The 129,530-nt window shown below is 38.1% G+C and overlaps 17 protein-coding genes across 21 annotated transcripts; 9 read left to right on the top strand and 8 right to left on the bottom strand.

Moving 5' to 3' along the window:
• Window positions 1-21,279: 21,279 nt before the first annotated feature.
• Window positions 21,280-25,368, top strand: LOC115766042. Its single transcript, XM_030709813.1, has 6 exons — window positions 21,280-21,548; window positions 21,638-21,811; window positions 21,868-22,034; window positions 24,420-24,621; window positions 24,712-24,885; window positions 24,959-25,368. Exons 1-6 carry the CDS (start codon window positions 21,291-21,293, stop codon window positions 25,127-25,129), a joined length of 1,146 nt encoding a protein of 381 aa, XP_030565673.1. The 5' UTR covers window positions 21,280-21,290; the 3' UTR covers window positions 25,130-25,368.
• A 3,609-nt stretch (window positions 25,369-28,977) lies between these two features.
• LOC115766207 lies at window positions 28,978-30,002 on the top strand. The gene has a single exon (XM_030710059.1). It carries the CDS (start codon window positions 29,051-29,053, stop codon window positions 29,936-29,938), a length of 888 nt encoding a protein of 295 aa, XP_030565919.1. The 5' UTR covers window positions 28,978-29,050; the 3' UTR covers window positions 29,939-30,002.
• A 301-nt stretch (window positions 30,003-30,303) lies between these two features.
• On the bottom strand, window positions 30,304-32,855 carry LOC115766156 (BRCA1-associated protein). Of its 3 annotated transcripts, none has more exons than XM_030709995.1 (7): window positions 32,825-32,855; window positions 32,517-32,570; window positions 32,082-32,448; window positions 31,857-32,027; window positions 31,007-31,798; window positions 30,642-30,942; window positions 30,304-30,569 (listed from the first exon to the last, which is right to left on the bottom strand). In XM_030709995.1, exons 1-6 carry the CDS (start codon window positions 32,838-32,840, stop codon window positions 30,648-30,650), a joined length of 1,695 nt encoding a protein of 564 aa, XP_030565855.1. In that variant the 5' UTR covers window positions 32,841-32,855; the 3' UTR covers window positions 30,304-30,569; window positions 30,642-30,647. The 3 variants fall into 3 exon arrangements, with proteins under 3 accessions (XP_030565855.1, XP_030565856.1, XP_030565852.1); XM_030709996.1 differs by having other exon boundaries at window positions 30,304-30,483; XM_030709992.1 differs by having other exon boundaries at window positions 30,558-30,942.
• Window positions 32,856-33,046: 191 nt separating this feature from the next.
• On the top strand, window positions 33,047-55,067 carry LOC115766115 (45 kDa calcium-binding protein). The gene is made up of 4 exons (XM_030709936.1): window positions 33,047-33,367; window positions 44,691-45,791; window positions 53,905-54,589; window positions 54,656-55,067. The coding sequence occupies exons 2-4, from the start codon at window positions 45,223-45,225 to the stop codon at window positions 54,728-54,730; spliced, it is 1,329 nt and encodes a 442-aa protein (XP_030565796.1). The 5' UTR covers window positions 33,047-33,367; window positions 44,691-45,222; the 3' UTR covers window positions 54,731-55,067.
• A 1,472-nt stretch (window positions 55,068-56,539) lies between these two features.
• LOC115766041 (larval/pupal cuticle protein H1C-like) lies at window positions 56,540-56,833 on the bottom strand. The gene has a single exon (XM_030709812.1). It carries the CDS (start codon window positions 56,822-56,824, stop codon window positions 56,540-56,542), a length of 285 nt encoding a protein of 94 aa, XP_030565672.1. The 5' UTR covers window positions 56,825-56,833.
• A 15,828-nt stretch (window positions 56,834-72,661) lies between these two features.
• On the top strand, window positions 72,662-77,175 carry LOC115766163 (cryptochrome-1). The gene is made up of 4 exons (XM_030710005.1): window positions 72,662-72,934; window positions 75,219-75,562; window positions 75,630-76,549; window positions 76,789-77,175. Exons 1-4 carry the CDS (start codon window positions 72,793-72,795, stop codon window positions 77,000-77,002), a joined length of 1,620 nt encoding a protein of 539 aa, XP_030565865.1. The 5' UTR covers window positions 72,662-72,792; the 3' UTR covers window positions 77,003-77,175.
• Window positions 77,176-79,720: 2,545 nt separating this feature from the next.
• Window positions 79,721-91,159, bottom strand: LOC115766049 (phosphatidylinositol transfer protein alpha isoform). 3 transcript variants are annotated; one of them, XM_030709826.1, is made up of 9 exons: window positions 91,039-91,159; window positions 90,552-90,599; window positions 82,273-82,303; window positions 82,092-82,203; window positions 81,864-82,015; window positions 80,799-80,879; window positions 80,448-80,557; window positions 80,066-80,245; window positions 79,721-79,998 (listed from the first exon to the last, which is right to left on the bottom strand). In XM_030709826.1, the coding sequence occupies exons 2-9, from the start codon at window positions 90,566-90,568 to the stop codon at window positions 79,860-79,862; spliced, it is 822 nt and encodes a 273-aa protein (XP_030565686.1). In that variant the 5' UTR covers window positions 90,569-90,599; window positions 91,039-91,159; the 3' UTR covers window positions 79,721-79,859. The 3 variants fall into 3 exon arrangements, with proteins under 3 accessions (XP_030565686.1, XP_030565687.1, XP_030565688.1); XM_030709827.1 differs by lacking the exon at window positions 91,039-91,159 and adding an exon at window positions 90,954-90,972; XM_030709828.1 differs by lacking the exon at window positions 80,799-80,879 and adding an exon at window positions 81,129-81,206 and having other exon boundaries at window positions 79,723-79,998; window positions 91,039-91,158.
• Window positions 91,160-91,245: 86 nt separating this feature from the next.
• On the top strand, window positions 91,246-93,245 carry LOC115766048 (serine/threonine-protein kinase rio2). Its single transcript, XM_030709825.1, has 4 exons — window positions 91,246-91,540; window positions 91,598-91,976; window positions 92,039-92,230; window positions 92,287-93,245. The coding sequence occupies exons 1-4, from the start codon at window positions 91,333-91,335 to the stop codon at window positions 93,158-93,160; spliced, it is 1,653 nt and encodes a 550-aa protein (XP_030565685.1). The 5' UTR covers window positions 91,246-91,332; the 3' UTR covers window positions 93,161-93,245.
• A 2,521-nt stretch (window positions 93,246-95,766) lies between these two features.
• LOC115766069 lies at window positions 95,767-97,221 on the bottom strand. Its single transcript, XM_030709872.1, has 2 exons — window positions 96,135-97,221; window positions 95,767-96,067 (listed from the first exon to the last, which is right to left on the bottom strand). The coding sequence occupies exons 1-2, from the start codon at window positions 97,219-97,221 to the stop codon at window positions 95,868-95,870; spliced, it is 1,287 nt and encodes a 428-aa protein (XP_030565732.1). The 3' UTR covers window positions 95,767-95,867.
• A 1,243-nt stretch (window positions 97,222-98,464) lies between these two features.
• LOC115766089 lies at window positions 98,465-99,975 on the bottom strand. The gene is made up of 2 exons (XM_030709899.1): window positions 98,903-99,975; window positions 98,465-98,830 (listed from the first exon to the last, which is right to left on the bottom strand). Exons 1-2 carry the CDS (start codon window positions 99,963-99,965, stop codon window positions 98,634-98,636), a joined length of 1,260 nt encoding a protein of 419 aa, XP_030565759.1. The 5' UTR covers window positions 99,966-99,975; the 3' UTR covers window positions 98,465-98,633.
• Window positions 99,976-101,149: 1,174 nt separating this feature from the next.
• LOC115766082 lies at window positions 101,150-102,724 on the bottom strand. The gene is made up of 2 exons (XM_030709888.1): window positions 101,573-102,724; window positions 101,150-101,504 (listed from the first exon to the last, which is right to left on the bottom strand). Exons 1-2 carry the CDS (start codon window positions 102,612-102,614, stop codon window positions 101,299-101,301), a joined length of 1,248 nt encoding a protein of 415 aa, XP_030565748.1. The 5' UTR covers window positions 102,615-102,724; the 3' UTR covers window positions 101,150-101,298.
• Window positions 102,725-104,615: 1,891 nt separating this feature from the next.
• On the top strand, window positions 104,616-106,300 carry LOC115766167. The gene is made up of 2 exons (XM_030710010.1): window positions 104,616-105,767; window positions 105,839-106,300. The coding sequence occupies exons 1-2, from the start codon at window positions 104,660-104,662 to the stop codon at window positions 106,036-106,038; spliced, it is 1,308 nt and encodes a 435-aa protein (XP_030565870.1). The 5' UTR covers window positions 104,616-104,659; the 3' UTR covers window positions 106,039-106,300.
• An 800-nt stretch (window positions 106,301-107,100) lies between these two features.
• Window positions 107,101-108,752, top strand: LOC115766169. Its single transcript, XM_030710011.1, has 2 exons — window positions 107,101-108,174; window positions 108,234-108,752. The coding sequence occupies exons 1-2, from the start codon at window positions 107,121-107,123 to the stop codon at window positions 108,416-108,418; spliced, it is 1,239 nt and encodes a 412-aa protein (XP_030565871.1). The 5' UTR covers window positions 107,101-107,120; the 3' UTR covers window positions 108,419-108,752.
• Window positions 108,753-108,825: 73 nt separating this feature from the next.
• On the top strand, window positions 108,826-112,951 carry LOC115766040. The gene is made up of 4 exons (XM_030709811.1): window positions 108,826-110,125; window positions 110,206-110,384; window positions 111,572-112,703; window positions 112,764-112,951. Exons 1-4 carry the CDS (start codon window positions 109,069-109,071, stop codon window positions 112,949-112,951), a joined length of 2,556 nt encoding a protein of 851 aa, XP_030565671.1. The 5' UTR covers window positions 108,826-109,068.
• Window positions 112,952-113,303: 352 nt separating this feature from the next.
• Window positions 113,304-115,647, top strand: LOC115766189 (zinc finger protein 501). Its single transcript, XM_030710032.1, has 2 exons — window positions 113,304-113,519; window positions 113,572-115,647. Exons 1-2 carry the CDS (start codon window positions 113,385-113,387, stop codon window positions 114,652-114,654), a joined length of 1,218 nt encoding a protein of 405 aa, XP_030565892.1. The 5' UTR covers window positions 113,304-113,384; the 3' UTR covers window positions 114,655-115,647.
• A 122-nt stretch (window positions 115,648-115,769) lies between these two features.
• Window positions 115,770-117,604, bottom strand: LOC115766187. The gene has a single exon (XM_030710031.1). It carries the CDS (start codon window positions 117,590-117,592, stop codon window positions 116,279-116,281), a length of 1,314 nt encoding a protein of 437 aa, XP_030565891.1. The 5' UTR covers window positions 117,593-117,604; the 3' UTR covers window positions 115,770-116,278.
• Window positions 117,605-118,372: 768 nt separating this feature from the next.
• LOC115766039 (sex-determining region Y protein-like) lies at window positions 118,373-119,929 on the bottom strand. Its single transcript, XM_030709809.1, has 2 exons — window positions 119,897-119,929; window positions 118,373-119,785 (listed from the first exon to the last, which is right to left on the bottom strand). The coding sequence occupies exons 1-2, from the start codon at window positions 119,927-119,929 to the stop codon at window positions 118,757-118,759; spliced, it is 1,062 nt and encodes a 353-aa protein (XP_030565669.1). The 3' UTR covers window positions 118,373-118,756.
• Between the last annotated feature and the right edge of the window lie 9,601 nt (window positions 119,930-129,530).

The raw sequence follows: 129,530 nt of genomic DNA, 5'->3' as shown, positions 1-129,530 counted from the left end.
ATCGTGATGTAACCCCTTGCCATTTTGGTCGATTTGGGTCAAAATTTAGATTTTCTATTTTTTGATGCCAGTCGATAGTACTGATCCTTACGAGTCCAAAGTGGTATAAAATTTGAAAATCAGACTTTATTTGCCCGAGATATTCAAAAAAAATCATCAAAAAGGTTTGATTTTCGAACCGAACCCGATTTTGATAAAAATCGTGATGTAACCCCTTGCCATTTTGGTCGATTTGGGTCAAAATTTAGATTTTCTATTTTTTGATGCCAGTCGATAGTACTGATCCATACGAGTCCAAAATGGTATAAAATTTGAAGATCGGACACTATTTGGCCGAGATATTCAAAACAATCGTCAAAAAAGGTTTGATTTTTGAACCGACCCCGATTTTGATAAAAAGCGTGATGTAACCCCTTGCCATTTTGGTCGATTTGGGTCAAAATTTAGATTTTCTATTTTTTGATGCCAGTCGATAGTACTGATCCTTACGAGTCCAAAATGGTATAAAATTTGAAAATCGGACACTATTTGGCCGAGATATTCAAAAAAATCATCAAAAAAGGTTTGATTTTCGAACCGAACCCGATTTTGATAAAAATCGTGATGTAACCCCTTGCCATTTTGGTCGATTTGGGTCAAAATTTAGATTTTCTATTTTTTGATGCCAGTCGATAGTACTGATCCTTGCCATTTTGGTCGATTTGGGTCAAAATTTAGATTTTCTATTTTTTGATGCCAGTCGATAGTACTGATCCATACGAGTCCAAAATGGTATAAAATTTGAAGATCGGACACTATTTGGCCGAGATATTCAAAACAATCGTCAAAAAAGGTTTGATTTTTGAACCGACCCCGATTTTGATAAAAAGCGTGATGTAACCCCTTGCCATTTTGGTCGATTTGGATCAAAATTTAGATTTTCTATTTTTTGATGCCATTCGATAGTACTGATCCTTAAGAGTCCAAAATGGTATAAAATTTGAAGATCGGACACTATTTGGCCGAGATATTCAAAAAAATCGTCAAAAAAGGTTTGATTTTTGAACCGAACCCGATTTTGATAAAAAGCGTGATGTAACCCCTTGCCATTTTGGTCGATTTGGGTCAAAATTTAGATTTTCTATTTTTTGATGCCAGTCGATAGTACTGATCCTTACGAGTCCAAAATTGGAGTTATGTCGTTTTCAAACGTCATATCTTCCGCGGATATATGTCGTTTTTAGAGCGCGGAGATATATCGTTCTTAGAGCGGCGGAGTTATGTCGCTTCAAAACGACATAATCTCGCCATGATCAGCGGCGGAGTTATGTCGTTTTCAAACGTCATAATTTCGCCAGAAAGCATACAAATTCAAAGAGGTATAATATTTGAAAATCAGACTTTATTTGCCCGAGATATTCAAAAAAAATCATCAAAAAAGGTTTGATTTTCGAACCGAACCCGATTTTGATAAAAATCGTGATGTAACCCCTTGCCATTTTGGTCGATTTGGGTCAATATTTAGATTTTCTATTTTTTGATGCCAGTCGATAGTACTGATCCATACGAGTCCAAAATGGTATAAAATTTGAAGATCGGACACTATTTGGCCGAGATATTCAAAAAAATCATCAAAAAAGGTTTGATTTTCGAACCGAACCCGATTTTGATAAAAATCGTGATGTAACCCCTTGCCATTTTGGTCGATTTGGGTCAAAATTTAGATTTTCTATTTTTTGATGCCAGTCGATAGTACTGATCCTTACGAGTCCAAAGTGGTATAAAATTTGAAAATCAGACTTTATTTGCCCGAGATATTCAAAAAAAAATCATCAAAAAAGGTTTGATTTTCGAACCGAACCCGATTTTGATAAAAATCGTGATGTAACCCCTTGCCATTTTGGTCGATTTGGGTCAAAATTTAGATTTTCTATTTTTTGATGCCAGTCGATAGTACTGATCCATACGAGTCCAAAATGGTATAAAATTTGAAGATCGGACACTATTTGGCCGAGATATTCAAAACAATCGTCAAAAAAGGTTTGATTTTTGAACCGACCCCGATTTTGATAAAAAGCGTGATGTAACCCCTTGCCATTTTGGTCGATTTGGGTCAAAATTTAGATTTTCTATTTTTTGATGCCAGTCGATAGTACTGATCCTTACGAGTCCAGAATTGGAGTTATGTCGTTTTCAAACGTCATATCTTCCGCGGATATATGTCGTTTTTAGAGCGGCGGAGTTATGTCGCTTCAAAACGACATAATCTCGCCATGATCAGCGGCGTATGTCGTTTTCAAACGTCATATCTTCCGCAGATATATGTCGTTTTTAGAGCGCGGAGATATATCGTTTTTAGAGCGGCGGAGTTATGTCGCTTCAAAACGACATAATCTCGCCATGATCAGCGGCGGAGTTATGTCGTTTTCAAACGTCATAATTTCGCCAGAAAGCATACAAATTCAAAGAGGTATAATATTTGAAAATCGGACACTATTTGGCCGAGATATTCAAAAAAAATCATCAAAAAAGGTTTGATTTTCGAACCGAACCCGATTTTGATAAAAATCGTGATGTAACCCCTTGCCATTTTGGTCGATTTGGGTCAAAATTTAGATTTTCTATTTTTTGATGCCAGTCGATAGTACTGATCCTTACGAGTCCAAAATGGTATAAAATTTGAAGATCGGACACTATTTGGCCGAGATATTCAAAAAAATCGTCAAAAAAGGTTTGATTTTTGAACCGACCCCGATTTTGATAAAAAGCGTGATGTAACCCCTTGCCATTTTGGTCGATTTGGGTCAAAATTTAGATTTTCTAGTTTTTGATGCCAGTCGATAGTACTGATCCTTACGAGTCCAAAATGGTATAAAATTTGAAAATCGGACACTATTTGGCCGAGATATTCAAAAAAATCATCAAAAAAGGTTTGATTTTCGAACCGAACCCGATTTTGATAAAAATCGTGATGTAACCCCTTGCCATTTTGGTCGATTTGGGTCAAAATTTAGATTTTCTATTTTTTGATGCCAGTCGATAGTACTGATCCTTACGAGTCCAAAGTGGTATAAAATTTGAAAATCAGACTTTATTTGCCCGAGATATTCAAAAAAAAATCATCAAAAAAGGTTTGATTTTCGAACCGAACCCGATTTTGATAAAAATCGTGATGTAACCCCTTGCCATTTTGGTCGATTTGGGTCAAAATTTAGATTTTCTATTTTTTGATGCCAGTCGATAGTACTGATCCTTACGAGTCCAAAATGGTATAAAATTTGAAGATCGGACACTATTTGGCCGAGATATTCAAAACAATCGTCAAAAAAGGTTTGATTTTTGAACCGACCCCGATTTTGATAAAAAGCGTGATGTAACCCCTTGCCATTTTGCTCGATTTGGGTCAAAATTCAGATTTTCTATTTTTTGATGCCATTCGATAGTACTGATCCTTACGAGTCCAAAGTGGTATAAAATTTGAAGATCGGACACTATTTGGCCGAGATATTCAAAAAAATCATCAAAAAAGGTTTGATTTTCGAACCGAACCCGATTTTGATAAAAATCGTGATGTAACCCCTTGCCATTTTGGTCGATTTGGGTCAAAATTTAGATTTTCTATTTTTTGATGCCAGTCGATAGTACTGATCCTTTCAATCCTGTCGTTTTCAAACGTCATATCTTCCGCGGATATATGTCGTTTTTAGAGCGCGGAGATATATCGTTTTTAGAGCGGCGGAGTTATGTCGCTTCAAAACGACATAATCTCGCCATGATCAGCGGCGGAGTTATGTCGTTTTCAAACGTCATAATTTCGCCAGAAAGCATACAAATTCAAAGAGGTATAATATTTGAAAATCAGACTTTATTTGCCCGAGATATTCAAAAAAATCGTCAAAAAAGGTTTGATTTTTGAACCGAACCCGATTTTGATAAAAAGCGTGATGTAACCCCTTGCCATTTTGGTCGATTTGGGTCAAAATTTAGATTTTCTATTTTTTGATGCCAGTCGATAGTACTGATCCTTACGAGTCCAAAATGGTATAAAATTTGTAGATCGGACACTATTTGCCCGAGATATTCAAAAAAAATCGTCAAAAAAGGTTTGATTTTTGAACCGACCCCGATTTTGATAAAAAGCGTGATGTAACCCCTTGCCATTTTGGTCGATTTGGGTCAAAATTTAGATTTTCTATTTTTTGATGCCAGTCGATAGTACTGATCCTTACGAGTCCAAAATGGTATAAAATTTGAAGATCGGACACTATTTGGCCGAGATATTCAAAAAAATCGTCAAAAAAGGTTTGATTTTTGAACCGACCCCGATTTTGATAAAAAGCGTGATGTAACCCCTTGCCATTTTGGTCGATTTGGGTCAATATTAAGATTTTCTATTTTTTGATGCCAGTCGATAGTACTGATCCTTACGAGTCCAGAATTCAAGTTGAAAATCAGACTTTATTTGCCCGAGATATTAAAAAAAAATCATCAAAAAAGGTTTGATTTTCGAACCGAACCCGATTTTGATAAAAATCGTGATGTAACCCCTTGCCATTTTGGTCGATTTGGGTCAAAATTTAGATTTTCTATTTTTTGATGCCAGTCGATAGTACTGATCCTTACGAGTCCAAAATTGGAGTTATGTCGTTTTCAAACGTCATATCTTCCGCAGATATATGTCGTTTTTAGAGCGCGGAGATATATCGTTTTTAGAGCGGCGGAGTTATGTCGCTTCAAAACGACATAATCTCGCCATGATCAGCGGCGGAGTTATGTCGTTTTCAAACGTCATAATTTCGCCAGAAAGCATACAAATTCAAAGAGGTATAATATTTGAAAATCAGACTTTATTTGCCCGAGATATTAAAAAAAAATCATCAAAAAAGGTTTGATTTTCGAACCGAACCCGATTTTGATAAAAATCGTGATGTAACCCCTTGCCATTTTGGTCGATTTGGGTCAAAATTTAGATTTTCTATTTTTTGATGCCAGTCGATAGTACTGATCCTTACGAGTCCAAAATGGTATAAAATTTGAAGATCGGACACTATTTGGCCGAGATATTCAAAAAAATCGTCAAAAATAGTTTGATTTTTGAACCGACCCCGATTTTGATAAAAAGCGTGATGTAACCCCTTGCCATTTTGGTCGATTTGGGTCAAAATTTAAATTTTCTATTTTATGATGCCTTGCCATTTTGTTCGATTTGGGTCAAAATTAAGATTTTCTATTTTTTGATGCCAGTCGATAGTACTGATCCTTACGAGTCCAGAATTGGAGTTATGTCGTTTTCAAACGTCATATCTTCCGCGGATATATGTCGTTTTTAGAGCGGCGGAGTTATGTCGCTTCAAAACGACATAATCTCGCCATGATCAGCGGCGGAGTTATGTCGTTTTCAAACGTCATAATTTCGCCAGAAAGCATACAAATTCAAAGAGGTATAATATTTGAAAATCAGACTTTATTTGCCCGAGATATTAAAAAAAATCATCAAAAAAGGTTTGATTTTCGAACCGAACCCGATTTTGATAAAAATCGTGATGTAACCCCTTGCCATTTTGGTCGATTTGGGTCAAAATTTAGATTTCCTATTTTTTGATGCCAGTCGATAGTACTGATCCTTACGAGTCCAAAATGGTATAAAATTTGAAAATCGGACACTATTTGGCCGAGATATTCAAAAAAATCATCAAAAAAGGTTTGATTTTCGAACCGAACCCGATTTTGATAAAAATCGTGATGTAACCCCTTGCCATTTTGGTCGATTTGGGTCAAAATTTAGATTTTCTATTTTTTGATGCCAGTCGATAGTACTGATCCTTACGAGTCCAAAATGGTATAAAATTTGAAGATCGGACACTATTTGGCCGAGATATTCAAAAAAATCGTCAAAAAAGGTTTGATTTTTGAACCGACCCCGATTTTGATAAAAAGCGTGATGTAACCCCTTGCCATTTTGGTCGATTTGGGTCAATATTTAGATTTTCTATTTTTTGATGCCAGTCGATAGTACTGATCCTTACGAGTCCAAAATGGTATAAAATTTGAAGATCGGACACTATTTGGCCGAGATATTCAAAAAAATCGTCAAAAAAGGTTTGATTTTTGAACCGACCCCGATTTTGATAAAAAGCGTGATGTAACCCCTTGCCATTTTGCTCGATTTGGGTCAAAATTCAGATTTTCTATTTTTTGATGCCATTCGATAGTACTGATCCTTACGAGTCCAAAGTGGTATAAAATTTGAAGATCGGACACTATTTGGCCGAGATATTCAAAAAAATCATCAAAAAAGGTTTGATTTTCGAACCGAACCCGATTTTGATAAAAATCGTGATGTAACCCCTTGCCATTTTGGTCGATTTGGGTCAAAATTTAGATTTTCTATTTTTTGATGCCAGTCGATAGTACTGATCCTTTCAATCCTGTCGTTTTCAAACGTCATATCTTCCGCGGATATATGTCGTTTTTAGAGCGCGGAGATATATCGTTTTTAGAGCGGCGGAGTTATGTCGCTTCAAAACGACATAATCTCGCCATGATCAGCGGCGGAGTTATGTCGTTTTCAAACGTCATAATTTCGCCAGAAAGCATACAAATTCAAAGAGGTATAATATTTGAAAATCAGACTTTATTTGCCCGAGATATTCAAAAAAATCGTCAAAAAAGGTTTGATTTTTGAACCGAACCCGATTTTGATAAAAAGCGTGATGTAACCCCTTGCCATTTTGGTCGATTTGGGTCAAAATTTAGATTTTCTATTTTTTGATGCCAGTCGATAGTACTGATCCTTACGAGTCCAAAATGGTATAAAATTTGTAGATCGGACACTATTTGCCCGAGATATTCAAAAAAAATCGTCAAAAAAGGTTTGATTTTTGAACCGACCCCGATTTTGATAAAAAGCGTGATGTAACCCCTTGCCATTTTGGTCGATTTGGGTCAAAATTTAGATTTTCTATTTTTTGATGCCAGTCGATAGTACTGATCCTTACGAGTCCAAAATGGTATAAAATTTGAAGATCGGACACTATTTGGCCGAGATATTCAAAAAAATCGTCAAAAAAGGTTTGATTTTTGAACCGACCCCGATTTTGATAAAAAGCGTGATGTAACCCCTTGCCATTTTGGTCGATTTGGGTCAATATTAAGATTTTCTATTTTTTGATGCCAGTCGATAGTACTGATCCTTACGAGTCCAGAATTCAAGTTGAAAATCAGACTTTATTTGCCCGAGATATTAAAAAAAAATCATCAAAAAAGGTTTGATTTTCGAACCGAACCCGATTTTGATAAAAATCGTGATGTAACCCCTTGCCATTTTGGTCGATTTGGGTCAAAATTTAGATTTTCTATTTTTTGATGCCAGTCGATAGTACTGATCCTTACGAGTCCAAAATTGGAGTTATGTCGTTTTCAAACGTCATATCTTCCGCAGATATATGTCGTTTTTAGAGCGCGGAGATATATCGTTTTTAGAGCGGCGGAGTTATGTCGCTTCAAAACGACATAATCTCGCCATGATCAGCGGCGGAGTTATGTCGTTTTCAAACGTCATAATTTCGCCAGAAAGCATACAAATTCAAAGAGGTATAATATTTGAAAATCAGACTTTATTTGCCCGAGATATTAAAAAAAAATCATCAAAAAAGGTTTGATTTTCGAACCGAACCCGATTTTGATAAAAATCGTGATGTAACCCCTTGCCATTTTGGTCGATTTGGGTCAAAATTTAGATTTTCTATTTTTTGATGCCAGTCGATAGTACTGATCCTTACGAGTCCAAAATGGTATAAAATTTGAAGATCGGACACTATTTGGCCGAGATATTCAAAAAAATCGTCAAAAATAGTTTGATTTTTGAACCGACCCCGATTTTGATAAAAAGCGTGATGTAACCCCTTGCCATTTTGGTCGATTTGGGTCAAAATTTAAATTTTCTATTTTATGATGCCTTGCCATTTTGTTCGATTTGGGTCAAAATTAAGATTTTCTATTTTTTGATGCCAGTCGATAGTACTGATCCTTACGAGTCCAGAATTGGAGTTATGTCGTTTTCAAACGTCATATCTTCCGCGGATATATGTCGTTTTTAGAGCGGCGGAGTTATGTCGCTTCAAAACGACATAATCTCGCCATGATCAGCGGCGGAGTTATGTCGTTTTCAAACGTCATAATTTCGCCAGAAAGCATACAAATTCAAAGAGGTATAATATTTGAAAATCAGACTTTATTTGCCCGAGATATTAAAAAAAAATCATCAAAAAAGGTTTGATTTTCGAACCGAACCCGATTTTGATAAAAATCGTGATGTAACCCCTTGCCATTTTGGTCGATTTGGGTCAAAATTTAGATTTCCTATTTTTTGATGCCAGTCGATAGTACTGATCCTTACGAGTCCAAAATGGTATAAAATTTGAAAATCGGACACTATTTGGCCGAGATATTCAAAAAAATCATCAAAAAAGGTTTGATTTTCGAACCGAACCCGATTTTGATAAAAATCGTGATGTAACCCCTTGCCATTTTGGTCGATTTGGGTCAAAATTTAGATTTTCTATTTTTTGATGCCAGTCGATAGTACTGATCCTTACGAGTCCAAAATGGTATAAAATTTGAAGATCGGACACTATTTGGCCGAGATATTCAAAAAAATCGTCAAAAAAGGTTTGATTTTTGAACCGACCCCGATTTTGATAAAAAGCGTGATGTAACCCCTTGCCATTTTGGTCGATTTGGGTCAATATTTAGATTTTCTATTTTTTGATGCCAGTCGATAGTACTGATCCTTACGAGTCCAGAATTCAAGTTGAAAATCGGACTTTATTTGCCCGAGATATTAAAAAAAAATCATCAAAAAAGGTTTGATTTTCGAACCGAACCCGATTTTGATAAAAATCGTGATGTAACCCCTTGCCATTTTGGTCGATTTGGGTCAAAATTTAGATTTTCTATTTTTTGATGCCAGTCGATAGTACTGATCCTTACGAGTCCAAAATTGGAGTTATGTCGTTTTCAAACGTCATATCTTCCGCAGATATATGTCGTTTTTAGAGCGCGGAGATATATCGTTTTTAGAGCGGCGGAGTTATGTCGCTTCAAAACGACATAATCTCGCCATGATCAGCGGCGGAGTTATGTCGTTTTCAAACGTCATAATTTCGCCAGAAAGCATACAAATTCAAAGAGGTATAATATTTGAAAATCAGACTTTATTTGCCCGAGATATTAAAAAAAAATCATCAAAAAAGGTTTGATTTTCGAACCGAACCCGATTTTGATAAAAATCGTGATGTAACCCCTTGCCATTTTGGTCGATTTGGGTCAAAATTTAGATTTTCTATTTTTTGATGCCAGTCGATAGTACTGATCCTTACGAGTCCAAAATTGGAGTTATGTCGTTTTCAAACGTCATATCTTCCGCAGATATATGTCGTTTTTAGAGCGCGGAGATATATCGTTTTTAGAGCGGCGGAGTTATGTCGCTTCAAAACGACATAATCTCGCCATGATCAGCGGCGGAGTTATGTCGTTTTCAAACGTCATAATTTCGCCAGAAAGCATACAAATTCAAAGAGGTATAATATTTGAAAATCAGACTTTATTTGCCCGAGATATTAAAAAAAAATCATCAAAAAAGGTTTGATTTTCGAACCGAACCCGATTTTGATAAAAATCGTGATGTAACCCCTTGCCATTTTGGTCGATTTGGGTCAAAATTTAGATTTTCTATTTTTTGATGCCAGTCGATAGTACTGATCCTTACGAGTCCAAAATGGTATAAAATTTGAAAATCGGACACTATTTGCCCGAGATATTCAAAAAAATCGTCAAAAAAGGTTTGATTTTTGAACCGACCCCGATTTTGATAAAAAGCGTGATGTAACCCCTTGCCATTTTGGTCGATTTGGGTCAAAATTTAGATTTTCTATTTTTTGATGCCAGTCGATAGTACTGATCCTTACGAGTCCAAAATGGTATAAAATTTGAAGATCGGACACTATTTGGCCGAGATATTCAAAAAAATCATCAAAAAAGGTTTGATTTTCGAACCGAACCCGATTTTGATAAAAATCGTGATGTAACCCCTTGCCATTTTGGTCGATTTGGGTCAAAATTTAGATTTTCTATTTTTTGATGCCAGTCGATAGTACTGATCCTTACGAGTCCAAAATTGGAGTTATGTCGTTTTCAAACGTCATATCTTCCGCGGATATATGTCGTTTTTAGAGCGCGGAGATATATCGTTTTTAGAGCGGCGGAGTTATGTCGCTTCAAAACGACATAATCTCGCCATGATCAGCGGCGGAGTTATGTCGTTTTCAAACGTCATAATTTCGCCAGAAAGCATACAAATTCAAAGAGGTATAATATTTGAAAATCAGACTTTATTTGCCCGAGATATTCAAAAAAAATCATCAAAAAAGGTTTGATTTTCGAACCGAACCCGATTTTGATAAAAATCGTGATGTAACCCCTTGCCATTTTGGTCGATTTGGGTAAAAATTTAGATTTTCTATTTTGATCCTTACGAGTCCAAAATGGTATAAAATTTGTAGATCGGACACTATTTGCCCGAGATATTCAAAAAAATCGTCAAAAAAGGTTTGATTTTTGAACCGACCCCGATTTTGATAAAAAGCGTGATGTAACCCCTTGCCATTTTGGTCGATTTGGGTCAAAATTTAGATTTTCTATTTTTTGATGCCAGTCGATAGTACTGATCCTTACGAGTCCAAAATGGTATAAAATTTGTAGATCGGACACTATTTGCCCGAGATATTCAAAAAAATCGTCAAAAAAGGTTTGATTTTTGAACCGACCCCGATTTTGATAAAAAGCGTGATGTAACCCCTTGCCATTTTGGTCGATTTGGGTCAAAATTTAGATTTTCTATTTTTTGATGCCAGTCGATAGTACTGATCCTTACGAGTCCAAAATTGGAGTTATGTCGTTTTCAAACGTCATATCTTCCGCAGATATATGTCGTTTTTAGAGCGCGGAGATATATCGTTTTTAGAGCGGCGGAGTTATGTCGCTTCAAAACGACATAATCTCGCCATGATCAGCGGCGGAGTTATGTCGTTTTCAAACGTCATAATTTCGCCAGAAAGCATACAAATTCAAAGAGGTATAATATTTGAAAATCAGACTTTATTTGCCCGAGATATTAAAAAAAAATCATCAAAAAAGGTTTGATTTTCGAACCGAACCCGATTTTGATAAAAATCGTGATGTAACCCCTTGCCATTTTGGTCGATTTGGGTCAAAATTTAGATTTTCTATTTTTTGATGCCAGTCGATAGTACTGATCCTTACGAGTCCAAAATGGTATAAAATTTGAAAATCGGACACTATTTGCCCGAGATATTCAAAAAAATCGTCAAAAAAGGTTTGATTTTTGAACCGACCCCGATTTTGATAAAAAGCGTGATGTAACCCCTTGCCATTTTGGTCGATTTGGGTCAAAATTTAGATTTTCTATTTTTTGATGCCAGTCGATAGTACTGATCCTTACGAGTCCAAAATGGTATAAAATTTGAAGATCGGACACTATTTGGCCGAGATATTCAAAAAAATCGTCAAAAAAGGTTTGATTTTTGAACCGACCCCGATTTTGATAAAAAGCGTGATGTAACCCCTTGCCATTTTGGTCGATTTGGGTCAAAATTTAGATTTTCTATTTTATGATGCCAGTCGATAGTACTGATCCTTACGAGTCCAAAATTGGAGTTATGTCGTTTTCAAACGTCATATCTTCCGCATATATATGTCGTTTTTAGAGCGCGGAGATATATCGTTTTTAGAGCGGCGGAGTTATGTCGCTTCAAAACGACATAATCTCGCCATGATCAGCGGCGGAGTTATGTCGTTTTCAAACGTCATAATTTCGCCAGAAAGCATACAAATTCAAAGAGGTATAATATTTGAAAATCAGACTTTATTTGCCCGAGATATTAAAAAAAAATCATCAAAAAAGGTTTGATTTTCGAACCGAACCCGATTTTGATAAAAATCGTGATGTAACCCCTTGCCATTTTGGTCGATTTGGGTCAAAATTTAGATTTTCTATTTTTTAATGCCATTCGATAGTACTGATCCTTAAGAGTCCAAAATGGTATAAAATTTGAAGATCGGACACTATTTGGCCGAGATATTCAAAAAAATCATCAAAAAAGGTTTGATTTTCGAACCGAACCCGATTTTGATAAAAATCGTGATGTAACCCCTTGCCATTTTGGTCGATTTGGGTCAAAATTTAGAATTTCTATTTTTTGATGCCAGTCGATAGTACTGATCCTTACGAGTCCAAAATTGGAGTTATGTCGTTTTCAAACGTCATATCTTCCGCAGATATATGTCGTTTTTAGAGCGCGGAGATATATCGTTTTTAGAGCGGCGGAGTTATGTCGCTTCAAAACGACATAATCTCGCCATGATCAGCGGCGGAGTTATGTCGTTTTCAAACGTCATAATTTCGCCAGAAAGCATACAAATTCAAAGAGGTATAATATTTGAAAATCAGACTTTATTTGCCCGAGATATTAAAAAAAAATCATCAAAAAAGGTTTGATTTTCGAACCGAACCCGATTTTGATAAAAATCGTGATGTAACCCCTTGCCATTTTGGTCGATTTGGGTCAAAATTTAGATTTTCTATTTTTTGATGCCAGTCGATAGTACTGATCCTTACGAGTCCAAAATTGGAGTTATGTCGTTTTCAAACGTCATATCTTCCGCAGATATATGTCGTTTTTAGAGCGCGGAGATATATCGTTTTTAGAGCGGCGGAGTTATGTCGCTTCAAAACGACATAATCTCGCCATGATCAGCGGCGGAGTTATGTCGTTTTCAAACGTCATAATTTCGCCAGAAAGCATACAAATTCAAAGAGGTATAATATTTGAAAATCAGACTTTATTTGCCCGAGATATTAAAAAAAAATCATCAAAAAAGGTTTGATTTTCGAACCGAACCCGATTTTGATAAAAATCGTGATGTAACCCCTTGCCATTTTGGTCGATTTGGGTCAAAATTTAGATTTTCTATTTTTTGATGCCAGTCGATAGTACTGATCCTTACGAGTCCAAAATGGTATAAAATTTGAAGATCGGACACTATTTGGCCGAGATATTCAAAAAAATCATCAAAAAAGGTTTGATTTTCGAACCGAACCCGATTTTGATAAAAATCGTGATGTAACCCCTTGCCATTTTGGTCGATTTGGGTCAAAATTTAGAATTTCTATTTTTTGATGCCAGTCGATAGTACTGATCCTTACGAGTCCAAAATTGGAGTTATGTCGTTTTCAAACGTCATATCTTCCGCAGATATATGTCGTTTTTAGAGCGCGGAGATATATCGTTTTTAGAGCGGCGGAGTTATGTCGCTTCAAAACGACATAATCTCGCCATGATCAGCGGCGGAGTTATGTCGTTTTCAAACGTCATAATTTCGCCAGAAAGCATACAAATTCAAAGAGGTATAATATTTGAAAATCAGACTTTATTTGCCCGAGATATTAAAAAAAAATCATCAAAAAAGGTTTGATTTTCGAACCGAACCCGATTTTGATAAAAATCGTGATGTAACCCCTTGCCATTTTGGTCGATTTGGGTCAAAATTTAGATTTTCTATTTTTTGATGCCAGTCGATAGTACTGATCCTTACGAGTCCAAAATTGGAGTTATGTCGTTTTCAAACGTCATATCTTCCGCAGATATATGTCGTTTTTAGAGCGCGGAGATATATCGTTTTTAGAGCGGCGGAGTTATGTCGCTTCAAAACGACATAATCTCGCCATGATCAGCGGCGGAGTTATGTCGTTTTCAAACGTCATAATTTCGCCAGAAAGCATACAAATTCAAAGAGGTATAATATTTGAAAATCAGACTTTATTTGCCCGAGATATTAAAAAAAAATCATCAAAAAAGGTTTGATTTTCGAACCGAACCCGATTTTGATAAAAATCGTGATGTAACCCCTTGCCATTTTGGTCGATTTGGGTCAAAATTTAGATTTTCTATTTTTTGATGCCAGTCGATAGTACTGATCCTTACGAGTCCAAAATGGTATAAAATTTGAAAATCGGACACTATTTGCCCGAGATATTCAAAAAAATCGTCAAAAAAGGTTTGATTTTTGAACCGACCCCGATTTTGATAAAAAGCGTGATGTAACCCCTTGCCATTTTGGTCGATTTGGGTCAAAATTTAGATTTTCTATTTTTTGATGCCAGTCGATAGTACTGATCCTTACGAGTCCAAAATGGTATAAAATTTGAAGATCGGACACTATTTGGCCGAGATATTCAAAAAAATCGTCAAAAAAGGTTTGATTTTTGAACCGACCCCGATTTTGATAAAAAGCGTGATGTAACCCCTTGCCATTTTGGTCGATTTGGGTCAAAATTTAGATTTTCTATTTTATGATGCCAGTCGATAGTACTGATCCTTACGAGTCCAAAATTGGAGTTATGTCGTTTTCAAACGTCATATCTTCCGCATATATATGTCGTTTTTAGAGCGCGGAGATATATCGTTTTTAGAGCGGCGGAGTTATGTCGCTTCAAAACGACATAATCTCGCCATGATCAGCGGCGGAGTTATGTCGTTTTCACACGTCATAATTTCGCCAGAAAGCATACAAATTCAAAGAGGTATAATATTTGAAAATCAGACTTTATTTGCCCGAGATATTAAAAAAAAATCATCAAAAAAGGTTTGATTTTCGAACCGAACCCGATTTTGATAAAAATCGTGATGTAACCCCTTGCCATTTTGGTCGATTTGGGTCAAAATTTAGATTTTCTATTTTTTAATGCCATTCGATAGTACTGATCCTTAAGAGTCCAAAATGGTATAAAATTTGAAGATCGGACACTATTTGGCCGAGATATTCAAAAAAATCATCAAAAAAGGTTTGATTTTCGAACCGAACCCGATTTTGATAAAAAGCGTGATGTAACCCCTTGCCATTTTGGTCGATTTGGGTCAAAATTTAGATTTTCTATTTTTTGATGCCAGTCGATAGTACTGATCCATACGAGTCCAAAATGGTATAAAATTTGAAGATCGGACACTATTTGGCCGAGATATTCAAAACAATCGTCAAAAAAGGTTTGATTTTTGAACCGACCCCGATTTTGATAAAAAGCGTGATGTAACCCCTTGCCATTTTGGTCGATTTGGGTCAAAATTTAGATTTTCTATTTTTTGATGCCATTCGATAGTACTGATCCTTAAGAGTCCAAAATGGTATAAAATTTGAAGATCGGACACTATTTGGCCGAGATATTCAAAAAAATCATCAAAAAAGGTTTGATTTTCGAACCGAACCCGATTTTGATAAAAATCGTGATGTAACCCCTTGCCATTTTGGTCGATTTGGGTCAAAATTTAGATTTTCTATTTTTTGATGCCAGTCGATAGTACTGATCCTTACGAGTCCAAAATTGGAGTTATGTCGTTTTCAAACGTCATATCTTCCGCGGATATATGTCGTTTTTAGAGCGCGGAGATATATCGTTTTTAGAGCGGCGGAGTTATGTCGCTTCAAAACGACATAATCTCGCCATGATCAGCGGCGGAGTTATGTCGTTTTCAAACGTCATAATTTCGCCAGAAAGCATACAAATTCAAAGAGGTATAATATTTGAAAATCAGACTTTATTTGCCCGAGATATTAAAAAAAAATCATCAAAAAAGGTTTGATTTTCGAACCGAACCCGATTTTGATAAAAATCGTGATGTAACCCCTTGCCATTTTGGTCGATTTGGGTCAAAATTTAGATTTTCTATTTTTTTATGCCAGTCGATAGTACTGATCCTTACGAGTCCAAAATTGGAGTTATGTCGTTTTCAAACGTCATATCTTCCGCAGATATATGTCGTTTTTAGAGCGCGGAGATTTATCGTTTTTAGAGCGGCGGAGTTATGTCGCTTCAAAACGACATAATCTCGCCATGATCAGCGGCGGAGTTATGTCGTTTTCAAACGTCATAATTTCGCCAGAAAGCATACAAATTCAAAGAGGTATAATATTTGAAAATCAGACTTTATTTGCCCGAGATATTAAAAAAAAATCATCAAAAAAGGTTTGATTTTCGAACCGAACCCGATTTTGATAAAAATCGTGATGTAACCCCTTGCCATTTTGGTCGATTTGGGTCAAAATTTAGATTTTCTATTTTTTGATGCCAGTCGATAGTACTGATCCTTACGAGTCCAAAATTGGAGTTATGTCGTTTTCAAACGTCATATCTTCCGCAGATATATGTCGTTTTTAGAGCGCGGAGATATATCGTTTTTAGAGCGGCGGAGTTATGTCGCTTCAAAACGACATAATCTCGCCATGATCAGCGGCGGAGTTATGTCGTTTTCAAACGTCATAATTTCGCCAGAAAGCATACAAATTCAAAGAGGTATAATATTTGAAAATCAGACTTTATTTGCCCGAGATATTAAAAAAAAATCATCAAAAAAGGTTTGATTTTCGAACCGAACCCGATTTTGATAAAAATCGTGATGTAACCCCTTGCCATTTTGGTCGATTTGGGTCAATATTTAGATTATCTATTTTTTGATGCCAGTCGATAGTACTGATCCTTACGAGTCCAAAATGGTATAAAATTTGAAGATCGGACACTATTTGGCCGAGATATTCAAAAAAATCGTCAAAAAAGGTTTGATTTTTGAACCGACCCCGATTTTGATAAAAAGCGTGATGTAACCCCTTGCCATTTTGGTCGATTTGGGTCAATATTTAGATTATCTATTTTTTGATGCCAGTCGATAGTACTGATCCTTACGAGTCCAGAATTCAAGTTATGTCGTTTTCAAACGTCATTTCTTCCGCGGATATACATATGTCGTTTTTAGAGCGCAGAGATATATCGTTTTTAGAGCGGCGGAGTTATGTCGCTTCAAAACGACTTAATCTCGCCATGATCAGCGGCGGAGTTATGTCGTTTTCAAACGTCATAATTTCGCCAGAAAGCATACAAATTCAAAAAGGTATAATATTTGAAAATAAGACTTTATTTGCCCGAGATATTCAAAAAAAAATCATCAAAAAAGGTTTGATTTTCGAACCGAACCCGATTTTGATAAAAATCGTGATGTAACCCCTTGCCATTTTGGTCGATTTGGGTCAAAATTTAGATTTTCTATTTTTTGATGCCAGTCGATAGTACTGATCCTTACGAGTCCAAAATTGGAGTTATGTCGTTTTCAAACGTCATATCTTCCGCAGATATATGTCGTTTTTAGAGCGCGGAGATATATCGTTTTTAGAGCGGCGGAGTTATGTCGCTTCAAAACGACATAATCTCGCCATGATCAGCGGCGGAGTTATGTCGTTTTCAAACGTCATAATTTCGCCAGAAAGCATACAAATTCAAAGAGGTATAATATTTGAAAATCAGACTTTATTTGCCCGAGATATTAAAAAAAAATCATCAAAAAAGGTTTGATTTTCGAACCGAACCCGATTTTGATAAAAATCGTGATGTAACCCCTTGCCATTTTGGTCGATTTGGGTCAATATTTAGATTATCTATTTTTTGATGCCAGTCGATAGTACTGATCCTTACGAGTCCAAAATGGTATAAAATTTGAAGATCGGACACTATTTGGCCGAGATATTCAAAAAAATCGTCAAAAAAGGTTTGATTTTTGAACCGACCCCGATTTTGATAAAAAGCGTGATGTAACCCCTTGCCATTTTGGTCGATTTGGGTCAATATTTAGATTATCTATTTTTTGATGCCAGTCGATAGTACTGATCCTTACGAGTCCAGAATTCAAGTTATGTCGTTTTCAAACGTCATTTCTTCCGCGGATATACATATGTCGTTTTTAGAGCGCAGAGATATATCGTTTTTAGAGCGGCGGAGTTATGTCGCTTCAAAACGACTTAATCTCGCCATGATCATCGGCGGAGTTATGTCGTTTTCAAACGTCATAATTTCGCCAGAAAGCATACAAATTCAAAAAGGTATAATATTTGAAAATAAGACTTTATTTGCCCGAGATATTCAAAAAAAGATCATCAAAAAAGGTTTGATTTTCGAACCGAACCCGATTTTGATAAAAATCGTGATGTAACCCCTTGCCATTTTGGTCGATTTGGGTCAAAATTTAGATTTTCTATTTTTTGATGCCAGTCGATAGTACTGATCCTTACGAGTCCAAAATGGTATAAAATTTGAAGATCGGACACTATTTGGCCGAGATATTCAAAAAAATCGTCAAAAAAGGTTTGATTTTTGAACCGACCCCGATTGTGATAAAAAGCGTGATGTAACCCCTTGCCATTTTGGTCGATTTGGGTCAATATTTAGATTTTCTATTTTTTGATGCCAGTCGATAGTACTGATCCTTACGAGTCCAGAATTCAAGTTGAAAATCAGACTTTATTTGCCCGAGATATTAAAAAAAAAATCATCAAAAAAGGTTTGATTTTCGAACCGAACCCGATTTTGATAAAAATCGTGATGTAACCCCTTGCCATTTTGGTCGATTTGGGTCAAAATTTTGATTTTCTATTTTTTGATGCCAGTCGATAGTACTGATCCTTACGAGTCCAGAATTCAAGTTATGTCGTTTTCAAACGTCATTTCTTCCGCGGATATACATATGTCGTTTTTAGAGCGCGGAGATATATCGTTTTTAGAGCGGCGGAGTTATGTCGCTTCAAAACGACTTAATCTCGCCATGATCAGCGGCGGAGTTATGTCGTTTTCAAACGTCATAATTTCGCCAGAAAGCATACAAATTCAAAAAGGTATAATATTTGAAAATCAGACTTTATTTGCCCGAGATATTCAAAAAAAAAAATCATCAAAAAAGGTTTGATTTTTGAACCGTATCCAAGAAGCACAGGGAAATAGTTAATGCCGAGAGTGGTCAAGATATGTTGATAAACAAAAAAGGTTTTCAATCAAAAACCTAGTTTTCGACTGTGCTATAAGATATAGTGTACCGATCTTAATGGGATTTTGCATATATATGAGGAGCTTAGTAAAACTAATAATTGCCGAGTTTGGTCAAGATATTTTGTTAAACAAAATGTTTTTTCATACATAAACATAATTCCTATGGCAGCTATATGATATAGTAGTGCGATCTTAATAGGATTTTGCACATATATGAGAAGCTTAGTAAAACTAATAAATGCCGAGATTGGTCAAGTTATCTTGATAAATAAAATGTTTTTTCATACAAAAACTTAATTTTCGACTGATCGTTCCTATGGCAGCTATATGATATAGTGGTCCGATCTTAAAAGGATTTTGCATATATATGAGGAGCTTAGTCAAACTAATAAATGCCGAAGTTGGTCAAGATATCTTGATAAACAAAATGTAGTGGTCCGATCCAGCTGGTTTTGACATACATATGTGATGCGTGCAACAGAAAGAGGGACTTCTGCAAAGAGAGACTACCTCGAATGAGAGACTACCTCGCATAGAAACAGACAGACGGACAGATGGACATGGCTAGATCGACTCGGCTATTAATGCTGATCAAGAATATATAAACTTTATGGGGTCGGAGATGCTTCCTTCAGCCTGTTACATACATTTGCATTTTGCACAAATAAAAAATTGAAATTTTAGATGTAGATGCTTCTAGTTCCCGCGCAGATCGAGTTTGTTTCCGATAATCGATAACTTACTCTGTTCCCAACCAATTGACAAAAATCGATATCGATATTCTGTTTTTTGGGCAATTTTGGTAAATAATAAGAGCTAGAGTCCCCAAACTTGACATATAGCTTCTAAAATAGAATATATATATATATATATATATATATATATATATATATATATATATATATATATATATATATATATATATATATATATATATATATATGTATATATAAAATGTTATATGATTCTTTATTATTGTATATGTAACAACTATTTTTAATTCTTTTTTTAATTGATAATTTTTAATTATAATTGTTGTTTTTATTTTATTGTTTTCTATTTCTAGATTTTATTTAGATTATTTGCCTTACTTAAATACTTCGTTTTCAGGAATTTACTGTGTAGTTGATATAGTTTAAAAACAGATTTGAGCACATAATTACAACGATTATTATTAAAAGTATGTTAATTAATCCTAAATCAACGTTACTTGACTATACTTTATTTTTTACACTTGCAGTGGGGTCCACAGCCTTTGTTTTTGTTAAGCCCATTTTGTGTATGTTTTGTTTATTTTCTAGGAATCGTATGCCACGTTTAAATGGCTTATTCTCAGTTATAAAATCTGTCTTACTCATTCTATTATCCTGTTACATCAAAAAATCAATTTATATTTATCTTATTATTTTAAAATTCGTCAAAATAAATTTTGTTTTTGCATATTTCTACATTTTGTTTCGCTTAGCTTTATAGGATATCCTTCTAATTGGGCAAAAATGGTTCCGCTCAATTTTACAATAAGTTGATGTATATAAAGTATATGTTTATAAATATCTTTTGCATCTGCTGCTCAACCGCTGCATCAGCTGGGCGTCGCCGGAGTGACACGCTGATGTACCTCGATGACGCAAGTGGCGGTGTGGGCTCAGTCGGGACAGGTGCCGGTCATCGCACTGGTCTCAGTTAACATGCAAGTTGATTTACACGCTCCACTGTAGAGCGGTACAGGGCAGTCACTAGGGCAGACATCAGGCCTCTTTGGCAGTTGCTTTGACGATAGATGTTTTATTAATAATTTCGCATTAACATTTTTTATCTTAGCTGAGTGACCAGCGGGGTTGGGGATCTTATGCTCTAGACTTGACTTGAGATAATCAAGCTCGGCTTGTAACTTCTGGACTGTTGCCCACACGGGAGGTGGTGTATTTGCATATAACAGCCCCTTTATGTGTGATATTCTTTTCTTGATTTTCCTCTTTACACCTCCGCGTCTTCCCATCACTCGTACTCTACGTCCAGTTGTCCATCCAGGCCGTATACCACAATATATTATGCTAGAAGATAACACACATGTCAAGCTTTGTGGCTCTAGCTCTTATTAAAAACCCAATTTCAATATCGCAATTTTGAATGGATTCAGGGTATAAAAAACAAACATATGTGTTGAACGACATATATCTAACTAATTAATTTGATTACAGCACAACCTTATTGACATTAGGTGCGACATGATAAACCAACATGATTAATTATTGTTGTGTATTTGGCACGTTTTATATAATTCATATTCGAGTGTATAAAAACCCACAGCCTGTAATGCACAATAACCAATTTGAAATTGATTCGAATAATCAACGCGAACATCCAAAAGATGTGGTCCCCACCAAAGTTTGTGTACAAGGTGTTGATTTTGGTTTTATTAGCAAGGCAATCGAGTGCCATAAAATATAAATTCAGTCTTGAAAATGAGGATATATTCACCAATTGTCCCAATAAACCAAGTAACGTACTCAATGTAAGTGGACTGTTCGATACCTCTGACTCAACATTTAAAACGGATTTTGTGTCGGTACGCTTTTCGGGCAATCTCACCTGCGTGTGGAATATTCAACCTGGTGATCGCATTCAGGTTATAATCTTTAACATTGTTTGAGTGAATACAAAACAGCCTATGATAAAATTAAAATGAAACATCACAATTATTTTTATTAATTTCAGTTGACTTTTGAAATAAAACGTTTCGATCGTGGATCCTGGCAGCCAACAGTATTCAATATGCATGTCCGTGACTTCTGTGCATCTCTCTATGAAAAAGAACAGTACTGGTACAAGTTTTGGTCAAAGTACATTATCAATAAGGAACAAGTTAGAGAGAAATGTATTCTGCCTGGAGTAAGTTCTATGTAATCTTGTAATATTATCTACTTATAAACAGCATTCTCTTTCAGACTAAATTTATTCACGAACCGTTTGATGTAGATTTACTGTTCGAGGCACAAGGATTACCTTTGATTGGACCACACAAGCTTGTCTTTACATTTAAGGCCTTTGACACTCACGGAGTCGAGCGAGAAACTAGCATCTGTTTCGAAATGTTAGGGGAATTTCAGAGGCTGTAGATATGCCGAGAAATATATGTAAACAAGCGGGTATAGCCTGGCCTTGCCCGTCGCATGTGTAAAATAAATATTCTCAAAAACCTTTAAAAATTATTTTGACCCTGATCGGAGGGTAAACGAAAAACTTTCATACATTTCCAAAGTCGCTGAAACAGGTATTCATTCAGTTCTTATATTGAGCATTGAAAATAAGTTTGAAGCAAACCGGACAAAACTTAAAACTTCAACAAAAAATCTTTGAATTGCACTTACCGAGAAAGCTTTGATTTTGCCAAAAATGTGAAACATGTCTCAAATTATTATACCCTGAACCCATTAAAAATGGGTATAAGGGTATATTGTATTTGTGCGAAATCTAAATGTATGTAATAGGTAGAAGGAAGCATCTCCGACCCCATAAAGTATATATATTCTTGATCACCATCTATAGCCGAGTCGATCTAGTCATGTCCGTCTGTCTGTCCGTCCGTCCGTCAGTCCGTCCGTCAGTCCGTCCGTCCGTTCGTCCGTCCGTATGTATGAACGCAAGGATCTCAGAACCTATAAGAGCTAGAGACTGAAATTTTAGTGGTAGGTGCTCCTAGTTCCCGCGCAGATCGAGTTTGTTTCCGATAATCGATAACTTACTCCGTTTCCAAGCAATCGATAAAAATCTATATCGATATTCTGTTTTTTGGGTAATTTTGGTAAATAATAAGAGCTAGAGTCACCAAACTTGACATATAGCTTCTAAAATAGAATATATATATATGCATTTGATGTTGGAAAAAGAGGGTTCAGGGTATCCCCTAGTCGGGAGCTCCCGACTAGAACCTCTTAATTGTTTCAGCTTGTTTTCTGCCTGCTTCCTTTTGCGCACAATATGTTCGCGCCATATCAGCCGTCTGTCGAGTGTGATGCCTAGATATTTGGAAGTTGTGCTCACCGGAATCTGTATTCCATCTAGGAAAACTAGAAGACAGTTCCCTTTATGCAGCGTGAAGGCAGCCAGCTGTCCAGGCAGTCCAATTGACGCTGCATAATGGAGGATGCATACTGGAACACGTATGAATAAAGTTTTTATGTAGATCTTTGAGAATACGTTTGAAGAAAATTGGACACAACTTAAAATTTTACCCAAAAAATCTTTGAACCGCATTTCTACCGAAGAAGTTTGGATTCTGCGAAAAGTGTGATATAATTTGTCATATAGATATTTGTATTTGTATTTGTTGGAAATCTTTGACCTCCATTTTGCCCCATTGAATAATAAACAGAAAGAGATGAAATGACACTCGGAGCTTTTTTTACCGTTGTAAAATTTATGAGGCATGGATAGGGTTGGTCCGCAAACGCAAAATCAAAGCCAAACAAGTAAGAGGTTATAGTCGGGAGCTCTGAACCGTCTTATTAATCAAGTAAGAGGTTCTAGTCGGATGCTCCCGACTAGGGGATACCCTGAACCCTCTTCTTCCAACATCAAATGCATATATAAAAAAATAAGAGAAATAATGGAGGAAGGTCGCGAGACAATTTGAAATGATAGACGCATTATTATAAAAAAGAGATAGTGAACACTAGTTAGATCTATATATTCCGGAGTGCATGCAAGAGCAATTAATCAGAATAGCACAAGTTAGGAAATCTAGCGGCAGACAAGTATATCAATGACCTAAAACGAATATATTGGTTCCCGTCAATGCATTGTAAAGTAGCACAATTGATTATAAATTGTTTGCCGTGCATATTATACTCTATGCCCAAAACCATACATAATAGTTTACCGAAGTCAGAAATACCCTTTCATACGTTACATATAGATCATATAGGCCCTTTACAGAGTATCACATGAAAAGGAAAACATATTTTGGTAATCGTAGATGCCAAACTCGTACTGCGCGGGCACTAGGAGGACCAACTGTCGCGGCACTTGTAGGTTCAGAGATCCTTGCGTTCATGCATACGGACAGACGGCCATGGCTGGATCGACTCGGCTATTGATTGATCAAGAATATATATATTTTATTTGGTCGCAGATGCTAACTTCGGTCTGTTACATACATTTTCACAAATACTTAATACCCTTTTTATCCATTTTTAGTAGATTCTGGGAATAAAAAAAACAATCATATATTGAACGATATATATCTGGCAGCACGTTATAATTAATTTGATATCAGGACAATCTTTTTGAGATTAGGTGCGATCTAACAAACATGTTTAATAATTGTTGTGCATTTGACACGTGTTATATAATTCATATTCTAGTGTATAAAAACCCACAGCCCGTAATGCACAATAACCAATTTGAAATTGATTCGAATAATCAACGCGAACACCCAAAAGATGTGGTCCCCACCAAAGCTTGTGTACCAGATGTTGATTTTGATTTTATTCAAAAGGCAATCGAGTGCTATAAAACATAAATTCATTCCTGAAAATGAGGATATATTCACCGATTGTCCCAACAAACCAAGTAATGTACACAATTTTAATGGACTTTTCGATACCTCTGAGTCAACGTTTACAACGGATTTTGTGTCGGTACGCTTTACGGGAAATTTTACCTGCGTCTGGAATATTCATCCTGGTGATCGCATTCAGGTTATAACCTTCGACATTGAGTGAATTCAAATCACTCCACGATAAAATTAAAATGGATTCAAACATCACAATCATTTTTATTAATTTTAGGGGACTTTTGAAATAAAACGTTTCGATCGTGGATCCTGGCAGCCAACAGTATTCAATATGCATGTCCGTGACATCTGCCCTACTCTCTATGAAAAAGAACAATACTGGTACAAGTATTGGTTAAAATACGTAATCAATAAGGAACAAGTTAGAGAGAAATGTTTTCTGCCTGGAGTAAGTTCTATATTAGCAATATTAGCTACTAGTAATATTATCAACTTATAATCAACATGTCATTTTTTTCCAGACTAAACTTATTTACAAACCGTTTGATATAAATTTTCAGTTTGAGGCACAAGGATTACCCATAACTGGACCACACAAGCTTGTCTTTACATTTAAGGCTTTTGACACTAACGAAATAGAGCGAGAAACTAGCATCTGTTTCGAAATTTTAGGGGAATTTCAGAGGCTGTAGATATGCCGATCGGCTGTAGCCCGTCCATGCCCGTGCAACGCATAAAGTTAATCTTCTCAAAAAGCTTTAAAAATGATTGATCGGACGGTAAAAAAAACTTTCATACAACTGTTTTCCGTCAATTTACTACTGTTTCGGGTGGAATTTGCCAACACGCTGAAACACGTTTTCAGTAAGTTTTTATGTAGAGCTTTGAAAATAAGTTTTAAATAACTTTTTATATAGATATTTGGAAATGAATTTGACCTACATTTTCCCCAGGTGTTCAGGGTATAAAAAAGAAATTCATGCTTCACAAATTTGCTATTATACCCTTGACCCGTTTAAAATGGGTAAAAATGCAGAAGGAAGCATCTACGATCCATACAATGGACCAATGTAGTTCAGCGTATCATATCCCTAGTCGAGCACTCATTTTGTTTTTTTATTATTTTGTTTGAAAAATTAAGATTCAATCTCTGTATATAAAACTAAAACGCTTGAGTGCTATTCTTTTTTTATCATCCGATCGGCGGGTTCTCAAATACATTTTTATTCAAATTCATTTGAGGGGTGTTCAACACATTTCGAAAAGTCCATGCCTCCTTGGTGAAAAAGGGGTCAAAGATTTGGTGGGTGACGTTTCGCGCTCAAATTCATATCCAAGGATCTATATGAAAAATCATTTGAGACGTGTTTTACATATCAAAGTATATTTCACAAAATTAAAGATTCCTCGGTTTTAAGCTTTGTCCGATTTGCACACTTTCAAAGCTTTACATAAAAATTTAAGAATACCTCTTCTAGCTATTTTGGAAATTCCGTCCGTGACAGTGGCAAATTTCGAAAAACCTTTGTTTACCGTACGATCAGTGTCAAAACCATTTTGGAGAAAATTTATTTTATACGTAAAGCGGGCAAAGCCGGGCTATACTCGCTAATTTTAAATAATTCTTTTGAATTGAGCCGATTTATAAAGTCGTTTAATTAATCCGAAGAGATGCCAATAAAATGAGGTATAAACGCAAATTGTTAATGTTTTTATTATTAAAAAAACAAGTAAGAGGTTCTAGTCGGGAGTTCCCGACTAGGGAATACCCTGAACCCTCTTATTCCAACACCAAATGCAGGTTGCGCAACGCTCTCGTTTGAAGTAATAAAGATAAATTTCCAAAAAAGAAACAGGGTTCGAACTCGCAACTGACCGCATTACTTGCTGACGACTCTACTCATAAGCCACACCAGCCAAAAAAAATAACATTTTTCCCGGTAGGGCTCGAACTCGCGACAGACCGAAAACTTGCTATGCCTCTATTCAACCGCTACACCAAAAAATGGGTATTATTGAAAAAAAAAACAAAATATATAAGAGCAGCACAGAAAACAATATAAATTGCAGTATTGTCGATAGAATTTGAACCAGACGTGCATGAAAGTGTGTGTGTACATGTATACAGAAATTCTTGGAATTTGCGCTAGCTGCCCCATGCAACTTCGCAGTAAAACACAACTTGGTTTTTTGTTAACCGATCTTAAGGAAATTGTCTACAGTATATCTTATTGTACCATAGAATATTTGTGTATTCTCAAAAAATCAATTGCATTTAAATTGTGTCTTATATTGGTGGGCAGCATAAGCTGGCTTATTAACTTGATTTATATCTAGGTGGTAGTAGCGGGGAGGTAGTGATAACTTTAAAATGATAGATACTTGATACTAGTCTAGAAGCAACATATCATGTTTGGTGACTCTAGCTCTTATTATTTACCCAATTTGCTCAAAAACCAGGATATCGATATCGTTTTTTATCGATTGCTTGGAAACGGAGTAAGTTATCGATTATTGGAAACAATCTCATATAGGTTCTGAGATCCTTGCGTTCATACATACGGACAGATGCACAGCCGGACATGACTAGATCGCCTCGGCTATTGATACAATATACCCTTTAACCCAATTTTAACGCGTTCAGGGTATAAAGAACAGTTTCCCCGGTAGGGCTCGAAGTCGCGACAGATGCTATGCCTCTACTTAACAGCCACACCAATTATTAAGTATTATCGAAAAAAACCAACTAAAATGCTGATAGAATGCGAAGCAGACACACATGAATGTGTGTGGGTACATGCATACAGAAATTCTTGAATTTTCGCTAGCTGAAGCAACATATCAAGTTTGGTGACTCTAGCTATTAATACTAACCAAAATTGCTAAAAAAAAAACGGAAGGACGGACAGACAGACGGACATGGCTAGATCGACTCGGCTATTGGTGCTAATCAAGAATATATATACTTTATGGGGTCGGAGATGCTTTCTTCTGCCTGTTACATACATTTGCATTTTGCACTATATTCCATTTTTTACCCATTTTTAATGGGTTCAGGGTATAAAAATAAACGTCAGGTTAGATTAGTTAGGGAGTGGCATAACTGACATCAACCTGATCAGGATTGTATTTAGCGGAGAAGCTCTTTTTACATTCGTCATTCGCTGAGACATCTTTATACTGCAGGTAATTTCAAATTCTTAACTATTTGCCAAACGATTTCGAATGAAACATTCCACAGTCCGCGAGCAAAATCAATCAAGCTATCTGACACCGAGAGATAACAATGTACACAAATCCATCAAACTCTACAAAGTTAATTAGCAATCGAAGATAAACTATGCAAATCGTATGCAGTCGCCAAAAATTGGCAACAGTACAGGCCAATTCAATTAATAAATATGCAGAAAGATGAAAATTTTTTTTTAAAAAAGCTGCTTATATTTTTTCTTTTTTTGTGTTCAATATTAATTAATTTACTTAATTACAGACCTTTGATGAAGCCAGTTGCCGGCCCGCAGAATTGGCAGCGAATTGAGATGGCGATAGATCAGGCTGACCTCACATCAAACTGGTTAACTTGTGCCAAAATTAATTTTTGACGGGTTCATTTGCGCGAAGGGGCAAGAGTGGACGAAGAGCAGTATGAGAGGGGAGTTACAATAGATTTAAAAATCAGCAAAATGAACAACCGACATTTTAAATTGCTAGGAAGAGTAAGAAAATGAAAGAACGGCTGTCTTCGGCACGCCGAATAGTAAACACCCTTCGGGACACATGGCGTACGGTCAGGCGTACATGGGAGAAGTTGTCAAGTTTGGATCTTGTCCAAAACCTTGTCCAAAAATCTTTAAAACCATAACTCACTTTCGAATAGTTTGACAAACAAGAGCCTAATATTCAAACGAACATTTTTACTACAGACCTTTTATGGCAAAAGATTACAAATTTATGCAGAGTTGCATAGCGATAACTCGAAAGATCAGAGACTAAACTAAAATAGACTTGAGACAGTTGGACTGACGGACGGACTATATATCTATATATACTTCCTGGCGTCGGCTATGTTACCTTCTATGCGTTACACACTTGCTAACAAAGTTTTAATAGCCTCCAGAAAGGTGTTAAACAGTAAATAAAATGATTGACTGCATAGCAGTTGAGTAGATGTAAGAAGGAGGTTAGGAGGAGGTAAGGGAGCTATTAAAAATTTTGGTAGATAGTCATACTTGTATTCTGTTTTAGATATGTTCGCTGTCACATGAAGATTCGGTTTCTAGTCAAACCGGTTTAAAATGATTTGCAACAAAATCAACTTTCATAATAAAATAGTGTGTGTATATTGACATATAAGTAGTTGATTCTTGGTTGTTAGCAGATTTGACATCATTCGTTTGGTTTTTCTTTTTTTTTTTTTAGCAAGCCTACTTTTTTACCACTTTTTCTTTAAAAAATAGAAGCGGACGTTGGAAATTTCAAATGTTTCACTTAGATTTTGAGAACGATTCAAATCGCATCACAAATTTATTTCATTTTGTAACTAACAAATATAAATAGAAACAATTTTGCTCGTATATTATTGAAAATTTGGTAAAAAAAGAAGAGAAAACAAAATGCTTACCGCTTGTCCCGAGGAGCTGCCCAATCCGCACAAGAATTGCCTGCGGGAGATGCTAAACACGATGATTTGCAACGATCAGGATGTGAAGCGTTTGAATACACAATTGAGAAATCTGCAGCTGGAACTCAAGGAGGAGCTAAGAAAAATTGAGAAGGCCAATGAGAAGTGTGGCGAGGCACAGCCGAAGTTAGGCATGAAACGTTTATGCGACCCAGACGAGGACCTATCGGAGTTCACAAAGCGAATCATCAATCTGGACGAAGTGAAGCACTTCTACTCTAAGCGCTCTGAGGAAATCCGTAAGCGACGGGACAGTATCATCATGTATGGCAGGCAGTGCCTGCAGGCCTACAATGAGGAGAAGTGCAAATTTAAGTCCTTCCATGAGAACACTGTGGACTATATTAAGCGCACGGCAACCTTGTCTCAGGATCAGGCGGTTATAACACGCTGCGAACGCGACATTTGCGAGATGCACAAGAGATTCGTCAGGGAGGTGGCCAATCTGAAACACTGCGAGGAGCAATTGCAGCCATTCTTCAAGCTGTTGAAAGATTCTGATCCGAACGTCTATTGCGAGTGCTGTTGCTTAAAGGACTACGAATGGATGCCCCAGGGCAAAAACATGGAAGCCGTCGATGCCACCGGCAAAGAATTTAAGGAGAAGATGGGCAAGACCTTGGTCGGCGCCTTCGCCCAGCTGCATCTGCACATGCCGCAGGATATGTATGGGTTTATAGCCGGCTATCTTATGAATGTGGAACGCAATGAGCACGAGGTCAAGGAGAAACTCGATCTATTTCAGGACCATGAAGTTGTCGAAACCAAGGAATTGCCGGATCCGACGTATCGTTGTGACACCGAATGTCCTAAGAAATAATTTCTCATTTCAATTTCAATTAAAATTAATTTGTTAAAAGCGGATATATATAATCGAATTCAATTGAATTGATATTGACCGAAAGCTGGTAAATAGCTTAAAAAAGTGTACATACATTAGTTCAATTTATATAAGTCAGATGATCCGTCTGCACAATTTTTCTTTTGGCTGGAAGAATAAAGTTGGTAGTTAGGGAATCTGGTCCAGGTGTCTGGCAAGCGAAAGGTTATCATACAAATGGTCAGCTACATAAATATGTTAGTCAGTTTACGTAAACTTGCAGATATATCAAATTTATCTAGAATCATTTCATTATATATTTCGCTGTATATTAAGCTGTATGAACTTTTTCATCACTTCTACGGAAAACTTTATTTTCATAATTAATTTTTAATTAATACAAACTCGCACATTTAGATAATATGGATGCTTATTTAACTATATGAATATATATATAATTATGCTTTAGCATTTTGTTTCACTAAGGAAATCACATGTAGAGTTGTTGTTGCTGCATTCTCAGATCATAGCTGGGCATCACTTCACTTTGGGATTGGTATTGGAATTTGAATATATACGCATTAGTTTTAGCAAACATTGCAACTTAAATTCGAATATATTGAGATGTGCACTAAAATACCAGGGCCATTTTATTTTGATATTTTCGAACCAATCTGCATATATATTAAAACTAAAACCATACCTAATTCTATTTCTTACGACGATTGCCTCGCCGCGAACTGGTTTCCGGCTCCTTGTCAGTGACGCCGGTGATGGAGGCGCCCGATAGCTCTGTGTTGGCCATTTTCTGTTGGGTATCCAGAAAGAACATGACATCACGCAGCTGTTCCTTGAGATCTGTCACCTCCTTGTCGTGATTGTGCTTGAATTCGTTGTACTGCAATTCAAGAGTTTTGTATTTGAGATGCCAGGATGTTTGGTTGTTCTGCAGAGCCTTGGAGAGTTCGCGCTCCTCGGTTAGCTGCTTCTGCACCTCCTTAAGCCTAAATGCAGGAAGTTAAGGGAACATTGAGTTTGCCGAGAGGTATTTGTTGGCTCCACACTTACTTTGTTGCATGGTGCGCCAGTTTGCGTTCCAGCGTCTGTTTCTCCTTTTGCATGCTTTGTTGCAGCTGATGCAGCTCACTAATTTCGGACTTGGCCTCGTTGGCATTCGCTTGGAAGTTCTGCCACTCCTGTTCCAGACGTTCCATGCGCTCCTCATAGTACTTACGCTGCGTGTCGAGCTGTGAGGTCAGCAAATAAGTGAACTCCATTTGCATAGAGTCGATTTTCTCCTCGCGCTCGTCCTTCTCTGTTTGCGAGGCAACGAGCTTGCCATCGGATTTGTTTTGGAACAGGCGATGCACAAAATTGTCTCCGGCATAATCCCACACGCTAGATGTGCCCAGCTGCATGGCAAAAGTGTGATTAGTGGCACGGTAGTGAGCTGCCGCATGACCGCCCTGATATCGACCGCAACCCACATGACCACAGATTAAACAAATCCACAGCGAATCGGTGCCCTCGCACTCCATGCACACCGAATCCTCGACTAGCTCAGGCGTTTGCACATGTCGACATACCGGACAGGTTGAATCGCCCCATTTCATCAAACAGCTGGCATGAAAAGCATGATTGCAGAGAATCGTTAAGACGCCATCGACACTTTCGTCCATGCGCTCCAGGCACACGGGACATGTGGGCAGCTCTGTGTGCCCCAGGGGCGGCAAGCCATGCTCGCCACGCTCTACCTCCGACACCCAGACAGCATGGCAGAGCGAATCCGGCTCCAGTGAGTTGTAGGCTATACCATTGTAGGATTTATAGAACTCCAAAGCGGATTCGTTTGAGCGAAATCTGTGGCCGAAAACTGGTTAACAATCGTATAACGACTTGAACTGCATATGGCACTTACTCCAGCAACACCATAAACTGATTGGGACTTCCATCGCGCACGATGCGCACATGCCGGATCTCGGCATGACAAGGTGCTATAAAGTTGAGCAAGTCGTGGCAGTTGAGTGTGGCCGGCACGGCCAGAAGGCACAGCTGATTCGAGGGCGCCTCCTTTATGGCCTTGCGCTCGCTGCAAGCGGAAAATAAATCGTATTTTGCTGTACGTTCCACTTGTGATACTCACTTTTTCTTGTACAGATGTATAATGCCTTTGGTCACCTCGACAATGGGATTGCCGGAAAAGTAGCCAATTTCCTGTGGAAAGCTCGAGGCCGTCTGCACGCCAGTACCCTGCGTCACCTCATCCCCACCGCGTGGCGTTGTCTCACGGGAGCTGCCCGCCGTTGGACTATTTGTGTGCTGCTGCTGCAGAGCGGCGGCCCAGTTCATCTTACTGGTCTCGTTCTCGGTGCTCAGTTCGCGTGTCCAACGTTGATTTGTGTACGTCTCGATGATTATGTCGCGTGCCTGGCGCAGACCACGATCTCGTTCGCGCTCCTTTTGCACGCGCGGATTGGTTGGGTGTTCGGCAGAGACAGCGCCTTCTTGTTCTGCGTAAATATGAAAACGCAAAATTTCTTTGTCTGTTTGTCGTTCGCTGATGGGAGAGTTCATTTACCTTCGCTGGCTTCCAAATCGATTTCGATTCTGATGACACACAAGGAAATATTTTCTAGCATTACACAGGCATAATTTAAATCAGGGCGATATGCCAAAAATCATATTATTTCTTTGAATTCAAAGAATTTAACAATTTTCATTACTGAATACGCACTAGAAAAACTAAACATGCAACATATGAACAGGAAACTACCAAAAAATACCTAAAATACCAAAAATACTAGTTTTTATCGAAAAGCATTATCGAATAAATAGGTAGCAAGCCGCAATATTTACCAACACTTGAAAACGTAACAACTAACGTACCAGTTTTTAAATCCATTTGATTTTGAAATTGTTTTTCCCCAGAACAGGAATATAATAAACATTTCGATTTACGAGATACAACTCAATAAGTGATTACTTTGTTTTCGCATTTATTATATTTTTATATTATTTATATTATATTATTCGTCGGCGATAATTCTAAACAATAAAACATAAAACTAGTTTGTTTTTATGCCTTTAAACTATGTGTGCTTCGATACAACTATGTTGGTCAACGGCTCCAATTCTTTTTTCACTCTTTTGTTCCCTTTCTCTCTCCCTCTGTCCGCTTTATTACCATGCTACGATAAAGTTTTGCTTTCAATGCCGTCGTTCGGCTCGGCTCAACTAGCTTCGGCTTCAGTTGGCCAAAACACAGTACGTAAGTGCATACGTCAAGTTAGTACGTAATCGTCGCTACTGCGAGTTGGACGTGCTGTCGCAAAAGAAGCACAACTGACTGAGCACAAAAAACACGTTAAAAATTTCGTCATCTCGTCTCACTCCTACGCGCGCCTTCAAACAAAAACAAAACAAACTAAAGTGAGTGCAATAACGGACTGCTGTGTTGCTGTAAATTTTATAGTTGTTGTTTCTAGTTGTTTGAAATTGTTGTTATTGTTGTTGTTGTTTGTAATTGTTGCTGTTTGTAATTGGGGAGATGGCTGTTGCCACACCACGCTCGCTGCGCATAGAAAACAACAAATTAATTGCAACAAACATGTAATTGGAATTTCTAAGCTGAACCACAAAATATGCGATTGTGGTACATTTAATATTGGCGGCAATTGGCCAGAAATCATTCATATTGATTTTTGTCCATTATATATTAAAGCCAAAAATGAAGAAATGAAGCAAAACAAAAAAAAACACAAAATTTTGTAACAAAAACAACAAAAATGTGGCTCAGTTCAGGCCTTGGTTCGTTGGTCCGTTACTTGCATATGTAGTACACAAACACGCACACATGCTAGCAAGCGGGCGCCAGCACGCACACACGGACACAACCACACACAAACACTTACACACACACACACACACTACGACAGACGGCGTTCGCTTTGGCTGTAACTGACAGCTGCCAAGTGCCAGAGCTTGTCGTCAACAAGTCTATCAAAAGTACGTTTGTCATTTCTGTTGCAATGCACCCCCACCCGCGCCAGGTGGCTGTCTCCTCTCTCCTGTGTGTGTGTGTGTGTGTGTGTGTGTGTGTGTGAAGTGTCCTTGTATTTGTCAATTTTGGGTTTGTTTAACTACTAACTATGTATATACTTATTGTTCTTGTTGTGCCGCCATTCTGCATTCTCACGCTCCCTCCTCTCCCCGCCGCCCGCGATGCACTCCAAGTGCAGTCACAATTTCATTTGCATTTGTCGGCTGTGCAAATACGCGGGTCACAGAGAAAATCAATTAAATGTGTCTATAAAAAGAGCCAAATATAATAAGTATTTAACAAAGTAAGTGCCAAAGTTGAGATATCCTGGCGTAGTGCAGCATATTTAATTGTTTTTATTTATTTTACGTTTTAGTTTTGGGATTTTTCAATACTGAATCTTTATGTTGTTGTCATTTTTGAGCACTTAAAAATTAATCTCAAAATATATTGAACTCACAGCAAAGTTGAAAAAAAGTGTTAAAGTAAATGACTTTAAGATAAAAAATAAAAAACCTGAACTTTTACAAAGTTTCGTAGGTGTTTTTTCTATTTGGCATATGCAGTTACAATAATTGTTAACTGTTATAATAATATAAATAATTAATCAAAACAATTTGAAGAACCTCTTAGCTATATAATCAAAAAACTTGTTTTATTTATAGTATTAAATTAACAACATTTCAAATTAAAGAAACGTGTGAGCAGAAAAATTGCAATTATGTAGTCAATTAGCATTATTACTCATTATTATATTTTTGATTATTAACAATGTTATTTTGTACAACCTGAAGCTTACAGGGAAAGTCGTCTGCAGAAGTCAATTCGATTTGGGTCAATAGGTTTTATAGTCACGTCCGCCAATTTCAAAATTATGACTGAGAAAACGCGCACTGTTCAATGTGCTGGAAAAAATAATTTATATGGAAAATCTTTGCTGAATGTATACAAAATGTTTGCTTTAGATTAAAAACATAAATTCATTTAAATACGTTGAATGAATAGTTACGCAGATTGATGATATCCAATTATATTAAGAGTAATTAATATTTATTGATAACAACCAAAAAAAAGAAACGTACTTTTTTTTAAGTACTTTTGTACTCTTTCAGCATACAGTTTTGGCGAAGTAAAGCTCGTTATTGCTGGGTTTCCTGAAGTTATCTTAAAAAACAGCCAATTACCGCATGCCAAAAGTCATTGTTCATAAAAAGACAATATAAGCACTAAGTTAAGTAACGCCCATACATTTGAATGCGACGCAAAATTTCTAGTTAGGCTTTTCATCTGGCTTTTCGCACTTCTAACGTCAAGGCAGCCGACTAGCTGAAGAAACAGGAAGTTTTTACTGCAAGAACAATAATTATTCGATCGCTCTTAAAACAGAGAAACTAGTTTTATTCTGATTCTGATTAAGAGTATATGTTCTTTACTTTTTTTTTACACACTCTTAAACCATATAAAGCATATTAACATCTAAACATCTTCGAGATCGAAGGGTCTTCAGTTAGAGGACGCACTTGTTTCTATTGACTAGGTTGTTGTGAGTGCTAAATATTAAATAATCTTAGATAAAATAAAAAACTAACTATAATATGTCAGCGCGTAAGCACTCCACTTATATTTATTGATGCCTCTTTATATTTACCCTGCTGAGCCCGAATGCTTAAAACACTTTCATTTCGAGTGCGGGCCATAAAAATAAATGATATGCATTTAGCTACACGCAGGCATTTGCCTTAACTCCAAATTGATGTAAAGTTCTTCATTTGTTTTCGCTTTGGGCTTTACATATTGTAGTAGATTTGTAGATTTATTCAAAACTGCTGCGTATGCCCGATGAAATACCGCACTGACTTCTGTGAGCGGCGCGCTGTTTGTTGTTTTATTCAAATTGAGTTGTTGTTTATTCATGCATTTTGTTGCACTTCTGCACGCTCCATTGTTAGACAAACACACACACACACACACTAACGTTTACTTTGCATGTGTGTGTGTGTGTGCATACACTTGCAGTTACATTCATTCATTCATAAAGGTCTGCAGCTGCCGTGCCCTGCACAAGGCTTGACTTGCCCGTACGGCGGCCTGACATTTCCATGTCGGCTGTCAGAGCTCAAGTATCTGTTAAGTTTAAATGCCGGCCCAAACATACACGGATATACACACAGACAAACATAGGCAAATGTGTGTGTTTGTGTGAAAGGCCATAAGAGCTGTTGTTATTGTGTTAGCCCCAAGTGCGCACTTTTACTTTTTCAACGCTTTTAGAGGGTATTCATATTTTGTCACAAAATGTGTAAGGCTTAGAAACGGAGCTCGTCGACCCCATAAGGTATGTATATATACTCTTGATCTGTGCGATGTAGTAATTCGTCTGATTCTTTCTTTCATGAAACTTTTTACAGATCTATATTTTTATTATCCTCTCATGAATATTCAATTCTTACAAAACATACAGCATATTGTTAGAGCTAGACTCTATCGTCGTCAGACAACTATATCATATAGTTCTCTAGGAAAAATCGGTCCAAAAATTAACTTTTTCTACGGAAAAATGCTTTGTTTTCTCATAATATCTTGAACCCAAGCAACTACGAACTTCTCTCTTATACTTAAACAATTTAAAGCTATTTTAAATCGAAGCACAAAGTATGGCTGCTATATGATCAATCGGTGGAAAATAGGGCCTGCGTACAAAATCATTGCTAGGCCATGTGTCTACAAAGGGTATTTAAAGTTCGGCGTGCCGAAGATAATTATTAGTTCTTGTTTTTCTCTGGCGTTGCGAACAACAAAAACTGGCAAAACGACAATCATGACCAGGTTTTTGAGTTTTTAAGTCTCAGCCTCAGTTTGTTGTTGGTTCGACCGTAAATCATGTATGCGCTGTTCGGGCCAAATGATTCAATTGCCATGATTGCAACAGAGTGAGACGGCACAAAGAAAGCCAGCGAGTGGCAGCCTGGGGGAAAGAGAGGGGGAGAACCGGTTGCGCTGTGGTCTTTTGTGGCCGCATTGCACATACGGTCAAGTAACATAATCAAAGTGTAAACTGCAGCTGTGAGGACCTGTTGAGGGGGCGGGTGTGGCGGCCGCAACGGGACAAATTGTAATTGCAACACACGTCAATTAATTGCTTTATCTGCGGGCGCATGATAATGTGTTTCTGATTGCCTTCGGCAATTGGCCACAATACGGCAGACAAAAAGCCTGTGATCGATATTAATCATACGCCTAATTGTTCAATCATATGCCCAGCATGTTACGCATACGCCGCATTGCATGCATTGTGCGGCAATCTAAAAGAAATTATCAGAGATAAACAGAAATCCTGTAAGATTAATGGCTTTAGCCTTTCAATGTCCTACCTAATGTTCACATAAATTCGAGTGAAAAGTTAGCAAAAAGAAAACCAAGCACATCTTAATCAATTTACATTATAAATAAACAACTAATTAATGTTAAGCACTATATCGACTTTATCACATGCCAAAATGATTGATTTGTGCCTAAGGAAACATAGACCAGAACTTGTCCAAAAGTATCTGCCAAATTAATTGCATTTGAACAACTTGGTGGATGTCATCTTTTGGTTAAAATGTTCTCTAAAAATTACACAAATGGATGTTTTTCTTGTCTTGTCAAATTAAAGAAAATACAAAATGCGATTTCATAAAGAAAATTATCTTACTCTTTGAAAAACCAACGTATTAACTCGAAAAGTTGTTCCTTAGTGTTTATCGCTTCTTCTAAATCAAAATTTATGTTTTTCTTTGCGCACGAAGTCTAGAGATTGAACTCCTGTGAAGGCAGAATATGTTTTAATTTTGTTATCAACTAATATTGAAATTTTTATTTGAGCACTAAGTTTAAAGATCGAACCTTTGTGAAGACAGAATATATTATTTTTTTTCAATAAAAACTAAAGCTTTTTCCCTGAGCACGAAGACAGAATATGTTATATGTTATACCCTTGCAGAGGGTATTATAATTTTGTCGTGAAATGTGTATCGCATAGAAGGGGACATCTCCGACCCCATAAAGTATATATATTCTTGATCAGCATCAATAGCCGAGTCGATCTAGCCATTTCCGTCTGTCTGTCCGTCCGTCCGTCCGTATGTATGAACGCAAGGATCTCAGAACCTATAAGAGCTAGAGACTTGAAATTTTAGATGTAGATGCTCCTAGCTCCCGCGCCGATCGAGTTTGTTTCCGATAATCGATAACTTACTCCGTTTCCAAGCAGTCGATAAAAATCTATATCGATATCCTGTTTTTTGGGCAATTTTGGTAAATAATAAGAGCTAGAGTCACCAAACTAGACATATAGCTTCTAAAATAGAATATATATATGTATTTGATGTTGGAAGAAGAGGGTTCAGGGTATCCCTTAGTCGGGAGCTCCCGACTAGAACCTCTTACTTGTTATCAATTAAAACTGCAGGCTTTTCTTTAAATAAGAAGTTTGCGACAGAATATGTTAATTAAAATTTTAAAAAATCTTTTTTTTTTAAATAATAATAATAATAATAATAATAATAATAGTAATAATAATAATAATAATAATTATAACAATAATAATAATAATAATAATAATTGTTAGTGTATTGCATATCAAATGCAAGGAATAGTTCAAGTACAATCAATATTTAATAAAAATGCTCAACATTTCAATTCGTAATTCAATTCTCTTTGCAATGTTTCAACGCACACGCAGTTGACACCAAACGTTGCTCCGCATCAAATATCCGTTGCCCTTGCCCTTCCCGTAGTATGTAGCTGCACATTGAAATGTGTCGACTGCAGCGCGGATGACATTCAACGTGTAAATGATATAAAAAATGGCAGAACTGTACGCTGGGCAGGGGGTCGGGGGTTGTAAGTGAGTAGACAGGGGGCTGGTTCTGATGTTGCTGCTACGTTGCTCCGACAGCAGCAGCAACAACAACACCAAAAAAAAAAAGGGGGGGGGGGGTTGACAAGTGCAAATATCTAACCTACAGCGTTCCTTGCAGTCAGATGCATTTACATGGCAGCTCAACTGCGAGGGTGTTTGTTTATACCCCGTACTTTTTATGTTTAAAGGGTGTGCCCTCACAAACATTACGGTTTGTGCTTGAGTCTAGTTATCAAATTACGAAATTTGTTAGGCTTCGGAATTTACAGCTAATTTATTTTCGTGCATTTCTCAGGAAACAATTCGCCAGGAAATCCAAGTAAAGAGTTTGTAATTTTGTCAGGAGAAATGGAAAACTATCCTGTGAATAATAATAATAGCCCAGTAAAAATTAAGTTTTAGCCTTTATGTTTGGTCTGCTTTCCTTTGTTTGTTTTCTAACATTTTCATTTATTTTTTAAAAATGTTTCTTTTATTTTTTTCTATTCTGATTTTGCACGTGTCATCAATTTTTTTATACCCTGAACCCATTAAAAATGAAAGTATTATTTTTTTTTTTTGCTGGTGTGGCCATTGAGTAGAGTCGACAGCAAGTAATGCCGTCAGTTGCGAGTTCGAACCCTGCCAAGGAATTTTTATTTTTTAATTTATTTGGTGTTGGAATAAGAGGGTTCAGGGTAATCCCTAATCGGGAGCTCCCGACTAGAACCTCTTACTTGTTTTATGTCGTGCTTGTGCTTTATTCGAAGAACATTTTTTTTGTAACTTTTCTCCTAACTAACCTCTCTTTCCTCCGATAACCTCTCTGAAAACTTTTCGATGTGAATTCAAAGCTTCTCAACTTTTTATTTTTTAATTTTGTGTGACTTTTATGATAAAAGTTTGTGCTCGTGTTTTCTTTTTTATAATTTACTTTGAACTACTTTAAACTATAAACAGTAAATAAAAATCAATAAGTAAACGGGTAGATATTTTATTATTCGAAATTAATCAGGATACAAACTTTTGTAATAGGCAGTTCTTAAATTTGAATTCTATTCTGCTTAGCACAGGGTATTTGAACGCCGAGCAAATGCCTTTAGCTTGCTCACATTGTTGCTGCGCTTGTGTGCGTGTGTGAGTGTTGCCTAAGTGTGCGAGTGTTGTGTGAGTATTGTGTGTGTGAGTGTTTGTTTGCATGACGCTTTGCATTTGAAGTGTACGCAAAGTTTTGTTGTGCATTTGCCACGCTTCTATTTTAAGGAACGTTTCATGTGGCTTTCCCGTGCTGCATGCATGTATGTGTGTATAAGTTTGTGTGTTAAAGCCTTTATGCGTGTATGCGTGTGTGTGTGCGTGTGGTTGTGCTGTGTGTTATGTCAGTTTTACTACCAGGTCCGGAGTCACCCACCTGCTGCTGCCATGGTAATTTTGCGTACGCTTCAGTTGCATTGCGCTGCGCTGAGTTGGACTACGTTGCGTATACGTCATGTATTCGCCGTAACACCAACAAGCTTTCTTTTTTAAACGCTCTGTTGATTCGCGCTCTCAACTGGCAGTCAGGGTCAGCTGCAACTGCAGGTGCCATGGATCCGTCTATATTTTTGGCCCGTGTGCAATTTGCATGGCAGTGCGCTTTTCGTGGTTTTCATTCTATGCAAACAGCAAACAAATCAACTTATTTGCCAACATATTTTTTTTTTGCTAGCTGTATGTGGTCCACTTTTGTGCTCAGTGCTCTTTTTGGGGTGTTTTGGTTAGCTCTTTGCTGGTTAGGTTGGGTTCATGTGAACTATCTGATTGAGTGCAGTGCCGAAGAGCGGTCAGCTCAAAAGTTGATTATAAAATGGCAACCGGATTACAACGAGCACGAAATGCAAAGAGCTGAAAGATATTCACTTCAAGTAAAATTCAATTACGCTTTCCACTTTGCGCTTTGCAAAGCCAAATAGCTGATCAGCATGATTACCATGCGAACTCCATTTAATATTATATATATTCAATTAAACGCAAATTGTTTCCATCGAAAGTGCTTAAATACCATTTTTCTTGCTTTAAAGGAATTTTGTTTAATTGAAATTACTTTCGGATACTTTTTTGGGGCGCTTGGTAAAAGTTCTGGGCAAGCCCCAAGTCAATTAAAAAGTTAAATTAAAATTATTAGCAATGTATGCTCATAATCATCATCATCATCATCATTATCGCCATGGGGCTGCAGATTCCAATCATAAGCCTATCATAATCAAACTCTTGTGAATTTCTGGCTGGCATGTCAGAGTTTCCAAACTGTTGTGAAACGAAATATTTAAAATGTCATATTTAACTGGGTAATTTTAATTAAAATTGTATGCATGTTTTTGAATTGATGGCCTCCGGCTTATGGTTACAAAAAGTTCATTTTTAATTAGAATTGGAAAATTTAATAACTAATATTGTTTAAAATTTGTTTTTACAATATGCACTTAACGATGGCGGACAGAACATGTAAAGAGCATATTTATTTAATTTTATTACAATTTCTATTATTTAGCTCATTTTTTTACAGACAGTTTTATAGAAATGCCACAAATAAATGCTTATATAAATTCTCTAATGGTTAAACTGGGAGATAATTGTGCTTCATTAAGATATAACATATGTACAGAAAATATTTTAAAGGGTTTCCATTCATAAAAGTGAGGAAGATTGTAGGGTTATTATTAGGTTGGATAAACAGATAACAATATTTGAAGAATTGTGCTGGTTCTAATACTCTAATCTTCCTTTGCTAATTCTAAATGATGTCAGAGATGTGGGTGGAACTTCTCCTTGATGAAAAATGTGAAATGTGAAATGTCATTCATTTCAGTCGCAAGTCAAGTTTTTACACAAACACTTAACATTTGCAGCCAATGTAAAGACAATCAACTTAACAATCGATTATCTGGGCAATAGTTTTTCTTCACTTCTTTGCTCAGTGGCTGCTGCATCTATAGATTTATCAACAGCAAAGCAAACATTTCAGCATCAACGCCATGGCTTGGACATGGAGCTGGATTTAACTTTACCAATTCATGTCCAGCCACATAAAGATACATTGACGAGACGAGACGAGGCGAGAGCTTTGTGAATCAAATCTTTAAACTTGCGCCAGCTGCGCGCTTATCGATGCTGCTGCAGGCTCTGCGCTCGCCCGTTTCCTTTTCGCTTTCCACTTGTTTAACGGGACACTCTTCCTGTCGGCCCCCCTTCCTTTCCATTCGTGGCTCCGGGACTGCGCAATAAAGTTTAACGCATTTTTTGCTTCATGCACTTTGCTTCATCATCAATTTTTATTGAAATTGACACTATCTGGACGACAAAGTAGGCGTGGTGGGGGCTGGCTGACAGGGGCAGTGGGTGTGTGTCCCGCGAAATGAATCACTGTAAAATTTTATCAGGGACACTTTTAATGAACAGCAACTCGAGCAGATAAAAAAGTGAGAGCTGCTTCTGTTGCTTCCAGCAGCAGGCCTGCAGGGCGAGAGCTTATAAACTTGCTAATTGGATTAGATTTTGCGATATAAAGTATATTCATTAAGCACTGTTTTCTTCGCTTTATATATTTTTTGTTATATGCTTTTGCGCGTGCAGCTGAGCAAAAATTTGTATTAAAAATTTATTGCCAACTTTTTGCCTTCCCCTTTTTGCACTCGCACTCAGCTTTTGTCCCATTCGCAACCAACTGCTGCAACTTCTACTAATAAGCAATGAGAGTTCACAAAGACATAAAACAAAAGCGAAAAACGAACAGTTAATAAAAGACAGGCAAAAAGACGTAATAACAACAACAGCGACAAATGGCAAGCAGCTGCGACTCTTTGCTGGTGTGAGCGCTCGTGTGTGTGTGTGTGTGTGTGTGTGTGTGTGTGTTTGTGAGATCTTTGAGAGCATTTGTGTGAGTAAAGATGAAAAGATACTCAACTGGTTTTGCTAGCCAATAAACAACAACAACAATGGCGACGACAAGTTACGAAGCCAAGCGAAATGAAAACAAAAGTCAACCGCGCGCAACAAAAGCGTTAAAAGAGAACCGCAACAACAACTGTTACAAAGACAAACCAGTAACTGTAAATGGAAAGAGATAGCAGCATAAAAAGAAAGCATACATTCAAATGCATAAATTGGGCCACTAAGTCAACTCAAAATTGAGTGAAAAATTGTTTGCGTAGCGCTAATGAAATCGAAAGTGGGTGCATTTATTACGTATTGCTTGCCAATAAATATTAGATGAAATTGAATCAATGCGAATGCGGGAATGAGGGAATTAAAAAAGAAATAAGTACAAATGAGATACCCCTCACATTTTACAACCGTACAAAGTAAAAATCATATTTAGCAATAAGTGATGTATAGTAAGTCAAAGTATCTGAAGGAGGAATTCTGGCGCTCAGAGCAAATTACAGCAGGAGCCATAAATATTGCATGAAGGTGAACAGAAATAGGTTTTAGCATTTCACAAGTAAATTGGAGCTGCAATTGCAAACATCCGAAAAAATTATGTTTTCCGAAAAAATCTTAAAAAAGAAAGTGGGAAAGCAAACGCTCAAAGAAAAAGGGTGGACAATTAAGCAATAATTATTGCAAGCTAGGGCTAAATTGTGTACTCTAAGAGAAAAATACTTTGTTTACTTTGGGCGGAGTATCTTGCTAAGGGAACATTAATAGGATTTCATTTAAATATTTCGCTTCATACTTACGGTTTTAATATGTATTATCTTTATGTTGTACTTGCTTTATATTTCTGTATTTATGTACAAAGACTTATCTGTCCAGCTTGTTAAGAAAGTTCATTATATATGCAGCTTCAGTAAATTGACAACCAAAAGATTCACATTTACCCCTAAGAAGACCAAGAAGGCATCCCATCTTATCTGTTTTACGACTGATTTTTAGTACTCATCGTAATGTCAGTCATTATTGTGGCCCTCTTTAATGACTGTCCCATGGCTCATTCATTTTGGCAAAACAAATCTTCAGTAAATTTCATGCTAATGGATGAGTCCGGAGGCAACACAATGGGCTAAACAGTAGGGGCCAATTAATAGGGTAAGGCAACAAAAGTAATTGTAAGCTTCTAATGGATAATAAAATCTGCAAGTTGTTTAATAAGTAAATGACTTTTGAGATGAAATGCTTGGAAACTAAATTCAAAGCTTTGAGGGTAGTTTTATAAGCTTGGACTCGTTGATGTTAAGTACTAATTGAAGCTTAATTGTAGCTAAGACTTAATTTAAGTTTAATCTTAAAGCCGATTGGTTTTAAGAAATAAATGCGAAAAACGTGAATACAAATTTGCGATTATAGGTTCTTCATGAAAAGCTTTGATTAATATAGGCTCGAAGTATAAATGGCATTAGAAGCTTTATTAAACATCAAATCCAGAATTATTTAAGGTAAACAGCTTTATTTTTCTAAAGTTAGTCAAAAGTAAAGTCCAAAAGATTCAAGAATAAATGTTTTAAATACCAGTTAATGAATACAGTAGAGCTTTGTAATATTAAGCTTAGATCCTAATGGCTTTACCGTACAAAAGCTCATTAAAGCTTAGAAAAGATTATAGCTTAAAAATAAAATTTAGACGCAAACAAGTATGGGAATCATATAAGTACGATGAGATATTGATAATGATTTGTACTATCAAAAAACCTGAATATGATTATATACATATATTTAAGCATATTTCGCAGTTTGAGTAGGTTCTTTTCAAATACAACACTTTAGTTAGTTGCTATTAGTGTCTTGTTTTTAGCAAATTGTTACAATGGTTTCATGAAATGACTTTATCTCTACTTCTTACTCTCATTCTGCAGCTGGACATGTGCCGTTGGATGCATAATGGAAACGCGTGTAACAATCATGTAAAATTGCATTCTAGGGAAATGGATGGAAATGGAGCGTGCGGCAAGGAACAGCACATCAAATTGATATTAGAGGTTAACAACTGAATCTTGGGCGTATGGGCGTGGTCAAGCTGTAACCTAACAACATAGCTGCACCGTGGCGCTGCCTGTGGAGCATAAAAGTCAATTAATGTACAATTGCAACAACAATTACAACAATCGCCAGTGAATCCAGCAAACGAGGCGACAGCGAACAGAAGCCAGCCAGAGGCAGGCAACCAACACTCAACACCCCACACTCAACACCCATCATCCATCGCCCCCGCTCGCCACAACGGATAAGCAGCGGAAGCGGCTGGCAACAAAAATTTGTGAAAATTACACGCAGCGTGAGGCTGCGTTCCAGGTTGTGCTTGGAGTGGGTGCGGTCGAGGGACTCGAGTGTGGAGCCAGCAACAAGGCCAGCCCAATACCGAAGCGAACGTCCGGTGGCGGCCACAAAATGACTTTCGTTAACAAGCTGAGCAAAAGCTTCCGCTGGCTGCGCTGCTCGACATTGTGCGCCATTTTGTTTTATATGTTTTTCATTGGCCTCATATTGCACAGCACCAGCCAGAAGCTGCAGCAGCACCAGCAGCACCAGCACCAGCGGGAACAACACAGCTCTGTAGAACAGAGCCAGGCCCAAGCTGAGGCTCAGGCCAAGTCAGCGTCCAATGAGCGCCCTAATGGCCGCGACCAGCAGCAACCTAAGGAGCTGCTGGAGCAAGAAAATCAACAACAACAACAACAACAACAGCAAGAAGAGCATAACCAAAGGCGAAAGTCGCAGTCGCAATCGCAGTCACAGCTAACGAGGAACAATTCAGTTTTGGGTAATGCCAAGGCAAAAGAGCAGCATCAGCGTCGAAAAGTGCAGCCGATAGCTGCTAATAGAGGAGGAGGAGGAGGAGGAGGCGGCGGCGGGAGTGGAAGCGTAACTAGCAAATCAGCCCAGCCGCAGCCCGAAACAGTTATATTAACGGCCAGCAATGTGAACGAGAAGCAAATACTTGCAAAAGCTTTCAAGCGGTAAGTTACGCCTTCGTTCTTTGTCCAGTGGGCGTTCACCCACACCCCTTACATCTCCTAACCCCTCCCCAGCCAAGGTTTCGCTGGTTGTTTGGCTGATAATTTGGTGCTAGTTTGGCGGCTCCTTCATTGTTCACGCACAACGTTGTGCTGTTGCCCGTGGCTATTGTTCACGCTGCGCGGATGTTAGGCAACGTGGGAGTTAAATAGATAGAGTAGAAAAGAGTGGGGTGATAAAGGAGGAGAATGAGAGACACGGCGGCCACAAATGGGGGCCATCACAGTGCGTGCCAGAATTGTGTGTACGACAAATTGTGAAATTTATGGCAACAAGCGAGTGAGCCATGGGTTAGCAGCAGCAGCAGCAGCAGCAGCACTTGATGAATGCTTTGTCCAGGGCTGGGGAATAAAGGTGCTTTTGGGTTCCCCAAATGCGATTTGTTATTTTGAATGATTTTGATTGGACGCTGGATAATCGGATTACAGCCTGTGTTAGGAAGAGGCGGGTAAAGAGAGGCAATCATAATTATTGATTAGAGCAAAATCTCTGCAGGACGTGCTGACACTGTCAAATTGTTCAAAATATAAGTTTGGGAACGAGAATTTTGAGGGCAAATGTACTGCATTTTCTCTATTTTTTATATTTACATTCTGCACACACAAATACTTAGAGATTGCTTGTGCAATCAGTAAAATGCTACGCTGGCATATATCTGAGTATCTGGCGTTTTCTATATATCACTTCGGCTAGCAGCTTATTTATAGCTAGATGAACCACGAGAATTATGAAGGCAGTTAATAACAAGCGATTTTGTCAACATGGCGTATGATTAACGATATTTTAGGTTAGATGTTGCAGCGCTTGCGATTAAACTAGTGTGAACATATATAGTGTATTTCTATCTGAATCAAAGCATTTTGTTATTATAGCAGGCAGTATTTTATGAGAATATGTATGGGTATATTAAAAATAATAACAATTCGAATAGGCAATCATTGACAGCTCTATGTTATTAGATTCTTTCTATCTATGCTATATATAAGTAGGTTTCGATCAAAATATGATCGAAATATAAAGATATGGAGATATGGAGTGTGAGGGTATTCTGTCGATACCTTAAAGAGAAAGAGGACGCAAGAAAAAAGTAAAATAAATAAAATCAAAATAATTTGATATTAATACACACAAATTTTAAATAATTATAATAACGATATAAATCAAAATATAATTATAACAAACAGTAATAATAATATAAATGTAAAAAAATTACAATAAATAATATTAAAACGACAATAACATATAAACGAATACAATAAAGTGAATAGAATAATATTATATTAATAATATTAAATAAATATTACAATATATGTACATGCATATGATAAACAAATCTTAATAATAATAACATTTATATATTAACACTAATTAAAAAAAAATAAATAACAATTATATAAATCAATGTGGCTCCGAAACTCAATACACATATCACTTCTCTGTATACAGCGCAGCCGTAGTTAAAGTCTACACGTTCCAAAGTTTGATAGGTAACATAATGAAATTTTAATTTAATCCGGTCCGTTTAACCCGTTTTTGCAGACCCAATTAAAGCGGCAGTGGGAGAAGGGTCAGCCTGCAATTTAAATTATATTTTTTAGACTTTTTAATATTGCTTTTGTTGACATTCGACCTTTAGTCAATTTAGCAAGGCAGTTTTTCTAAAAATAGCCCTAAAACTCCACCTACAGCATCAAATATGAAAACATAAGAAAAACTTTATCACAATTTGATGAATGGGAGGAAATAAAGCCGAACAGCGTTTGGGCAACGAGGCGTATGAGTAGCAGCACCCACAACTTTTTTATTTAATTTTTTATGGTTTAATATTGCCGTGGGTATCGTTTGTAGGATTCCCTCTTCGCTTAACAGAAAAATTCGCCAACATAAAATTTTATTTTCATTGAGCTAAAGTTATGCAAAAATTTAATACTTTCATTGCGGCCATGTGGTATGGAAATTGTACACATATATTAGAAAGTTTATATCTACGTGCTATGCAGCGACAACTAGAGGAGCAAGCACAAATAAAACTGGCAAACAAACTTATTTATGTCGATTGTTGTTGTTGATTTCCTATGGTAATAAATATTCAATGGAAGCCTTTTATTTAAGCGCATTACAATTGTAGAAAGCTTTTTGATACCATTTAATAATCAGATTGATTTAATTAACAACAATCAAACTTAATTGCTTAAGAGCTACTCGCAGAAATTAGCTGCACATTCAATAAAATTGCAATGCTCTGATTTTCATTTTTTTTTAAACACAGCAACAACAACAACTCAGAGCAGCTGTCCAGTTTTGTGGGCGTGCCAGAGGCCTCCCATGTGTACTATGTGTATTATATATTTAATCCTCCATCAAATATTAATATGGGCAACAGGCAAACACACCACAAATAGCAGCTGGGCCACGCCCCATTTTCATGTTGATGTCGTCATTTAATCGGATTGAACTATCATTAATTTTGATTAGGTTAATGCCATGCTTATGCACATCCTGGTGGAATTGTCACCAAGGGCGTGCAATATAAATGCCATATTGATGGCCTTATTGAGAGCAGCTGCAATCAGATTCATAGCCATGGCAACAGCAATGAGAAAATGCTATTTTAATATTCATTGAATAGAAATAAGCTTTTATCAAAAATATTTTCGCAGTTTCCACATTTTATTTGAGTCTCCTCTTCCTACTTTCGGGCTAGGGGCAAAAGTTGTTTGTAAAAGTGAGAAAATAAATTTGAGTTTGCGAGCCAGCTTAGATATCGCAGCTGCCGGCAAACTTTATTTTTACTCGATTTTGATTGCTGTCTCCAACTTAGCAATTCGCAAATTACTTGCCGCACTTTAAGTTGCTCAAATGCCCGAAATTTCTGGCATTTATTCACTCGATTGCACAGCAGCTTACAAATTGCAGTTGAAGTCGCATGATTTGAACTTTCGGACAAATATATATAAATATATATATATATATATATATATATATATATATATATCTTTATATATGGCTACTAATTACCCAATTACCGCAGCAGCAGACTAAACAATAAGTAAAATTAATACAATTACTTCTTACAACGATTACCGCCGCCCGCTGGGCTACAATTATGTGTAGTCAGGCAAATAGCAGGCGCTCTCTTGATAATAATCTTTAAGTAAAGCTCTACTGCGGCTAAAATTAATTGAAGGCACTTCTGGTTAATGATGCCCCATGATATAAATCATCTTATATTTTCTGTTATTATTATATTAATTCAAAAGATTTGGTTTTATTTTTGTTTATTATCTATTTTGGCCCCCATAATATGTTCGCGAAATTAATATGGAATGGTTTTTTAGATTGAACTTAAAATTTGCTCAAAATATTTTGGAAAACAAAATAGTTTTCTATTCAAGAATTAAGTTTTCGACTGGTTACTAGGACTGTTACTAGGACAGCTATATTATAGAATTGTTATATCCGGCCAGTTCCGATATACTTTGAAGATTTTATAGCGACAGACGTGCATGGCTATATTGACTCGACTGTTGATATTGTTGTTTTGTGTCGACTGTTGATATTGTTGTTCATAAATATGTATGCATTATGTTAACAGTATCTATATCGATAATGGGAAAGACGCCAACTCTTTGAATTGCAGCACCTAATCTTGGGTACTCAAAATACTTTTATTGATTGCTATTAAATTGCTTTTTTGTTTTCCGCATGAGCTTGATAAACTGTGATTGTTATTTTCGTTGTAAAACTATTGCATTCGTTTAATATTTGAGTATTTAACATTTGATGTGACATGCGGCCTAAGGAACATTTATATTCTTCAACAGCCTGAGTAAATTTTGTTATTGAAAGATTAGTTCTAGAAACTGAATACAAAATATTATATTCTCACAGAAAACAAATAGCATTGTGTGCATTTAATTGTAATATCATGTTTTCAAATGTAAGAAAATTCTCCAAAATATCCCCTAAATAATTGGTTTCCCATTTCTTTCCTCATTCAGCTCCATTTGCTGCAAAACACTTCTGTAAATTTCATAAACTTAAGTACTTAACGCTTGGTATAAAATGTCTTCGGGCAAATTATATTTACGTTCCCCAGCACATTGCGATTGTTCTCTAAGAATAGCGTCGGGGTGCTAGAATGTCTGAATAACATGAGCCCTCCCTTAAGCAGTGTGTTGTTGGTTGGGGTGTCTTCTATTTGCTAGGAATGTGGAGAATGTGATTGCCCAAACAGGTGTCAGTTATTAAAGCACTCAAAGGGGGCTGTGCGGGACGGGATTGTACCCACACTGGAATCTAACTAACCAGTGAAACAATCAGCAAATGGCTGCCATGGGACTGTCAATGCGTATCTGAGGGATTATTTTGTTTGTTGTAGTGTTGGGTTTGTGTTTGTATTTGTGTTGTAGGCGCCTGGGGAAGCGAATTTGGAGGCGGATGCGAATGCGGTGGCTGCACCGCACAGTGGTTTCATTAGCATATAGTTGAGGCATTAGAAACTAAAATAAATAAACCGGAAAGTAAAGCGATTTCAAGTTAGTTTCCTTCCGCAAAACTTTTGTTATTCACCCTGCCAACCCGAGCCCCCTTGCCAGTTCGTAATGTGTGTGCGTTGCGGCTTGTGGCAGCTTGGAGTTTGAGTTACGGTGACCCAGGAGGTCCGGAGCGTACAAATCCTTTAGAAACAAAAAACAAACAAAACAAAAACGCAGAAAAACCGAAACGTTTTTGCTCTTGCGCCCTTTCTCACTTTCTACGCATACTTTGGCATAAAAGTTTTTCATTTCAACTGCGTTTTTCACATTTTTGCATTTCTTTTACTGTCTCCATAAAATGACTAACAAGGGCTATGTCTGTCACAAAAGAAGAGTCAGGAGAGGCCATAAAGAGTATAGATGTTCTTCAACATGTTCGTTTTTTGTCATTATTAGCCCATTGATTTCAAACAGTTTTAATGATATTTTCAAAGACTTTATTTCTTATCTTGTGGCTCAAGTATTAAACAAGTAAGAGGTTCTAGTCGGGAGCTCCCGAATAGGGGATACCCTGAACTCTCTTTTTCCAACATCAAGTGAATATATATATTCTATTTTAGAAGCTATATGTCAAGTTTGGTGAATGAAGCTCTAATTATTTACCGAAATTGCCCAAAAAACAGGATATCGATATCGATTTTTATCGATTGCTTTTAACCGGAGTAGGTTATCGATTATCGGAAACGAACACGATCTGCGCAGGCACTAGGAGCACCTACATCTTAAATTTCTTAAATTTCTTGCGTTCATACATACGGGCGGACGAACATGGCTAGATCGACTCGGCTATTGATGCTGAAGGAAATGCTTCCTTCTGCCTGTTACATACATTTGGATTTTGCACAAATACAATATACCCTTATACCCATTTTTAATGGGTTCAGGGTATAAAAATTAAACATTTTTTATCAGAATTACGTGCAGGGTATCGCTTAGTCGTACATTTGGGATTAGTTACTCGGCGAAAATGCATTTTGCATAAGCCTGCGGATTTTTTCTTTGCCAATTGCCAGTGTTGGATAGGTTTTATGAAACCTCAAGGATTTTGCGAAAGAGATCTTTGGCTCGTGTTCGCTTAGAATCGGATTGTGTTAATGTGGTGTTTGCATAAATTCTTTGACAATAAAATCAAGTTAAAACTGCCTGAAAATTAAAGAAATGGAAGTCGCTTAAATATTTGCTTTAACGTGAGAAACTATTCAGTAATTGTGAGTCTTAATCCAAATACTTTGCTTGAATAGCAAGCAAAATAATATCTACTTCACTCTCATTTGTGATTAAATCTGCATGGGTAGTAAAACGTTTGGGGATGTCCCATAAAAAGGGAGTGGAAAACAGCGTTAAAAAGGGGGATAGGAAATAATAGTGGAAAACACAGAGGTATAGAGAGAGAGAGAGAGAGAGAGAGAGAGAGAGAGAGAGAGAGAGAGAGACAGAGCAAGAGAGATAGAAAGAGGGCTAGAAGAGCGCAAAAAAGGTGATGGAGAAAGTGAAAAAGCGAGTGGGTCTAAAATACCGCTTAACAGTATGAAAGGCGAAGCCCCGCAAAGTAGGCAATGTATTTTTGTTGAAGGTGATAATATATTATGTATGAATCTTAAGCTTAATTTTATTACGCTTTGTTCGCAGGTAAGCACTCAACAATTAATTTGAATTGTTTTCAATCAATTAAGTTAAGTTTTCATTGATAGTCATCCAATTATAACTATTCTTTGCCATTAAAGGCTATGCAATGACAGCGCCATTTAGCAGAAGCTTTCCCCAGGTCACCTGGCAAACTGGGCGACTGTTAGTTGATTTTTAACAAGTGACAAAGTATTATTTTTAGCGGAAAATAATTAAGTAGACATTTCTGGAAACTAGCACTCTTTCTCCTGGTGGAACCTAAAGAGATGTGTTGCGCGCGAGTCTAAATCGTGAATAATAAGCAAGTCAAAAAAATATAGTTTTGGCGAATATGGTTTTAGACAAGCCCTTGCTAGAGGAGAAAGACAAACATGTTTGCATTAAAAGAAGGATACAAAATTTGATTGCATGAAAATTGGCATTATTTCCCTATGATTGAACTATGTTGAACAGCCTTAAATTAGGCTACATAATAGCCAAAGCATACTTATATTGCAAGCACGGGATCTCTTTAAAATCGGATGAAATTATATATACTCGTTTCGTTCTACAAAAATAAATGAATGCGAAATAACTAAAAGAGATTTCAAATCGATAAGAATGTGATTGACAGATTTTGTGTTGCGCCAGAGCCCCATTAGGTCTTACGTACATTTTGCTAAAAGCGTTAGTCGAACGTCGAGTCACCTTTTTGGAACCATGCATCACCTTAAGGAGGTAACTTAGCTAAACCAAGACTGGCTAAAGCTAGATCTCTAAAGAGATCCTGCCAATAACTTTATTATGTTTAGGCTGGTGCAGGAACAAGGAAGGGTCACGTCAACAGCAGTGCATCGATGTTGTGTGCTTCAATTGTAACAATCTTTTTCTAGTTTTACGGCACCCTTCAACCCTTCCCACTTCCCTTGCCTGACCCACCTAACACCTGAGCTAACAAAGCCAAGCTATACTTCCAACATTTTCGCGAGTACCAAAAGACATCTTCGCCTCCAAGGATATAGTTACCGCCAGTTGTTTTCAAAGTTATGAGGCCTGTGCTTCATTTGCAATTTATTTAGCCGTATAAGTTTTCTATTCTGTTAAACTTGCGAATGCGAGTGAAGTTTTTCTGCGTGTTGCATTCAACTTGCGCAGCTAGTTTGTGGCATTCTCGGGTGGACGGGCGTGCGGTTCTTTTGCTCAGTATTAAATCAACTCAATGGCATGGCATGGCATGGCATGTCGCTGCGAAAGGGTAATGACAGCAGTGGCCTAATTGGAATGCTCGAGCGGGACATTAACGAGCCGCGTGCGTTGATAACAGCGTTCCGATGTGGGTGACCAAATTGTCGGCTACAAAAGACCAAAGGAGGCGTACAATTAAAATTTATAACAATGGCCCGCGCGTCGACTGATGTTGTGGCAGTTGCAGCTACAATTTAATTGCTCCCCAAATGGCACTCGCCATTTGCAGGGCTCAATTCTCATCGTGGTAGGGGGAGGTGGAGGGTTGGCTGGCTCATAATAATGTATTAAAATGAAATTTAAATGCAGAAGCCACAAATGATGGCTATTAATTTCATTCACGCAATTATAACAACATTTTTCGGTCAGTTTAATGGCAGTATAATGTTAAGGTGGCAAGCGCTTTCATAAATCTGTTTTATATTATCCTTTCACCATGCTCTATTTGACTTCAAATAAATAAGTTTTAACTCGTCGCATTAGGGCATAGCCAGTCAGTAGAATCTTTCGACATGTGGGTCTCATGCGGGGTGCTCTTGTGGTTTTCTTGTCTATATAGAGAATATATTTCCCGAGTAAAGGTCGTTTTGTAGGATTTGTGGGATGATAATACCCTCTGTTTGACTTAACATAATGAAGAATGTTGCTTTGATTGGTCTGTTTGCAGAGCCGATCGTAATCATGATGGGCACCTGTCCATACAGGAGCTGGGACAGTATATAAATAAACGGATTGTCGAGCATATAGACATTGCCATTATGAATAATGCCAGAGAATTTCGACGCGTAGACATCGCACCTGCTGATGGGCTGATCACCTGGGATGAATATCATCGTTTCTTTCTGCGCGAGCATGGCATGACAGATGCCGACATTGATGAGCATGATGAGATCAGGCACACCTCGTTGAATCGCAAGGCGCGCGAGGATATGATGCGAGATAAGGCGCGCTGGACGGAAGCGGCGCGAACGGATCTATTTACATTGACAATTGATGAATATTTGAGCTTCAGGCATCCGGAATCGAGTGTATCCAATTTGCTGGAACTAGTGGATGATCTGTTGCGTCAGTTCGATCAGGACGGCGACGATCAGCTCACGCTGGAAGAGTTCTCTGAACTGAATGTGGATGACGATGAGGACTTGCTGCGCAAGTCTCTTATATCCAAAACCCTGGTAGAGCGTCGCGAGGAGTTCAAGCGCATTATCGATAAGAATCACGATGGCAAAGCCGATCGTGGTGAGCTCCTGAACTATGTCAATCCGAAGACACCGCGCTATGCACTCCAGGAGGCGGCTACCTTGTTCAGCTTGTGCGATGAGAACAAGGACGAATTACTTACACTTAAGGAGGTAAGCGGGCCAAAGGCCTTACAGGGGGGTTTTTTTAATCACAATAACATTTTTATTTCTGTACAGATGACTAACAATGCTGAGATATTTTTGCAATCAAAGATGATCGATACGGCTAACAGTTTTCACACCGAATTTTAATTACACTTTCTTTATAGCACATTCACTTTCTTTAAACCGTCCCCCAGTTCAATCTCACATATTCCCAGCTCACGATGTTTGTCTAAAATAACAACTATATAATCTTTGTGCATTTATAGTGATATTAATTTGTAAGATGTTTAACATTGTAATTGAAGATAAAATACACGCATTGCTATACCTACATTTATACATACATATATATATATAAATATAAATATAAAGATAGAATTAATTTTGTTAGAAGTTTATACTACGTAACCCTTAAGAGCAAGAGGCAATTCATTTAATGTGTGATTTTAAATAACAATTTTACTTAAGAATGCAAAGCAAATTGAAAAAGAATACTCCAAAATATACAAAAATAAATATACGTAATTTTGTGGAAATTTGTGTTTTCTTTACGAAATTAAGGAATCATAATAATATAATTATAGTTATGGTAACATTTCTTTAAATAAATACATTTTTCTTTTCAATGCGTAAACCTATGTGCAAATCAAATTTTACCTTCAATAATTTCCAAGACTTGCGATTGCGCTCGTAATCTGATATTAGTCGATTTAGAGTGTTGGTTTCGATAATAAGGTATACGAGCCTAGAAATCAAAATTCGAGTTTATAACTTTTCTATTCTCTTAAATCGAAATGCACAATCTCAAAGACTGGAATCGACAATATATTTATTGATTAGTTTTGGGAAATACCGATAATCTTAAAGTATCTTTAAGTGTAACTTAAAGATATAATTATAGACAAAAGACTCACACTCAGCCAGTTCCATAATTTATTATACATTTAATGCACAAGGCACACAAATATAAGAAAAACCAGGTCCAACCAAAAAGATTTTCAGATAATCTGAAATTTAATCAGACTTTACTATTTAAGTCTTTTTTATTTGCTGCTTTGTACAGGGAATAAATTCATTTTGTAGCATCTTAAAGCCGCTTAACCTATTCCTTTCTCCTCTAAACAGACAAATGAGCATCATTAAACATAATCCCATGTTCAAGTTGTTGCTGCAACAAGATGTATAAGAGGATACAAATGATAAATAAGTGGCACTCGAGTGGGAGGCCGAGGAAATGCCAGAGCCAACCTGTCCAAGGCTCAATATCTATGGCAACGTGAGAGTCAAATGCCTGCCGAAGCTTGATGAATATCCTTGAGCATTTAACAGGCAATTGACTTACTGATGAGTGTTAATACCTCTTTAATCTGCCGCCAGTGCCTTCTTTGAGAAATGATTTTAAAGGTATGGCAGATAAATTGATAGATTCGTGTATTAAGCAGTTACCGAAGGATACGTGGTCCGTGTGCATAGAACTGTGTCGAGGTGAGCATATTTTAATGCCAACAACAAAACGGAGGAGAGAGGATAAATTATGGCAACCGGCTGCTGACAATGGAAGACAGTCGAGTGGGTAATTGAATCTAATTATTCGGAAGCACAGATAATGAGCACGTAAAACGCAAGGAATAACATGAACAGGATATGCCAGACAGTCGTACAGTCGGCTATTAGGGCGTGGGTGTGGGCGTGTATAAATGTGTATCTGTGTGTGTGTGTGTGTGTGTCTGTTTGTTCATGGGCATGTTTATTTGTGCGCACGGAAACGGAAACGGCAAGAGAAACGTTTAGCTATAAAGAAAATAAGCTAACATCAATTGAGTTAAGTAAAGGCAGGCACACGCAAACTGAAATGCTTGAAAGACTGCCAAGATTCGGCTTATGGTTTATTTTTATTTATGTATTTCATTTCTCAAGTGAACCAAATATCAGGCCATGTATTACCATTAACATTTACTACTTTTTCCAGAAGGGACTGGCCACAGCCGCTGCAGCATAGCCGGTAATGGGAGCTGTGTAGACTGGCGCAGCGGCATAAGTGCTCACAGGTGTCCTGTAGATGGGAGCCGCGGCAGCATAGGTGGAATATCTGACGGGCGCCACGGCCGAGTAGGTGGCAATGGGCGCCACGGCCGAATAGGTGGCAACGGGCGCCACTGCGGCATAGCTGGCAACCGGTGCAGCCAATATGCCAGCCTGAGCGGTTGCAATGCACAGAGCCAAACAGATGAGGAATTTCATATTGGTTTGATTTGATTTCGTTTTTTTACCGATTGTTGACTTGTCGACTTGTCACTGACTGATGCTGTTTGGCAATCAACGCGACAGTTTTATAGCCAGTGTCAGAGTTTAGCTGCACGGCCGTATCGCCGTGCCCGAACCCGTTTGCGGCTTAAGTGGACCAAATCAACAGTCAAATTAGAACACAATGACAATTTTCAATTTCTGCACGGTAATGCTCAATCGATGCGGATGCCGTCAACTGTGGTGTCAATTGTGTTTGGCATATCAAATTGATTCTCAATATTCAGTTTTCTAAGCCCATCCGGTGCTATTAATTAACCAGCTTAATGCCATATGTGGTATGGTTAAAAATATCATTTGTTTAATAAAAGAGGCCGATTTGACCTCGAAGGTATGAAAATAAACATAAATATAACAGATATTACGCTACTTGAACTTTAATCGTTGGAGATACAATATCTCTAGTTCTTACTTTTAACTTTTTATCTGATCTCGGCGTTTATTTTTTAGACGTAATAAAGAATTAATTTTGTTGGCGAAGTTTTGTTTTTACTTAAGCCTAATCATTATATATATGTATATATATATTTTAAAAATTACGGTCTGTAAATAGAGACCATGCATATTCGCTTATGATCATATAAGGTAATGCCAATGTCGTTCAATGTTACAAGTTTCTCGGATAGGCTGTTTGTTAAATTGTAAACGTGTTTATAATATAAGGTGAGAATTTTAATAAAAACTGAAACCCAATTAATATATGCAATATACATGCAGAGAGCATCATCTACGACTGTCTCTAGTATACGTACGATATTTCTTTTACAATGTCTGGTTATAAATAAAATCCAGTTATAAGTTTGCGTATAGATAGGGTTACTCATAAATTGAGGAGCATAAAACAAATGGCAGCAGGCCAGCTTAACGAGCCGCAAAAAAGCTGCTACATTTTGTACATTTGGTTCCAAGAGCAGCCCATGAACTGCATTGTGTGGGTTTGTGTGTGTGTACATATATAGACTTACACACACACGCAGCACAGAGTGCGATATAAAATGAAGTCCCTGTCTGGTAGTCGTACATTTTTGCCATACAAATGTTTTGCATTATTAGGACACAGGCGAGCAGAGGCTCGAGAACGGGCACGCGTCGTAGAGCTTGGTAGTTAAATATGTTCTACACGTAAGATACATTAGTCAAACTGGTTTTGGCAGTGGAAATTAGCAGAGCATGCCAAATGAATCGAAAGGCGACAGGCACACTGTCCAAAGCGCCAATTCAGACAAGTATTTAAGAGCTGTGGCCTAAAGAAAAACTAAGTCAGTAAGCTATCAAAGATACAAGTAAGAGTGCTTCAGTTGGTAGTGCCTGGCTAGGTGATACCCTGCCAAGCTGCCGTTGCAAACGTTCGCTGTGCCTATGCCTCAGGTATTCCATATTAATTTCGGTATTTATAGACTGATCTCAAGGCTCTACTTGTGCAAATTATTTTTTTTTTCTTAATTTAGGGATATATTATATATAAGAACCTACATGCCAAGTTTGTTGTATTGTGCACTTATAGTTTTCTAGTTGTTCTTAAAAACTATGTCTCAAAATTTGTTTTTTTCGATAGTATGAAAATAGGTGGAGATATTCGGAAAATAGATAACGAGTATTCGAGATGGATGCATTCACACAGAAAGACAGACTGACTTGGCGCTAATACATAGTATTAATGGGATCAACAATGGGTTCTAGTACCTTTTACATACATTTGCACAAAATCAACATACCCCTTTCACTAATTTTTAAATGTGTTCAGGGTAGAGAATTCTAAAGAACAACATAAATACACTAGACACATACACAAATGCAACTATCTGTGAGCCTTAGTGTATATATATGTATATCTATGTGTGTGTGTGTGTGTGTGTGTGTGTGTGTGTGTGTGTGTGTGTGTGTGTGTGTGTGTGTGTGTGTGTGTGTGTGTGTGTGTGTGTATGTGTGGCTGGGTATTTGCCATAAATGCTTCATCTTCCGCTCATGCATATTCAAATCTCAGAAAACAAACTTCAACAGTTCACAAAAAAGCAACAGACAACAAACGCAAAACCAAAATATAAATGTACTAACTCAAACACAAATACCCCGTCCGGCCAGAAGGTGGGATGGATTCCAAGGGTGGCCTCATGCATTTTAAAATCCAACCATTAGAGGCACTGTGTTTTATTTGGTATGTAGAATATTATTTGAGCACGTTTTTGGCGCTTGACATTGCATTTAGCATTTGCATGCATAACTGAAATGCCAGCCAGAACACAGACCGAAAGCCAGAAAACACTCAGAAACAAACCGCCAGCAGCTGGCTTAACTCTGTAGTCTCCGACCAGAGCTCTGCTTTGAGAGCAATTAAATGTTTTAAAGTTGTAATAAAATAAATCATTTGCAATTCGCTTTGTTACACAAACCTAACAAAAAGGAGGTTTTCCTTAAATTGGCTGACAACACATCATTTAACAGGCTGCCAGAAGTTCAAGCAGCAGGCAAATGGTAATTCAAGGTAAGATTAGGCACAATGGCTGAAAGTGAAATGTTTGTGGGTAGCACTGATAGCCATGGCCACAATAGCCATGCCCTATTTATTATATTTCAATTTAGGTTTATTTAATATCAATTTATGCAGACTAAGGAATTCATGTCACTTTAAGTTTTGGTAAAATTTAACAAAATCAAATAATATAATCTCCGGTAAAACAAAAACTAATGATAATAAATATACAATAATAATAATCCGAAATGCAGGAGCTCTTAATTTGAATGTTTAATAAATTTCTGAAATTCAGATATACTTGCCTAATTGAATTTGCATTGATTGCTGAATATTTCTCGTATTTTTAGTTAAATTTCAACAATTTTTTGCAAATCCCAATTGAACATTGGTAGGCAATAAAAGAAGTTGTAATCGATAAATGGCAATGAATAATTTTGCACATTTCGCTGTTGATTTTTGGCAGAAATCCCAAAGCTTAATATATATTACTTATCTTATTTTTGAAGTCTTTTTGTCTGGTGGGTGGCCATTGTACGGGGACCTGGAGCAAAAATGACAATAAAAGGTAATTTGGTAGTAACAACTTGGAGGCAAACACTTAACTAACTTTGTGAGTGTCTGCGTGTGTGTCCGTCCAGGTCCTTGTCCTCGATTTGAGCTACAGGGGGCAGTCCTCGAACTTTGCGCATAATCATATATGTGTGTGTAAACTCATTCACATATATGAAAAGTAAAAAGCAATTTTCGTAACATTTGCATGCCTTCCACTAACACACATGCACGCACAGACACAGACACACACAGGAAGCATCCAGAGAAAAGCAGGCAAGGACACGCGGCCTACCTTAGCACGAAGTGGCAAAAACTACGATAATGTGTGTGGGTGTAAGCGAGTGGCAGTGTGGGTGTATGTGTATGTGTGTGTTCGGGTAAGTTGAATGGAGTACGTGTTGTGCTGAAAATGCAATTTGCCTTCTGTGCGAAAAGTACGTAAAATTTATGCAAATTTTCCCTTACTGCCCCTGGCCCAAGAGTGTTGGTGATGGCGACTCTGCAACAAGCGGAAACAGGAAATGCGCCATTGTGTGCGTACTTTCGTATGCATGCATGTGTGTGTGTAAGTGTAAGTGTATATGTATTTAGTGCGCGCTAAAATGAAAATGTAGTGAAATATGTGATAGAACGGCCAACGAAAAAATATGTAAGCACAAATAAACTACATATACTCGACCTCAAATTTACCCTTCATCAAATTGGGCATGGCAAATATCTAGAAAGCATCGCACGTAAAAAATCAAACTTTTTCTTGAAGGTCTTCAAATAACACATCAGTATTAGTTAGGGCCTCCAGCTCTGTGCCGTGCTCTTCGGTTTGCCTAATTATGTTGGCTCGCTTAGCCAAACAAACATGAATTCCAATATTATTGACAAATCCAAATATTTTGTTACATTTTTGATGAGCTATCAAGTATGTAATTTAATTGGACGCTTCTGTCCCAAGGCTGTCTTAAAAAGTCTCGGAATACTTTTATTTCTGTCAAACGTTTACTTTGCACCAGCCGAAAGCCCCATCTTTAGTTCGAGCAATGGCACTCAATTCGGTCAAAAATATATTTAAGCTCTTAAAAACGATTCGCTTATGGAGTAAAGTCCTAATACCCCGCCAATGTATTATGCAGTCGTGTACAGCTTGGATTCATTTGACCGGCACAGGGTATATTAATATCCAATAAGCATGGGTGCGAATGCAAAAACTAACGGGACAACAAACGCAACAACAACGTCAACAACAGCAACAGCAACGACAACAATAACAGCTCCAACAGCGATACCAACAACAAGGCGTAAATTCGCCATCGATAGTTTTTGACATTATGTATACGCCGCGTGCGGCCGTGTGGTGTGTGCGCGTGTGTGTGTGTATTAGTAGTGCACTATGCGACGGCTTTTGTAAAGCAACAAAAACGGAAAAATGGAAGAAGAAAAAAACAACAAAATATTGTTTACTAGCAGCAGGGCCAATGGGCAAAGAAAGGTCTGCGCAAAATGAAACGCCGTCGGTTAGTCCAGCATCATGTACGTGTGTGTGTGTGACTGTGTGTGAATGTATGTGATATTGTTTGTACTGTACAACACGTGCCTTTGACATGTCCGCCTGGCCTCTATATCGGCATATGTGTTTGTTGTTTTTATATGGTTGCGTCTGCGTTTTGGCTTATGGGCAAAGAAGTTGAAGCGTATTAAAGCAAACAGCGCCTCCGGCAAAGCAGCGCGCTCCCTTTGTAGTCGCATGCAACACACGTGTGTGCCCCCGAACACCACCCAGGGGGAGTGACAGCGACGGCGGCTCAAGTATGTTTGTGCGTTGGCTACGCGCCGTGAGATAAACGACAGCATTTAATGCGTCCAAATCGCTTTAATGCCGCATCAAGCCATTTTTCAATCCAGATCTGAGCATTAAGATTAAGTTGTCTTTAAGTCGCCCGAAGCCGGGATTGCAGCTTTTTGGCGCCTTGCTACCAATTCCTCCGGCACAATGGAGCTGGCAAGGAGCTGTCAAGAAAGTTAAAGCACATGTTTATGCATATTGTATGGCAGAGCATTCACTTGATATTGCCAAGAGAATTTCAAAACGCTGTCTTATAGAAATGTTCATCAACTTGTGAATAATCATATGTGTTGTAATTTTGTTGGTTCCATTCGAAGGAAAAGTTGTATAGTAGGCAGAGTCTTCAAGTCAATTAAACAATGAGACTCCAGACTTTAATCCATGGTTAGAGAGAGTTCAAGTATGGGTTCTAAGATCGTAATAAATATCTTATATAATATTCATACTATGTTTAATTGATTATATAAATAATGAATGATAAACTTTAATAAATATTAATAGGAAGCTAGGTCTAGTTGTGATTTATTTTCACATGTGAAGTAAATTGTTTTGGTACAGTTAAAATTTATAATTTTCAATATTCACTGTAAGCCTTAATAGAATTAATTAAAATATATTAAATCGAATAGAAACATTTAATTATTTATTTCGATATATTCTCAAAATCAATCCCATTTAATTAAGTTCTTCTTAGTTACCCTTTTCCAACATTTTCCAACTATTGATTACATTTTTTAGGGCTGACAATTTTGCCTGTCATTTGGATAGGTAAGAAGTGCAGCATAGACTACGAATACAAAGATTTACTGAATTGTAATAAAATGGCAAAAAGCTACATTTCTGCTAGCCAACGAAAATTGGCTCAGATTGTTCGGGTCAAAACAATTACTTTGCTTGAAGCCAGGAGCTGATGCACTCGTGGAAAACGAAAATACTGCTCGAATTTCATGGAAATAACAACACTTTCTTTATTTGCAAGCCTGGCATTAACAAAGTTTACGCTCACATAAATTACTTTTATTATTACACAGAGAACAACAGATGTCTCTTAGCACAAATTAGAGAAATTTTTGTGTGTTTGTCTGCAGGCATTTTTAATCAGCGAAATACCTGGCCTGTCTGTCAGCGCTCATAGCAAAAAGTTATGTGATAATATTTATGCTTGACATAAAATTCATTAAGAGTGATTAATATTTGTGGCTGTTTGTTGCTGTTCCTGCTGTTTTCCCCTGATATTAAAATGGCCTCCATGCGCTTGTCTGGCTGGCAAATCAGTTTCAGAACTTTTATCTCATTACAGAAAATGATTAATTTTCTTGTTAACTGCTTAAGTTCGGTTGATGTTGCATAAGCTGCTGAAAGTTGATAATTTCAATTTTCAGCTTTTCAGGTACATGGGTTAAACTATGGCCTTTGAAATATTCGGTGGCTATAATAATTGTCGCTAAGCTTACTTTGTGCCGGCCCAATCAAAAAGCTGTCTGACTACAAACATCCAAAATAAGCTGAACACACATCTAAAATAAGCCGATCAAATATTAAATGAATGCCAAGTGTCAAGTCTATTAACCATAAGCGATTGCACAAATAACGTAATTTCTGGGCATAAAATGTGTCGCACAATGCGACAAAAGTCTACCAGAACGTAACGCGGTCTATACAAGCACTAAATACCCTAACACTGAAAAAGTAAACTGTCTTATTGTTATTGTTATAAAAAAGTTGCTCCTCTTTTATAGTTTAGTTTAAACTTCTTCAGAAATAATAATAGAAAAGTTATAGCTACAAAGTTAACCTGCAACTACTTCATAAATCAAAGCAGCCAACAGTATATTATATATATATTATTTTACTTTAGGTCCTTGCTTGAATGCTTTACAAATTTCATGACAAAGTTATAATACCCACTCACAGGTAAGTTTGAAGAGCCTTTGACATAACAAGCTTTCGCTATTTGAGTCCCTTGTTGTGGAAATAGGTTGTGCATTTTATTAATGTTATACTTACAAGCTTTGCTCTGCTTCTTAGAATTCTCTTGCAATAGAAAACATCAATTATGAGGGCATTAAACATAAATTGAGCCTTGTTAACGGAAATTTCTATAAGAGCATAACGCATAGTATTTTCCACATAAATTGCTGGCTTGGGCTATAATTTCTTCTATTTCATTTTTCTTGAGGCTCTCATTTCCGATTGAGTTGCTAAATACAAACATATTCGCCTTCGCACATGACATCAAAGCTGCTACCCATATTAGAAAAAAGAAAGAAAAAAAACCAAATTAAATAATGTCAGAACATATTAAGTTGGTATAAACCAAGGAAGGAATATTGCATAGGAAACGTACTGGCAAAAAGCTCAGGCCTTCATCAAAACGTATACAATTTGCCCCATTTCGTCCTTGTCACATTTCTCCGCAGCTTCCCAAAAAGCAAGAAGTATTATTTTCGTATATATGACTTGCAATCTTGGCATTAATATCATGGCGTATAATAATTACGATGACGTTGAATTTGAAATTATGCTGACGAATAACGCAGCATCAGAGTATCTTCTAAAGCATTGTGGAGTATGACAAGTGAGTGCACTCACTGAGTAATATTCAAAATCACTCATTTCAGATCTTGTAACTCAAGTGTATATATACTCTACGAATAGCTCAGATATGCATTGCTTTAACTTATATTAGGAAAAGTTTAATAGGCGGCCAACACATGATTAGAAAATATAAAAAAAAACAAGTAAGAGGTTCTAGTCGGGAGCTCCCGGCTAGGGGATACCCTAAACCCTCTTATTCCAACACCAAATAAATTAATAAAAAAAAGTTGCCTTGGCATGGCTCGAGCTCGCGACAGACCGCACCACTTGCTATGCCTCTACTCAGCAGCCACACCAACAATTAAGTAAAAAGCAGACGCGCATGAATGTGTGTGTACATGTATACAGAAATTCTTAAAGCTGCTGCCCCATTCAATTGCGCAGTTACATATAACTTTGGTTTTTCTTAACCGATCTTTATGAAATTTTCTACAGTATATCTTATTGTACTATAGAATATTTATATATTTTGAAAAATCAATTGCATTTAAATTGTGGTTTAAATTGGTTGGCAATAAAAGCTAGGTTATTAACTTGATTTATAGCTCTGAGGTGGTAGCGGGGAGGTGGCGATAGGTATGAAATGAAAGATACTTGAAATATCTATAATATTCTAGAAGCAACAAATCATGTTTGGTGGCTCTAGCTCTTATTATTTACCCAATTTGCTAAAAAAAACAGGATGTCAATATTGATTTTTATCGATTGCTTGGAAACGGAGTAAGTTATCGATTATCGGAAACAAACTGCGCGGGAACTATGCTCCTCATATATATGCAAAATCCTATTAAGATCGGACCACTATATCATATAACTGCTATAGGAACGATCGGTCGAAAATTAAGTTGTATGAAAAAACATTTTGTTTATCAAGATATCTTGACCAAGCTCGGCAATTATTAATTTTACTAAGCTCCTCATATATATGCAAAATCCTATTAACATCATACCTCTATATCACGTGTAAATATTATAATCTAACATCGAATCGCTCAAGTCCATAAAAGTAGAAAGTACCACTCGATGAACCTAATTTAATTTATGTGAGATGATGATTTGGTATATTAAGTTTTATCAACTTAGGTATATGCATGTCTGTAAGTAATCTGTCTTTAGTCTCAAAAAGACGCTTCTTAATCGTAAAGCGTAACATAATCTTTAACATGCATGGTATCTGCCACCAGAGTGACCGTGTACTTTGAATACAAAGCAGAGAGAATGTGACGTCATAATCCCACGATATTTATTTGCAACTCAACCTTTTGTTGTTTTTCTTTTCCGTAACAACTTTTATTGGAGCAATTGTTTTTCCTGAAAATATGCAGTAGAAACTTTCGACCATTGATTTTTGTCGTCCACTTGCAATGTTCGCCCGGAAAATTAGCTGAAGTTTGCATTACAATCCAACAAAATTGTTGTCCATGCAGTCATCGATTTGTTGTCGTCCGTTTTTTGCAGTGTATGCTCTTCTGATATTTTTATTCCTCTGGGATGGTATCTAAAATCTGGCGAATCAGAGTATTTTCAATATTTATAAAAAAAACTCGAGCTTTTTATTATATTTATTTTCAATAATGCAATAATATATTATAATATACTTATATGCAATTATATTTTAAAATTTTCAACTAAAAAAATGTGTATTTACTTATCTTAAAGTTTTGGTAATACAGGATGAACTTTTAATTATTTATTTATTTAAAGCCTTAACTCAACTTGTAAACTAACTTAGGTTTAAATGAAAATAGCTCGGTTAAATGAAGCCCGATTATAGTAATATATATGTTGTTGAGCTCATAAAAGTCTTTAGCATAAATGGCAATCAAAACTTTTGATATCAGATCCAGCCTATTTTTGAAAAGCATTGTAATTTCTGACGACTTGGGCTGTGTCAGGCAGTTAGTAAGCACAAACATGTTTATATATATATATATATATGGATAAAGAGATATACCGATGTATGTGAAATAAATTCTTATCACATTTAATTGCTTTTCGCACAGTCCCTAAGCAATTAGTCGAGTAACACATACTCCAGCAATAACTTCCGGGCTCATTAACTTTCTGCTAGCGCACTCAATCACAGTCCAATTGGCTTTCAGCTGGCACTGCAGCAATTCAATAATATTCCACGTTCGCAGTTGCCACACTGCCCCACGCAACTTTAGCGACCTACTTTCAGACCTTATTGAATTACCTTCGCTTGGCCACCCGTTGCTGCCAGGTCCGCGCTGACTCTGAGTCTGAGAATGGGGCTTGGACTATGTCCAGTTCAATGCGAATTTAAAGGAACCGCTGCTGCTTTACATAAATATTTAAATATTTAAAAGAGAGTTAATTTGTCGTCACACACGCGGGTAAAAATGCAGACCTGGGGGCTGTCCGCTCTGATCAATCAGACAGAAACAATATTTACAATTTGAAAACGAACCACGAATTAACTCAACAGACTTAATTTGCGGTCGATGCGAGCAGTTTTCACTGTGCCCATGCTGACTGAGTTGCGAGAAGTTCAATGGACAATGGAGGATTGCAGAGGCATGCTGAGTTCATATGCCGGCAGGAATATTCCTGTGGCGCCTGCTGCTGACAGCCACATGCACACACACCCAAACACACTGCTGTCAATTACGGTAGAGTGGGTATACATGGCTGTTTACGAGTCCTGGCACTTGACTTAAAATAAACAATAGTCAGTAGCTAAGAATAACTTGGGTTGTGAAATAACAAATGGCATCCGGGCAATAGATAAGATGGAATCTAAATACCCTAAAGGATGTGGGATGCATTGATTGCTGCACTTCAATAAATCTTGAACCCAATTTGCTCAAAATCAAAGCCAAATGTAAACTTAAACACAATGATAACAAATATTATTTAATAACTGTTTGCACAACTCGTATTAAATTTATTCCAATAATCAACTTGACTTATTGGCAGCCTTTCAATTAAAGCTGAATGTATGACTCACTTTTGAATAAATTAACATTATGCACAATATAGTGTGGTTCTTTGAATACTCTATAATCCAGTGAGTCTTTCAAACAGTATTCAGTTCAGTAATAAATGAAATAATCGGATTTACAGTCGTATTTTCTCCTATTTTAAAAAAGCTCTGTAGCTTGCGAGCTTGCAAAAGTTAACCAATAATTTTCATAACTTAAAAGAAACCTTCAAACAAAGATATTTAAAAAGTTTTAAGCATGAGTGCTAAGAAATACCAGATATTTCTTTATTATTCTAATTTATTACTTATATCTAACTCTAAGCGATCCGATCTGTTTACATTTAGCAGCAGCAAGTTATATCAATATAAGTAGATGTATTTCCATTTCTTGCCAAGACATATGTACTTACATATATACGTATTTGCCTGCTACATAATAGAATGGTCGGAAAAGTCTGCTTTAAAGTGTAAAACGAGTCGATGGCAAACTTAAATGTGCTCAGCGTATGGAAATTAAAATGTAAATATTAAATACATAATTAAATGCAGGCGGAGAATGTAAAATATGCAATTAAGTGCAGATAGTTACGGGCATACATATATACATAAATATATATATATCACTAGTATTATTAAGCGAATTTACAGAATTGATGCATTCAAATTATCATAATAAGTAAGAGTATTGATTTCGTTATGGCCGTTTCAAGAGTAAAGGGCCACGTATACAATAAATGAGTGTGTGTCGCAAGCAAAAGTTCAACTGTGCGTATGATTAATATGTGTGTATAAAACATATTTAATTGTTTAACTTGTATAAGTTGAGTCAACAATGGTCCACAGTGTCGATCACCAAAAGGGGTAACACAAATGCACAGAATAATTTATACAAACCAAACTAAAACAACGTTGGAATAACTTACAGGAATTGCTTGTGCAATTAAATATATCGTAATAGTTTTTGAGACAGTTTGGTCAAAGGATTTGTTGTAGTTGCCAACTTTATAATCGTTTTATTTTGCATAGCAAAATAAACACCAAGCACGGATATGAAATATATAACTCACGTCAGACAAGCAAATATTTAGTTATTGTGCCACAATAAATATGAAATCAAGTAAAAGGTTCTAGTCGGGAGCTCCCGACTAGGGGATACCCTGAACCCTCTTCTTCCAACATCAAATGCATATATATATTCTATTTTAGAAGCTATATGTCAAGTTTGGTGACTCTAGCTCTTATTATTTACCAAAATTGCCCAAAAAACAGGATACCGATATCGATTTTTATCGATTGCTTGGAAACAGAGTAAGTTATCGATTATCGGAAACAAACGATCTGCGCAGGCACTAGGAGCACCTACATCTAAAATTTCAAGTCTCTAGCTCTTATAGGTTCTGAGATCCTTGCGTTAATACATACGGACAGAAGGACAGACGGACGGACGGACAGACGGACAGACGGAAAGACGGACAGACGACAGATGGACATGGCTAGATCGACTCGGCTATTGACGCTGATCAAGAATATATATACTTTATGGGGTCGGAGATACTTCCTTCTGCCTGTTACATACATTTGGACTTTGCACAAATACAACATACCCTTATACCCATTTTTAATGGATTCAGGGTATTAAAAAAGCAATTTATGCAATATGCAAATTGCATCAAAAAGTGATAAAATTAGAAAATCACAAAAAACATCTCAAATCAAAATAATGTAAAGCCATAAAACAGAAGTGTCAAATAATAAAGGAGCTTCCAATCACTGACTGTTATGTCTTAGAATAATACAATGTGTGTTCAATAATCAAACATATTATTTAAATATTATGAAATTCAAACCTTAGCCATAAGCTAAATTCTAAAAAATAATTTTCACCTCTACTATTTATCTGTCATTACAAACATGTGCCAGTTTTTGCATATGTACAGATTTATTTTAAGCCGCAATCCTGAATTAAGTCATGTTAAATATTCTATTTTAAACGGCAACTTTCCTCAGTAGAGAACTGCATTTTTTATAAATAGGGACGAGAACACATAAATTTTCTCGAATCTCTGTCAAGAACATGTTTGTAGCTATCGAATTCCTATTCATGCGTAAATGCTTACTCCCACTGAGCTGTGGGGAACATTTTTGATTGATTGTCTGCGCATTTTACTATGCATGAGTGAATGAATTTGAATGATTGTCTTAGAACTGTTAGTGATTTGAGCCGAGGGCATTCTAATGCTACATGGTCTAAATTTCATGCATAAAGTTATGTAATGGCACCCGCAGCACTCATAACTGGACATTAGTAACAAACACAATTGTAAATTATATAACATTTATTCAACAATCAGCCCTGCAATGAGCTGCAATTCACCATTCACTACAATGTCAGGAATGTGAGCTCGCAATGATGTAAAGCAATGAACCATCAATACAAACAGTGGCAACTGCATGCGGAAGATGACATACAAGCTAACGTTCCATTGTCCCCTGTGTGCGGGTGTGCATGTGTATCTGTGTGTGTGTGCGTGTCCTGATTGCACAAAGAAATAAAGCCCGTCAAGTCCTTGGTGACGTGTTGAGTAAAAGAATGAAACTAGCAACTGGCAGGGCACAAACGACAGCTGAACCAAGGGGCCCAAAGGACTCAAAGCGGCGCACCTGGGCAGCCAATGTAACAAGCGAACAGTGGGCGGCAAAGGTCTATAAAGTGGTCAAAAATGTGCTGGACCTCGTTATAACCTACAAAATGCCAAAGATGTGCAGATTTAGATAAAAGATTTACTATTATTACCACAAAAGCTGCAAATCTGCTTTGAACCGAAATATACATTAATTTCGTACTAAACAGCCGAGCCATAAGATCGAACCATATTTTATATTTTCTTTTTAGATTTTGTTTAAGATAAAAAACTTTTGAAGGAGCTCAGCCCCAAGCCAACAATAGCCTGCAACTCATTTATCTCATCATATTGGGTCGAAAGGCAAAGATTTGCTTCGAACCGTGTACCAATCCAGCGACAAATATTATACCCTGAACCCATTAAAAATGGGTATAAGGGTATATTGTATTTGTGCAAAATCCAAATGTATGTAACAGGCAGAAGGAAGCATCTCCGACCCCATAAAGTATATATATTCTTGATCAGCACCAATAGCCGAGTCGATCTAGCCATGTCCGTCGCAAGGATCTCAGAACCTATAAGAGCTAGAGACTTGAAATTTTAGATGTAGACGCTCCTAGCTCCCGCGCAGATCGAGTTTGTTTCCGATAATCGATAACTTACTCCGCTTCCAAGCAATCGATAACAATCGATATCGATATTGTTTTTTTTTTGGGCAATTTTGGTAAATAATAAGAAACTTGACATATAGCTTCTAAAATATAATAAATATATGCATTTGATGTTAGAAGAAGAGGGTTCAGGGTATCCCCTAGTCGGGATCTCCCGACTAGAACCTCTTACTTGTTTAGGTTTGCAGGCGTGATTTTAGGCACCAAAGTGTAAAAAATTTGTTGTCCTTTTTTTATAAACAATTTCAAGTTATAATTTTGAATATATATCTCATTAACCTATGCTATTTAGATAAAAGCCGAGACATTCCCTAAAGCGGACCTCGCACATTTCTGTCATCAACGTCGATTCGTATCTGCAAATTAGCTCTATGAGAGCCATTGTGCGGCATTTCATTTCTTATCAGGTTTGCTGTGGCACGTTCCCCTTCCTTTCACTCTTCGTCTTCATTAATTTGAAATGGCAAGGCTTTGTTCGTGGTTTCTGTTCGAGAAGGTAGAACTCTTGGCTTGGACACGTGGGCCACGTGCGGCGGTGGACTTTGGTGCAATGCACTGGCAGCGGCAGCTTGTAGTTACCAATATTGCACTGCGCCCGTCACGAAATGACCCTTTTCTGTGGGCGACATGCAAAGCTGCAGTTTTCGATGCACACACAAACAGTTGGATGGGGTGGGTCATGGGGTTGGGGCTACAAAGCCGACTGACAGCTTAGGTTAACAGCTGAGACCCCATTGGATAGTCAATTCCACAAGCACAACTGTAAGTCATGCAAGAAGAGAAGAATATCCAAAAGTGATCGATTAGGAGATACCTACGTTCGACTTATGCAGTACTTTTTTAATCCCAGGAATAGTTTAGGGTATATAAACAATGATATAAAATAAAGTTAAAAATATTGTAGATATACCAAATATTTCTATATGAAATACACAGCTTTGTTTTTATAATAGGTTATGGAATATTTAAAAAATTTTTGATAGAATTATTCTATGGCTACGTTATGATTTAGTAGTATTGCTGACAATATTTTGCTCAATTATTCATGGTATGGAGGGACTCAGAATTATCAAGTCTGATCAAGATACGCCGAGAAAAATATTTCATAAAAAATACTCTAACCAAATAACCTAATACCCTTTAAGATCATTTCAATGGCAACAGGGTATTCTCTTTTTCTCTCTGTCTCTCTACTCTCTAACATTCCCTTTTGCTCTATACTAAAGAGACGAAGATACCAGCTTGGTTTTATTGATTAATTAATCATAACCACATTAAAAAACTATTTGTTTTTAAATTTGGTAATGAACAATTTCTAAAAAGTATGCTATGCTAAAGTTATTTCCTCAAAGTTTAGTTGAACGTTCATGCTCATCTATTTATTTCTGATATATATTCTTATTTAGCGCATTCTCTCTAATCCCATTTAAACTTTCTAAATATTAATTATAATACTTAATATACGATAATACTTATTTTGATGACAGTGGATATAAGTATTTCATATATTACGCATCTGATAATTATTAATTGTAATTTATAAGAATAATGGTGTTTGTATTAATTGTATTATTTTAATCATTTAATTGTATTAATTTCATTTTTAATATTTGACCAAATGAAAATTCATGATAGAATGGTCAATGTTTCTTTTTAGTGCACAACGCAAACTTAATAGCATAGTTACGATACCCTCGGTCAGGTCATAAAATGCATGCGACGTAATAAGCAGCAACAGTTGAGCTTTGGGGTTGTCGTCGACAGGCGCTTGTTGTGGCGGGTGCGGGGGCGTCTCTAGTTTAGCTGAGCGTAAAATGCAACGAGCCATGTGTTAAGTGCCATTGGCAATCACAGATACATTCGCACACAGTCGAGAGAGAGAGAGAGAGAGAGAGAGAGAGAGAGAGAGAGAGAGAGAGAGAGTGAGTGAAAGAGAGAGAAAGAGAGAGAGAGAGAGAGGGACACGCGCGCGCACAGCTTTGTAGTGACGCACTCGACAGCGATGAGAACACATAAAAACCAACGCTCCCAAGCTTCCCAGTCGTCCCCCAAGTGAGCTGCAGTCATAGTCGCAGTCCACGTCGTCGCAGTTGCCCCATTCGCAAACTGAACGTTGGCGCGAGCGCGTCGCGTGCACGGGAAATTGGGAAACTCAAGTTGCAATACCTCAACTTAATTCATAAATTCTGCATAGATCATCAGCATGGCATTGCGTGGTGCGAATGTGATTTGGTTTCGGCACGGCCTGCGTCTGCATGATAATCCCGCCTTATTGGCTGCACTGTCCGACAAAGATCAGGGCATTGCATTGATACCCATCTTCATCTTCGATGGCGAGAGCGCGGGTAAGTGTCCAATCATTCTATTAGGTTTCCTGCAGCCTTTGCGTTTGCAGCGCTTAACTAATATGAGCTAACAGTGCAAGTCAGCGACTTTTTTATTACGAAATCTTTTGTGGACGGTATCATCTTGCACCTCTCATGCATGCAAATAAAGCAGTTTCCATATCCAACGGGGAAGCCGGCCGTTCACCGCGAGCGCCCATACTCATGAGGTGCAATCAACTCTGGTTGTTTAGGCAAACAAGAGATGCATTCTAATGTGAACAAGAATGAGAGAGAAACAGAGCAAGAGAGAGATAGAGCGTTCCAAAGAGAGATAGAAGCGAGAATCGAGCGTAATCAAAGGCAATTAGTTTCTCAGAGAGCCTTCGTCTGATAATAGTGATTATTTGTATACACGTTAACTAGCCCATATATATGCATATATATACAGCACTGTGCCGGTAAATGCATGCCAATTGGATATAGAAAATCCTATATAAATAAATACTTCAAGTCGTGGCCCACACTGATCCACACTGATTAAGTAAATGACTTAAACTGATTTTGCAAATGCAAAAATAACGCTTATTTTATTATTAAAATCTATTTTTTACGAATCAATTTACTATTTATACGAATCAAATGTTATAATTTTGTTGTTGTATAGCTGTCATTTTAATTTTTTTGTTAAAGAGTATATTGTTTAGGAAATTCGAATAATTATAAAAATTAAAATTATTTATATTTATTTAGAGTAATTAAATTAAAATTAAATTTTAAATTGTATATTTGTATATTTTTTGGCTAGGAAATTAATACATATATATATATTATCGTGGGTTACTAAAAATAAAAGACCCGGATTACACCTATTAATGATATTACCAATTTTGTTTTTGTCTTTAATGCTTTGTACTTTTAATTTTAGTGTTATTAAAGGAAAACCTTAAATTAAACCTATATTAATAAATACTAATGCAATAGTTGCTACAGTTGAGTTTAAAATTTTCCAATAAGAATATATATTATATATATATATATATATATATATATATATATAATATATATATATACTTGTGGGTATTACCTTTCCATTGAGTACACGCCTGTGGATAATTTAAATCTACCCACCTTGATCTCCACTTCTAATTAAAAATATGTTTTAAGTTCATCGAAAAAAGAAACAAGTGTTGGAATCAATGGTTTCTGCCCATGTTAGTCTTGCGGTGAGAATTTTAAATCTGAAGAATAAACATTCGTTTATAGCACCTGAAAATGAGTTTGAGGCCGATCGGATGCTTAGCAAAAAACTTTCATACAAACGTTTTGCGCTAATTAAGCACTGTTGTTTGTGAAATTTTCCAAATCGCTAAAACACGTATTCATCAAGTTCTTATGTAGAGCTGTGACAAAAAGTTTGAAGCAAATCGAAGAAAAATTAAAACTTTCCAGATTCATGGAAATGAATTTGTAGGTGAACCTACCAAATCTTTGACTCCCATTTCCACCAAGGGAGGAAAGATTTTTCAAAAAGTGCGAAACACCCATCAGATGAATTTTGACAAAGAACTTTGAAAATGTTGTTGAAGTTGATCGGATGGTAAACAAAAAACTTTCATACAACCGTTTTTGGATAATTAACGACTATTTTGGGTGGAATTTCATAAATTTCATAAAGCTGAAGCACGTTTTCTTAAAGTTCTTATGATAAGCTTAAAAAAATTTTTGAAGCAAATCGCTGAAAACTTAAAACACCCCTAACATTATTTTTGAACAAAGATCTTTAAAATTGAGTTTGACGCCGATCGAATGGTAAGCAAAAAGTTTCATACAAACATTTTTCGCAATTTCAGTCAGGACAAACAGTCGCATGTATAGAGATAAAATCTCCAATAAATATTATTTAAGTACAGTCATTATTTAAATATTGAAAAAGTATTTCTAAAATGTTTAACCTTCTAATCGGATAGGTTTTTTTTTATATAATATTTTTCAAAAGACATTCGTTCTCATTTGAAGATAGAAAAGATTATAATTTTTAAGGCATATAGAAATTTTATAAGAATCGAATAACCTCCCGAAAACAGTGAAGAGCAGTAGGAAACGAGAGTTACTTTTGTTGTTTGTGCTTTTTATGTTTTCAAGCTTAAACCTAAAGTTCTTCGCAATATTTAAAATATTGCTCATACGCCAAGAAGGCATATAAATATCTTAATATTATCAATTTCTCAGGCTACATAAGTATTTCTCTGGGCACCAATAATCCAATCCCATGAATTACATGCAATAACTATCCCCCTCCTAGGCACCAAAAGCGTTGGCTACAATCGCATGCGATTCCTGCTGGACTCGCTACAGGACATCGATATGCAGCTGAAGAAGGCTACCAAGGGGCGCGGTGGTCTGCTCATGTGCCAGGGCCAGCCGACCCAGATATTTCGACGGCTGCACGAGCGGGTGCGTCTGCACAAGATCTGCGTGGAGCAGGACTGCGAACCCATCTGGAACGAACGCGACGAGGCAACGAAAAGCCTGTGCCACGAACTGAGCATCGAGTATGTGGAGAAGGTGTCACACACGTTGTGGGATCCACGCACGGTCATCGATACGAACGGGGGCATTGCGCCACTAACCTATCAGATGTTCTTGGTAAGTTTTTGCTGGCATATAACTGGTTGCCAGTTACTTATCCATGCACATCCTTCGTCATCTACAGCACACGGTGCAAATTATTGGCTTGCCGCCAAGACCCATCCCTGATCCGAACTTTGAGGTCGTTAGCATTGCGCAGCTGCCACCGGAATTGCGCAAAGATATCGGCTGCTTTGAGCAGACACCGACGCCGGAAGACTTTAACATCTATAGCGATAATATGGGCTACCTGGCCAAGATGAACTGGATCGGCGGTGAGACGCAGGCACTGTCGCTGCTCGGTGAGCGCCTCAAGGTGGAGCAGCACGCTTTCGAGCGGGGCTATTATCTGCCCAATCAGGCCTTGCCCAACATTTTGGAAACGCCCAAGTCGATGAGCGCCCATCTGCGTTTCGGCTGCCTGTCGGTGCGCCGATTCTATTGGAGCATGCATGATCTCTTCAAGAATGTGCAGCTTCGCGCCTGCGTCCGAGGCGTTCAAATGACGGGTGGTGCTCACATCACCGGACAGCTGATCTGGCGCGAATATTTCTACACGATGTCGGTCAACAATCCGCAGTACGATCGCATGGAGGGCAATGAGATCTGCCTGACCATACCCTGGTCCAAACCGGATGCCGATCAACTTCAACGCTGGCGCTTGGGTCAGACGGGCTTCCCACTGATCGATAGCGCCATGCGGCAGCTTCTCGCTGAGGGCTGGCTGCATCATACGCTGCGCAACACGGTGGCCACATTCCTGACCCGTGGTGGTCTCTGGCAGAACTGGGAGCTGGGACTGGAGCACTTTCTCAAGTATCTGCTGGATGCGGATTGGTCTGTCTGTGCTGGCAACTGGATGTGGGTATCCAGTTCGGCATTTGAACGACTGCTGGACTCCTCGCTGGTCACCTGTCCGGTGGCTCTTGCCAAGCGTCTCGATCCCAATGGCGCCTATATCAAGCAGTACGTGCCAGAACTAAAGAACGTACCCAAGGAGTTCATGTGAGTCCAGTTTGGCATAATCATATAATTTTTGCAAATGTAACTCATTGATGGAATACTTGGGAAACTGACGAAAACCCACTGTCATAAAAAACAAAGCGAGTCGCCCTGAGTTGTAACTACAAATCCTAAGCTCAAGAATATATTTGGAATAAAAATATTATGCATTGAGACCTTGGAATTACATTGTTTTTAATAAAATTGATATACTAACCTTCAACTCGTTCTCCACCTTTTAGCCACGAGCCATGGCGTATGTCATCCGAGCAGCAGGAGCGCTACGAGTGCCTCCTTGGGTTTCATTATCCGCAGCGCATTATTGATCTCCCGCTGGCCTCCAAGCGAAATACTCTGGCCATGAAAGCGCTGCGTAATTCACTGATTGAGCCGCCGCCTCATTGCCGACCCTCCAATGAGGAGGAGGTGCGTCAATTCTTTTGGCTAACCGACTGAAGAGAAAAACAGCCAATTATTAATCTATGTGTATCTGTGTTTAAATATCCTATCCTATGTCTGTATAATAAAATTGTGGTGAACATGTCATTAATAATGCTTTATTTTGTTTTTAATTTTTTAATGAAAATATTTGCTACAATACAATTTGTATGTTCAATGTTTTTAACAGCTTATAACTTGTTTTATTATTACTCGTACATAATTTAGTTTAACTTAATTTAAAGTGATTTATGTATATATAATTAATATTATCATTCCTATTACATTTTCAAATTATACGCAATTAACATTAATTTTAATAAAAACGAATTGGTTTATTTATTTATTTTTTTTTGTTTATAAATTGATTTAAGAAAATTTGAACGCGGATTTATTTTAAAAATATTTAATTTTATTTATAAATGTTCATTGTTATTGGCTTTAACTCGTAGTTATGAAAATGTAATATTTGTTTTTTTTTTTGTGTTTTTGTTTTAACTCTCTAGATTCGTGGTGTATATTTTATTTGAATGCCTAAATTGTATTTCAAATCTAATTTTTGTATTTTTGTTGTAGAATGTGTGCAATAATTTTTGGTTCCCAAGGCCAATAATATGAAATTTGCTTATTGCTTTGATAATGGGACCTAAAAGGATTTATTGTTGAAACTTGAGTCCCTCGACAGTTGCTACAAATCAAAAAATAGAGAATAGCTAACTCCGACAATGCCGAAGCCTTTACATTCCTCATAAAGAGTCAATCATCAGTGGAATAAAAAACACGCCTGACATACATACTTATAAGAATAAATATCTGTAGACCCGTTGCAAAGAATTGAAAACACATACGAATATACAAATGTACTAGCATAGTTTTTCATTTTCAGATTGAGTACAAATTAATTCGAATAAACATTTAGAGCGCATTTTGGAAAAAGTTATTGCGTATGCATGTATGTATGTCTATACATTAGTAGGTTATCGTAAAATTGCTGTATAAATAAACCAGCCAACGAACCAACGAAATTGAACGGGAACTCACTCGCACAGCAAATAACAATTTTATATTTATACATGTTTATTTTTGAATATTTATCTTATAACGCATTTTATGTTAACATATTTTCAAATATATTTTTTACTACCGTGTGTGTGTGTATAATTTACATACACACATACATATTGACAGCATACACACGTATTTACACAGTGTCAATGCAATGTTTGCATATTTGTATGTGTGTACCAGTGTCTGTGTGTGTGTGTCTTTGTGTCAAGGTTCGAACGAAAAACCCGCCTCACATATTGCCTTTGGAAACAAACGCAGTCGCCCCATTAAATATGCAATACTTGCAGCATAATTTTTGTTACTACGCATATTTTTTAACTCTTTGCAATCCACGATGTAAGCTTATGAGGTTCCATTAATTTCACTATAGTTTAAATAAAGATTTTAGCATGTTTTTATTTACTATATATATTTATACTCTTTTATAGGGGGGCTCCTTTGCGTTCATGAAAATAGAGTGTCGCTAATTTGTTTTATATTTTTTAAATAGTTCTTTTAAAAGCCGTTTATTAGGTTTTCTTTAAAATGGACGTTTTATAGATAGATAATGTATATACTTTGAGCAGAAAATAGCGGCAAGTACTTGAACTATTCGGTGTGCCTAGAGCGGAATTCGGAGTTGTTAAGAGGTGCCCCTAAGTGTGTAGAGTATTCATTGCTTATGTGCTTTGAATCGATCTTTAGCATTACATACAATTCTGGCAGTATATATTATTATATATTGGTTTGACAGAAAACAAATTCGTTGAAATTTCTAAAACTAGTTCTAGTAGTCTGCGTTGGAATTGGTGTTGTGATGAACTATCAAACGGAAAAGTTGTGACACAAACAAGTCTAGTCAAGAGATCAGGGAAATTTCAAGTATTCAACTTGTAATTCATTTAATAGTACAATATTTTGTATGCACAGAATACCGATATTTAAGTGAAAACCCACTTCTATGGATTTCTTTGTACAGCTGGATAGTTTTAAATATTTCATGAACTGAAACTTTGAATAACATTTAGCATTTTCCGCATCTCCAAATGCAAATTCGTGTCTTTCATCTGTGTGTATGTGTGTGTGTTTGTGTGTATATATCTATAACTATTGCAGGCCAACAGTTAAGTTGATTCCGACTTTTGTTTGTTGGTTTTGCTTGGCTTCGATGCACTTTTTATTCATTTCATTCCATTTTACATAAATTTTTATATTTTTTAATGGCTCTTTCTTTTTTTTTTGCTGCAGTTACTCTTAAACTTTTTACACCAGTTGTCATTTAGTTAGTTTCATTTACAGTTCCAACTTAAACGTTTCGTTTTAATAATACAAATTGCATTCGAGAAAACAACTTTAAATTATCCGATTACATTTTTTATAATTAACGCTAGTATGACTTTTATTGGGTAGGCTTGTGGTTGGACAGGATGTCCATTTAAATTGTCCAGTCTGTTTCTGTGTGTGTGTATGTGAGGTTGTGTGTGTTTTTATCCTGCTTACATTTTACATACAAAATAAAAACTTAACTAACGGGCACTATTGTTATTGCTTGATGCTTATTGTTGTTGGGGGCTGTGTGGGGCCGGGAGCTGGGGACTGTGTGGACGCTACACTAGAGCTATGCTTTGCTGTTTTTGTTGTTGTTGTTGTTATACACTTGGTGTTTGCTTCTTTTGTTGTTTGTAATATTTATTTTTTTCCTTTTTAAATAAGGTTTGTATATTTATTTATGCATTTCAATTTATATTATTCAGTTGCCTGTGTTTGTTTTATCATAGTTTTTGTTTTGTGTTTTTACATGTACATATTTAAACATTTTCTACTATATTTAATCACCATCCGCACGCATGCCTCGCACCTCGCCCGTCTGTCGCGCCTTGTCCAGCTCCTCCTTAACCTTATCCTCAATGGCGCGTATATCATCCATTGTTAGACCGTACCAGCGATCAGTTGAACAGAAAACTTGACTGTAAAACAGAATAAAAATCTTTACTGTTGATATTTTCATATTGGATTTGTGGTTCATTCTCTTACCGATGAAAGTTTGTGAAGAGACGTCGCTCTGACTTTTGTATAAAATTTTCTACTCTTGTTTGCAGGCCAAACCATTTGAACTCACAAGTGACTAACTTGTAGCAGGTCATCACAGGATCTATACGCTTTTTCCAGTCCGGGCCCAACAGAGGTCCACGGCCAGTTTTTTTTGACTGGTAGCTGCGTAAAAGAAACATATACTTGGTTAGTACTGGTTAGAGTAGGAATAGGTACACGATAGACAGGTAAAGGTGGATGATTTCTTTATAGATACTAGTTGCTCTCTTCTGGGCCGAGGGATTTTTTTTAGCTGGGATATTACGATAATACGCTTAAGGGTAAAGCGTAGGTATACTAGGAGATTCAGAGTGCTAGAACTTACGTGGTCGGATCCTCTTCGGGCTTATAGTCCGCTGGCAGGACCGGATCATTGGCAATGTCAATGTGCACCACTTCGCGCACTTTCAGCTTATCGGGCGACAGTTCGTGCACCTGCAAGTATGATAATCAAAATTTTGGCGATTTAGAACTGGAATTATACTGAGAGCTAAGAGACAACACATTTAAAGCGATTAAAAGTACAATAAAAGGTTAGTAGCTAATGGCTATCACAAAAGACATGCACATTGAACAAGTTGTGAACAACCTTTAAGCGAGAAAACATAATGAATTAGGTAAGAGATAAGCAAAGATAAAATATAATGAAATCATAGATAATACCCAAAACACTCACATTATTCAATGTGCCACAATCGTCGGAAAAATGTAGTGAATCAACATGTATGAAAAAATTTTGATTCATATAGCGGGGATTCTAACAATTAACAGTCAAATTATAAACAAAATGCCCAAACAAAAACGCACCCAATGAATTTTGAATTGAAATTCCACAATCGAATACGAATTTGCAATGTTAAATGATCGGTTTGGTTTAAAGACAGTTTTCGATGTTTTTTTTTTTTATAAATATTGTTAGTATTTATGCGTAAATATAGTGTAAGTAAAGGAAGAAAAAGAAAGAAACAAACAAATTAGTTAAACACTGCTATAAAATTTCACTTACATTCTCAGAGTCTCCCGCATCGCCGACGTGCAACGTGTCGATGATTATTTTGAATGCATCTTTCATGAATTTGGGATTCTAAAAGAGGGTGCATTTATAATCAATATAGTTTAAATACATAATTATATGATTTTCCAACTCATTTCAGTTATATGAACATATTAATTTTTTCTCAATTGATTCGGCCTATTAAAGCTATCTAACAAAATTATGAGAAATTTAATTGATTTATGAAAATAATAAATTATCTTTTTTCAACACAAAGTTAGTTTAGAGAAAACAATACTATATGCTTTACAAGTTTTTGATTTGGTAAAAAATTAAATAGGCAATTTACCGACAGATCATGAAATGGTTTTTAATTCGAGTTCATCATAAAGAATCTTTATTTGTGATAATATTCACTTAATTTGTATATTTAGAATTGATCGATTCATCGGGATTCCCTTCGCATGGATTGCCATAAAAAGAATGCCAGATAAGATTCTGAATTCATAAAAAAGTAAGCTCTTCAATTTAGGGTGATAAATGAATATTATGAGATAATTGGCAACATGAAAACTAAATACAAAAAAATGTATATTTAAACAAAATAAGTCTTCTCAATTAATTTGTTGCCCTAATTTCTAAGATTTGCAGTTTGATACAAATGCTTGCCATTCATTCAAAACGGGCTTTAAGTAGCTATGCAAATTGGAGAACTCTACAGAGAGTTTTCGCATTGAATATATTTACCGTAATAATCGTTCGACAATAAGGATAAGCATTCCATGCCTCCTCGTGTATCTCCAATGAGCCTTTCGGCGCCAACAGTCTTATGTACGCTGGAACTTTTGATTGCAGATGGTAGATCTTATATGTATACTGACCGGAATTATATTTGCCGCCTATAGAACGGTAGAGGAGCAAGGATAAGTAAAGTAAAACTCGAAAACGGCATTCGTTAATTGGCAAGCTGCTTACCCAACAATGGGAAATTTTCGAAGGCTTCGTTTTTTAATACCTCAATGCCCTCGCCGCCGCCCGTGTTCTCCTTTGATGCCTCCGCTACCGAGAATAATTGTGCTATTTGATACTGTAGAGCAAAGTGAAAAGAAATGTAACCGTTAATACCATCGAGTGGCAGGATAATTTGTTCTCTTACCTCTTCCACGGTTAATGGCAAAGTCACGCGGCTGCAATGAGAGAAGTGGACATAAAGAGTGAAGGTGTGTGTGTAAATGAAATAAGGCATTTTTAATTAAGTAAATGTAATATGTATTTTATTTTTTAATTAAATCTAGGCCAAACGCACACATTTTTCGTTGGGCTGGAAAGTGAAATTCCACAGCCGAAAAGTATGCCACACTTTAAGTTTAAACAAGCCTTGCCTCACACTTTTACACATGCAACACAAGAGTGTGTGAGAGGGGAGGAGGGTCTTTCCGTGAGTTTATTCAAAACATAATTGCGACGGCCTTGAAACTTGTTCGCAATGGCTTCAGTTTGTTGCGGTTTTTGTGGGATAACCTAAATTGAAAAATGTTACTGGCACAAATACGAAAAGCAAGTAATTTTTATAGTCAAGTCAACGTTTGCATGCCCTTCAAGACGCACGTTGCTTAAGAAAATATCTAAATAGCAGAAACTTATAAACAAAAAAAGTTAACGTGTAAAACATATTCTGATTTTAGAGTAGCATTTATTAAAAATGAAGTTTGCGAACTATCCCAAGACAACATCTGAACAAAATGAGATTAACACTTTGTATTTCCATTCATTTTTCATTTTTTCTAGAAGAGGGAAATATTAAGATATTTACCTGAACAGACACATTATTAGCAGATTATTAACATTCGATTTGCTGATAAAAATATACATGTATGAATATTGAAAGCGCGTAACAAACTTGTTAAAATAGCCGTTGGATCTGCCTTGGAGCCAATATTTTTGGCTGGGAAATAAAAAGTGAAACCGCAAGCTTTGATTCTTCTCGGCTGTGACGTAAGCTTTTGACGCACTCGTTAAACTGGCTAAGGTGCAAAACTTGGCCTCAAAAACTGACGCAGTCAAGTTTCGAATTAAGCCACGTTTTATGAGCAGCTGCCTGCACATCGTCACCGTTTTATACTCTTGTATAAGGCATAGTTATTAAGTCATGACATGTGTCACCGATTCCATAAAGTATATATATATTCTTGATCAGTATCAATAGTCGAGTCTAGTCAGTTTTAAAATAACAAAAAATTAAAAATATTTTTGTTTTTTAATATATGATGATCATTTTCAGTGATTATGAGTTTTATAGCTATATAAGAATAGGTCGAAAAACGAGTTGTATACAAAACCTTTTTTTTTTTAGCTTCATTATCCTGCAAATATATGTGCAAGAGTATTTAAGTTTCGGCGTGTTTTTGTTGTCCCAATCAAGTTGGCAGCCTGAGCAAGACTATGAGAATTAACTATAGGTAACAATGAGAATTTTCAGTCTGTTGTCAGGGGCTGTGACTGTGGCAGTATCTGTCGTCGTCATGTCTTGCGACTTCCAGTAGCAATTAACCTTTTGCCATTGTTGACACGTGTAATGATGTGTTGCTAATTGCCTGCCTAATCGGGCCACATCGGACCCTAGCGAGCCGAGTCACTTAACCTTTGCCGAGTGCTGAGAGTGCGGCCATGCAAGTTGACTCGGCTGCAACTCAATAAAGGTTAGAGTTCAACACGACTTGACAACTAGAAGCGCTCGCAGGCAGTTCGCCCCGATGCTTGAGTGGGCGTGCCTGGCCAATTTATTCGCAAATCGGGACTCCATTCAAATTGACTTATTTACACTTAATTTGGTGTGCCAAACACAAAGTCCTTAAGCTGGGGGTTAGTTGCTTAGTGGACAGGAGATCAAAGGTTGCAGCTGGGCGAGCTTATTAAAGGAATTTGTTTTTTTTTTTTTGACCAAACAATAGCTGTTTTAACTTTTAATGCTGCTCACATTCAATTGGCTATAAACATAAGAGATACCAACTTTCGATATTTCTATGAAATGAGACTGATAATAGAATGTTTGTTTACTACGTATCTACAAGCGATATATATATATATATATGCTGCTACATAAGGCAATAATAATAAATACATATCATAGCTATTCCCTTTTTCTTTTACAGAATGTTTAATTATCATAAACCATTGACCAGAATTGATTTAAACTATGCTTCCACTGTCAATAATCTTAACTTTTCCGTGACAATAGCAAGAAAGAAGTAAAATAAACACACCTCCCCAAAAAAGGTTGTACATATCGGAAGCTTCATTCTATTGCAGTTAACCCAATCCCAGTAATTACTTGCTAACTTTTGGCCTATTTAAACAAAATCTTGAGTTTTCCGTTTCGCTTGTCAGTTTAATAAGTTGCCGTTAAATCAATTCAAATTGGAAAAGTTTCAGATAAAGTAATGGTGCTCATAAAGAGTCCGCGTCTGTCCCTTTGCTCAAAGTTTCTCTCAGCACAACCAGAACCTCCCTCAAAGTAACAAACAATTTCAATGGAAACAACAACAAAGCCTCAGCAGAGAAATGGCTGCGGCAAATTCGGTGCCAATAAGATAAGTAAATAAGTTTTTGGAGGAGGCGGAGGAGGGGGGCTGAAATAACTGGGTCAAAAATCAAATGGTGAGAGATCAAATGAATTGTGTATGAAAATTTTGAAGCAAAGCGAAACGACAACAAACAGATAGAAAATTCAAGAGAAAATGCAATATTATAGAAAGCTATAAAAAATATTATGCAAAAATTGGTGTAGGCAAAAGCCAAAAGTGAAGCCAGGGTATTGCAGTACTTTAGTATTTTATATGACACGCATGAATTTAACAAATGAAAGAGACAGAAAGCTGTTTTCATGAAAGAGACAAAAACAAGTAAGAGGCACTTTAGAAAGTGCCGCGTTGTGCTTGAGCTGACATAAGTGTGTGGACGGTTAAAGTCAAGAGAGTCACGAAATATAACATCAAAAATATATTGAAGAACTCTTAATGAGACCTGACACGCAGACTCACACACACTCACATTCTTGCCAACGATTGTGCGAGCGGAGGTTGAGGCAAGGGCGACCCATTGAGTCCGAAACACAGAGGCATTGTTTTGCCTTTGTGGGCGTAATTGAAAATAGAAAGTGAATGCACGGCTGCGTGTGTTAGAGACAGAGAGAGGGAGAGGGGAGTGACAGAGATAGAAAGAGAGAGAGAGAGAGAGAGAGAGAGAGAGAGAGAGAGAGAGAGAGAGAGAGAGAGGAGGGTGTGTGTGTGTGTGTGTGTGTGTGTGTGTGTGTGTGTGTGTGTGTGTGTGTGTGTGTGTATGTGCTTATTGGCCCAGATGAGACATTCTCGGCAAAGTCTTTGCTGTTTGTGCGCCTGCATTCCACTTGTATGATATCTAGTTAAGAAATTAAAGTACAAAAATGCTGGAAATAATACAAGTGGATAAAATCTAATTCATAAAAACTTATTTATAATAATTAGCAATATAATTTCTTCAAAAGACTATTTCAAATGGTTTAAGTCAAAAGAGAAAAATACAAACAATTCGTTTAGATAAAATTGGATCGCTGTGGCTCCACTCAGTACTCTGCAGGTACATATCCTTGAGAGTCCGTAATTTCAGCTACATCAATTGCCGATACAATAGATCTATTTTTACCAATATATTAAATGTAACTACATAGCATCACGTCAGCCACAAATAAGTTTACAAAAAATAATATTTAAGCATTAGAACTCGAATAATAAAAGCTGGTTTGGGGCTCAGGTTAGACCTCTTCAGTTAATACTAATTGACCAGCTTTAATGCTTCCATTAGCATTAAAAAAAAACTGGCTTTTAGTTCACATTGGGTTTTTGCTCTGGGTTCACACTGCATAACGCATCACAAACAAAATAACTGACTATTAAACTGGAGAGTTTCAAAGCGTAATTTGCCAGGGGTTCCATTTGTGGGGAAACCGTAAAATGTCGGGCGTGTTATCTAATCTGTGGTACAACTAAAATATATACAAACACACCAACGGAAACCAAACTAAAATACCACATTGCGAATGCTGGCTAAATGAGCGCGTGTTCCATTTGCAAATTGACCTCAACTTGGTAATCAGGGTTAAGGCGGAGGAAGAGGGGGGATAGATGTGATACGCGAACTGCTACAAAACGGGGCAGATATTAAAGTCGTAAAGGCACGCGTTTATAAATACAATATAATATTAAAAAAGCTAAAACGAGTAAAAATAAAAGATAGCGAATTGGAGTATCGTGTGATTAAAGAGCTTTTTAAAATGATAAAAAGTGTTCTTTAAAAAGTCGTTTTATTTTGATTTGAAAGGGTTTTAATGCCTCTTTAAGTGCGGATTTAGGAAGTCCAGCTATAAGCTTAATGATCGTAAATATAACTGGGTTTTCATAAAACTATATTCTTCGGTTCTTTAGCAACTTAAATGGAAAGTTGCGAAATCAGAGTTTTCCAGATGTTCATTATTGATTTTCAATGCGCCAGGCTTGAATCTAAAATTCGTATATTTGAAAACATGTTTTTATTATTATTTCTGTTTCCTTTACATACAAGCCATAAAGTGGAAAGCTTACATTTGTGAATGAAATTAAATTTGCAATAAGCGCTTTATACAAAATGAATTATTTTGGTATCGAAAGTCGTCAGTTTGTGTACGCAAAAATGATCGATATCATTGCTTGAATCCAAGTAAATCACATTAAACGTATTCCAAACAAATAAAAGCAACACCAAATGGGCACAGAATTCGCAATAAAAATGAATAAATAGAAAGCATTGAAAATGCATTTATACATTTGTATGTGTGTATGAAATGAGTCCTGTTTTTCTTTCACCTACTTTGCAGCTGTTGTTTATGCTTCACTGGTTGAAAAATAAAAAAAAATTGGTTAAATAATAGAAAAAGTGCTCCCACTGTCGGAAAGCACATAAACATTTCAATTTTCGTTGGCAATGGCATCGGTTAAACATAAGTAATCTTGTCGAGAGTGCTCGACTTGGGTATACCCAGTTTTCAGCTGCAATTTGTTGTATTATATATTCATACAAAATGAATATGGCAATCGTGTGCCTATAATACGATACGATATGCGTTTAGTGACCTACCAAATTTGGTGTCCATTTGAATAAGTTTATTAATTCTGCTAAAACAATATCAAGAATAGTTCACTAGGGCTTATAGGCACTGACACTCAGCCTGAACTGAGTCTTGATGGGAACTGAACTTGCTGGGTTCCAAAATATTTCCCTCTGCCCAACTCTATATAACTTTTGCTCTCTACATATTTATACCCTGAGCCCATTAAAAATGGGTATAAGGGTATATTATATGTATGTAACAGGCAGAAGGAAGCATCTCCGACCCCATAAATGATATATATTCTTGATCAGCATCAATAGCCGAGTCGATCTAGCCATGTCCGTCTGTCTGTCCGTCCGTCCGTATGTATGAACTCAAGGATCTCAGAACCTATAGGAGCTAGAGATTTGAAATTTAGATGTAGGTGCTCCTAGTGCCTGCGCAGATCGAGTTTGTTTCCGATAATCGATCTTACTCCGTTTCCAAGCAATCGATAAAAATCGATATCGATATCCTGTTTTTTGGGCAGTAAATAATAAGAGCTAAAGTCACCAAACTTTACATATAGCTTCTAAAATAGTATATATATTTGCATTTGGTGTTGGAAGAAGAGGGTTCAGGGTATCCCCTAGTCGGTATATCACACAACGTGAATCAGTCTTGTTGAATTTAAGCGGCAGCCCTTCAATCTCTCGACTGGCCGGCGGCCGTAATTAATTACTGAAGTGCGGTTAAATATTGTTTACGAGCTTACTTCAGGTTTGTCGCATTAATTGCGATATAATAAATTAAAAAAGAATCCCAAACAATATATCGCTTATTCTGCAAATAGCCACATCCCCCTGCCCCCTGTTCGACATCGCCCCCGCCCGACTGCCACAGAATTTAATTTCATTAACGATTGCTATTTTTTGTCGCCGGCGCTTTTTTGTTCATAGAAAATTTGTTTAGGTTTTACTATTCTTAGCTTTTTGCACCTTTTTCGTAAATGTTTATTTAGCAAAAAGCTTCTTAGACCCGTACAATGCTTTCAAAATAAAACTGCGTTTAAGCTCAGTAAAGGAGTAAAAAATACGGGCAATTTTAATACAGAAAGTTCAATTAAAACTTTAATCAAATTATTTACTAAATGCTACAGTGTTGTGTAACAGTTTAAAGAAATATTGCGTATGACATCTGACCTTCTGATTGTGTATAAAGCCAGGAAAAATCTATTTTTGTGCAGGTTGATTATTTTGTTGTTGCTCAGCGTACACTTTCAAAGAGTATTATGCGGACTCAAATTACGGAATATATATTTTATTTATATCACCAGTGCAATTACAGTGAAAGCTTTATTGACGGACAACAAAATTCGGAAAATAATAAAAGTAAATTTTTAACTAAATGCTTTTCTTTTTAATATTATTTCAGCGACATCTCTTTAAAGCACAACTGGGACAAAAAACTAGACAATAAAACGTTCCGCTTAAGAGAACTTTCAAGTTTGCCATTATCAGCAGATTTCAAAAAATGTAAAGTCTAGATGATTCGTGATGCTTGATCAGCACAGATAAATATACTTTAATACTATATACTTATATCCAGTTATTGCTTCACTGAGCAAACTGTAAATGTTGTTCAATTGACAATTGTCGCTCAAAGTCAAATCAATTACAAATTTAAGTTTTATTTTTGGCAATTTCCGCTCATAAATGAAAAACGTCAGGGAGCTGGGCGCTGAAAGCTGGCTAGCTGGCTAGCTGGCCGGAGATTTGGCTAACGTGAGCAGCCTCCAAATGAGCAAATGCACTCGGCCTGATTGATGAGTCAACAGAACGGATCTACAGTGTACGCGCGCTATGAGAATCGTTTAGTAAATAAAACTAAATTAGGAAATCGAATGCTTCGAATTATAGCTGAAAGTTCTAATAATTGTCAGAAATGATTTTTTAATATCCTTTTTTTTTTCAAATAATAATTTTGAAGCATAGAGCTATGAGAAAATAGAATTTTTAGCATGGGCAAATTTACGTGGTATTTGAGGGACTGGAAAAAGATCTGTCATAAATAAATAATAGCTAAAAATAGCACGTTCATCAATAACAACATTTTCTATTTTCAATAAGTTGCAACGGAGAAGTTCCAATTATCGTGTGATCACAATTTAGTTGTATGTCGGAGAAATATGAACAGATGTGTATATTTACATAGGAAAATGCAAAAATTTATGAAGGAATAACCTTATATAATTACGTATGCCTTCAGAAGTCTGCGTCTATAATAATCTATATTTATAGAATTAAGTATGTGTGCGTATTCCTAATCAGTATTAAGCTAGATATGTATATCCGGTTGTTTGATTAGCTGACTATACTAGTCCAATGTGCACATATATAGAAACAGTTTTTATTTAATAATCGAATCGAGCACATCAACAAAGTAATTGAGCATTTAAATCGTGTAAATAACGCCTCAAATAGCCCTTCGCGCAATTAAATGGCGCATATATCAGGTAATTCGCACGAGCGTTAGTGCGAGAAAGACAGTAAATAGTACACACACGCGCGCACACATACATGCACCTACTTTATAGGAACAAGCGATGTCGTTATCAATATTGCCAACTTGTTTGATTAAAACGCTGCCGTTGCTGGAACCGCCGCTGATAAAGCAGCTGGAAAACCGGCGCGAAAAGTTGCACAAAAAGTGAAGCCGAACAACACAAGAGCGAGAGAGAGAAAGAGAGAGCGTGGCAGCGCTAAAGAGAGGAAGAGTTGCCAAATGAGTCACACAAAAGCCATTGAAAACTCTACAACACTCACAACAACAATACCAATTGTGAACGTGGCAAAATCGCTTTTCATATATTTTAACATTTTAGCGCCACAAGCGAAAAAAAAAATGAATAAAAAGTAAATAGGTTTGCATATCTCAAATGAAAATCAGACAGCCGAAGTTGGCGTTGCCACTCATTACGTCATCGGCGAAGTCATGTAAACAACAACACAAACAACGACCAATCGAGTATAAAAAGCAAAATGCGCGCTGTTCCTAGGGGAGGCAATATGAGGCAATATTTAAAGCGCAAACAGAAGCAAAAACACAAGTGTAAGAAAACAAAGTTAAAGTAGAAAGTTAATAAATTAAAGCAATTGTTAAGCGGTTGGCAACGCGACTTAAATAACGAACAAGAGGGCGAGGGAGAGCGAGTGCGTCGCAGCTGAGAACATATGAGCGTAAAATCGATTTATCACAATCAGCGGCTTGCACACGTTTTGCACTTCAGTTGGAGCAACAAATAAAAATGAATTTTTTAACAGTAGTTTACTTACAATTCTTTGATCTGCATTTTTTCCCAATTTTATTGCTCCGTTGATTTACTGCTTGTCAGGTGGCACGCACAGGCGTAACGGATGGGAGAACGGTCGAAAAACAGTAAGGCAGAGAGAGAGAGAGAGAGAGGGGAAACTTGGATTTAGATTTATTTGAAATTGAATGTGTTGCACTTGAATGCAACCTTCACACACACTGAGACACAAACTTGATCACCGCGAGGATAAAATTTTTGCGACTATATTCAATGACAGTAGAAAAAAAATATTTTCATTAGTTTTCGCACTTTTCTCTTAATTTATGATTTCGCGTGCAATGGTAAAGGCGGCCTTTGAGTGTCCACTTTTTAAGTAGTTTTTTTTGTTGCATGTCGGCAAAAAGCACGAGTCATACGCACTCACACACATTCACATGGCCGCTCTCACATACACACTCGCACACACACTAGCGACGGCTGGTTGCGCCAAATTTGTAACAAACACGTACAACTTCTATTGCTAATTGTGGTTGACTGGCGTTTTGTTTACTCGCGGAAACGCTTAACGTATTCAGTTTCAGCAGTAATAGTAATTGATTTTTGTACACGACGACCAGACGAGGTGTGACCGAATATTGATAATGAAAAAATAATGCACAACACTGTTTGCTTTCGATTATTGAGTACTTATCGATGCTTAGGCTATACTAATATCGATGCATCGGCCTTCGTAATCGAATTACCTGCACGTGTAAAACGCAAAACAAAATAAATGCACGCAAATTGTTGAAAACAACAGTAAAATGGGTAAGTTGAATGTTACGGTGCTGCGCTACCTCACCCGGGAGGACTTTCGCGTGCTGACAGCTATCGAAATGGGCATGAAGAATCACGAACTGGTACCAGGTCCCCTGGCCGCTGCGATTGCCAATCTCAAAACGGGTGGCGTGCACAAACTGCTGAAAGAGCTCTGCAAGCACAAATTGCTAACCTATGAGCGTGGCAAGAAGTGTAAGTAAGATTTAAAATCCTCGACTTCCGTTTTCGATAGCTATATCTTGCTTGCAGATGATGGCTATCGTTTAACTAACACGGGCTACGACTATCTCGCACTGAAGTCCCTCACGCTGCGTGGTTCTGTTAGCTCATTTGGCAACCAGATTGGCATTGGCAAGGAATCCAACATTTATGTGGTTGCTGATGAGGATGGCACGCCCATTTGCCTTAAGCTGCATCGCCTGGGTCGCACCTGTTTCCGCAACGTCAAATCAAAGCGCGATTACCATGGTCGCAGGCACAAAGCCTCCTGGCTATATCTGTCTCGCATCTCGGCAACGCGGGAGTTTGCCTATATGTCAGCCTTATACGATCGGGGCTTCCCCGTGCCCAGGCCAATTGATTTCAATCGGCACTGTGTGCTTATGGAGCTTGTTAACGGTTGGCCCATGTAAGTGGACATCCATGTAGTTAAATTTGCATTCAATATATGTCTTTATTTCCTAACTGCAGGACACAAGTGCATGAGCTACTGGATATACCACAGGTCTACGATGATCTTATGAATCTCATCGTGCGCCTTGGAAACTCGGGTGTCATTCATGGAGATTTCAATGAGTTTAATTTGATGCTTACTGATGCCGGCAAGCCCATACTGATTGACTTTCCTCAAATGATGTCCACTTCCCATGAGAATGCCCAATTGTAAGCGGTTAACAATCTTTTCTATTGTCCGCTAACAAATTTCCAATCTTTGACAGCTTTTTTGAGCGCGACGTCACGTGCGTGCGTGAGATGTTCCGTCGCAAGTTCGCCTACGAAAGCGAGGATTATCCCAAATTCAGTGACTTGGTGCGCGAAGATGATTTAGACGCTGAGGTCCACTGCACTGGCTATGGATTCACAAAGGAAATGGAGCAGGATCTGCTGCAGGAGTATGGCATGATTGAGGAAGTGGAGGAGGGGGAAAAGGAGCAAGAACAGTTGGCTGATGATGAGCCGCCAACCTTGGTGCCAGCTGCAGCCGCCGAGATTGACGAGTGCCGTAGGCAATTAGAAAACGAGGTGTCCTACAGCGAGACAAAGCCTGCACAAAAGTCCGACGATGCAATTAGGCGTTACATTGAATCGTGCACGCAATACTTGGGCAATCTAAGCGTTGGTCCCGAGATATCCGATTCGGCTATAGTGGCAACACCGAAAGTGCTAGATTCCGAACGGATGACGCCTATTCCAACCCAGGAAGCTAGTGAAGCTGTGGCAAAGGCTACTGAATCTGCTTCCAATACAATAGAAGCCACTCCCGCAGCTGAAGATGCGCACTCCATCAGCTCCAACGACCTCGAAACGGATGAAATGCCAGAGCTAGCCAGCCTAGATCCCAATTCGCGCAAGTACCGTCTAAAGATGGTCGAACAGATGTTAAACGATGCACGCAGCCAGCGTTCCTTCTCCACCACAGCCAGTACGATAGCTCCTTCTGTGATCACAGATCGCATACGTCGCAACTTAGATATAAAGGAGAAGCGGGAGCAGCGCAAACGTTGTGTGGCCAAGGGCGAAGCGAGTGCCGTGCATCGGCATCGTAAGGAAAACAAGGATGTGGTGAAAGAGTACGCTGGCTGGGATTTTTAGAATAAACTCAGTTCTAGCTAAAAACAGTGTACATTAATATATACACAATAATCTATGGTTTTAACTATAATACAGTAAATATTTTGCTTCAAAACTTTGGGAACTTTTTGACATAGGTATAGATGGGCTTTGCTTCAAACTTATTTTCAGGCCTCTACAAAAGAACTTAATAAATACGTGTTTTTAGCGATTTGGGAAATTCCACCCACGATAGTGGGTATTTATCGAAAAATGTTTGTATACAACTTTTTTAAATACCATCGGATCGGCCTCAAACTCATTTTTAAAGAAATTGGTTCAAATTCATTTGAGGGGTGTTTCACACTTTTCGAATAAATGCATTTCTCCTTGGTGGAAATGGAGGTCAAAGATTTGGTGGGTGACGTGCGTATGTTCAAATTTATTTCCAAAGATCTATAAGAAGAACCAGACGTGTCTCACGCTTGCTCAGTAGAAATGCGATTGAAAGCTTTTTTGAGCGAAATTTTAAGTTTTGATCGATTTGCATCAAAGCTGTACATAAAAAAACTTAATCAATAAGTGTTTCAGCGATTTAGAAAATTCCATCCGCAACTGTGGAAAGTTGGCGGAAACCTCTGATTCCAACATTTGGTTCTTTATTCGATGCACTTTAAACATATTTTTGAATAGAAGTGGAAGATGGTATGGGTTGATTTCCATTCTCTACGGACGTGTACTTATTGGGAAGGTAATATCTAAAATTTGTAGCACAAAACGTTCCATGGGCATGGCCGGCAATACCCGCTAGTTATATGTATATAAATGTAGAAAATTTAACTTTATTAATTAATATGTGGTTATATAATAAATTTCAAAATTAATAAAACATTTAAAAATCGATATGATGTTTAAAGTTTAATTTTAAAAATGTATATAAATGACCAGCGTTTACAATTCGGCCTTATCCAGGCCAATTTATTTCATCCAATATTAATAATCAAATTTTCTTTCGCTCACGGGCACATCCATGAAAAGATTAAAAAGTTCGATTTCACTTGCTTAATATATATATATATATACTAGAGGGTATAGCACGGCCTTGCCCGTGGCACGTATGTTATTAAATCACGGTTCTCAAAAAGCTTTAAAAAGGATTTTGAAACTAATCGGACGGTGAACAAACTAAGCCAATATACCACGGTTGCGAGTGGAATTTGTCATATAGATCCTTGAAAATCAATTTGAGGGCGAAACGTCATCCACCAAATCTTTGACCCCCATTTCCACCAAGAAGGAATACATTTTTGGAAAAGTGTAAAACACCCCTCAAATGATTTTGAAAAAAGAACTTTGAAATTGAGTTTGAGGCCGATCGGATGGTAAACAAAAAAGTTTCATACAAACGTTTTTCGCCATTTTTCTCACGTGCGGGTGGAATACTCCAAAAGCCCGTTTTAACGTGCACCTTCGTCACATAAGGTAACTACAGTGAAAGTTTCCTAGCTCATACAGTTTGAGCTGTGCGTTGATCACCAATCAGTCAGTCAGTCAGGACAAACAGTTTTATATATAGATATATATATATATATATACTTTACATTTACCAATTCAAAAAAAAATTAAATAAATACAATTAACACAAAAAACTTATACAAAATATTAAAAATAACATTAAGCAACGAATATTGTTTTTTTTTTTTATAAGAGCGTGACAAGAAGTTAAAATATTAAGTCCTTGATTTCCGTTCTTTACATCTGTATTTAGCGAATGGGTGTCCCTACTAAACTTGTTTAAGAGTTAGATTCCTTTTTCTGGCACTAAATGACACAGCATTAGCTGCTTGTTCAAATAACAATTATCATTCTCTTTTTAATTTATTTGCACAGCGGCATTTTAATAAAATGCGGCATGATTTTGCAATTTGGGAGCACCGAAGCTTAGTGGAAGTAAAAACGCTGATTAACTGAGATAGACGCTTCCTGAATGTGCATACATGTGTTCGTGCATTATTATGTATACATACATGTGTATATAAATGCTCTCTCATATTGTGATGAAATTATTTTACTGTGCAGATTAGAAAAGATATAAGATCTTAGAACGTTAAAAGATTAAATATTAAAAAAATAGAAATGTACAGTGCCTAAACTACAACGCGTGAGGAGAATAGCTCCATTTAATAGGTATGCGTAGAATGTAAAGGATTCTAGAATTTTGAAGCATATGAATTCCCATATAACAAAAAGGACACAAAATTGCATGTTTTCAAAATCCTTACCGGATGTAGAAACATATTGTCTGAATATAAAATACATTATATTTGAGTGGCTACACCATGTAAAGCAAGAATCATCGCCCTTACCCTGAAATAATTATAATATGTGGCAAAAAAGCATAAAACATAAAATTTGTGTGTCTATTAATTATATTTATCGTAAGAATGCATTTGGTTGATAGTTTTAAAAAGATCAACTACATAATCTGAATTAATTAAGACAAATTATTGTTGATTTTTCAAGTGGCCTAATTGCTACGCATCAAATAAGGGTAGGGGGTCAGATCGGCAGTCAAAATTGTATAATTTGTGTAAGACTCCAAAGACTCTTATACAGCAAGATAAAACCAAACCACTGTTAGTATATAAGCCTTTTAATTTGTTCCTAAAACAAAGTAGCAATTTTCTAATATCTATTCAATAATAAAAAAAAAACGAAAAGTCCAGTATACAATTCAATTTAAGTATATTTAATCGAACACATCAAGTAGGCCGCGGCGCTCAAAATCGGGTAGCCATCTTTTTACATTTTCCTGAAGCCTCTTATTATTGTACATGCCCTTTCGAAAGTTGCGACCCCGTTCATCGTCCAGCAGCAGACCATTGAAGTCCGCATCCTTTGTTTCCTCGTTGAGCATTATAGCCTGACAGGTCAGAGTAGCGGTCACAGCTGTAGAATAATATATATATTTCCATTTAATCTCAGCTGTTTAAAGGCATGCGATCCATTTACTCACCCATAAATTTACCCTTTTCTAGTTGCAGTATCAACTGCCGAAGCGTGGGTATATGGCCACCAAAGTTCAATTCACGAAGGGTATCCGCCAGTACCGTATGATAGTATTGGATCAGGGCGTCCAGGTGTTTGTTGCGCACTTCGGGTTGGAGTGAGGTGCTACTGAAGTAAAAGAGGTCCACGGCGGGTGAGGCCCAGGCGGAGAACTGAAAGTCAATCAGCAGCATATCCAGCTCATTCTGATCGGTTTTATTCCTCAGCATTATGTTATTTATCCACAAATCGCCGTGAGTTAGTGTGTTGAATTGATCCGGTTGTGGATCATAAACTCTTTCGGTGTACTCCATCACACGTTTCTGCAGGCGCTTCAACTTCTCCTCATAGACGCTACCCAGCTCTGGACACTGACCGGCAAACTGTGCGGCCACGCCGACCAGACTCTCAAACATTGGCGAAAAGGCCCGCGTATGACGATTGAATATGCCATGATCCAGTTTGGTGAGGAGCCCGGGCTGACGCTCGTTGAAGACGGCGGCTGCGGCATGCATCTTGGCCAGCTTTCGCAAAGTCAGCTTGGTGTGCTCCAAATCGAAGCCTGTCAACCGATCGCCTAGCACGTAATTGGATACAGCCAGATCTTCAAAGATGATGGCCGAGTGTTCGTAGTCCACATGCAGCGTCTTGGCAAATAGTTTCTCCGATTGTTTTGTGCCCTCCAGCAGGTCACTCAATTGTGGAAGGATTTTGTCGTACATAACCATTTCCGTCTGACTGGCATTGTAGCCCGCAAAGATGTTGGATATGAATGGATCATTCTCGTATGTGGTCTTCACAATAAAGAATTCCGTTTCTGGCTGATTGGCGCCGCCACGTAGATATTCCACCTTGATTCTGGTCATGATGCTGGCATAATTGTCGCCCTTGGCCGTTGCGGCCTTGATATTTAAATCCTTAATACTGAGCCCTGAATCCTGCTTAACGCGACGCAGAATGGACTCTACATAGGACACCGTCAGCCACTGCGGTGCAGGATGAAAGTCATCCTCATCTTGGTTACCGTTGCTGTTGCCGTTCCGTATTTCGACCATGATTAGTTGATACTCTCGCATCGACTCTGCAGCATTCGCAATTTATAGTCCAGCAAGCCCAACGATCCCGAAAGTTTAAATATGTATGCATAATCTGGCGTTATCTAATCTGTCCATATAGCGTCAGACAGTTGTATTACTTATGTGTCGCTGATATAACGCCTTTCCCTGCGGATCTAGAGACTTGTCTATATACTTACATGAACATATATATGTAGACTAATATCTATTAGCTACAATCTCCAGTTACTGCATAGTCATCTGAGCACAAATGGGACTACTATACTTTGTGCAGTAGATAGTAGTAACGTCTGACATTGAATTAAAGCTATATATCAGTATATAGTATATAGTAAGTGTGCCCCCTATAAATCTCTTACATGTGCGACTATTTCATCTGCTTGACAATCCATAAAGCGCGCAGTCTATTTACATAACAAAACCAAAATTCATACGGATAGTCATGTTAGTCCCACTTGTTAGCTTAGCGTAGTTCCCACCTTATCAATGGTGGGAGATCTTCTCATATCTTTGCACGCTCTACAACTTATCTGGCACGTTATCCGTTTTTATATTTCATGACGTCGTTATTAATTTTTTAATTTTTTGGAAAAATAAAAATGAGACACGCAATTAGTTGTGTTACGTATTGTTTATTGCAATGACTTAGTTCTTTTTACAATCTTAAAACTAATTTTTTACGTAGATAATCCTTGTAATTAACAGAGTCTGAATATGTCAGGAAAAAAAGAAATTTTGAATATATAGTTAGCTTGACAAAATTGGTTGACTAAAACATAATAAGTTAAAGGCTCCAGTCGGGAGATGCCGACTAGGAGATACCTTAAACCCTCTTCTACCAAGACCAGAAACAGCTCGCACTACGAGCTCGTTTGCGTTAGGGGTAATAAAAATACGAACACACACAGACGGACATGACAAGAATATATATACTTTCTGGGGTCGGATATACTTCTGCGTGTAAAATAAATTTGCACAACATACCCTTTTTACCAATTTTTAATGCGTTCTAGAATAACTTCTGTACTGTTCCGATTGTTATGAATTATAAGAATAAGGTATTAAATTTGATCTTACCTGTCGTTACAGGTCTTAAGATACAAATACCGATACGAATTTAAATTGAATTTGATCCAGACTAATGACCAGGGTAATGTTGAATTTTTTGAAATACAATGCTCCCTTAAATTCTTTTTATTCAAGATGACATCGATAAAAATAATATAACTCATTTCTAATATTGTAGCTGTACACATAAAAGAGTTGAAAGTTCAAGTCAGATGTAAGCATTTCCCTAATTATTTAAATATTATCGATCAGCGTGAGAAGTATTTAATTTTTAAATAATTCTTAAATTATACATATTATGCAACTAAAAACGTTAATTCCATTTACATCTCATCCAGCAATCCTTTGTGATCAAAAAATGGCAAAATGGTTCTCAGTTTCTTCTGGAAGATCTCGGTCTTATAGATAGATACTCTCAAAGCAATATCGCTTTCAGAGTTAGACAGAGCTTTTTCGATGGAGAATTCTTCGGAGCCAGAGTGCAGCATGGCGGGCAGAAAAACCAAGGAACAAAAAATAGCTATTAAGTAAACAATTGAAACAGAAGAAATTAGCATAAATCGAACTACAACACCACAAATCAGTTACGCACAATAGAAAGCCCGCGCTTCGAACTGAAGCTGGAACTCGAAAAGGCTGGGCACATAGCCACCAAACTTGAGTTTCGTCAGAGCCTCCATGAGCTTCTGGTAATAGAATTGGACCAGCTCAGTTTGTTTATGATTGTGGAGTTCGTCTTGTACCGAGGTGCTGAAGAAGTAGTGCAAATCGATAGCCGGTGAGCTCCAAACACTAAATTGAAAATCTATAAAAATCATATTGTTGGGTCTGCCGTTTGGCAGATAATTGAACATAATATTCGTAGTCCACAGATCTCCATGGCACAGAGTTGCGAAATCCCCTTCGTTCAACTCCATCGTTCGCTCACTATATTCCATGATGTGATCGATCACTCCGTTTAGCTTAGCTGTGTATCGTTGATGCATCAATTTGTCGTCCTCAATGGATGTTATCAGAGCCCTCAGCATATTCTGCATGATTGGCTTGTAGGCTCTTGTATGCCTATTGAAAAAGCAACGATCGTATTTATTGGCATAAATCCCAGGCTGTTTCTCGTTGAGAGCGACCCCAGCGGCATGAAATTCGGCCAGTTTTTCCAGTACCAGTCTTGTATGTGGCAGATCCAACTGCTTTATGCGATCCGCAACAGTGTATTTATCCAAAGACATGTCCTCAAACATAATAGAGTCGCGTTCCCGATCCACATTTACGGTGCCGGCAAACATTTTTCTCTGATCGCCCAGCTCTTGTTGGATGATCTTTGCCAACTTGGGCAGAACCTCCTCATACATATCCATTTCGCGGACATAGATGCCATACTGTTCCAGCAAATGAGCTGCTGGATCCTTGCCGGAAAATGTGGTCTTTATTAAAAAGGTATCCTTGTGCTTTAATAGATTCTTGTCCTTATACTCCACATTGATGCGCGTCATCACGCTGGCATAGTTCTCCCCATTGCTCGTGGCGGGCTTTATGTGAAGTTGTTGTAGCTGCAGTTTGCCATCTTTCAGATATTCGCGCAACTTCTGCTGCACGTAATCCCGCGTGAGCCAAGTGGGTGCTGCAAGGAACTCGTGAATTGTTTGCTCCTGCATGATTGTAAGATCGCATCCACAGTCGTCAAACACTTCTGACCTGTCTTCGTAGAGCTCATCTACTTTTATACGGCGCTCGAGTTGACGATAAGAAAACTGCTGGAATATGTCTATGACTATGTATATCTTACGCCCGCCTTCCAGATTGATTTAACGACTCTATTCCCGTATATGGCTGCGCTCGTCATTTTAGCCCGTCATCACCGTGTCTTTATTAGGCTGTCGGGCCTGTCGTCAGAATCAGTGTCATAATATTTGATAGTATTTTAATGTCTGCTTTTTATAATGGATTTCAAACAAGCTCTCGCATTGTTTGCCAAAGCTTTGCACTCTAAGCTAAACTATTTCGTCGATTACACTGCATGTTGAATGCCCTCTGACAAATATTTATTATCTCTATGTCCTGGCTGACTGATTGATGTTCAACGCACAGTCCAATCCGTAATGGCTAGGGAGCTATAGTTACCTTATGTGAGGAAGGTGCACGCTAAGACGCGGACTTGACATTTATTTGAAAATTATTTTAGGAGATATTAAACACCTTTCGCAAAATCAACCTCCCTTGGAGCACATAAATGCCGGTGAAAGGTTAAAAGGGCGAAATTTTAAGTTTCTTGCCATTGGCCCTAAATACTTTGGGAATACATGTTTCAGCGATTTAGAAATTCCCTCAGCAACTGTGGAAGCTTGGTGAAAATTTGCAAAATCTTTGTGATAATGTATTTGACGCGTTCTTCACGAAGTTCACCAATCTTAGATGAAAAATGTGGATCAAAATTCTCACCACAAGACCAACATAAGGGCTGAAGCCGTTGCTTCCAAATTTTGATTCCTTATTCGAAGAACTTCTAACTTATTATCAAACGTGGAGATTAATATAGTACGGAAAAATTTACATTTTTCACTGGCAGGGACTGGTTCGAAAGGTAATATCTAAAATGATAAGCACAAAACTTGTCACGGGTAGGGACGGGAAATACCCGCTAGTCCTGTATATAAGGGTAAGGATGAATATGAGCCCAAAAAGATGGTAAACATCAAAGTTTCATACAACCGGTTTCGGGAATTGCTTCATACTAACCGGTGGAATTTTCCAAACTTCAGCTTCCTAACTCTTAGGTTAGGCTGTAAGTTGACAGCTAGCCATTCATCAGACAAATAGTTTTGTGTATAGCGATTTATTGACTAACTATTTTATATTCCTATTCCCATATTGGTTGACCGTCATGATATATGTATTTAAAGTTCCTAGAGAAGCTTATTCGGTATTAGTATTTATACCAATGTGAATTACACACACAATGTGAATTAATGTCTTATTTTATTTGTCGACTTAACAGCATTGATTAACCTCCAGCAGTCCCTTTCTATCGAAGACTGGCATCAAGGCCTTCAAATTCTGCTGGACTACTGGATTGTTATAGAGACGATTCTTAAAGCGTATGCCACGTTCATCATCATTCATGAGAGCATTGAAGCAGGCATCTGTGGGGTCCTCGCTGATCATGACAGGCTGTACCACAACAGTCGAGTGCATGGCTATAAGGAAAAAAAACACAGTTAACTTTTCGTTAATTCCAATAATTTATTCCTCTGAATTGGCTTACCGAAAAAGCGCTTCTCTTCAGCCTGCAACTGAAATTGGTGCAAAGTGGGAATTGGATTCTGTTTGTAGTTTAGTTTTGTGAGAATATTTCTGAATATGCGATGATAGAACTCAAAGAGTGCACCCTGTTCCTCCCGTCGCAGTGGCTCCCGGAGCGATGTATTGAAGAAATGATGCAAATCAATTGTGGGCGACCCCCAAAAGGAATATTGAAAGTCAATTAATAGAATATCGACTGGACGACCGGTAACTGCATCGTATTTGACCATAACATTGTTGGTCCAGACATCCCCGTGCGCCAACACATTCACCGACTCCCGCAGCGGAGCAAAACATTCCCGACCAATGTCCATGTAGTGTGGAGCCAGCTCAAAGAGCTTCTGCCCGTACTGTGCGCACTCGGGCTCCTGGCTCATCCAGCGTGCGGCGGCCAGTAGGCCGCCCACAAAGTAGCCGCTGTAGGCGTCTGTATAGCGATTGAAGAAACCGCGATCGTATTTCTCTAGGCTGCCGGCATTGCGTTCATTCAGTACCGCAGAGGTGGCGTGCATCTTGGCCAGTTTGCGAAGGATCAAATGAGCATGATCCTTGTCCAGACGCTTAACACGATCGGCCATCACATAATGGGCCACGGCTAGATCCTCAAAGATGATGGCCATGCGTTCGCGATCCACAAAGATGGCGGTGGGAAACAAGGGCTCAAACTCATCAATTTCCTTGAGAAGCTCATTTAATTTGGGTAGCACCTCCTCATAGATGGTCATTTCGCGGTTGTAAATGTCGTAGGGCGCCATAAGCTCCTTCGTCAACTCATCATCGTCAATGGAGGTCTTTACGATCAGGTTCTGCAGCTGCTCTTCTTGGGATTGTTGCGAAAGTGTGAAACGCACGCGGACCCTTGTCAAGACACCACCATAGTTCTCGCCTGGTGCCAGAGCCGGATTCAATTCAAGCAGTACAATCTGTAATTTGTCATCTTTGTAATGCGTTCTCAGCGCGTGCTCAATGTAATCATGTGTCAGCCATTCAGGTGCCGCTGCCATTATGTCTTGTTCTAGCTAAAATGTCGACGATTGTGGTGCACGTTTATCGGGTTCACTGACTTATATACGAGAGGATCGGCGCTATAGAAACTGCCTTTGGTGAAGGTGAAATTCATACAGTTTTTTTATTTTTTTACACTTCTACAATCTATCTCTCTCCCTGTGCGCGATGCTTTTATATTTGAGCAAATGTTTGCTCCGACTACCATATAAATATACGATTCATATATGGTATTTGCTTCCGAGCTTAGTGCAACTGTGTGGCAACAGGTCCAGAGCTCGTGCCATGTGACGTGTGCCAGACGAATTGCTGGTTACAAGTGCACGGAATATTATCTAAGTCTGCGTGCAATCTTAAATGATATACGGCTGAGAACATCATTAATTAAGTTGAGTGCACACCACAAATGCTACTATACTAAAATACTGAAAATTATCTTATTTCTATTTTATCATGCAGTTATTTTCACTGACCGCACAACAAGGATCCGGGGCATTGAATGTTTCATTATTTTTTGCTGTAGTCCTCCGCGTTATTGCTTAACTTTTCACTTATTGGGGTGGATATTTAGAAAAGTGCGAAATACGTGGTACGTGAAAATGAAACAGCTTGAAGCTGTTTACGTCGTAAGCAAAAGAGAAGCATATATAATACGCTTTTCCATCGGTTTTCCATATATACAGGTGGAATTGACCAAAAACCCGCCTTCGCGTGCATTTATAGCTCTCATGGCTTGGCTTTGCGTTGATCAGTCGGTCAGGACAGACACGTATAAATTATCTTAAAATAATAATAGTTTTTTGTTTGTTGATTGTTGTAAGACATTAAAGATCATACACTATTAATTGTATAATGACAGTTTAAGTCCATTCATTAGACTTAGTATGCATGCTACCCTAAAAACCTGTAAAATGTAGTCCCAGGCCTTGATTAGTCTTAATTTATCATGATTGTTATTTGCCCAGACGCTCTTAGTAACTCTACAAACAAAGACACGGCACGGCACGCGGAAGATTTTATACCCTTGTATGCATTTCCCTTTAGCAGATATGTGAAAATAGTGAACCTGGTATATTCTGACTTTAAAGTATCTTTCAAGTATCTTGGAAAACAGAATATTTCCTTTGGTAGTTATATGATTTAGTTTAGGATCATGGCAAAACTTATAAATCCAGAGTTTGGTAGAGATATCTTGAAAAATAAAAAGTTTACCATACAAGAATCTACTTTTGGAACGATCCTGCCAATGACAGCTTTATAATATAGTGGTCCGATCCGGCCGGTTCCGACATATGTACTCGTGCAACAGAAAGAGGGACTTCTGCGAAGTTTCAAGACGATATCCTTAAAACTGAGAGACTAGTTCGTATAGAAACAGACAGACGGACAGAAAAACATTCGGACTTGGCTATATCAACTGTTGATGCGGATCGACTCCTTATGGAGTCGGAAATGCATTACACATTTTATGATAAAAGTTTAGTACCTATTTCAAGGGTGCCAAAATAAACGAACCATGTAAAACCCATTCATTTTGCACGTGCTGAATTTGATAGAACCAATTTAACTTCAGTTTTAAATAAATTATAAGCACGCACATAAAATTGTATGTATTTTAGGTTCATTCATCACAAGCTCAGTTATAGCTTAAATCTCGTTAAATATTTAAAATGTTGTGTGTTATTCAACCCTGAGTATCTTACGACTACACTGGAGTGATTAGTCTATATAAGTATTACAACATACAACCCTCAATTATCAGTAGTGGGCGGTAGCAACAGCGCTTGGGGCAGCCTGAACGAGCTGCGATGGCGCGATCCATTAAGACTAAGTATAATCTGTATTTATGCATGCACAGGCATATATAATCTGCATCTTTTTATCTAAGAGAGATAAATCACAATTGTGATAGGAACACGGCGTCGACACCTGCCACAAGGTGTCGTATAAAAAGCCGTGTGCTTCAGAAATTTGAACATTGATATTTTAGCAACAGCCTTCGAAGAGTTTATTGTGATAGATCAGTTCGAATAGCTCAAGGAAAATGTCTGTTTCGGATTTAATAAGCGCATTGGATGCCATTCCTAAGCTGACAACAGCTAACCCAGACTTAAACTCAAGATTTCTGGATGCGCCAGAATGGCTTACAGAAAGCTATTTGCAGGATGCTTTGCGCAAATTCTACAGGGATCCGAAATTGAAGATCACCGCGCTTGATGGTCGTCCGGCACTGGGACGGGGCGAAAACTATGGCGGCGTTCTAACCCGCATCAAGGCGGAGTTTATCCGAAGCGATGGCAGTTCTCTGATCGGACACTACATAATCAAGACCTCGTTTGAGAGCGACGAATTCGCACGTAAAGCCATGGAACCCTACGATATATTCAACCGGGAAATGTCCATCTATGAACAGATCCTGCCCAAACTTAATGCGCTGCTGCGGGAAATTAAGGATGGTGAACAAATCTTTGCAGAGACAATGGCCGTCGACTACCATCGCTCCGCGCTGATCTTCCAGGATCTGAGCGCACGTGGCTATGTAATGCCCGATCGTCTAGTGGGCTTGGATATGAAGCTGGCCCGCCTAGTTCTGCGCAAGCTGGCAAAGATGCATGCCACCTCGGCAGTGCTGAACGAGCGCGAGCTCGGCGCCCTGGAATCCTACGATCGTGGCATGTTCAACCGTCACACAGATAACTATGCGCCCTGCTTTCTGGGCATGATTCAAGCGGCCAGCACGCGTTTGGCTCAATGGCCTGGTTACGAGCAGTACGCTGAGAAACTGGAGGCTCTCGTGCCCGTCTACATGGAGCTGGGCAAGCGAGTGTTCGATGTCTGTCCGGGCATTAACGTGCTGGCCCACGGCGATCTGTGGACCAATAATGTCCTTGTCAAGTATAACGAATCCACCGGCGAACCGGAGGATGTCATTATCATTGATTTCCAGTACGCTGCCTGGGGCTCACCGGCGATTGATCTGTTCTACTTTTTAAATTCCTCGCTGCAATTGGATTTGCATTTACACCATCAGGAGCAACTCATACAGTACTACTTTGAGATCTTCTCAAGTACGCTTAGAAAACTGCGCTACAAAGCGCATATTCCCAGTCTACATAAATTTCAGTTGGAGATTAAGAAGAAATCTTTCTATGGTAAGTCTTAAACATTTGTAAATCTCTCCGGAACTTTTAATAATCTGAGTTTCTTTATTTCGTCCCTTCAGCCATGCACACCAGCTTCAGTATCTTTCCCATCCAGCGAAATGTGGAAACAGATGATGCGGACTTCAATGCTTTAATGAAGTCCGACCAGCGAGCGATTAACTTCAAGAATGGCTGCTATACAAATCCAGTTGCCCAAAAGATTCTGCGGGAATTATTGAATGTATTTGATTGTCAAGGGTTGCTGGATGCAGATCAGTAATTCGGGTTGGAATTTCGTTTACGATTTCTTGTACATTCTTTTTATAGCTAAATATCATTTATTTCATTAAACTTACATATCATTAATTTAGGGCACATTGCTTTTAATATGTATACGTTTAAATTATATTTACGTGTATAGTACAACTTCATATATGGAGGTGCATAAAATGTATATACTCTTGGCCTTTATTAGCCTAATTTCATTTATACAAACTGACATATATGCTATTATTAATCAATTTTTGTCCATACTACATAATAAATAAATTTTCGTGCAAAAAACATTTCAATCTGTATTTTGAAACGAAATTTCTAGATATGATTTGAAATCGTACTTAATACCATCTAAAAAATATCAAATTAGTAAAAGTAAAATATGGAACAATCAAATAATTTAAAAAGTATCTGCGCTCAAATAATTTTCATAAGAGATTTTTTAATTGATTTTCATGCTTTTCGATATCGAATCCAAAACACGCACTACCAGACTTTGCGCTTTTTTTTATACTAAACAAAGCTCTTTTGTGTATCATTACGATATTACCATTTGCCATTAGAAATCCAGCTATTCAGAACCAAAAGCTGGAGTACCACGTTGCCAAATTCGGCAAAAAAAACTTTTTTTTTAACTTCTCTTCAAATGGGGAAACTAGAAATGGTTCTATAAACAATAAAAAGAAACACGATTTTCTCTTTTATTTACGCTCTTTCTATTCCCTTGTCATTGTTTACCCAAAAGACAACCATTTAAGGTAATATTCAATTGATAATAATTGTTGTGAGCATGAAAACATTTAGCATAGAGAATTCTATTATTGCTCTTAGCCAATTTCATACTCTACAAAACGGGTTTGTAGACTGCAAACGACAGAAAGAGGCACCTCTAAAATTGACCAAGCTGCTGGGTATTTAACTAGTCGCATCTAACTTTTTGTTGTTGTGCCGCTCTCTTTGTGCTTATCGAAAAGCTTTCAATGGACGAAAACATAAATAAATAGAATTTTTGGGTAAACTTTTAGTTAGTTGTCGTGCATACCTGAGTAAACGCATATATAATCGATATATACTTTTAAGTAGGGCATGTCTACAAATCAAAATTACAATCCGGATGAGCTGGAGGCATTGGAATGGCTTAATACGCCATTCTTTACCGAGGTCTTGATACAATACGAGAATGCACCAGATTTAAAGCTAAACGATCTTAAATTGTCCCCGGCAAGTGCGCAGGGAGATCATTATGCAAGCGTCATGTTTCGCGCCACCGTGGAGTACTCAACCGTGAAAGGCAACATTTTCAAGTCCTTAATTGTCAAGACAATGTCCGAGGAAGGTGGTCTGAAGAAGAGACTGGTGGATGATTCACACATATTCCAGACCGAGATAGCCATGTATACAGAAGTGCTGCCCAAGTTTGAGGCGATACTGCGAGATGCGGGGGATGAGTGTACGTTATTTGTGCCTTGTATATATCACAGTTTGAAACCGCGGAAGGTGATTATCTTTGAGGATCTGGTGCCCCAGGGCTATCAAGTGATTCGCAACCGATCTGCCACATTAGATGAACTAAGATCTGCGCTGGAGAAGCTGGCCAAGTGGCATGCAGTCAGCCACAAATTGTTAAAGGAACAGCCAGAATTGTTCGAAGAGTTACAATATAATATCTCCACCCTTCCCAACTTTCTGAATCAAAGCTTCATCACAAATGCTTTGCCAAACTTTATTTATATGCTGGATGAATCAGAAAGTCTAAAGAAGTACAAACATTATTTCGAGGCTATGCGTGGAAATCTAATTCAACAATGGGCGGATACGTTAGGAGAGCACCGCAAGAGTCCCCATGAAAATTCGTATTATGTTCTATGCCATGGCGACTTTCACATCAGGAACTTGATGTTTAAGAACAGCAGCTGCATGTTGTTAGACTTTCAGCTATCCCATGTAGGGCCGCTGGCCAATGATTTTCTCTATGCGATGTACATGTTGTTTTCTGCTGAAGATCGTGGAGAGCGCCGCGATGAACTTATAATTTACTATTTAGAAGTATGTGCCAATACTTTGAAAAAGATTGGTTACCGAGGCATAGCACCTAGTTTTGACGAATTTCAGCGCCAGATGATCGACAAGCGATACAACGGTGAGTATAGATATTTCAATAAATTACTGTACCTTATAATATTTTAAAAATTTACTAAGAGTTTCTGCTGCTCACGACATTTTTGCCTATGCAAATAGCTGCCCGCAAGAATGCCGTCGACCCATTTCGGCGACGCATTAGCATGTACAAGGATAAGGATTACCAAGAGGAAGTGGCATATCTATTGGAACGAATGAATAATTTGGGATATTTTAAAGATATGCAGAATTCAATAAACAATTAGCTTCATAATGCTTATATGCTGGATGATAATTCGAGGATAAATTTGATATGCTCTCCTATGTACATATAAATTAATTCAGAAATGATCAAAACTTCTGAAAGAGTAATAATATACACATCACTAAACGAACAAAAGAAGTAAAGAGAATGTAAGAGCGACAGCAGAAGAAGAAATAAGATCAGGACGACAAGCACGTATAGGATTTTTTAGAACACAAATATATTTCATCTAACTAACGCATGCAAATTTCGCAATTCAAAATTGAATTCATGAGAATCGCATAGTAGAGCCATTTAATTCATGTTTTCTTCTTTATGCAGCGCAGCTAGATGTAGTCTTGGTCTGCGTTTTGTATAAGAGAATAGATAAAATACCTTTACAATCGGCATAAGTATAAATATATGAAAATTACCAAGGTGGATGTCCAGTTCATATCGCTCGACCATCAATCCAACAATCTTTTGCGAACGTATTAAGCAAAATTTGGCTTCACTGATTATACTTCTTTTAACTGATTGGGTTTAGTTTTAAAGAGCTTTCAAAGCTCACGTCAGTAAAAAATCATGTATAAATACCGGGTATGAGTAGGTTCTCATTCAGTTTGTTTATATTTACGCCATAGACCAGACGCTCTCTATTTCCTATTAATAATGTCCTCAAATAATGATGCTTACAACTCGGATGAGTTGGAAGCTCCCGCCTGGCTAAACAAGCCATTCTTACAAGAGGTGCTAATGCAGTACTTCAAAGACTCCAGTATAAAATTGACTGATGTCCAGATATCCCCGGCCAGTGCAAAGGGTGATCACTATGCGAGTGTCATGTTTCGGGCCAGCGTTGAGTATCTAACACAGAAGGGAAAGTTTTCGAAATCGCTGGTTATTAAGACAATGCCCGAAATGGAAGGCATCAAAAAGGAGTTTTTGGGCGATTCCTCTATATTCCAGACAGAGATCGCCATGTACACGGAAGTGCTGCCCAAATTCGAGGAGATATTACGTGAGGCGGGCGAAGAGACAACGTTTTGTGCAAGATGCGTCTATCACAGCTTGGAGCCTCGACAAGTGATGATTTTCGAGGATCTCGTACCTCAGGGCTACCAAGTGGTACGCAACCGAAATCTTACCTTAGATGAACTGCGATGTGCTTTAGGAAAACTGGCTAAGTGGCATGCCGTCAGCCAGAAGTTGTTGAAGGAGCAGCCGAATATATTTGACAGACTTAAATATGATTTAACGACCTTGCCAAACTTTTTCGAACAGGATTTTATAACCAAAGGCCTACCCACCTTTATAGATATGATTGGTCATGTGGAAAGTTTAAAAGATTATCGTAAATACTTTGAGCCGATGCGTCAACATTTGATCAAGCGCTGGGCAGATATAATACGTGAATATCGTGAGAATCGGCAAGAAAATTCCTATTACGTACTATGCCACGGGGACTTTCATGTGCGTAATTTGATGTTTAAGCCCGACGACTGCATGCTGCTTGATTTCCAGATGTCCAACGTGGGATCGATGGTTAACGATCTGGTTTATGCGAAATATATGCTATTCGCTGCTGGGGAACGTCTGAATAATTCTGATGAGCTCATCTATCACTATTTTGATACCTTCTCAACGACATTAACAAAAATTGGATACAAAGGCGAGAAACCTAGCTTAGTAGAGTTACGCAGGCAGATGTTTGACAGGAGATTCATTGGTAAGTCGCAGCAAATCATAAGTTCCCCTATACAACAAATATATTTGATTATAATCTTTATTCTGTTTTTTCATCAATAGATTACATAATGCTCACCTTATTTTTGCCTGTGTCGTATAGCATGCGTCAGAATAAGGATCCTGGTGAAATTATACAGAGTGAAGAAGGTCGCGTTAATATTTATTATAATAAAGAGTACCAGAAGGAACTGGAGTATTTACTACCTCGAATGTTGCATCTGGGCTACTTTGAGCTGCCTGAATAATAGTTTAAATAAATTTATCAATTGCAAAACTATTTACCCAGTTGCATGTGTTTAGTCGTTAAACTTTTAATAGAGCTTTTCTAGGTATAATAACGTTTCACTTAACAAGGTCTTTTTTTGATTAGAACAGAACAAGTACAATTGGTATTCGCTACGTGTAACCTTTAAAATGTTTAGTTTGTTTGGTATTCGTTTATGGTAGTTGGTATATGAAGTTGTAAAAGAGGGGAATAATAACATTACATTTGCATAGATAAACACATTGTTAGTCGGCATCCAAGATACAATATATTGTGAATAGATACTTATAAAATAATACGAGCAATTAATTTTCAGTTACATATGCTATCTTAACATCTTATCACTATAAACTAATTCCCACTGTACGATGAATTTGCACTTAATATTGTTTTATAGATAATTGTTATCTTGACAAACTATTTTCACCATGACAATGAAGTATTTGGAAGTATGTATATAAGTATATCAATATAGAATGTACAAAGAAAAAGTGCTCTCTAATAACTAAAATAAAAATAAACAAGCAAGAGGTTCTAGTCGGGAGCTCCAACTAGGGGATACCCTGAACCCTCTTCTTCCAACATAAAATGCATATATATATTCTATTTTAGAAGCTATATGTCAAGTTTGGTGACTCTAGCTCTTATTATTTACCAAAATTGCCCAGAAAACAGGATATCGATATCGATTTTTATCGATTGCTTGCAAACAGAGTAATTTATCGATTATCAGAAACAAACTCAATCTGCGCAGGCACTAGGAGCACCTACATCTTAAATTTCAGTCTCTAGCTCTTATAGGTTCTGAGATCCTTGCGTTCATACATACGGACAGACGGACAGACAGACAGACGGACATGACTAGATCGACTCGGCTATTGGTGCTGATCAAGAATATATATACTTTATGGGGTCGGAGATGCTTCCTTCTGCCTGTTACATACATTTGGATTTTGCACAAATACATACCCATGAACTAAGTATTTGTTGTAATTAAATGATTGTGGGAGCCGTCAAAATTGTATGCCATGACGATGCAAGTAACAAGATATATAAACTGAAGATAATCTAACCGGGCTGTTAAGATATGCACTGATAACGAGATATATAAAAGCCCTCCTGCAAATTGGTTGGAGTGTCTATTAAAGTTCCCTGCCTTAGAATCTCTACATTAAGTTATCTGCAAGAGCTGAAGCCAACTGGTTCATATACGAAATGCCACCAAACAATGAATCTTTTAATCAGGATGAGCTGGATGCGCCCTCATGGCTGGACTGGCAATACTTTAAAGAGGTGTTAAGTGCCCATGAAAATGATGAGGAGGTGGAGATAATTGATGTGAACATCTCACCTGCCACTGGCAAGGGTGATCATTATGCAAGCATTATGTTCAGAGCTGCCGTGGAGTATAAGAGCAAAAAAGGAAAATCTTTCAAGTCGCTGATTATAAAGACCATGCCCGAAAGAGAGGGACACAAGAAGGAGCTGCTGGGCGATTCACATATCTTTGAGACAGAGATAAGCATGTACTCGGAAATACTGCCAAAGTTTGAAGAAATACTTCGACAAGCTGGGGATGAGACGACCCTGCACGTGCCCTGCATCTACCATAGTTTAAAGCCACGAAAGGTGATGATCTTTGAAGATCTATTGCCGCAGGGTTACATTGTGCTTCGCGATCGGGAGCCAACTTGTAAGGAGATTCGAAGTGCATATTGTAAGCTAGCCAAATGGCACGCTGTGAGCTATAAATGGTATAAAGAGCAACCAGAGCTGCTGAAGAAATTCAAATACAGTTTGTTCGAGATTCCAAAAATCGAAAAAGATGACTTCTTGTTGCATGGCATGAATCATTTTATCAATATGTTGGATTCAGTGCCAGACCTAACAGTCTATAAGCAATACTTTGAGAAAATGCGTCCTGTCTATATGAAACGCTGCAGGGAAACCTTTATGGAGCATCGACAGAATCCCCAAGAAAGTGATTATTACGTACTATGTCACGGTGACTTTCATCTCAGGAATTTGATGTTCAAATACAACAAAGCAAGCGGATCATTGGAGGATTGTATGCTTTTGGACTTTCAGATGAGCAATGTGGGTCCCATGCCCAATGATATTATTTACTCAATCTATCAGATGCTGTCTCCAGAGCAACGACATAACCATCGCGATGAGTTAATTTACTTTTACTTCTCTACTTTTACAGAAACTTTGAAGAAAATTAATTATGACGGTGAATTACCCAGTTTATGCAAGTTTCGGCAGCAGATATTTCGACATAAGTATTTTGGTAAGCTTTTAACACTTAATTTTTATTTATTAGTTTCTTGATAGTGGCCTTTCCACACAGAATTCTTTTTGCTTACAACTTTTTTGCCTGTGATAAATGCAATGAAGAGTGGAAATCTTGAGATTTCGGAAGTGATTGAAAATCGAGAACTAAGGGCAACACTCTACCTGAATGAAGTTTATCTAGAGGATGTTAGATGTAATCTGAAACGCTACTTGCACCTGGGATACTTTGAGGAGCTGGAGTAATAAAAGAAATTATTAAGTATTACATATTTTTATAAAAATAAAATAAAGCGCTGTTATTATGTTAAAGGCATTGGTGTTATTTAGTTTTGTTAAGTTTAATTTGTAGCGTAAGAAAATTATATAAATTTAATTGCGAGTAAAATTATTTTCGCGCTTTTGAATTACGCGCTACATGGCCTATCGATAACAGACGCGTAGTCAGCTGCCACTAAAAACGTACTAAATTTGCCTTAGTGCGTTGTATAGGTTGAAAGTCCCGCATGTGACGTGTAAATGGCACATTTAATTACGCGCCACATGGCCTATCGATAACAGATGCGTAGTCAGCTGCCACATAAAACGTACTAAATTTGCCTCTGCGCGTTATATTGGTCGCATGTGCCAATGAAAACAATAAATTCAAAATTGCGAATAAATACATTATTATGAAGAGATGACTGCATTGCTAGGTGAAGTAATTTGTCGCGTTTGCCTGAAGCAGGATGAGCTGATGGTGGACATCTACGAGCACGTGGAAGAACAGCAAACGGATCTGTGCACCCTACTAGAGCGCTGTGGCGACATTAAAGTGAGGTTTCGAAGCAAAATCTTCACAAATGTTTTTAATATTTTTTTTTAAGGTTGATAAGCGGGATGCATATCCAAAGTATTTGTGTCAAGAGTGCACAAAAGAGCTGCTGATCTCGGCCAAGTTTCGGGAGAAATGTGCAGCCACGGAGCAGGCGCTTAAACAGAGAACGCTGGAACGTTTAGAGGACGAAGCGCTACCTTCTGCTATTAACGTCTTGGCTGGCGAGGATCTGGTGGTGGACGATTATGAGGAGGACACAATGAATGCGGATGACATCATTACATTCGATCCCAGCGAGCATGTGGAATTATACGAAGAATGCGAGACGGAAGTGCCAGATGAAAAAGTAGCGACAACTTTAGAAAACGCACCTGAAGGTCTTCCATCCAATGCCCATTACAACTGTGATGATTGCGGCGCTGTTTTCCAGCAGGCAGCCACGCTGCAACGGCACATTGGCAAGGCACATCCCGCAGCAGACGTCCACGATTGTTCTCAATGTGGTCATATCTTTACTCAGAAAAGCAATTTGGAAGCGCACAGTTGCACCGGATCGGATGTGCCCGTCGAGCGTATGCGAGCGCAGCGGGCGCACCATCGTTGCGTCCACTGCGGCAAGTGGCTGCAATCTGTCTCGAGTCTGGTCATGCATCTTCGCCTGCACAATGGCGAGAGGCCATTTGTCTGTGACGTTTGCCCAAAGACTTTCAAAACTAATGGCGCACTTGTAGCCCACCAGAAAAGACACCTTAAGCTGGTGGAGTTTGAGTGCCCATACTGTGGCAAGGGTTTTGTGGAGTCAAGCAATCTGCGTCGACACGTTGCCTCGTTGCATACGTCGGAACGGCCACACACTTGCACCATCTGCCAGCGAACCTTCTCCCGCGTCTATTTGCTTGAGATGCACAAGCGCACCCACACGGGCGAGCGGCCATATGCATGTTCCCTCTGCGATCGCAGCTTTGCCCAGTTGAGCGTGCTGCGCACTCATGAGCGCATCCATACTGGCGAGCGGCGACAACGTTGCGACCTCTGCCAGAAGACCTTCAGCCGCATGATCCAGCTAAAGAAGCATCAACTTAAGTCCTGCCTACGTGCGGCCACACAAGCAACCGAAGAAGTGGTGTCGTAGCTACTAGCATTATAACGTGTCTGAAATGACTAGGCCAGAAGGCATCAGAAGTTGGATCATTAAGGTCCTCGAGTCTTGGAGATAAATAAGGCTAGGTTAAATATACTAGAGTGTGTTGTAAACTTTGCTAACAAAGTTTTTTGAACGTCTTGCCCGTGCATATCGGGAAACACAATTGTGAATGGTCAATAGCATACGTTTTTCAGAAAGGATATTTTATTTCAAGGCTGAGTACTACCATTTGGTAAACTTCAGTTTTTTTTTTTTCGGACCAATAGATCATATCTACATTAAACTTCCATATTTTCATCGTCCTTCTATGGAAAAGTTTTTTAAGGATTCCCTATACTAACCAATATATGCGAAAAGCCTATTGCGGACTATCTTATCAATCCGTTTAGGTACAGCAACATTGTAAAGTGCATGTTTAATAAGCTCGTAAATGCTGACTGGTGTTGCTCAATATAGCTTATGTAATTTCCACAACGACTATCGTTCGGAGTTGAGTTCTTGTATGGAAAACATTTCTTGGAATACCTTAAATAGAACCAGCAACATTTGCGAGAAGCCTACATAATGTGTTCGCCAAATTAGCTCATAAAAGTATTTTCTCTCAAAGATAGATTCTCCGACTGGGACTTGAAAAACAAATACATTGAGTGTATTTTTGACTTTTTATTGCATGCACATAAGTTAAGGTATGCTCTCTTTTTCGTAATTGGTTTACATTTGCTTCTGTTATTTGTATACTCTTGTTAGTCTAAAAGTTACAACAGATTACATAATTACACAAATGCTTGTTATGTGCCATACAATTGGCCACATTAGTAAGTATTTTTATATGTGAACTTTGTATACATATATATATATATAGATGATTTGCAATTTCAAAATTACATAAATAACATGCACAAGATTTGGGGGCACAAATTCTTTGATTTGAAAAATGTCAAATTTGGTACATAAATACATATTGTTAATGATTTGAGGGGTTTTTCTTATGTTTTAAATATATCGATTCACATGCAGTTTATATATATATTTGTATATATATATATAATATGAGAAAAATATGCATATCCATATTTAAGTACATTTAAGCTGTTGACCTATAAGTACATATTTTATTTTATTTCTCTATAAACGAGCTTTGCATAAATGTAATAATGAGTACTTATTATTATGGTAATTTACTCAATTAGCTGGCTTTACGAGTGCTAGCAAATTTCAATCCAATTATGGCGCGAATCTCTTTGGGTTCGTTTTAGCTTTTCCATTTAGAGAAACTTTTGCTTCCTTTTATTTTGTTTTAGCGGCGGCGGGTTCACTACGCTCAATCATCCTCTGCTGTTTCTGGTTAGGTATTGCTAGATTGTAATGGTATCGGGGTCGTAATTGGTATCGGAATCGGGGGTCATTGGCGTTTTTCATTATAGCGGGTTATCGGGACACTTAGTCTACAAGAGCGTCGCCTCTGCCAAAAATTGAATCAATAGAAAAGTGATTATCATTCGATCTGCTTATGGGAGGGGATTCAGTCACAAAGATTAATAGCTAGTGTGGATAAAAGGGGTGAGCAAAAGAGAGGTAAGAAACAGTGCGCTGGCTCCAGTCCGGTATTCCATTACACCGCTGCACTGTGCTCCGAGCGGCGAAAATACTTACGTGCCTGCACATTCAGATCGTCGAGCAACAGCTCGTTGGATGACTTGGAGCGCTTAGGAAAGATTAGAGCATTACGCAGCGGTGTAACATGCGCAACATTGGAACGCGGCTTGGGCGGCGGTGCGGGTGGTGCGCGCTTTTGCTTGTAGGAGACGCGCTTTAGCTGCCGCACAAACGACTGGCTGAGCGTGGAGCCCCGATTGAAATCCGGCTCCGTATTAAGCTGCGGCTGTGCGGCGTACTTGTGCAGCTTCGTTGGAGTCGAAGCCGGCGGCGAAGGCTGCAGCTGCTGCTCCGAGTGCGTTTTTTTAAGCGGATGCTTGGAAATTGCTGCCGCCGCCGTTGACGAGTTGCCTTTAAAGCGGTCAAAGATATTGTTGAACGTCCTAGAGCGCTGTTGAAGCGGCGGTGCCGGCGCCGGGTATTTCTGTAAAGGATGACTATGCTTGGGTGTACGGCCAGCGCCGGCTGTCGTGGGTGTGGTGGAGGCCGTTTGCGCTCGGCTGGCAAACACATCGTCGTCCAGCTCGCTCAGGCTGACCAGCATGTGCTCATCGTCAAATAGGTCATCTGTGTTGGTGTTGTCGTTGGTGTAGGTGCGACTTGTCTCCTGCTGCGTGTTGCACTCCTCCTCCAGCTCCTCGCCGTCGTCATCGTAATGCGCAAATATTTCATCAAAGGCCGCATTTACAATGTACGTCTCGTCTTGCAGCTCCTCCTCGCTGGACTGTTGTAGGCTGCTGCGTGCCCGTCGCTGAGGCACCAAGGTGCCAAAAAGATTCTTGCGATAGTCGTCAGCAATGCCGCCGTAAGGCTGCCGCAGCTGCTCCGTGGAGTGTGCCCCTGTGGGTGCTGGCCGCGGCAGCATGGCCAATTGATTGGCCAGGCTTTGGGTGCTGCAGCTGTTGATGAGCTTGCCAGGTGCGGGTGCGCTTAGTATGCAGTGGCCATGATGATGTTGTGACTGTGTTTGTGCCTGTGCCAGTACCAATGCCTGTGTCTGTGCCTGCAGCTTTTGCTTCTGACGGTGCATTTGTTGCAGACGCTGACGCAGATCCTGCGACTTCCGCTTCACCTGGTTGTATTTGCTTTGGCTTTGGCTGTTGCTGATGCTGTTGTTGTTACACGTGCGCAGCTCATACTTACTCTGCTCCCGATCCCGATCCTGTTCGGCCTCAGCCAGGCGGCGCTGCAATGCCAGCGTTTCGAAGGTGTGCACAACACTGCCCACGTGTGTGTTGATCTCCGGTATGCCCAGGTCGCCGCTGAACATGTCGCGCTGATGGCGTTGCTCTGTGGATAATAGCTCGCCGCCGCCTGCGCCCACACTGCTTGCTCGTTTGCCCAGCACCTGGCCATGCCCATGAACATGGGCGTGGGCGTGGGCGTGGCAATGGCGTATGGGCGGAACAGGGCAGCGGGGCGCAGCACAGGGAAACTGCTCGAGGAATTCGGTAGCTTCCTGCTGCCAGAGCAGATTGCCAAGCTCATCGTGGGCGCTGGCGCTGGCCAAAGTGGACGACTGTGTATGGGAGTGTTGTATGTTGTTGTTGTATGTTTTGTTGTTGTTGTTGTGTACGAGTTGTTGGCAGTTAATTCAAGCAAATTGTTATAGAAATAAATAAATAAACATCTGATTAGCTAAGGCTGCGAGAGAGACAGATAGGGAGACAGAAATAGAGAGAGGTGGGGGTGGGATTGTGCGACTGACCGACTACGTCGGAAAATTGGCTATTTGGTGAGTCATGGGCAGGGGCACTAAATTAGGAAGGTTGTTTCTTAACTTCTAAAATATCTTAAGTTCCTAAGCTTATTATTTATATATATATTATTATGATACATATATTATGACCACATTTAACAATAAATGACTTTTGGCTTATAAAACCTACAACACTTGAATGCAAATATCAATAATTTTGTAATTACTTTCATATTCGAACTTATGGCTTATACATATTTCCGTAATTTTTGGTATTTCAACTACAGTCTAATTTAATTAAGTAAACTATTCAATAATTATTTTATGCTAAATCCATTTAAATATTTTGTGGCTTTTTACGATAAGTTCAATAAAACAACAACACAAACAGCTGCCATTAGCAGAGCAGCATCGATTAGAAATATTAGTGTCGCTGGTCGCGCACAAAAGTATGCAAAGTTTTTGGCATGTTGCGTATACACCATGTTGCAAATTGTATCGGACAGTGACAACCCGATTGTAATACCATTCAAAGTGTTGGTATGCGTGTGTGTAAGTGTTAATATATGTGTGCGTGTGTGTGAGTGTAAGTGTGTTGACACATTGAGTTGGTTGTTGGTGTGCGTTTTAGGCATACGAGTTTGTGTTTTGGGCAACGACAACATTCTACAACTAAGACAGCAATACGTGAGTGTGTATGTGTGTGGGTGTGTAGCTGTGTGTGCGTTTGCATTTTTAATAATAGTTATTATCAAATGGCAAGCTATCGCTGGAGCTAGAATACTGTTGCTGTTGCGGCTGCTGTGGCAACAACTGATTGTTGCTAGTGCGTTTACTGTGTTGCTGTTTGTTGCTGTTGCTGCTGCACTTTTGCTGCTGCTGTTGTTGCTGCTGCTGCTGCTTGTGTATGGCCTTAAAATCATCTTGAGATTTGCTGTTCTTGGAATTGTGTTTGCCCTTGTGGCCCTTGCTGTGTTTCGTGTGCTTCAGACTGTGATGTTGGTGATGGTGTGTCAGTTGCTGCTGCTGCTGCAGCTGTTGCTGGTGTGGATGACTATGTTGCTGGTAGTGGTGTTCAATGTGCGCTATGTTGCTGCTACTGTGATACTGTGGATGCTGCTGCTGCTGCTGATTGGATGTATCGCTGGCGGTGCCGCTGCTGCCATAGCTATAGATCTGCGACTTTGACTGGCTGCGATGCGGATGTGCGTGCAGATTGGCCACGCTATAATGATCGGGATCCAGACTATCGAAGGTCTGCAGATAGTGCGGATTTATTTGCGTACAGTAGTCACCGCCAGCATTAGCTTCAGTGTGTGGATGTGACATGTGCTTGCGATCGAGTGTGTTGTTGGGGCGTGCGTTAAAGTGTTGCAGATGTGTCATGTTGTAGCTGAGATGTTGATAATGTGAATTGTCGTGTTGTTGTTGTTGCTGTTTGGCAACGTTTTTCATTGGCAACGGCGGCGGTTGCTGCTGTTGCTGCTGACCACTTGGCGATCTTCTATTTGTGTTGCTGTTCGATTTAAAACTATTGTTGCCACTTTGCAGAGTGAGGCTGTTGCTGCTGTTGTTGCTGTTGTTGTTGTTGCTGTTGCCGGCGTCGCACTTCGTTTTGATGGCTATAAACGTGTTAGGCAACGGTGGCAAGGGTGGTGTGCCTGTGGGCGTGGTTATGGTGGTTGCCGACGATGAGCATGTGGTGGTTGTTGTTGCTGTTGCTGTGTTGTTGATGTTGGTGGTGCTGGCCACATTAAGTTCCCGCTACGCGATGTGATGCCCGCCAAATGTGCGCAGCACTGGCACGCTCTGATTGTGTTGTTGGAGGTGGTGTTGGTGGTGTTGGTGGTGGTGTTGGTTTTGGTGTTGGTTAACACATAGCAATTGTTGTGGTTGTTGTTGTGTCATAGTTAGCAGTTTGTGGTGTGCATGTGTGGTTTGTTGTTGGGCGCATTTGTTGTGGTTGTTATCGGAAAATGAAATTTCAGAGCGTAAAAAGAGACGAAAAAAAGGAAAAGAGTAGACACTTATCATATAAGTTGTGTATGAGATATATATATATATATTGCTTATATGTAGAGTGTGTGTATGTGTGTGATTGTGAGTGTGAGTGTGTGTGTGTGTGTGTGTGTGGGTGTATGTATATTTCTGCTTAACAACGTGGTGCGTCAGTAATTTGGGTGTGTGTGCCCGGTTCTTGATATGTCCGCGGCCGTGTCAGAGCTGGTGTCGTATTAATAAATATACACTATATTTTATATGCATATAAAACTAATCGCTCAAACGGATACAAGTGCTTAAAAGAAGAGTGAAACTAAGGTAAGGAAAACAAAAGAAAGTAATTAATGTTGATTAGTTCGTTTAGTTCTACTTATTTGTTTACATTCATTTGCATAACATATATTACAAGCAATATATAAATATACGATTACGATTTGTGTACTACTTGGGATACCAAAAGTTTGGCTACCTAACTATTTAGATATTTTAGATAAATTCCAAACGAGGCCAAGCGAAATTTCATGCATCGATGCCCCTGCTGCTCGCTGCGCTTTGTGGCAGCATAAAGTAGCGTGTAAGACTTGGTTAATTCAGGCAGGCGGCAGGCAAGATGGCGTTTGCAGCCAGCGCGCTGCAAATTACGCAAGCAAAAAAAAAAGCACAGCCTGCGAAAAAGCTAATTAGCCGGGACAGTTTGGAAAAAAGTGAGTGTAAGTTTTAATAAGAAACTGAGCTGTGGCACGCTAATGCGCGCCAGAGTAAGTAGGCGTGGCCAAACTTGTTAGGTTACCAAAAGTTGCCACATTAAAGTTGCAACTGAGGTACGCCTGCTGCCTGTGGGTGCGAATAGGAGTGTGTGTGTTTGTGTGTGTGATTGCGCGGGCTTCGTAAATTTCACATTTAAATTTAAAAAGTTTGCAGACACTTTGTGCAACTGCCAGACCCACTGCTAGTGCCACTGCAACTGCACTCTTTATGTACAGTCAATAACAAACGGCGGTGAAACACACACACATACACACGAAACTCGCATACGCACACTCGGTAAGTAAACATGCGCGGCAAAAGAAACTTTTATTCATTCACTCAATGCATGCTCAAAGGCACTTGAGCTCGCCTTGGCTGCGATGGGTGTGGCACTTGACTGAACTTCTGTGCTGAACATAAAAGTTGACAAGCGTTGACATAATTTTACACGCAATGACAAGTCGAAGGAGCAGCAGGATGCGGCGTCACCAAGTGCTGCAGGCAAATAGACGCGAAAGTAAGTGCCCCATCCACAAGCTCCAGCCTCGAGTGCTTTCGGCAAAGTGCTGAATTTTCTGCATTATTTACCAACAGCAAAAAAGTAATAGACTAGCCACATAATTGCATCTCGTGTCTTGTGTCTCGTCACTAATGATGGATTATTAGTAGTTAACAGCCGCAGCACATTCCTCAACTGCCTCTGCTAACTGTTGTTGGTCTGTGCGCTAGCCAGTCAAATGGCAGCGACAATGTGGCAGCAGTTGCTCAGTCTAGAGACAGACACAGAGAGGAAGAGAGAGAAAAAAAGATACGGAGAGGGGAAGAAAGAAAAAGGTGCACTTCATTGAAGACAGCAGCAGCAGTTGCAAATACCCTTAGATTATCAATGGCTGTAGGGCAGCTGCGCGGCTGGGTGCCACAGCGCGGATCTGGTTTGCCGGCAACATCATCAACAGCGGGAAGTGAGTGTCGCTTAACGTGGCAGGCGGCAGGTGGCAGGCATCAAGGCAGTAGGAAGTTCAACTGGGTGCCACAAAAATTTTAAAACTTTGTAAACAAAACTTTGCGCTGTGCACTTTGCTGCTGGCGTGAAACGAAACGAAAAACATCAGGCGACGATGCGCAGGACCTCTTACGACAACAACACGAAAAAAAGAATAAGAAAGACTATATATATACATATATATATATATATGTATAGAGAGAGAGAGAGAGAGAGAGCGAGATATTTATATACGTATTTAGTTGGGTATATTCGCTAGCTAGCGGAACCGAGGCTCATCCTGACCGTTGCTAGTCAGCAGCTGCACAAAAGTTTTCCGCACGGCAAATGCTTGTTGCACTGGTACTTGCACCAAAACTTACTACATGTGGCAGTGGGGTATGAGTACGCTGCTCTGCATACAATAACAAGGCTTCCATCAATTGTCCAGCGGATGTTTGCCACAGCACTAGTCGTCGTCGTCCTCGTTGCTTCCGGCGCGCTCGTCTATGTAGATCCGGCTGGCAGCGTCACGCCCATATGCCGATCAAAGCTAACTGCACTTCAGAATGGCTTCTATCTTGCAACACGCCACAAAAAGAAGAAAACTGTTTTGTAAATATTACGCTGTAGCCCCTGACCCACAACACCCCTCACAAGTCGAAGCGTTGTGCATTTTGCATTTCATTTGAAGAAAATGCTGCAAGTTTCCAACTTGCCCCCAACGTGCCCTTACCGCGCATTGTTGTTGCTGCTGCTGCTGCTAGTTTTGTGTACAATTGTAATAACTATCTCAGCGAGTGTTTGAAATGCGTTTAGCGAAAACTTTTACAGCTGCCAGCGCAAGAATGTTTATACTTTTGCATTTTTGTGTGTGCGACTTTTAGCGTATAAAATGCGCCAAGTCGTAGAGAAAGCGGGCGGGGCATAAGGGGCAGCTAGCACGTACTTATGTAAGTTGTAAATAAATAGTAAATAGTTGCATTTGCGCAACGTGCCAGCGGCAGCAACTGTGTCTGGCTCTGCGCGCAAGTTATATTTAAATGCGCGCACAAAAGAATGCAACACTTTGTGCACCTGTGCCTCCGAACACTGCGCATATGGCCCATGGACAAACGGAAATGCAATTAACAAAATGTCAGCCCCGAATGTGATAAAAATATGACAATTAATAATTCCCGACTGCAGAATACACTGTGCATGCTCTACTGTATTGAAACCAAGGCTTATTAATTGAGAAAGGAGGGCAGTAACAAAAAATCATCAGGAAGCGAACGTTTGCAGTTAGCTTTTTAACTGTGGCTTACTTATTGTAACCGAAAAACGGTGGCTTTAAGACTCAATAAGGCAAAGAAGTGCGATTTACTGAGACTATTGTTTGGGGGGACATATTATGCACGGCCTGTGTTTGAGTTTGATATAATTTCCATACAAATCTGCATTAAGTGTACTTTGATAGATAATCTGCAGGATCCAGGGAGAACGAATTTTTGTGAGTATGCGAGTATCGTTTAGTATATTTGTCTGTTTAAATTTGCAAAAGTTGAAATTAAGTTCAATTTTTCAAATACGGCTTTTCTTTAATTAGTATTTTGTGTAACAAAATAGCTCAAAACGCTGACAAAACGCTAAGTGTTAGGAATCATGAAATAATATACCCAACACTTTTTTTACAAGTCTACAGTAATCAATTCGACTAGGATCTGGGCAGGGAGTGCAACTCAGTTCATTTTGTTTTAGAAAAACTACCGAAAGCTAGTTTATACAGCTGTGCATGCAAATGTGAATACCCCAATAGGTTTTTCTAATTACACAAGCATTAATAGGCTGCGATTTATACAGGAATAAAAACCAAAGTTTCCAGCTCAAATTTGAATAACCTAAAGAGAATATGTAGTATATTTCAAAGACATATGGCAATGCGTACTACACAAAACAAATATACTCTTTTTACAGCTGGGCACAGTGCATAATAAGTGGCTATTGGCTTTGGTTGTAGATTTCCCGCAGCATTTATATAGGCTGGTAGCAATCAGCAGAAAGCAAATCACAATAAATTAAGTGGGTCGAAAGGCTTTTCGGCCTAGCAGGCCATATATTTGAATTGTGTGCGTCTGGGGCTATCATGTGCTCGTGCTTAAATTAAATGATTAACCAGGTTATTTACGGCATGCGCCTTGGGCCAACATAAGTCAGCCAGCTGGCCACAAAAACAAATGCCGCTATTTCCTGTCTAGAGGGGTGTATGGATATGTGGTATGTGGCTGTGGTGTGGGTGTGCACACCTGCGTTAGTTGTTGTATGTTGCACAAATAACGCGGCCAACACGACGTGCGGCACGCCTCACGCGCCGGCGGTTCAAGGACAAGCGGAAACGGAAGTACAGCTTGCGGCGCTGTGCAGTGGCCGTTGTTTTTATTTCGCGGTTGCTATTCTTGCTCTTGTTCAGCACGTAAATTGACGTGTCCAGAGCGACGGTCAATTGCTTTACTGAAACAGAGGACACTGCGGCGGCGTCGGCGCTTGTTTTGTTTGCTGAAAGCGCAAATATTTGCGCAGGCATTAAACGCGGAATTGATGGTCAGACAAGGTGAGGGTCAGGGCTGCAGAACCGGCAACATCGCAATATAAATTTCAATATTAACGCCAACTTAACGTCAATGAGTCTGTGGGTTTTTTTGTTTCAATCACTCCGCTGACTTCTTGACCGCCGCCGCGGTCCAAACGTTTGCCTTAATGCTAACAGCCTCGTTACTTTTTATTGCATGCACAGCCCGATGGGCGGGGGGTGGACATGGGCGTGGCAGAACTGCTCCGGGTTTTCTGTGTAGTCATTACGAACCACCAAAAATAAGAAAAGAAAAGGTACGAAAATTGTGATTATGAACACAAATTTGCGCTTAAATTGTGGGCTAAAGCTGAGCGGGTGCAGTGTAATAAGGGGGGCGGAGCTTTGGCACACTTTTATTAAAAAGGGCAAAGTCATTAAATTTTATTACAAGTTAAATTTTTCAATAAGGCAGAAACAGAGAAAAACGCAAAGCCAACACCTCCGCGTTTTTAGGCCAATTAAATGGGGTAGAGTCCGGGTGTATGAAGCTAGAAATAAACCTGCTTAAATGCAATACAATTTAATCGATTAACTGTATAACTGTTAGGTTCCACTCTCATTTAATACAAATATTTATCAAGATATTTTCATAAAAGCCGGTGTATTTAGCTTTTATCGACTGTGCTAAAGGAATAAACAAACCGCGGCGCAGCATGAAACTAAATTAGGGATTCGTTTGATAACCGTAAACCTATATAGCTGAGCTTTTATATCTAACATATATTAATGAGAGTGGGGCAGACAGACAGACTCATGATTAGGGGATTGCAGCTTTTCTGAATGGACTATTGATCTGAATCTGTACAACTTAATAGGATCGAAGGGACCAAGGGACTGTTAATGCAATAAGCTATTAGCTTGGGAAAACATGGGCTACGAACTTATATAATTGATTAAGCAAGTTCTCAGCGTCGGTCGATAAAAATGGCCTGGTTATTAGAGGTGATAAATGTGGAATTGCACGCAAATCCCTCTTATGCAAAACAATGCAAAATGCAAGAGAATTAAAAGACCTGCCTCACAAAAAAAAAAAAAAAACAGTCTAGCCCCGAAAAAAGAAATTTGTGTAATCCATTTGTAGATAAATAAGAATCGATCAAGGGCAACATGTGGGTTAACCCATAACCACAGTCAAGGAAATGAAACCCAAATGAGTAACATAAACTGAGGTGCTTATAATTCTTAAGTGGTTTAAACGCAGAGCTCCGACCCATTTACCCGCCCGTTAAGTTGAATTTTCGGTTGCTGTTACCGCTGTTCTATTTAATTTGGGATTAGTTCTTTTTTTGCGAGATTCTTTTCTATATAGCAGCGAAACGAGTACCGCTTGAGAGTGAGGCAATAAAATGCAAATTTGTCTTTGGGGCTTTTCGCTTGTGCTTAAGCATATTAAAAAATAAAAAACACCTGCAGAAGGCGATACCCGCTGCACAAATATACGAAAATAAATTACATTTATAGTGGCTTTTGGCGAAAACTTTACCGAGGAGCACACCTACATACACATATACATAAACATACACATGCACATACACATACACATACACATACACATACACATACACATACACATACACATACACATACACATACACATACACATACACATACACATACACATACACATACACATACACATACACACACACATACACATACACATACACATACACATACACATACACATACACATACACACACATACACACACTAGACGCGGGACACATACTTAAGCCCCTTCCTCTGAGGCATGCCATTTATGACATCCGTGCACCGAAAAGAAGCAGACAAAAATCTGAAAAACAAAACAACAGCTATTGCCATGTTGCCGAGAATGAAATACCCTTTGAGGTATTAAAATAAACAATCAAAAATATGCTTTGGAAATAATTGGAAGCAACCATTTATATGCAAAGGTTCCAATCTGAGCAGCTAGATTTGACAATCGGACCTCTCAGCTTGTCTTGGGTATATAATTAATATAATCTGTGAGGATCGGTTACAACACTTTTCATAATACCCTCTGCATAGGGTATAGAAAAATGGCAACGCATAAAAACCATATTAAATGCCTTACTCTTCGCGCTATTGTTTTTGGCATCTCTGCGAGCGTCTGGGCTAGGACAACTACACGGGACAACGGGATTGCGGGACTCCAGCTTTCGTTTGTCATCTTTTAATGGTGCAATTAGAGCACGCAAAATGCGTTTGCTGAAAGCTGAGCTGCGGTTGCTGCTGTCGCCTTAGCTGTAGCTGGCATCATAAAGGATTTTTAATAATGGCGCCAAATTACAATAGGCAGTCCCACGCACACACACGCACACACACAGATAACGCAGTGTGCAAACAAATTGCGTATACGCCGTGGCACTTTGAAACAAAAGCCCCGACAATGCAAAGTTGTGCCATAGATGCCCGCTGTTGGCTGTGATTTTTCGGTGGCTAGATAGTGGGAGTCTCCTCACCACCGTTGCTCCGCCTTAGCTCCAGCTCCAACTCCTGCTCCAGCTGAGTTTGGCTTCCATTTCTTGCTGTTTGTTGTTTGGTGTAATTTGATGCGCTATTGTTTGCCGCATGCGTTTTTCATTGTCTCCGACGACACTTTAATGTCAGCTGAGATTTTGGTTGCCGTTGCTTTTACGTTGCGTTCTCGCTTAGTCATTGCTATGCAATTTTGTTGTAATTTATGCGCGTATTGTTTCTTCATTTTGCACGAGAGTTGTCATTAGTTTAGCATTGCAATGTTCGGCAACAGCAGCTGCTAGAATTTATGTGCTTTCGGTCCGTGTTGCTTTTGTTCGGCTTATTTGCTGCCCAAAGGGAAACTTTTAGCAACCCGCAAGTTCATTTGCGCAAAACTTCGACGCACCGAGGCTGTTTTTGATGCACGCCATAATTTGCTTTAAATAGCAGCTGAAACTGAGGCGTGAATTTCCAAGGAAAATGCATAAATGATTATAGCTGGCGCTCTTAAAGAGACAAAAGGCGACCGGAAGAGCATTGAAAGTCGAGTCGCTTGGCCATGCAGCTCAATGAACTCGATGCGGAAATGCGAACACAATAATTTATAGCCGTGCCGAATGAAGCGACACACACACACACGAATTGGTTATGAATCGGCGTGAGGTGGCCCAAAGGATACACTGGGCAACATAAATCCTTACGAAAATTTATGGTGCGTTGAACTTAAAATGAAATACAATAAAATGTTCAGCATGCAGCTGCAGTGCAACGAAGATGTGCCATCCAAGAACGATACGGCGACACAGACGCACACACAAAGTGGGGGAAACAAAAACAAAAGGGCACACATATAACAATAATAAAATTTATTAACGTGGAACAATTTTGCATTTCCTGCCGACGGGCCAGCAAATGATGTAAGAAAAGGGCCCAACAAAATGCAATAAAATTGATGCCAAGGCATTATATTTTATATACCTCCATATGCATATTTATTCATATCAATGTGTGTGTGTGTGCAATGAGGCATTAAAATGGTGCTGAAAGCCGAAATGAACGATTGGCGCCATAAGTAAGTAATGAAACAAGAATCCTGTTAAGACAGCTCCATGAGAAATCACAATGAAAGTGTGCGCCTTCCCAAGTATTTTGAATCAATACAATAAAGATATGCTTAGTTTATGTGAAAAATTAATGATCAATACATTTGACAACGACTGCGAGGGTAACCAATGCATTGTGCCCACATGGCATATAAGCAATTATATATCATCGTAAGCCCTTGCTGAAAGCCCTCTTTAAACAAAGCCGGTTCGAATTCGGAATTCCAATTATTTTTTTTAAATTTATTTTTGCAAAAAAAAAAAAACAACAGCTAAGCCTAAATACTAACCAAACTATTTTTTTTTTTTCAAAATATAATACTTTTGTAGCAGACTCAGCCCTACAGCATAAATAACTTGGGTCCCAACCATTGAATATATTCAAGTAACTTCCATTAAAAATGTGAACTAATTTAAAATTGAATTGAAAATTGAAATTCATTGAAAATATAAAATATATAACAAGCCAAGCCTTGAGCCAACCACGGGCTTATGGATGTGTAAATCAGGTTTACGAGCCGAACCTTAATGCAGGAAGTTGGTTCAATCCATAAGCCGAACCGAGGACCATTCATTTGGGTTCGAAGCTCTGATCATTAAATCATTAAAGTTTGCGAATAAATTGGCTGTTGGACAATGTAGGCACTATCTATGCAGTCAAAGAAAAATAACCATTGAATACGGCTTTGGGAGTCCAAGTAGTGTATGAACAATAAAACATTATATAAAAGGTTTAATATATACTTCATGTACTTACTGTTTAACGTTGCTTCGCGGCCTACCCGCTGGAAAAACCCAAGCTTAGAATATTATTTCTAGAAACTTCAAAAAGACATATCTCGGTCAAGTGGAGTCGGCAGCAAATGTTCGAAATAATATAATTTAACTGTAGATTTTATGTTAGTTTAGTATTTTGTAGTTTTCGTATAAAGTACGATGTTTAATATATAAATTAATAATTTCATTTTTTTTGTCTAAGGAAATCGAATAAGATGGAAAACATAAATCCAAATCTAGTGTCTACTTTTCTAATTTAAGACAGAGCTTGGCATAAATGCAAAATATTTTAACAAGGAAACGATTGTAAAATGATGTATCCGAATACTATAGCTTGTAAATATCTAGGCACTATTTTTTGCTGTGTCCTATTCTCTTAATATTCGATTAGCATAAAGCTTTAAATAGTGCCTCTCGTGGTCGAGATATGCCTTCTTGATTGTTTCTTGTTAGAAAGTATTGATTATAATATATCATAATGTGACATCCTATATTATCAATGCAAATCTTAGCCTCAAGTTCATATCTCCTTATACAACGAATTGAAGCCATGCTGAAGGACTGCATTCCTTAAAACGAGCGAAAAATACATTTAAATGTTCCCCAAGTTCATAAACTATATTAGATCGGTGCAAGCGATTACAAATTTTGTGAGTGCTTTGATTGAGTGCTATAACAAAGTAAAGGTGTGTAGCGGGTTTCGGGGTTTAGAGGGCTTTGCTTCCGGCCAGTGGACTGCTATCGGGCTTAATGCAAGCGGCAAGCGATTCAACGGGCAGCTGGTGCACGGGAAATGCAGAAGTGCAGTTTTAGGTGGCATTGTGA

This window comes from Drosophila novamexicana, unplaced genomic scaffold (genome assembly GCF_003285875.2).
Source record: "Drosophila novamexicana strain 15010-1031.04,08,12 unplaced genomic scaffold, DnovRS2.1 tig00001062-arrow-arrow-pilon, whole genome shotgun sequence".
Classification (NCBI taxonomy): Eukaryota; Metazoa; Arthropoda; class Insecta; order Diptera; family Drosophilidae; genus Drosophila; species Drosophila novamexicana.
This window is presented reverse-complemented; position numbering and strand designations above follow the sequence as displayed.

Excerpts from the sequence above, each read along its gene's own strand:
- LOC115766048 (XM_030709825.1), top strand. The coding sequence starts at position 91,333 with ATGGGTAAGTTGAATGTTACGGTGCTGCGCTACCTCACCCGGGAGGAC. Across the intron at positions 91,541-91,597 it reads CTATGAGCGTGGCAAGAAGT|ATGATGGCTATCGTTTAACT; the intron begins GTAAGTAAGATT and ends TCTTGCTTGCAG. Across the intron at positions 91,977-92,038 it reads CTTGTTAACGGTTGGCCCAT|GACACAAGTGCATGAGCTAC; the intron begins GTAAGTGGACAT and ends TCCTAACTGCAG.
- LOC115766089 (XM_030709899.1), bottom strand. The coding sequence starts at position 99,965 with ATGCAGGAGCAAACAATTCACGAGTTCCTTGCAGCACCCACTTGGCTC. Across the intron at positions 98,831-98,902 it reads CGAAGCGCGGGCTTTCTATT|CTATTTTTTGTTCCTTGGTT; the intron begins GTGCGTAACTGA and ends TTTACTTAATAG.
- LOC115766163 (XM_030710005.1), top strand. The coding sequence starts at position 72,793 with ATGGCATTGCGTGGTGCGAATGTGATTTGGTTTCGGCACGGCCTGCGT. Across the intron at positions 72,935-75,218 it reads CTTCGATGGCGAGAGCGCGG|GCACCAAAAGCGTTGGCTAC; the intron begins GTAAGTGTCCAA and ends TCCCCCTCCTAG. Across the intron at positions 75,563-75,629 it reads TAACCTATCAGATGTTCTTG|CACACGGTGCAAATTATTGG; the intron begins GTAAGTTTTTGC and ends CGTCATCTACAG.
- LOC115766207 (XM_030710059.1), top strand. The coding sequence starts at position 29,051 with ATGCTTACCGCTTGTCCCGAGGAGCTGCCCAATCCGCACAAGAATTGC.
- LOC115766039 (XM_030709809.1), bottom strand. The coding sequence starts at position 119,929 with ATGACACAACAACAACCACAACAATTGCTATGT. Across the intron at positions 119,786-119,896 it reads AACCACAACAATTGCTATGT|CGGGAACTTAATGTGGCCAG; the intron begins GTTAACCAACAC and ends CACATCGCGTAG.
- LOC115766189 (XM_030710032.1), top strand. The coding sequence starts at position 113,385 with ATGACTGCATTGCTAGGTGAAGTAATTTGTCGCGTTTGCCTGAAGCAG. Across the intron at positions 113,520-113,571 it reads AGCGCTGTGGCGACATTAAA|GTTGATAAGCGGGATGCATA; the intron begins GTGAGGTTTCGA and ends TTTTTTTTTAAG.
- LOC115766187 (XM_030710031.1), bottom strand. The coding sequence starts at position 117,592 with ATGTTCAGCGGCGACCTGGGCATACCGGAGATCAACACACACGTGGGC.
- LOC115766041 (XM_030709812.1), bottom strand. The coding sequence starts at position 56,824 with ATGAAATTCCTCATCTGTTTGGCTCTGTGCATTGCAACCGCTCAGGCT.
- LOC115766069 (XM_030709872.1), bottom strand. The coding sequence starts at position 97,221 with ATGGTCGAAATACGGAACGGCAACAGCAACGGTAACCAAGATGAGGAT. Across the intron at positions 96,068-96,134 it reads AGAAAAGGGTAAATTTATGG|CTGTGACCGCTACTCTGACC; the intron begins GTGAGTAAATGG and ends ATTATTCTACAG.
- LOC115766167 (XM_030710010.1), top strand. The coding sequence starts at position 104,660 with ATGTCTGTTTCGGATTTAATAAGCGCATTGGATGCCATTCCTAAGCTG. Across the intron at positions 105,768-105,838 it reads TAAGAAGAAATCTTTCTATG|CCATGCACACCAGCTTCAGT; the intron begins GTAAGTCTTAAA and ends TCGTCCCTTCAG.
- LOC115766040 (XM_030709811.1), top strand. The coding sequence starts at position 109,069 with ATGTCCTCAAATAATGATGCTTACAACTCGGATGAGTTGGAAGCTCCC. Across the intron at positions 110,126-110,205 it reads GTTTGACAGGAGATTCATTG|ATTACATAATGCTCACCTTA; the intron begins GTAAGTCGCAGC and ends TTTCATCAATAG. Across the intron at positions 112,704-112,763 it reads ATTTCGACATAAGTATTTTG|AATTCTTTTTGCTTACAACT; the intron begins GTAAGCTTTTAA and ends CTTTCCACACAG.
- LOC115766169 (XM_030710011.1), top strand. The coding sequence starts at position 107,121 with ATGTCTACAAATCAAAATTACAATCCGGATGAGCTGGAGGCATTGGAA. Across the intron at positions 108,175-108,233 it reads GATCGACAAGCGATACAACG|AGTTTCTGCTGCTCACGACA; the intron begins GTGAGTATAGAT and ends AAATTTACTAAG.
- LOC115766042 (XM_030709813.1), top strand. The coding sequence starts at position 21,291 with ATGTGGTCCCCACCAAAGTTTGTGTACAAGGTGTTGATTTTGGTTTTA. Across the intron at positions 22,035-24,419 it reads TTAGGGGAATTTCAGAGGCT|GCAATCGAGTGCTATAAAAC; the intron begins GTAGATATGCCG and ends TTTATTCAAAAG. Across the intron at positions 24,886-24,958 it reads AGAAATGTTTTCTGCCTGGA|ACTAAACTTATTTACAAACC; the intron begins GTAAGTTCTATA and ends ATTTTTTTCCAG.
- LOC115766115 (XM_030709936.1), top strand. The coding sequence starts at position 45,223 with ATGACTTTCGTTAACAAGCTGAGCAAAAGCTTCCGCTGGCTGCGCTGC. Across the intron at positions 45,792-53,904 it reads CTTGCAAAAGCTTTCAAGCG|AGCCGATCGTAATCATGATG; the intron begins GTAAGTTACGCC and ends GTCTGTTTGCAG. Across the intron at positions 54,590-54,655 it reads AATTACTTACACTTAAGGAG|ATGACTAACAATGCTGAGAT; the intron begins GTAAGCGGGCCA and ends ATTTCTGTACAG.
- LOC115766156 (XM_030709995.1), bottom strand. Across the intron at positions 32,449-32,516 it reads CGATTTGGAAGCCAGCGAAG|AACAAGAAGGCGCTGTCTCT; the intron begins GTAAATGAACTC and ends ATATTTACGCAG. Across the intron at positions 30,943-31,006 it reads CTGGCGCACCATGCAACAAA|GCTTAAGGAGGTGCAGAAGC; the intron begins GTAAGTGTGGAG and ends TCCTGCATTTAG.
- LOC115766082 (XM_030709888.1), bottom strand. The coding sequence starts at position 102,614 with ATGGCAGCGGCACCTGAATGGCTGACACATGATTACATTGAGCACGCG. Across the intron at positions 101,505-101,572 it reads TGAAGAGAAGCGCTTTTTCG|CCATGCACTCGACTGTTGTG; the intron begins GTAAGCCAATTC and ends TTTTCCTTATAG.
- LOC115766049 (XM_030709826.1), bottom strand. Across the intron at positions 80,558-80,798 it reads ATTGTGGCACATTGAATAAT|GTGCACGAACTGTCGCCCGA; the intron begins GTGAGTGTTTTG and ends TCATACTTGCAG. Across the intron at positions 80,246-80,447 it reads CCCGAAGAGGATCCGACCAC|CTACCAGTCAAAAAAAACTG; the intron begins GTAAGTTCTAGC and ends TCTTTTACGCAG.